This window comes from Bacillus rossius, chromosome 8 (genome assembly GCF_032445375.1).
Source record: "Bacillus rossius redtenbacheri isolate Brsri chromosome 8, Brsri_v3, whole genome shotgun sequence".
In the NCBI taxonomy this organism is placed as follows: Eukaryota; Metazoa; Arthropoda; class Insecta; order Phasmatodea; family Bacillidae; genus Bacillus; species Bacillus rossius.
Window position 1 is genome coordinate 65,794,217 of NC_086336.1, and position 144,179 is coordinate 65,938,395.

Sequence of the window (144,179 nt, forward strand, 5' to 3'; positions counted from 1 at the left end):
GGCGATTTTGTCATATTTAACATTATATTCTGACTTGTCCTAGTCCGTTTTTGTTTTCTTTTCTGGTGGTTTTGAAGCACCAGTAATGAATTTCCACATTGTGTAACGCAGTTAATTAAATACTTAAACAATTGCTGTGACAAGATAAACTGTAAAAGATTACTGTGTCCTCTGTAAACAAGTAATGTTTATTTTTTGATGCAACAGTTGACAGGCGAATTTTCAAGCAGTCGCAGTCACTGCGGCCACTGTCAGCTGTATCTGGAGTAGCCTACGCCGTGAAATGTTAACCACGCGAAAACGCTTTTCTGTTAACAAACTATGTTAAAGTAGAGCAAGGAATTAGTAAAGTCGCGATTTATAAAGACAATAAATTTAAAAAATTATATCTTGAAAGCATACAACGGTAAATTACGTAATTGTTGGCTGCACTGGAACGAAATTAATATTAAAACATGGCAACAAAAACAAACATCATCGGTGTGAGACGTTTAGCATCTCTAGCATACGAATACGACTATGTTAGTGAATCATGACGTGAACGTAAGATTTTAAGAATTATGATTCAGAAGATTTCAGCACGGTTTGTACATAACCTACTTTTTTTCCCCGCGGTAAACAATAGCCAGAGTTGTCCGTCACAAAAGAGCAGCCATTATTGTTTATTTATAGATATTGTCAAATACGTTTTATTTGCGGTCGCGGTCGCATAAATGTTATTAATCACCTCTGCTGCATTAGTGCATGCGAATAACCTCGGCGTCACAAGTTGCACCTGTCCACCGGACAGTTACCTTTTTTATTTTGCCTGCCCGGACGAGATTTTGCCTGTCCCGGGCAGGCGGACAGGCGCTAAAATCGAGCCCTGATCGTAACTCAAAAAATTGAGATTTGAGATATTTTTACCATAAGCAGGAAAATATCATTATCTAGGCACTGCAAGTCTATCGCAATATTATATTTACTTTTACGGGACTTATGGCAAATAATGTGGTGTTGCACTCTGGAAAACATATAAGAATATGTGCAAGACTATGGCATCTAAGTTGTGATAGTATTGCACTGATTTTTGAGTTACGATAGTCTTGTACTCAGGGTGCAATATGTTTATAAGATTCCCCATTATATTTATTTTCGTAACATAATTTGGTTTTATGGATTAATAGGACTGTTTGACAAGTTTCGGACAGAATTTTCAATTGGCATGATGTGATCGGCTGCTGCAGCGTTACAAAGTTCAAACAATTTCATTTTTTTAATGTGTTGAGAGCCAGGCACGTTGCATCAATGGGAATCGGAATGCTGCAGAGCTTCCCGGGTCCGTGTCTACGAGAGTGAGCGTCACCTGCGTCAGGTGAGTGTTTACTTCGCCCGAATTCCAGTTAAAAGTTAACTGAGGCACCTGCATCAGTGTGCAAGTGACCTACAGTTCTGTCACGGCAAGCAGATTGTGACCATTTGAGCAAAGATTTTGTCCTGTGCTGCGGAAAGACACGAGTTCTTCAACTGCAAAAAAAATCTAGTGACGCTGCTGCATCTTCGTGCCCTGATCACACGTGTACAGTGATTGAAAACTTGCATTCACTGTCACAAGAAAATTGATGCACGAATTTACATACTTAGGACCAAATTTTAAACCATTAAAACTGTAAATTGTGAGATATTAATAACGAGGTTATTTCTTATTCACGTTGTGAGCAAGAGAAATGGTGATTGTAGTTGGGGCGGGGGGGGGGGGGGGGGGGCGCACCTCGGGTCTTGTTGAGCAGCATGGTGGCCACCAGCAGCTGGAAGGGGTCGTGGTACAGCTCCTCCTGCACCAGGCCGAAGGGAGACCGCGGCGGCTGCCATCGGCCCCTCCCCGGGGCGCCGCCCCCCGCCCCCGCCCGCCTGAAGTACGGGCTCACGCACGGCCCGCCCTTCCTGCCTGCCCCGCGCCGCCTCCGAGGCGCTGCACACACTCACGCTTATCAGCAGTGCACACGAAAGGGGCGACTGAAATGCTGCCCCTTGGAAGGGCAGCCCATCAGGATTTTTCTGACAGTAGTGTTGTTGAAAGGTTGTCTGAATTGTTGCCCCTTGGATGGGCAGCCCTTCAGGATTTTTCTGACAGTGGTTGGTTTGTAAAGTGACCTGACCTAACCTTAACTAACCACTGTCAGAAAAATCCTGAAGGGCTGCCCATCCAAGGGGCAACAATTCAGACAACCTTTCAACAACACTACTGTCAGAAAAATCCCGATGGACTGCCCTTCCAAGGGGCAAGTTTTCAGGATTATTTAAACACTTAAAGAAACATGTTTTCAGAAATTGGATGGACTGCACTTCCAGTCCCTGTACAAACAAACCATTGCCAGAAAAATCCTAAACTATGGAATAAAACTTCAAATGAAAACTAATTCTATACTCGATTTTTACTACTAAAAAGTTGCAATATCAATAAATTCCATAAAAAGATATTCTGTTCACTACTTTATTAATCATAACACAAGACAGTAAAAAAAGTTACATTTTTCAAATCTAAATACGTAAACTTAAAGCTCAGTTTTAAATTTGATGCAAACTAGCTGTGCCCGGCCACGCACCGCTGTGGCTCAGTCTGGCTGCATGGGAGAGAAAGAAAAGAGAACACACAATTTTTTTTTTGTTTTTTGTTTGAAGTAGGTAACACATTTGTTTGAAGTATATGGGCATCTCTCTATACATGTATGTCCCTTATAAATCTCACTATATTTCTCTATGTATATATAAATTTATCTATATACCCCTCCATACCACTATCTTTCTATGTCTCTCTATGTATCTAGGTTTCTATCTATATCTCAATCTATTTCCCTATCTATATGTCAACCTATCTCCCTATCCATCTCTCTATGTCTATATCTTTATCTTTACAAAACAGAAGACTAAAACACAAACATTTATTTATATATATATTTTTACTTATTTTACTTGTCACAGATGTGACATAAGTATATAAAAACACGCGCTTATTTGACTGCAAACGTTGAATCAAAATTTCAAAGCAATCTGTGAAGAACTTTCAGAGATTTAAGATTTTGAACGAATAAACATCTACAACTTTATTTATATAACTATAATGCTACAGTGTCGCACTCAATGAAGAAGTAAACTCTCACGTGAAGGCAGACCGTCGTCTGTACACGTGGTCGCTGCGACGCTGGGAGAGGCGCTCCTGCGAGGCGGCCGGGCAGGGGCATCTTCAAGGTACCCACCGGCGGTGCAGGCACCTCCTGTCTGCACCTCCGCACCCCCCGCTGGTGGTCCTCCGCTCGGGGCCGTCACGAAGCCTGGTGGAGTCCCGGGAGACGGCGGTCCCGGGCCGTCCAGGCAAGCGACCGAGACGCGGCCTGGTCCCACAGCTGCAGGCTGAGGCGATGCTTCGAGGCCAGCTGGAAGGAACCGTGCCTTCTGCAGAGCCACAACACTGGGCCACAACTCGCGACTATGAGTACTGGCAAGGCGTTCGTACACTCGTAACACGTGAATGTTGCAAGCGACATTAGTGACCGCGGACTGCCACCAATCACTAGAATAAGTGCACAAATTAAATGTTTACTTTAAAAACACAGTTACAGGTCTTTAAACATACTTGTCATTCGGTGAAGGAAACACTTAAAATAGAAAGAATTTAATTATGTATGCAGGACTGCCTATTTAATTGTTTAAGTAACCACTAGCAATACAGTTTCATGCATGTCTACAGTGCAATTTTTGTTCATTTATCATTTACATGAGTTTTATTTTCTCTCAAACTAAATTTCACGCATACTTAGGAGAATACAAACAACACACACTTGCAGAATACGTGATAGAGAACGTGGCAGTACTAACCACACAGAGACCTCTTGCTCGGCGTGAGAGACCCCAGATCCTCGGCCCTCGGCCACGCGACGCCGTGGTCGGTGAGGAACCTGGTCAGCGCCCGCACGGAGCGTATCTTCTGGCAGCGAGGCGGCGGGCTGGAACCACAACTGAGCTGTCGGCCGCCCGAGCCAGGCTCTCGGCACACTGTTCCTGGCGGGGATGCACTACTTACAACTCATTTATTACCAACATAAATACACAAGTCGTTTCTTGTTTAAATTAACATTTGCTCTCCTGAATTGCTGCCAACCTAGCTTCATAACTGCCGGGCATGCAGCTGTCTCCCCGCAGCGACGGTCACAGATCTCAACCCTGCTCCAGGTGACACGACACGAGCACTACACAAACCAGGGCTGGCAGATGCTGCTGGCGACGCCCGTCTAGCCACCACACCAGCTCACGACCACTTGCACGGCTACTCTGCCTCCCGCCAGCTCTGACTTAACTGTAGCAACCAGGGTTTCCATACAGTCTCCACAGACGGCTTTCTGGTGGCCTATACTTTATTTAACAGCACTCATTCTAAGTAAAAGCAATGTAGTAGTACTTTAATGATCTTGATTTCAAATGAAACTTTTCTTAAACGTAATTCACGTTATGCTGTTTCATGTACCTAACCAAGGACTTTTGATTAGATTTATAAAAAGAATAACAAATTTCAAAATAGTCTTCCCCATTGACTATAAGTAAATCACTACACATAATCGCTAAATTAGGGGATAAAATCAAAGTACCTGCACAAAATATTTATTTAAGCTGTATTCCAATTCACCCGGTTAAAGCCCTCGCGTGGATTTATCTTTGAAAACTGCACTGCATCTGTAATGTACCCTTCTAGCCCAGGGCATGAGAGATACAGCCTGACCATTACCTAGATCGGAGTGAACGAACAAGGGTGGTCCAATTCACGAAACACGGGCTTCTTGAGCTGAAGAGTAAGTGGACAAGGGTGCATTGCAAACAAACCAAAACACAGCTTTAGCATCTTCTTACAATTTAAAATAAATATTTTCATTTATTAACCTAATCAAGTAGGTACACTTACGTGGTTATTAAAATATCAAATTTATCCGATGACTTTCGTCTGATAAATTCTATTTTCCACCCTCGTATTTTCCACTGAGGCGGGGTGCTATCTACTCTCCGATGTATGTGTGAACTGTCAGGCTCCATCCGTATCATAAACGATACTCATAAATTAAAAAATATTTAGTAAGACTACAAGCCACACTAACAAAACTTAAAATACTATAAACTGGTGTGAACTGATAGCGATATTTAAAATACTTAAAGGCGTATTACTCAAATCCACTTAGTCTCTTAAAGCTGTTACAACAACAAAACAACACATCTTCGTTCATAAGCCTAAAAATGTATGTTATGTTTTCGTTTTCCGCGGGAACATACATCGGCCCAAAGATGTTTTGCTCCCTAGAAGTTAGGAGCATAATAAGTTAACTCTATGGATCACATCAACCTACTACGATCATATTCTCGAAGGCCACCCAGATAGAATAAATTAATTAACGCTCATTAGAAAGAAGAAAACGAATTTCGAATATTCAAATGTCAGTAAATTTCAATTTCGGGTAAAATTTTATTTGAATGAAAAATCGGTTTTGCAATATATAATATTATTCTATAACTGATGTGATATTAATGAAACTAACTTGCATTTGTAGCCCGGCCATGGAACGCCTGCGTGCAGAGACACAGCGGCATCTTTCACACCGCGAGTGGCAAATCACACGTAAGGGGTTTTTCCGGAGTCAACGAATAGGGACTAGAGATTCTTAAGTACTTAAATAAATACATGTTTGACAAGGTACTGCCATAGACAGTATACAAAGCCTGGGCCCCACTATTGTCGATCGCTGTAGGGTAAAACCCTGTGATAACGAGACTGGCGGTATAGAAAAGGGAGGTTAGGACTGGCAGGCCTCCTAGTGCTATGTTTTAAAGATATTTATTTGTCTTTTAGATTATGAGTTGCAAGACAAAATGCGTTATAAATTCGAATGTGTTTTATTTGCCTTTTTATAGCAATCGAGATACAAACTGGCAGCAACGAGCAACTCATATTTAAATAAGAATTAGTGTTGATGTTACTTCCATCAGAATAAATTTTGTAGCGCTACCTAGGTAATTACAAACAACTATTCTTTAAAAGCCTATGTATTATATCTCAAATAATCACAGATATAAGAACTAATCAGATAGAGTTCATGGCTGCGAATGTGTAACCAAACGAACTTGACGTGGAATGTACCAATATGGCGGCCGTATTTACATTCTGCCGAGCCACGCCCACATTTGAAAACAAAAACATTGCATTGGTGCAACATGTTTTGATACGCAACATGGTTTTGAATTAATTGGAGTTCTTATTAGTGATGGGCAGAACGGTTCTTTTGACCGAATCGGTTCTTTTGGATCAGTTCCGTGAAATGATTCGTTCATCTCGGTCAATTCGTTCTTTTCTGTGTATGGGATCTGGCTCTTTTATCAGGTGTCGTAACTCGTTAATCCTTTAGAGTATTGGGTATACGTGTTTTTGTATTTGAACATTGCTTTGTGTAGCCAGTGAATCACAGTTGCGTATATGAAACAAGATTATTTATATTTTATTACTTTTTAAGTTACAAATATTAATATATAGGCTATTTACACTCTAGTGACAGTAAAGTGTTTACATGTAGACCAACACATTTAGAGAAAAAAAGACAAAAATTTAATACTAATACTGCGATTTAGTATGAAGAGACAGGGCCGGAACTAAGGGGAGGCATGGGGGGCATGTGCCCCGGGCGGCAAATATCAGGGGGTGGCAAAATATGAAAAGTGGTTCACTAAAACAAAATGAAACTAGTCATTAAAAAAGTTTTGAAAGTGTACATATCACAACCAATAAGTTAGCCAAGAAATTAAGAAATTATATTTAACTTGATTATGCATAATTTGTAAATATATTCGTACTTCAAATGCGTTACTTCACTCTAAGAAACAAGTATTACCATAATTCGTGGTCTGGAGTGAGTAAAACCACTGCGATGAGAGCTGGTATCTCAAGGACCCGTTGCGCGGGTGATCACTTGGCTGAGCAAGATGTAGCCCTTTCTCTGATAAATACCCTCATTTTACCAGCCCCTACTCAGTCGCTACTGTGTTTTCGTACCATGTGCGTCTCTGCCTGAGGACGGGAGCAGATAGCAGTTCCCGAAACGTCGCTTGTTTCTGTTTTGGAAAAACTATTGTGTTTGTTTCGTCTTTTCGTTTTGTCGTGTTTTTGTCTCGTTTCAACCATTGTGCTGAATTTTTTTTTGGGTTCAATATTTTTGTGTCATCATAATTTGTGGGTTTTTTTTCGTTCTCTTAGTACATTTTTCTTTGTTTGTTGACCATATTCCTGTTACGGAATATTTTGTGGTGTTTATATCCTGTTGACAACAGCAATTTTTTGCTTAATTTGTGCTTTTTGTCTTTTGGTTATTTTTACTTATTTATTTATTTTATTTTTTAGTTTTCTTCTACAGAAAAAGTGCTTAGCAATGGCGTATGTCAAAAAAACTTACATCAAGTAATGTTGGAAGTCATTGACAGATTAATTATGGAACTGAGTAACAGGTTTAAGGCTTTGGAGAACATTAACAAAAAGTTTGGATTTTTATGTGGTGTTCAAATTCATAAAATGGAAGTAGAATATTTAAATTCAAAGCAGCAGAATAAGGAAACACCGTGCCGATCTTAACAAAGAAGAATTCGTATTTGAAATTGAAAGTTTTAAGCACCATGCATTAACAGTAGACTATGAATTAAAAGATGCTACAGCATCAACAATGTTGAGCCTTCACTACAAAAATAAACTGGAGGAGGCACATTCTAACATTACTACTGCTCTGAGAATGTTTCTCACCCTTCCAGATACAATTGCGTCAGGTGAAAGAAGTTTTAGTAAACTTAAACTTATTAAGTAAAAGCTATTTGAGAAGCACGATGGACCAGCAGAGATTAACAAATCTAAGTATTATATCTATTGAACACAAACGAGCTGCGTTGATCAATTTTGATGATACTATTAACACATTTGCAGCTAATCATGCTCGAAAAATTAATTTTTGAATTGAATTTCTTTGTATGGTTATCAATAAAATATTATACTTAATTCATAATCACATGTATCTTATGTAATTTTAGTACTTAATATACTTATTGGTAAGACATTAATTTTCACTGTTGTGCAAACAATAAACAATAGTTTGATAACAGTCTATTTCATTATAATAAAAAATGTAATTGTATTAGTTTTCCAATTAGAGTACTTGATAAATAAAGGTTCTCAATTATGTATAAGTGAATGGTATCATTTCAACCACCGCTTCTAACGAAAAAGGGTATTTTATAATGTTGGTAAGGAGGGGGCGGCGGCAAATTAGGCTTTGCCCCCCCTAACGAATCTCCTAGTTCCGGCCCTGTGAAGAGAAACAAATGATGTACATTAATTAACCCAAAAATGGTAAGTGTGAACATTTGTAGTTACTTTCCCTGTTATTTTTAATTCATACGGTTTTTTTTTTTTTAGTTTTTTATTTCCAAATTTGTGTATGTGAATGTGAAAAAGCAAATTTAAACCACTACTTAACAGTTGACATTTTCAGGTATAGATACTTTTCATGTTACCCTATTTTATTTGATCAGTTATCGTTTGCTCTTGTGAACATGCGCACGCTGTGATTACTAATTCTTCAGACTCCTGACGTCATGAATCATTTCACGAACGAATCAGACCGGGCGCGTGGCCGGTTCTCTCATCTCGTTCTCTCCGCATTTTCGTTCTCCCGAATCTTTCAAGGTACCGGCTCTCAAAGAGCCGGTTCTTTACATCGCGAACGAATCGCAAGATTTCATTCTCTCAAAGATTCGTTCTTTTTGTACGAATCGTTCACGAACGACCCATCACTAGTTCTTATGCGAGTATATGAAGTAATATTCGATGAAAATGAAATCACACTTGAATATGATTTAAATATTCCTGTGGTTTATTTATATCATTTAAATGATGTGTGTTGCTCTTTGGAGCACAATGAGATGTGATAGTTCTCGCCTTTTTATAATACAATGTGTTCTTAAAATTGTGTTTGCCTCTGCTGTGTTTTGATGGTGCCTGCGAGAGTGAACAGTAAGTAGATCATGCTCAGTGTACCGTGCCTCGTTCGCCAATCAGGTTTGTGTGTTTGTCTTTATTTTTAATTTTTTATGTTAACGTCACAGTTTGTTCCCCCCTGCCCCCTCTGGGCTTTTCATTTTTAGTTATCATTTAATATTAAGCAAATGATTAACTGCCTGTTAAAGTCAGTGATGCACTGGTCGTTCAATCTGTTGGTATTCAGACGTGCGTCTGCTGTGTTATTACAAAAATTAGGTTCCAAATTCTTGAAAGGCAATGATTTAAACAAATTGGCATTTATAATTAACATCATTAAAAATAAACTGCATTAAAAAAAATTATAACAGTTTTTCAAGGAATATACATTTTATTTGTGTATATAATTGGAGAGTAATTATTAAGTCCCAACTAATACAGTAAAATTATTATAGGCTCTTTAAAAAAATTACTTGGAAGTAAAAAAAATTAATACATACATTCTAAGAATATATATTACAGTTGGAATATTTAAAACAGTACATTGACAATTTAACATACAAAACATAAAGAAGTCTTTCAATACAATACACTTCTTAAGAATATTTCCTTGTTAAGTCTAAATATTTTCTTATTCCTTGAGAAACTCCAAGAATAATTTTTTTTCTCTTTTAACAAACAAATTATGTTTGAGAACATTGATACAAAAATAAAGTTAAATTATTGTTTTACTTTCTGAAAAACATCCAACTGCAGTGTGGACAAGAAGTCTTGCAAGCTGGAACCAAACATCTCAACAGTTTCAAACACCGCAAAACATCAAAACCGGTCATCACAGGCGACTTTAGTTTGCTGTCGCTAATAAGTCACTTTGATGACATAGAGAAATTATTTTGTAGTTGCCACAATATATGAGCAGTAGGGTAACTACTGACTAAACTGTTATTTTCAGTGAGGAATCGCAAATGTAGTTTCAAGGTGAAGACATCAGCACGGAGCTTCCAGAGCCGGCGCGACACGTCAACAGCTCGCGAGACCTCTGGCCTGCACGGCACGTCGCGACACGACCCGGCTGGTCTGGGTCCTCACACACCGGCCAATGGGAGCCGTGCTTGCTCGCGGACCACTGGCTGCCAGCGAACACTCGAGCTACGCCACGTCGCAGTCGCTCACAGCCAGGAATACCTTTCAACCACGTCTCAATAGAATATTTATTTATCCTAAACATTTATTTTCTGATAGACATTTTGACGTGATAACGTCTCATAAATCGATAAACGCCGGCTGCACGCACGAAAAAGCATGACTCAATGTCACGTTCCGCCTGAGCCGAGCGTGCAAGAACCGGCCAACCGCCGTGCGAGAAAAAATATCAAACAGGTTAAGGCGGGTTTTTAAAAGCAGCAATTTAAAAATTTTTATTTATTTGTCCAATTTCCTCATTTCAAATTAACAATTTATTGACATTGATTTGATTTCAGTTTATTTCTATAACTTAATTGTTTGTGATTATATTTAAACAAATTATTAAAACTAAATTTGCAAAAACTGTAAATAATATTTGAAAATTAAAAAGTATGCAATTTTTCATCAATGTTTTCTTATTACGTTATCACGTTAAATTATCGTCTGTAAACAGACTTTACAAACAAACCCCTTTTTTTATCACCAGCCAAATGTATAAAAAAAGCTTTCATTTTTTCTCTTTAAGTTAAATATATGTTTGAAATTCTGAACATTTGGACCCTCCTATTGGGGCAAGTTTCTTAACAATGAGTATGTACAACTTATTAACTACTTGTTACTACTAATTTACCTTTACTTACTCTCATGCCTATTAATCATTTAGACTTGTCCATTAGCATTACACCTTTCACATAGTTGCTATGGTTCCACAGTGCATTCAATTCACAATGTAATAGTTTAATATCAGAATTTAAAAAAAAAAACCAAACATAAAAAAGTAAAAATGAATAAAAAATTTTAACTTAGCAAAAAAACTATACGAAATAGAAATTACAGTAAGTCCTCTATTTACGTCGTACCGATTTATGTCGTTTCGGATTAACGTCGCTAATGTTTGAGTACTCATGTTTCAATTTAAGTTGTCGCCGATTCACAATAACGTCGTTTACAATGACCGTAAATCTTTATTTTAACCAAAACACCGTATATAATTCGTTTATAATTCTTTGTTTCCTTCGGTAGTTAATTTATGCTATGTAGCGTAAGCTACACGATCACCGCCTTATCTTATCATACATCATGAGGGACGCTTCCTGCTCTCCGCTGCTCTCCGCGCGGTGATGCAATACTACCAGCCCGCCCGCTCGGCCACCCACGTATCTCGCACGTATCCCGCAACGACACAGCATTTTCTCCTACCCCTTCCGGCCGACCTTGGGCCGTGGCCGGCCGGTGGCATGAAATATGGCTCATTTTGCGTCGTTTCTATTTACGTCGCGGTTTTCAGGAACGTAACCCCGACGTAAACCGAGGACTTACTGTAGTTGTACAGACACTTCAAAAACAGAAAGCACTCCATCACACAGCGTAGCATCGGCTAGAGGGCTTTCTGACGACACTTCAAACAGTAATGTAACTAGAGTGGTGTTGTGATACTTCAGCCTTTCAGGTAAGTACGTACAGTAAATAGATGACAATAAAGAAACATTTGCCTGAGGCTGTTATCGCAAATACGAAAACCTGCAAACCTGACAGCTCAAATTGCCATATTAATATAAAAAATACACCAGCAATATCAAAAATATAGTTGCAAATATTTTTCACAGCAAAGAAACTCATTCGTGATTCCAAATACAATGTTACATTGGAAACACCAAAAACAGAACATCATTAGTAAATATTAAATAACACCAATACAGATGTAGTATTTACAAGTTCTAACAGAAATATTTATATTTATAATTCTTATTGAGAAGTATTTATTTATTCACTCAAATGAGAACCTTATCTTGGGAAGAGAGTTGTGGAATAAGAGTTAAAATGTTTGACCATAGCAATGCAAACACTAACAGTGCAGTAGGGAGCAATATTATATAAGTTAATAGTGATTGTTACTTACAACATCATAAAGAAGCACGTGAAGAAAAAGTGTTTTGTGGAGAAAGACATACGAAAATGACCCTTCATGACGACAGCAGCCAAGTCAATCTGAGGACTGGACTTGAACCAGCAACCCTCCCACCATGAAGTGACTCACGAGGCAATGCCTCAGTGATAATAATCAGCCTACAACTAGACTTCATGCAACTAGCATTCCCTAGTTTCAAAAAAAAATATATACATTTTTTTTTTCTGGTTTTAAAAACAAGTCAACATGAACTAGATAATAATTATCAAAAATAAAAAGGATACAGAAGAAAAAATATTTTAATTTTATTTATTCAGCTGTTATATTTTCTAAGCCATCAAAATTTAAATAATCAGGCTACCTGCAAACATCTTGATGTATAATAATAACCATCACTATGCAAGAATGTTAACGGATGTACAATGTTATATTACATATATGGGAACTTGTCATGATTCCATTTAGAACGTGAAAATATTTTCTGTGTCTGCCAATAGCAACATTGTTATAAAAAAAAGGTATTAATCTATTTACACTGCACTAAAATTATAAAAACATTAGGTAAGAAGTCTAATTTTAGGTATACATTTTCTACATGAAAAATGTAGAATCATATAAGAATAAAATAAGACAGTAAGACAAACATCGGGCGCTGGCCAGGTGCTCCCAATAGGGAGAGACAGTTGCTGACAGTGTTGCGCTGTTGCCAACCTCGAACCAATGGCCAGTCCTGATGCACAGGTAATTATTTAAACAGTTTTATACTTAAATGTACAGAGGGTGAAAGTCGAAAGTGAGCGTGTAAAACAAACACTGCAAGGAACAAGACTGAACACTTCCGAAACGATAGCGTACAGTGGGGAGGGCTTCACATCTCAACCGCTGTCAAGAGACTCAAAAGGTGGAACTCTTTTCAAAATATATTCTGTCTCCCATTCATCTTTAATCTCACAGTAAAATTAAAATACATAATTGGATGTCTAAAATAATTTATATACGTATAGAGAACTGCTGCTACTGTATGTTCAAAGTCTTTGGGCATTATCAACACTTCCATTTCAATTAATGTCTGAAGACAGCAGCAAAGTGGCGACCTGACAAGTCGTTCAGCCACGAACTTAACCGTGTGACAGCAGCAGGACTGAAGGTACACGACTCAAGGGTCACACCACCCACAAGCTGCTCTACAGCACAACAGCGACGTACGCGAACAAGGAAGCAACTTCTTTTGCACTTTATTTTACTAGTAAGTTAAAAATTTACAATTCCCAATCTTTCTCGTAAAGCTTGACTTATTTTCCTGGAAGCCTGAGAATGAACAAAGTATGAAAGGAAGTGCCGGCAGCAGAGGGCAGTGTCGGGCTCTCTGGAGCGACGCACGCTACTGCACGCCGTCCCCTTGCCGCGCCAGTCCCAGCAGGTCCCGGATGCGCTTCACGCACAGCATGGACCCGCCGTGCGCCTCCTTGCTGAACTGCGACCCACAACAACCCACCATCACTCTGCCGTCCCGACACTCCCCTCTCAACACTCCAACTTCGCAGGCTTTCGCGCCCATTGTCTGAAATAGCTCGGCTCCTGGGTCGTAGCCGTGTCCTAGGCGAATAATTCACCGACGCTTCGGTCGACACTGCAGTCGCCATCATCAGGTTAACTGCTCCCCTGATGATGGCGACTGCAATGTCGACCAAAACGTCGGTGAATTATTCGCCTAGGACGCGGCTACAACCCAGAAGCCGAGCTTCTACGTATACTTCTGTTTGAAGTCCTGGTTAGATACTTATTCTTCAGAAGACTCTTCACGTTAGTGTAATAACAACAGGCATCAACTGGAAGTGTTACAGAACCTTTGAATCCTAATTCTGGAAAGTCCAGTCAAATAAAGATCTAAATTGATTTTTTTTTCTTTTCCAATTCTAAAAATAATACATAAAGTCAAAAGGAGACTGCTAACTGAACAGACAATGTAAAGCATAGAACTGATATTAATTCATTTGGCACAAACAACTGAGTGTGCTGGGTTGTATGAAAATGCAGAAAGTTTAAAATAGAGAGTATTTATAAAAAAAAGGGGGGGGGGGGGGGGGGGTTTGTCTGTAAAGTCGGTTTACGGAGATAATTTTACATGATAACGTCATAAGAAAACATTGATGAAAAATTGCATACTTTTATAATTTTCAAATATTATTTACAGTTCTTGCAAAATTTAATTTAAATAATTATTTGTTTGAATATAATCACGAAAAATTAGCTTAACAAGCCCGCCTTAAACCTGTTTGATATTACAGAAGATTTTCTTGCACGGTGGTTGGCCGGTTCTTGCACACTCGTGCGTGCAGCCGGCGTTCATTATTTATTAAGACGTAATCACGTCAATAACTGTAATTTTTGGACTGATGATGCAAATCGGCGCGCGGACTCACCGCGGAGAAGTTGAGGAAGCCGTGCGGCAGGCCGTCCACCACGTCCAGGGAGACGCGGCAGCCCAGGCGGTCCAGCCTCCTGGCGAACATGACGCAGTCGTCCAGGCACGGGTCCAGCTGCAGCGACTGCACACCGACCCTCCCCTCAGCGCCCCCAGTTACTGCCCCGTGGCTCGGGGCCCGCTCACACACAAGCCCGGCCTCACGCACCTTGCCCGGTGCCTGGCTGGCAGCGCTCTACTCGGAGGCTGTGCAAGTGCCGTTACCTTCACGGTGTTTCAAACATTTCACTACGTACTTCTTAAACTACTACGTCAAAGCTTTTGTGCAAATACTCAACGTGTGCATTAAATATAAATACATAGCATGCAGAGCTAAAACATTATAAATTAGTTACAGCTCTTTTAAAATTCAAGAGACAGATATTGTTGAACACTTTCATAAAGTTTAATCTACAATACAGTAAAACTGTGTAAGATGAACAAAAAATATTCATACAGGTAAGTTTTTGCAGTGAAATAAAACTGAACCAGTAAATGATACGCCACAGAAGACAGTGTAATTAGAAATTTTTTTTATATTGATTATGCATTTTATTTTATCAAATACATAGCCTGAAGTAAATGTCGCAAATAATGGAAATGCAAATAATTTTATTTTAATCTCTAAGCAAAGCAGTAAAGTTTACTTCCCGAAATTAGTTTCAAAATCAATGCACTTATCACCGTGCTAGAACAGGCTGAACGGTGATGCCAGGTGACTAGTGACCGGTGAGGAGCGACTCACCAGGATGGACGTGGGCGGCAGCTGGCGCAGAACGTCGTCGCTGGCATAGTACGGGGACAAGTACGGGTCCTTGGGCACCTGGAACTGGAACTCCTCCGAGGGGCTGCGGTGGTGCAGGGCATCCAGCTGGGCCACGGGCGACCGGCTGCCGGCTCTGTCGCAAACACAGCCTCCTGCCGTCGCTATCGCCCTCCCAAACCTCTCAGCTCAGTAACCGGTGGAGCGACACTCACGTATGTTCCCTCGGCTGCCAGCACGCGGCGGGCTTCCTGCTGGACGCCAGGCCCAGCGTGTTGGCCACACTGCTGGTGAGGCTGGAGACGGCGAGGCCCAGGCGGGCGGACAGGCCGGGCTCGCAGGGCGCCTCGAACAACACCTGCTCGTCCCCGCCCGGCTCCGTCGTCAGCACGGGCACCTCGCGGCCCTGCGAGTCCGTGTCGCAGCGCAGCACGTAGCGGTCCAGCATGCCGTCCGCCTCGGGCCGCGCAGACGCGGGCTCCTCAGGGCTCTGGTCCGCCTCAGGCCGCGACCCCAGCGAGGCCAGGGACACCGTGGTGAGCGTGTCGGAGCCACCCCCCGACACGGCACTCTTGTGGGCCGCCAGCTCCAGCAGGTCGCTCTCCGACACCTCCTCGAAGGACTCCGTGTCGTCCTTGCCGCTCGCCGAGGAGCGGGGGGAGCCCGCGCCGTCCCCCGGGCAGGCGTACGCTGCGCCAACCACACCGTTCACCTCTCACCTCTCCCCTCGCCGTTGGTGCGCTTAAGATCTCTCAGAGTTACTCACTGGTTTAAAACAAATAATATTTACCTAAAAGATACACTGCTTATCATAAAACTTTAATCAAATAATGCGACATTATGAATATTTTGTTCATAACAATGCACATTTCTGCACTGCATCAAATACTGTAAAGTTTATTTTCATGGGACAAAATTGTTAATACTGCATTTACCCATAAATAATGTGACTGAATATAATGTGGTCCCAAACTTTTTGATTATGAGTTAATGGAATGGAAAGAGCAATTAAAGTACATAACACTTAAAAAAATTTTAAATTATTATTTTTCTTTATATTTATTAAACCTTTTTAAGTGCCACTTTCGTCAGTAGAGTGAAGCCGCAGTTAGAATAAAAATGGACAGTGCTCGTCTGGGAGGATGTCAGAGAGGGGAGAAGAGAAGTGCCACTCCACTTGCACCCTCAGCCGTCACGCCGGAGCATCTGTCACGGACCGACGTGGCTTACGCGAAGCAGAGCATGTGGCCAGTTTGCGATACTGACTCACTTCTAGCTAGAGTAGTGTTGGTAAACACGCACCCTTGAGGCAGCGCATCATGAAGCCGAAGGGCAGCAGGGGGTCCATGATGCACAGCAGGCGCGAGGGCGACGGCAGGAACGACACCAGCACCGGCACGTAGGCCAGGAACAGCCCGTCCGGCCGCCGCAGGCCCAGCTCCACGCACTTCATGGCCACGCCCAGGTTCAGGTTGGCCCCCGCCGAGTCCCCTGGAGCACCGCCCCCAAGCCTCGCACTACTCACTCCCTCAACCTTTACATGCTATCTGCAATCAACATGTCACTACAACCGATAAGTGAAACAAATACTGCAAAATACCTTAGTTGTGCCTGCTTATTTAAAAAGTACTTGCATTTCAGTCCAGTCTTACACAGTTACTATAAAAATTAATTAACATAACTAAATATTAATTTATGATTGCCTGCAATTTAAAACTTTTAGCACTACTTCTTTTACATTTAGCTTCTTTTACAACAGCCATTTTTAAATGTGAGTTGAATACACCACATTTCCGATTAAATTGTGCACTTAATTGATGTAAATAAGAATTTAAATTTAAGGGAAGACATTTTGCCATACAGATAATAGCAAGCAAGGCATGCCCGCGCCACTCACCGACCAGCACCACCTTCTCGGCGGTGGAGCCCAGCTGGTGGGCGTTGTGCAGCGCCCAGCAGTACACGTGGCAGGCAAGGGGAACTACGAGGGTAAAGGACAGTGGAAGCGCCACTCACCGACCAGCACCACCTTCTCGGCGGTGGAGCCCAGCAGGTGGGCGTTGTGCAGCGCCCAGCAGTACACGTGGCAGGCAAGGGGAACTACACCGAGGGTAAAGGACAGTGGGAGCGCCACTCACCGACCAGCACCACCTTCTCGGCGGTGGAGCCCAGCAGGTGGGCGTTGTGCAGCGCCCAGCAGTACACGTGGCAGGCAAGGGGAACTACACCGAGGGTAAAGGACAGTGGGAGCGCCACTCACCGACCAGCACCACCTTCTCGGCGGTGGAGCCCAGCAGGTGGGCGTTGTGCAGCGCCCAGCAGTACACGTGGCAGGCAAGGGGAACTACACCGAGGGTAAAGGACAGTGGAAGCGCCACTCACCGACCAGCACCACCTTCTCGGCGGTGGAGCCCAGCAGGTGGGCGTTGTGCAGCGCCCAGCAGTACACGTGGCAGGCAAGGGGAACTACACCGAGGGTAAAGGACAGTGGGAGCGCCACTCACCGACCAGCACCACCTTCTCGGCGGTGGAGCCCAGCAGGTGGGCGTTGTGCAGCGCCCAGCAGTACACGTGGCAGGCAAGGGGAACTACACCGAGGGTAAAGGACAGTGGGAGCGCCACTCACCGACCAGCACCACCTTCTCGGCGGTGGAGCCCAGCAGGTGGGCGTTGTGCAGCGCCCAGCAGTACACGTGGCAGGCAAGGGGAACTACACCGAGGGTAAAGGACAGTGGGAGCGCCACTCACCGACCAGCACCACCTTCTCGGCGGTGGAGCCCAGCAGGTGGGCGTTGTGCAGCGCCCAGCAGTACACGTGGCAGGCAAGGGGAACTACGAGGGTAAAGGACAGTGGAAGCGCCACTCACCGACCAGCACCACCTTCTCGGCGGTGGAGCCCAGCAGGTGGGCGTTGTGCAGCGCCCAGCAGTACACGTGGCAGGCAAGGGGAACTACACCGAGGGTAAAGGACAGTGGGAGCGCCACTCACCGACCAGCACCACCTTCTCGGCGGTGGAGCCCAGCAGGTGGGCGTTGTGCAGCGCCCAGCAGTACACGTGGCAGGCAAGGGGAACTACACCGAGGGTAAAGGACAGTGGGAGCGCCACTCACCGACCAGCACCACCTTCTCGGCGGTGGAGCCCAGCAGGTGGGCGTTGTGCAGCGCCCAGCAGTACGCGTACAGCACCTCCTGCAGGGCGCGCGGGAAGGGGGCGCGCGGGGCCAGGGAGTAGTCCACGGAGAGCACGGGCACGCCCAGCTGGCACGCCCACTCGCGCAGGTACATCTCGTGGGAGTGCGAGCTCTGGGACACGAAGCCCCCGCCGTGGCAGTGTATCACGAGCGCGGACGAGGGCGGGAGGACCGGCTGTCCGCGGGCGTCTCTCCCTTCCCCCATCTCCTGGGACACGCATCCGTCGCTCAGTCACGATGTTACCTCCGTCCTGACTGCTCTTGTACATGTACAACTGACCACTCCCATATGAATAAACAAGATTTGTAATTCACATTTGACAAGTCAACTATCTGTTGAACAGATTATACTGTTAAAATGTGCTGGAAACGATTAGATGGTGAAATTCATTAAAACCGCAAAGCATTTCCATACACTATTTATCATCGAAATTCAAGTTAATACATTACTTAGCATTGAAATGGAGCTAAAAGTTTAAAATTTATCCCCTATTTTACTGAAATTAAACCAAATTACTTAAACATAGCATTTTATTATTGTAAATGTAATTAATTTATCACAAATTTTGTACCAAAATGTATTACGTAAACTGATAGGAAAAAATAAATTTTCTGTCGTTAGCTTCTTTTAGTAATAAAATGTTTTTACATTAATGACATTGGCAAATTTTTCAATCAAACAAAATTTTCCAATTTATTTCAATTTTCATTTAGTTTTTTTGTCTTATGCTTATTAATTATACAAATTAATTTATTGAAAAAAGAACAATGAGACTGTTTTGGTGAAATAAGTGCTAAGAAATATTGTAGTTCCATATTTTTTGAATAACACACCATCTTTATGAATAAAGACTACATACAAATAAAGACAATAACACCAAAACCTCATGTTTGACATGATTGACCTAAAAATAAACCATAAATTCTTGTGTCTATGCACAGTATGTGTGATATCTCCAAACCCCAGACGGACTGGAAGGAAGGGGGCAGGCACTCACCATGCCCTCGCGCCGCGCGGCAGACAGCAGGCGCGCCTGCACGGGCGCCGTGCCGATGTGGGCGTCGGGGATGGGCACGGCGACCCGTGAACCGTCTGGCCGGGCGTGCTCCAGCGGCTCCGGCGGGATCGAGATCACCTTGTTGACAGCCACCGCGGGGCACACCATCCCGGGCACTCGCCCCAGCAGCTCTGCAACACGGCGCACATTGATATATACAGTTAGGTAACCATTCCATACATCTCAGTCTTTTACTTTCATTTATTTCGTTACGTTCCTCTTTGAATGTGTCTTGCTGTGAGATTTTTTTCTTTGGACATACGCCATTGATGGTTACACTGTATGTGATAATAAATGTTTTGAGTGTCTAACCAACATGGCACAGACCATGGACCAAAAAATGGCTTCACATTTTTACCATGTAATAATGCTGACATCATATATTATTATTATTATTAACAACGTGGTATAATTATATATAACATATCAACAATAAAAATTAGGTCAGTTTTGTTCTTTGTTTTATGGAAAAATCATATCTCTATAGTTAATCAAGATGAACGCATACATTGACCTCCACAGGGGCGAGATGTAGACATATTTACACTGAGCAGTCAGGAAGTAATCATAACAAAATAACTAAACAATAAACCTTTTTCAGAATTAGTACCCAGAATGAACTTTGTGTAACAACTTTTATAAATGCAAATTCAAGTAAGTAAACTTCGGCTCCAAAAATATTTCTAGCTACAATCCTAAATACTATTCACTAAAATTCATGTTATGTTTGACAGAGTAAATTACAATAAAAGCTGAACAATACTACAATTATGCATATAAGTGTTAATCAACTGTAATGCTCTCTGCACCTACAAAAATTTTAAATCTACATAAAATTTTATCCCAATCCTAACAAACATAGAACTGGGCACTCACTTATCACAGCATGTTGGATAGTGTAACAGGAACGGGCTTACCCGCAGCAGCACGGCGGGAGGACATACGCACCCATCTCGGAGAGCAGCCAGAAGGACTTGCAGAAGTCCACGGTGGCGTACTGCGAGATGTTGACCAGCCGCCGTGCCCTCAGCTCCGGGTCCAGCAGGTACCTGCCCCCTGCACACACACACTGTCCTTGTGAGATGTGCGAGGCCATGTACTCGCATGTACAAAATATAAGAGATAAAACTAATCAAGAGAGAATAACAGTTCCTTCAAAACTTGCATCAGGTGACAGGCAGGATGAACGTTTACCATCCTGATATGCGGTCATTTCTTCAAGACGGTCAGGATTTGATATTTGGAAGAGTCATTCTCGGAACAAGGTGGGTGGGTTTTACCGGGGCAGTGCCTGCAGATGTCGTGAGACCCCTCACGGGACACGCCTACCCTCGTACCTCAAAGCACGCGCAACTCCCATCCTACCTTGCTTTATGGTAGCCTGCCAAGTCAGAGAAGGTATGATAAAGACTTACGAGTAAATGTTTTTTTCGCTGGTTGGTTGCTCTTGAATCGCATGGCCAATACTCTCTGAATAAATCACTGATTTTTCGTCACACCACTGTGGCCACCCCATAAATCAGTGATCTCAACAGTTGTGCCAATCTCACTGGAAGTTTTCATTAAACTTTCAAGACTTTTGTGATACTGCCGGTATATAACAAATCAAAATACAACTTAAGACTTTCAGTTTTAGTTTATCAATGTTGCTTTCAGGCAAATCAAACTACATATAATTTGTGTGAGTCCAATACATGGTACAAACAGTAAATGTTGAAAACTTTGTGGATGGACAGGGACTGAAACTAGAACATTTTGGTAGTTATAATGTTGTGCCCATGTTTTAAAAAAACAAAATAAGTCTAGATGGACATATGGTGGTCGAGGCTTGAGGGTCACACTGACGAGGTCGCCAGAGACGGCAACACGACCCCAGCAGCCGCCGGCGACCAGCACGAGGCTGGCCACATCGGGGTCCCGACCCGGGTCCAGTGTTCCGCGGCAGGCCGCTCACCTGTGACCAGGGTGGCGGTGGCCTGGGAGAGCAGGCCCGGCCTGCTGTAGTACAGCTCGCTGAACGACGCCATCATGATGGAGATGGTCTTCAGTATCTTCTGCATGCTCTCGCAGTACTGTGGACAGCGAGCCCCACGGTCAGGTCACACACAGCTTGGTTCCCCCTCCACGATCACACGCCTCTGGTTCTCGTGGTCTGCGACACAACCGTCGAGCCTGGGGCTCCTCACGGCAGCTGTATTATAGCTGTCCGAGGTGTTCCGAAAATAAAAAATTTATGAAAAAAAAAACTTACTGGCTCTTTACCTTTAATTTTTAAGTCCAACCTTGGCAATAAATACATAGGTAATTTTTTCCAAAAGCCTACAATATGGACTGCAGTATGAACGCATTCTTATTAGAACACTGAATGTTTATCATGATGAGGTGGGAAAGAAGCGAGCACCTGGAAGCCGAGGCAGCGGCCGTAGAAGCAGTACATGTTGATGGCCTCGGTGTGCCTGAGCAGCTCCTCGGCCGTGTGGTTCTCCGCCTCGGGGCTGAACAGCTCCCCGGGCCGGCCCCAGGACAGCATGGTCTGCAGCAGCTGCAGGCAGGAGCCCAGCGACGCCAGCAGGTGTCCGCAGGCCTCCACCTCCCTGCGGCAGCGAGCCCCGTCTCTCCGTCTCGGCTGTCACACGTCCCTAACTTGACAGCCTGACGCTCCCTTTTCAACATCAGTACACTGTGTAGGGCCGGCATGTGGGATATTATCGAATTTTCATTGTTTTAATGAAACTGTTACAATAGTTTCTTAATGGCAGAAAACAACTGTTAACTAATACTAAGTTGGCAGAAAGCATGTAGCCGGCTGTCCCCGGGATCTCTGCCCCTGACTGGGTTTCATGTAAGAAACAAGTCAAGCGATGAGTGGGTGACTCTCTAGCAGTTTGGAATCCTACAAAAAATGACACACACAGTATGACTTTTAAGACTGTTTCTAAATGTTAAATATTGTATGGTTTAAAAAAAATTATTTATATTTTTATAACATTTTTATTATCAAACAAAAATCATTTATTGATTAGGCTACACATTTAAGGACAAATTAGTTTTATCTTTTCAGTATATGATTTCTTTAATATTTCACATTCATTTAACATCAATAAACTACTTCAGGTTCAGGTAGGGTATGTGTTTTTTGATAAAAGTTTTGATTCGCGTAGCCAAGTCTATCCGTTGATCCTAATAGCACTATCCTGAATACATTGATACTGTGGTGAATGATACTTGCTGTTTTAATTTAGTACATTGAATGATCCTGAATAAAACAAAACTTGTGATGTGAGAATGAATTATGAAAAAAATTGAAAATGAATTTTTTTCACTTCCTAAAATTGTTTGTATTGTATTATTTTTGTTATGTCCAGGATCTTTTGACGCATTAATTTGAAACAGCAAGGATAATGTACCACAGGATCAATCCTACAGGAGCATGCCATCAGGATCAAGGAATAAACTTGGATACATAGGCTAATATGGAACAATTATAATTTTTTTTAATTTTTCTCTTGTTCTTTGGTGTTTGACTTCTGCTCGGTAACATTCTCATGTCGTGGCTTTTCCGTAATAAAATAATAAAAATCTGAAAATACTTTTTTGGACACGAAAGGCATTCTGATATTAACCCTGAAAACAACATTTATAAATTCCAACTCGTTTCTGAGAAATTACAGTTTATAGGTCATATTTGATAGCATATGCAGTGAAGCGGCCGTTGACATGTTGTGCTTATTGTTGTTCGATCCTGTGGTTTTCCATTCATAAGAACATGTATGTTTTGCATTTGGATGTTGTTCCGAAATGGAACGTAAATAATAGTATAAAAAAAAACTTTAAACCTTGTGCATCGGAACACAAGTGTACACTCTTGCCAGCCTGGAGGCGTGACCTGGCGTGCAGAGAGGTGCGTGGCGCGCAGAGTGCGTCCGGCCGGGGACTCACTTGGCGTAGTGGCTCTTGCGGAACAGGAAGGAGTCCCTGCCGTCGCAGATCTGGCGGCACAGCTTCACGCCGTGCACCACGCACATGTCCACCACGGAGTTGAAGCTGCGGTAGCCGTTGCCGGGGGTGCTGGAGTTGAAGTCGAAGGAGGGCGCGACCCTCCGGAGCCGGTGCACCAGGGGCGCCACCAGCCCCACGTGGTCCCCCACGGCCAGGAAGCCGGCGTGCAGGCGCTGCCCGCCCTCGCTGTCGTCGCGCCGGAAGAACTCGGCGTTGTTCAGGCACAGCTCCTTCAGCAGCTGGTACATCGCGAAGGCCGGAGACGCGAGCTCGAAGGGCGCGCTCAAGTCGTCGGCCGCAGACATCCCGAACTTATCCTCGACAACCACTCAAGACATTACACTTCTCCAAACTGAAGTTATAACACGTTACACCAAGGTCATGGCGGACAAATTTTTGACATAAACATGTGTTAACACTTTTCAAACGTCATGCGTTTCTCGAACTAAAGCCCCGTGATTATCCAAGCGACCACAGAAATGTATACGTAACATTCTTCATCCAATAACAAACATAATTTAATAAGTTACTTCCGAACAGGTTTTAATGTTATGTAAATTTCGTTAATCGCCTCTTAGCAAGTCCCAACATAAAAAAAACCTTTCAAGTGACAGGTCAATGTAAACAAATAAACATTTGACTGAAAACATGCTTAAAAACAGCTGACAAACTGGGAAGGGAAATTTTCAACATCATTTCAATTTTTAAACTTTTTTGATAGCAATAATTTTAGTATAATCTTAAGTAAAGTATAAACAATTTTCAACCATTTCATAGAAAGAAAACGTTCAGTATTTGTTTCAAACATATTTTTTGTATTAACACGTTGGTAATGAACAATTCTGCACCCACGTGTTCGTGAGGCCTGCTCTTCTGAACTTTCAGATAGTTTTTTTTTTTTTTAATTGTTTGTATGGTTAACGGCTTGCGCCCACAACCAGAACTAAATCATTCCAATTTTTATAATATCTTAGCAATCAAATCTCTTACTGTTAATTAACACCCATGCCTTACCCGGGACTCGAACCCAGAATCCCTCGCATGGTAAGCCGGTGTGCATCCGACTACGCTACGGAGGTCGGCCAGATAGAAATGAACAAAATTAAATCAAATATTGTAATTAGACATTATAGGAAAGACGTAAACAAAACTGGAGACACATTATGCAGCACATTCTAGCGGCAGGGCCTAATCCTACGCCATTAGCGCACATGTGATAAAGGAGTTTTAGCGAATATACGATTTATCCCATTTTTCTGCAGTTGTATTAATTATTATGGGTGAAAAAGGTCCTGCACTGTTTGGTTGCAACAATTGCGATGTTGCTAACTGCTCGAAGTCTTTTTTTGAAGTTAAAATTCCTTAGGAGCACTGGTGCCGAACTCGTCTGCATGTTGCGAATTTAACAAATATAATCGTTTATATGAACACATGGGAACATATTTAACTTATTTGTGTGCTAAAATAAATCTCTGTGATAGCAAAAAAGTTCTGCAATACATTTTATACACTTTTATATAATGGATGGGTTAAGCTGTCAGATCTATCTATATGACCGTTGTTTAGATATTCTAACATCGATGTATCGTACTTGTAAGTTTAATCGATTTTATTGTTGTTAGTTTTCCGCACTATTGTTTTGTTTGTGAATTTAGAGTTTAATACCCGGTTTAGTGGTTTAGTTGTTATTTTCTTACTGTAACATATCTGTAGGAGCTATTTACAATGAATTTGTCAGTATTTAGTTCGGCTGTGGTTTGCCGTTGCTTCTCAACTTCTTTAGCTCGCCATGGGAAAAGAAACTTCAGGAAGTTCCCTCTTTTTAACAAGCGAGGAACAAGATTGTTTAAACAGCGTCAAGCAGCGAATCCAGATCCAGACATGACTATCTACAGTATGAAATATTTTTTTATATTACATTCTCTCGCTCAATGTTATATTTGTCCTCGCCTCCCTAACCTCCAACATCGACCAATTCAACTGCTTCCATTCTCTCCCCACACTCATTACAATGGCACGGAAACAGAGACGCATCCCCCGGAATATTTCACTGTCGCGTCTGCTGCTTCCACATTGCACGGAAATGACATTTGCAACCATTGAGATTGCATGTCAAGGTTACGAAATATTAATTTAACTTAAAAAGAAAAATGCTTCGAGATCATAGAACGAGCATGCAGTACATATATTATATAAATAAACCACAAAGTAATAGTAGAAAAGATATGTGTGAAACAATTTTTAATGTAGCTAGGTATTTAGAACTTAAACATGGCTGACACCACAGCCAAGTACTCGGCTTCTGTTAGTCTCACGGAGCAACGTAAATGGAATAGCTCAGCCTTGCCGAGCTAATCTGTACGGGTCCGTCTCCATCTGCGTACTGTTGTATAAACAGAACGCTTGAAAACGGAGACGGATCTCACAAAACATAGTTAAAAAATACACTTAAGTTTTTAATAATTACATTTATATTTAAGTGAGTTTCTGGAAGCCCAGAACCATTGTGGACGGCGTTTTCACCCTGTTCTAGAGTACGGGCTGAGGGACATTGGGTACATGTCGCGGGGGAGGCACGTGACCGTCCCGGAGATGGTCCCGGAGCTCGTGGTCCCGGACCTCACTGACTTCCAGGTGGGTCGTCGCGTCTACGGCGACACGCTACGGCTCCGTAGCTCTCGGGGTGTAGAGCTGCATGCAAACTACGCTCACATTCCGTGTTAACATGTCACGTCAGGTCCCGGCAGCATTCACATTGTTCTGGTGTTTCCTTGTGTCGTCAAACATGTGTGTGTACTTTGCAGGGTGCAGCCTTTTGTGAAATAGTTGAAATGGCTGAAAGTGTTGTACCTACTTCTAGAAGAACTAGAGGAAGGATGTCTTGCAGCAGTGGTAAGTGCAGTGGCGTAGCGTGCCATCTCGGCGCCTGGGGCGGGAGACCCATTTTGCCGCCCCCATTCTATAGGTGCTTAGTTAAAATTAAATTTCACATGCAATGAGGTACCTTTTATTGAAGTTAAAATAGGATGAGCGGTTTTACAAGCGGATTCTACGGGCCTTATGAGCAGCGAAGTCAGAAATAACTTTGTCAAAATCAATATTAGCAGCCAATTCTTGTTCAATCGACAATATAGCCAAGTTTGATAGTCTAGCGGAGCTCATAGTAGATCTGAGGTAATTTTTTATTAGCTTCAACTTCGAAAAACTTCTCTCACAACTTGCAACACTAATCGCCAAAGTCAAATATATACGAATCAAGATGACTATATTTGGAACCGAAATTCCGAGATTCAGTTTTTGAATGAACTGGAGGAGCTCCAGTGCTCCTTTACCACTTATATCTTCCTCTGATTCAGAACAGGCAACAACAAAAAACTGCTGAAGACGCTTCCACTCCATCTGAAACTCGTCCTTGTCCATGTCTTCTAATACATGGGAAAGATCACACTCGAACTTGCTGTCCAAAAGTTTCGCTGGCATCAAAAATCCGAACTTGTCCGATATTTCTTGAATTTGCTGGAATCGAGTCGTCATTTCTTGAATGATCTTGTCGAATGATGCGATAATCTCTCGACGGATTTCCTGTTCGTGAGACAAAGCTGTATCTTCAGAAGATTCATCGCCATGCATGCGTTTTTTCCTGCAAATTCTTCTCGTTTTGAGTTCGATTCCGAGTTTTTCTCAGAGAGTCTTAGCAAAGTCAATTGTTTCTTGCACGAAACGGTCTCTACTTTCCACTAAGAGGGTTTTCAAAGCGCAGAGTTATAAAGAGCTCTGTCAGTGATTTCGCAGTTTTTCTTTTAAATAAATATTAAAAAACAGTTGGTGCGCAAAATTTTAGATAAAAATGGAACATTATAGTGTGTCTGACACATTTAGGCCTAATGAATGAATCATAGATCAGATCTCAACCCGCTTCACCGGCGACCCGCCCCCGCGGGCTGCCGCCCGGGGCGGGCCGCCCCCTCCGCCCCACCCGCGCTACGCCACTGGGTAAGTGTCATGTCAGCTCTTCATGCTGAAACAGAGTGAGTACGTCATACCTGCCTTTCCTGATTGCTTCCCAAACTTCGCCCCTCGCCGTTCCACTAGTTCAGTCACTTGTTTCGCCATTGCCAGTTGCGTCTGATGCACAACACATCTGACGGAAGTATAGAAGTCCAGAACTTCGCCTGATGCGTGTAATGACGTGTTATGATGCGCTCGGAATCAGATAACTCAATGACACTTGTTAACACTGCAAGGCAGAACAATGTGAGCACTTCTATATATAAGTATTGATGTATTTATCCTGTAACACATGTAAACAAAACATCAGCGTAGTTTGTGTGCAGTTTAAGGGTGTTCCAGCAGGAGCTGTCTGGGTCGCTAGCAGTGGGCATCGCTTCAGAAGAATACACTGTTCCAAAACTGCTCAGATGTTCCCGCGTCACTTCTTTTCACAAGTAGCCTATTTTCTGTTCAATTGCCGAACACCCAAGGTCAACGAAAGTCAGGAATTTCACTTGAAAATAGTATTTGGAATGAAAATACAGTCCCTAAATAATTTTTTTGTGTAAAATAAAATATATTTGTTAAAAAAAAATTGCGAAAACTGAGAATCAAGTTGTATGTTTATTAATTTTTTTTTACAGTTGTGTATCATTACCAGAATTAATTAGGAGCTCAGTATATAAACCATTCTCTCTACAACTGCTTGTGATACGTTACTGTCTTTTTAATTATCTGAACACTTTTTGTGACTCTGGTTTCTTATTTTATATTTATTATTACACTTGCTGTTCTGTTAAAGCTTGAATAAGTCAGAAATTTTAACTGATTTTGGTCATGAATACATGAAAAAAATCAGAAATTTATTTGTCTAACCCTGATGATTTTCTTTAAATAGTAATTGTTTGAAGGGGTGTCTTTACAGTAATTTTTCAGTGCAAAATGCAGCTGGCCTGCAACTTTGTTACAACCCGCGTGCTTGTCTGCTCCAGCTGAAGCCGTACGTGTCGTACCGCGCCCCAGACGTGGTGCAGTCTGCCTTCACGGCCGGCGACTTGTTCGGTGCGGTGTACGGCGCGAAGGTGGCGGCGGACTTCAAGCAGGGGAAGCTGGACGAGGGGGGCCGCCCGCTGGAGCCGTCGCCCGAGGAGTCGCTCACGCCCGACCAGGCGCTCCTCCGCGCCCGCCAGACCGGAGCCGACCTGTTCACGGAGGACTTCCCGGGCAGGGATGCGACGGGGCGACGCCAGGCGTGACGTCGTCTACAGCTAGTTCGGTTTGTTCTTGCGTGTCTCATCAGAACAAAGTATTTGACTTTGTAAGTTTATGGTGAATAAAACCAAAGTTTAAGAAGCCATCTGCAGTTCTTGTTATTTTTCATCCTACTAGGTTGTGACTTTCACACAAGGACACTTCTCTGCCTAGTGGTCCGTCAGGCGGAAGCAGGCTGCAAGCTGTGACAACTTTGTACCAGAAAATACATGAGTTCAGTTAGCACGGTGATACTTGAGCTGTCCCGCAGAGCTACCAGCATAGAGGTCTCCGTTCATAAACCTAATAACAAAATTAAACATTCAACATCCTTGAAATTGTATTTAATTTTCAGCTACATTTTCATACTTGCCAACTTCTACAATTTACCCGTAAAGTAAACGGAAAATCGTGTTATTGTACGGCCGTATCTGTTATTTTACTGGACGGATGTTGTTTATGCCTTTGATTTTCCACTTCAGCACGACCATTTCAAAACTCCTGGGCCCCGTTAAATCACATGGGTTTTACTCAGAGTAACATCACCAAACAGTGCGTGGAGTCTCTTCAAAATTTCACTTGATTTCACATCGTCGTTAGTGAGAAAACGATTAATAACGCATTGCGCAACTGACACTGGTACTTTCTGTTCACTCATAGTCATAGCGACACTAGTGACGGATGTGAGTGTGAGGGCAAGAGCTTGCCTGTCCCCCCTCTGTTCTCCCGCCTCCGTCACTACTTGAGTTGAGTGAACCAAATTATGGTTTATATTTGAATGACCCTCATATTTTACGGTCATAGAGTATTTTACATAACACTAACCTAACATAACCAACATTTCATTTTAGTTATGGTAACCTAACCTAGTGTAACCTACCCTTTCGGATCAAAATAAAGAACTTTTATTTATTACACTGACCGAACCTAACAACCTTTTACTTCGGTAAACTTCAAAACGGTTCAGGTTATAGTCGAGGCTTTCATCCCTGAGAACTATAGGCTATCCTCTTTATGGACTGGGAAACATCAAAAAAATTTATTTTCCTTTCGAAGGTGGTTTGTTTGCACTATCACCATAGTTACTCAACTTACAGGACCATTCAGAATTCAGTAACTTCGAAATTGATTGGATTTTGTTTGTATGTAAAAACTGTAAATATTTAAATCGTGGGTTGAAAACTAATTTTATAAATGTGTATCTTAAAGGATTGCTAAGTGGTTTGAACACATTGTCACAATATATTTTAAAAAACCTTTAAATGATACTGTGAATATAGTACTACGGGCAATTTCAACTTCAAAATTTAAGGAGTTGAAATGTTAACATGTTTAAATTTATCAGAGGAAAAAATCTAATTATGAACTTGTTAACAAGGAAATGTGGTGGCATGGTATTTTCCTAAAAAAATTCCAGAAGAGCATAAGTAATTTAAAATTCATGTGAGTGAAAAGTATATAACAGTAAATTAGTTTTGACGCTAGACTTAAGGACCAAATGAAGGTGATGTATTAAATGGAATACAGTAGAACCCTGTTATAATGTTCCTGCATATAATGTTTTCCTGCTTATAATGTCATATTTTTAAAGTCCCAATATTTCCCCCATAAGGACAATGTATTTATTTCCTGCATATAACGTTCATAAATAGTGTAATTTCCTGCTTATAATGTTTGCTTTCTAACATTCAATAAATGGGGAAAAAATGTTTTAAAACCAAATTATTCCAACACTTACGATAAAAAGTTTACTTTATGTATGTTTATATTTACAATCACTGCCATACAATACATGAAGTTTGTTAAAATACAATTTTATGCAATATACTGAAGGTACACAATGTTCATAGTTACGTGTCATTGGCACCCTTAGTCAACTCTTCTCTTCCTTGCCATTCCAGTGGGTATTCAGATGCATGTACATAGTCGTACAATATTTAAGTTGGCAACCATTGAGCGAGGGCATAACTAAAAGTGTTTTCTATTGCTTACAAATAATTCTTTTTTCATTCATACGTAGGAATCCCAAAATTAAACATTTTCAGGTGGCGAAGGAGTAGACGTTCTCACTCTTAATGTTGTCATCATGAATCGTGAGACAATTTTACAAAACTTGTGGCAGTGTATCTGTAAAGACAAACTAAATTTAACCAGGGAACAAGACGAAGTTGAAAAATTGTTGGCTTGTTTCAGAAAATTCATGTATCAAGTATACTATCTTTGGTTTTAACATTAAAGTTGTTTACATAGCTTGGTGAGTCCATTGGTACAAAGCTCGAACATTGTTAAGTGCTAAATTGAGATTTCCTGCTTATAAGGTTTTGTTTCTTGTGCTCCCTTGAAAAACATTATAACAGGGTTCTACTGTATTGTTATAAGCGTGAATGTATTCAACCTGGTACTATAGAAGCATAAATATTGTAAGCGGAAAATTAATTTAATTTTAAAGGCACCATGTCACCTATATTAAGATTAGTTTACAAGATGAAAGCAACTTACGTTGATTCTACATAAAAAAAAATACTTGAAGATGTTCTGCAGATGAACCAAAATATTTTTAATAATTTAATAAAGGCATTGACTGCAGATCAGTTTAACCACAAGCTTTTTTTTCTGCTGCAGAAGCCCCAATTATTTTGCAATATGTAGCTAAGCAAATTTTAATATATGAATGAAAATAAAAATAAGTTTATACATTTTTCAAACTGACCTTGCATCCTACCATTTGGAAGTGTCTGTGGAACATATTAAGGAAAGGAATGATAATGCTTTTTATGTCAGTCTCTAAGCTTTATTTCCTACTTTTAAATTACAGTCAGGTATTTCTTTGTTTATTTGATTTGACACATCCATATGTACACGATGAAACAAACCAAGAAATACGCTCGGTTTAACAAAACTGTGGCCCGGTCGCTCCTCCGGCCCGCAGAGGAGTTGACACGTGCTCGTACAAATGAAATCAAAGCTTATTTGTTACCCTTTAGTCAACACCTCGGAAACATCAAGCGAGCACTGGGACATCACATCTACACTCGTGATCAACACCTCGCATCGAGCGTTTGGTCAAACTGGAAAGAAAAACACACTTCAAAACACGTTGTTTACAAAAGTGCCGTAAATTATTGCTAAACCACTGTTGACTAGCTTACAACAGTAAAAAACACACATCCTTGGATCCTTTGCAAAAAACGCACAGGCATTATTGTACATTACACATCAACACTAGACATCACTATCATTTCACGGCTACTGTTCACCTCCACACTTAGTAAATAACAAATAGTTACAAGAAGTCTGTGTTTTACAAATAGTCACACAGAGGCATCGGCTGCCAGTTTGAGTCACGACGTGGGTCCGTGGCGAGACGCGGCGCACGCTCCGTGTCTGTCTGTGCCACAGCGACACGCTTCCCTCACGCTGGCAGCGACAAGTACACAGCAGTCTTACAACTCAGTCGCTAGATATTCGTTCCGGAAGAGGATTATTGTGCTGTCCTAAGAAGAAAATACATCATAAAAATTGTTCAGAGAGTTACTTCTCGAGCTTAAATATGGAGGCTCATTAATGGGAATCTCAAAAAATTGAAGACTTATGATAGTAAATACTAAATAGCTACCTATCTCTTCCCAGTCCCTTCCTTCTGTATCCCGTTCTCCCCTTCTCCATTCTACTGTATCCCGTTCTCCCCTTCTCCTTTCTACTGTACTCTCTTATCTCCCCTCTTCGTCCCACTCGTCCACCCCTCTTCTTCCCGTCTGTGCCACCCCTCCCCCCCTGCGGAGCCCACCCGTGTCAGCGCTCGCTCGTAGCGGCATGCCCCGTCCCTCGTGGAGCAGGCGAGTCTCATCTCCCAACCGTGCCTTGAGGCCTGATTTGTCGCCATTTGAACTTGTATAGTAGTTCCCACTAATAATTGCACCAGTAAAAAATATGTGTAACTTTTGTTTTACAGTTGTTGCCTTGCAGGTTGCACGAAGAACTTGCGGAGCCACCGAGTACGTCCGTAAACCTGACTTGCATGGAGCTCCGCGCTTCGCTCAGCCAGCAGCTGTGGGGCCTGACTAGTGCCCGTCCCACGAGTGACGACCAGACAAGCACCCGAGTGCCATCGCAGCGACGTCCGCTGCACCCCGCGAGGCTGCAGGTTGCAGTGTATGCAGCATGCGCTTGGGAAATAATGCGAAAGTGAAGGAAGTAAGATAGCACAATAGTACCTAGGTGTGAAGCCAGTATGCAACTCGGGAAAACATTGGCCAGAATGGCTGAGTGGTTTGTATGTGCCTCACGTGGTTGGTTGAGTGGAATAGTTGAAATCAGCGGATTGCTTCAGAACATTGTCCGCACGACACGCACACGAAACATGTCCTCCGCAAGTTCTCCGCAGAGCTCTACAGTACTTCTGACACAAGAGCTGAAACTAGAGACTTGCACACTTATTTCAGTGCAGTACGCCTGTATGTTTTATCTTTTACTGTCTAAGGTAAAACATTCAATTCTTTAGAAACAGACTGACTTGAAAAACAAAATATATTATTATATATTAGCGTTTATGTTTGAATTACATTTTTCTTGGACCAACTGCCTTAACATTTTTTTTTCTTTTCATGAATTTTGAAGATTAAGTATTGGGTGTAAAAAAACCTCTCACAAATATTAAATGTTACTTGTTAGTTAAACAGATGCTGAACTTATTTTGTATAATTTCAGTAATATTTTTTTATCAACCTTTCATGATAGGTACTTTGTAATTCTATGTTTAAGGCAAGTTTACCTATAATGCATTCAGGCAATTATACATATAATGCATTCCTTACTAAAAAAAAATCATTGTGAAATTTTTGTAGTGTTGACAACATAATTTATTTTAAAAAAAAATTCTTAGACGTGTTTTAATGAATAATAACCAAATGAAGACTAATGTTTCCACTTGGGAAAGAGGGTAGCTGCCCCCACCCCTCTTCTCCCTGTTGTGTGTGACGGGGAAGACATAGCTCTTGTTTCGTGTCGTGGAAGTGCACTGTACTGGCTTCCACGCCATGAGTTCAGGCTCTTACAGGTGTCAGCACTGTGCCTTATTGGACTGATTTCACACTTGATGTCAGAGTACCATCAGTTCTCACTAGTTCTAAGTACACGCCGGACTGCCTGACATTGGAACTGTAGCATTGTGCTTTCTCTGGAGCAAGTCAAACACAATTACAGTGCACGGAACAACCAGTAGAGCCAACTTAAACAGGCTGACAGGGCAGAGATCAGTGCTGACAACATGCTGGCTGCCCGAGGTAGCTGTCTCCGTGGCCTCAAAGAGAACAATTTTTTTTTTTTAAAGACAGTAATTGACAAATTGGGAAAATGTAAGAACACTTGCATGGGGATTATTCATGCCCTGTATTTCAAAACATTTAGAAACCAAAGTTATTAGGCACCAATAAATTGTTAAATTCAAATACAGTAAATCATTGTCCAATTTGAACTACTGTATTCCAAATCGTAGATGCTTTGAAAAATTTTGCTGGTCCCTCGTAAATTTCCTAATAAATCAGTATAAAAAGAGGATCATTCAAAATTATCTGGTGAGAGTTCAAAGCAAATGAGATTAATGCCCTTTCAAATTCCGTCCTTGGTTTCAGGTACTTTATGGCTGCTGAAATTCAAGTATGGCAGCATGAAGTACTGTGTCCCACTTGCTCTAAGCTGTCAGCTCACACAGTCTCAACTTGTTTGAGTTATCAGCCTTGTAATTTTTTTTTTTAATGTGAAATCAAAAATATATTAGGGCCATTGTTTAGTAAATTAGTAACCTGAAGGTAAGTTAGAAGGTTATACCTGTGGTGTTAGACCTCGCCTAGTAAACCATGCTACAGCAAAGTGCAACACAGATGTTTTTTTTGCATGGACTGTAAATCTCACCGTAACAACAATGTGCGAAAGCGAGAAACAAGTGTTCACTACTTGGTGAGCGGGACGATGGAGTCGACTGCACGGCTAGCGGCGGCCGCGCCGGGGTGCCGCGGGGGGCGGACAGTGCTTCGTTGTGGCGGGCGAGGGGGCGGGGCGGAGACCTCACGTGGACTCCATCTGCTCCGTCAGCTCCAGGATGGGGCTCTCGCTCACGGGCTGCATGGGCGACGACAGCGGCTGCCACGGCAGGTAGGGTCCCGGCACGCCCAGCTGCGCACACCCACACACATCCTCGCCATCCGTGCCGTGCCTCCGTGCCGCACGCTTGCGGCTGCTTACTGGGAGGGCCACATCAGGTGTGTTTGCAGCTAAGCAGTCGCCCTCACGGGCCCGCCTACCTGGACGTATGGTGCGCAGAGCTTCAGGGAAAACTACTCGAGATACCCGAGCAGTGTCTGTTCAAGAAAAGCAATAGAGAATACGCTGAGGGTGGATGAGTAGTTCTGTTTCCAAATGTGTTGTACAACTGTTATTTTAGGAGAGTACCTGAAAATGGCTAAAGAGCGTGTTTTCAGAATAATTTTTTTGGCATGAAACAGCCGTTACAGATTCTTGAAAGCAATTGAGGGACTTGCTTATGTATATTTTTATCTTCCATTCCCGTCCATACAATGTTATTCACCGCTCCAGTACCTAAGGGTGCGGTAATACGGAACACAGGTGAACGGGTTTAAGTAAACACGTTTACAAATGCGAAAGTGAACGGTCACACAGCAGTTGGTGTGAAGTGTGTTCAGCTCCAGAACTGATCGTCTACTGCCATCGTATTTGTTTGAGCAAGTGCACCTCTGTTAAAGAATTACCGTCAGGATCAATTTCAAAACAATAAAATATTTACCTGTTCCATCTTTCTTTTTTTTGTTGCAGTCAGTAACATATTACACGAACACGTGCCAGGAACATTCTCCATCTTGTGTTTTCACACATAGGACTGTTTATACCCTCAGCACTCAACAGCCAATCAGAGGCTTGTGTAGAAGAGATGTCATTCTGAATTATTTGCCAACCTGTGCAGGTTGAATTAGAAATGGCCTCGAATGAACCATGTTCAGACTGTGTGTTCACCTGAAGCAGTTCAGAGCCCAGTGTGACCGCACCCTTAGTTACCTGATGCACTCCTCCAGGTCTGCTCGCCAGTAGCCCAGAGGCGACACCGCGCTGGAAGCACATCAAGCGTACACCCCTCACTGGGCGGGCCGCCTGGACAGGCAGCGAGAGTTGCTTAATGAACTGACTTGTGTAAGTGGACCACACACTGATGCACCTCTACCGCAGCGGTCCGCATGCACCAACGCTGCGCCGGGGAAACAGGGAGGGGCACACAGGGACGGGTGGCACACTACCGTTTGGAAAATGCAGCGAAAACTAAAAGCCATGCTCTTGTAACACTCATGGAAGCTGTCATACAATAAGTGAAAGTGCTGCTCTGTAATCACAAAATAAAACTCTTTATAATCCAGTGTTTTAAAAACTATATAAAAAAAAGGATTTTAAACAGTTGAAATTTTTATTTATGATTATCTTAAAATGGTGTCATATTGGAAATGTAGAGAGAAAATTATTTTTAACAGTCTAATCAACTTCCCCAGCTGGATAAAAAATGTACACCTAGTGTTTGTGTATGTTCAGCAGGTTTCCAATGGTGTCCATGTCTGGCGAGTGATAATGACACGTCTGTTGCCAGTGACCACCGCTCCGAGGCAACGTGCGCTCACTGTGTCCCGTGGTCGTCTCGCAGAAGTCGCAGTTCCTCATCCTGCACGGAGCCGACACACTTGCACCCAGCAAGCTGTCTCGCAATCACATGGCTCGTTCAGGCTTTGCTATTTGCTTTACTTGCGTTTCTTCTGTCAACTGCTTTTATTGTCAAATTATGTTTCTTTTATTTATGAAACAAGTTATAAATAACACATTAATATCCATGTATGATAAATAAATATTGTTACAATTTTAAATTGTGTATTGCCAGTTTATTTGTTATTATTTCAAATCCAAGCAAGTCGTTTAAAAAATAATAATATTTCCACCGCTTGTCTTGAAATAGAATGGAAACATGTTTTAAGTGGCGACAATCCTCTCCAATATGCCCAGGCAAGTGAGTGGTCACGTGTGCAGAGTGTCGGTTACACTCGCTGCGAACTGACCGCACGGCCAATCAGCAATCAGGGTCGGCATTGAACCAAGGACACCTGCTTCGTCACACAAGCATGATGCCACGTTGATCACAGCCAATGAGGACTTAAAAAAAAAAAATCTTTGTCTTGCAAGTACATCTGAAAAGGGGTTTAGAAAAATCAGATAAAAAGGTTAGCTTAACGTGGTAGTGCAAACTTCAGTGTATCTGCATCACAGAGATTAGCTCTTTTTCTTCTTAAAGTTTGAAGGGTGTGGTACTCACGGCTGCATTACCTAAACGACAGGAACACCTTGCTTCACACACGTCGCTTTCAAATGAAGTAGAGAACTGTAAGAGTCAAATGATTGAGTACATAGAACAATAATCTAGTACAGCCGAGTTGTGTAAGATAAATTATAATAGTAAATGTCTGAAAAAAAAAAGAAACTTATAAAACTAAAAAAAAAGCTACTGAATCAAAAAAAGTCTGGTTTTCCACGCAGGACTGAAGCACCTGCGACAATAACTGGGCACTTGCTGAAATGTCGAACCTGACTGCCGCTCTCCTATTTTATCGTTATTTATTATTGTTATTTTAACACTCCCCACATTTGACTGTGTTGCGGTCTTTTAGTGGTGTTTTTGTTTTCCTTGACCAAGCACTTGCACTTGTTTTAGCGGTACCTTATTTCACACATTTCTAGAGGACTTCTGTCTTGCAATTTTCTTTGTTTTGTTTTACTATTTTCGTTCTTCCCAGTTTGTAGTCTACCTAGACAGCCTTATAGAGCTACAAACATTAGTGACTGAATATCTTAGTGACTGAACCTACTATAGTATTATATAGTTTGTGAATATTTTAAGTGTAAAAAATTTCCTCATATTTGTGTACATTCTGCAATATACATCTTCAAATCCAAACCACTGCTTGGCTGCATATACCAATTTGTTGTTAATTTATGATCAGACTATAACTTCTTGTAAAACAAATCTCTTTAACATACAAGTCAGACTTGCAGGTAACTATCAGGAATGAATAGTAGAAAGGCTGCATTATTACAATAGTAGCATGGTCTAAGAGTATAAGAGATGTGATAGTCGCAACCTCCGACCTGCTTCTTGCAAGCATTGCAGAGCAACGCTGTAAAGGGTCCGATTTTTATTTCCTGCCACTCAAGTTTTCATTAATAAAATGTATACTTTTTAACTTCTCAACTTATCAGGCTTAAAAGCCAGCCATTGAGATGTTCTTAATACTACTATGTAGTTTGCATCCCAGGAGTTGATTTATTAAGCTTTCAGTCTTAACAGTTATGTTTCATAGAACACAGTATGTAATGAACAATGATATTTAACAAGGTGGCTTGCTCGTCAGAAATTATTTTTTAAAGTACGGTATCTGTACTTAATTCTAGAAAATGTGTGATATTACATGTGTGGTGATAAACAAAGGAAATGGATTGTGTAAGAAAACATAAGAGAAATAAATATAAATCACAAAATAACTTTCAAATTGTAAATATATTTTATAAATTATGTACATGAAATAAATAATAAACACAAAAACTATATTTACAAAAATAATATTCTATGTAAAACAACAAAAAGAACACAAACAAACAACTACTTAAATACAAGGCGAGTACTGACAAGAATATTTTTAACAGTCACATTTTGTTCAAACTCGTGGTAAATAATAAGCGTCTACATTTCAAACGAGGGAAACTGAAAGGTACTTAGTTCTACTGTGTGACACCAAAGGCAGATGGCAGCGATAGGGACGCCTTGCATCAGAAAGACGACAGATAAGGCGTTAGTGTGGGAGGGCAAGGGCAAGGGCAGGGACGTCGGAACAGATGCAAGAGTGACCTCACTTTGGATTAAGAAGGATGAAAGGAGGGAGCAGGAAATGAATATCAATTCAGGCTCTCCTCCACTTGACGCGGGGCGGACCGGGAGGGCACGCGCATGCAGTCACTCGTGCGCTACCTGGCTCCAGGCGAGCTGCCCCACCGGCGCCGTGGCGTACACGGGCTGCTGCCAGGCCGCGCCCCCCGCCAGCAGCCCCTCGCACAGGCCGCCGGCGACCCGGGGCCCCCAGGAGGCAGAGGCCCCCGCCTCGCTGATCTGGCACGCGGCCGCCAGCGAGCCCGGCAGGGAGCGCCACTGCTCCGCCTCGTCCTCCGGCCCGCGCCCGTTGCTGCTGTCCTCGGCGATGGTCGGGAAGGCCAAGGGGTCGGCCTCGGGGTGCGGCAGCGGCGGCAGGATCTGGGTCTGCTGGGCCAGCTTGTAGGACGCCTGCCGCAGCATCTGGCGGCGGCTGAGCGCCAGCCCCGCCGCGCCCTCCACGCTCAGGCTGGGCTGCTGGAAGGCGCCCTGCTTCTGCAGGATCTGCCTCTTCTGCTGCAGCAGGCGGTGCTGCATGAGCTGCTGCTGCAGGGGCTCGCCGCCCAGGCCCTGGTACTGCGAGTGCTGCAGCTGGCGCTGCACCGCCTCCTCCTGGGGTGCGCAGCTCTGGTAGCGGCTGCGCAGCGCGCGGTGCTCGCGCTGCACCAGGTGCAGCTCCATCACGCCCTTGATCTTGCCCGTCTCGTGCAGGCGCTGGCTGTTGAAGGCCACCACGCCCGCGCGGTCCGCCGCCAGCACCCCCTGCTGCGCCACCAGGCCGTCGGAGGCGCGCCGGCCCTCGCGGAAGTCGACCGGCGAGCGCGTGGCGTGGCGGCCCGGGTGCGCGGGCGGGGCGTGGCGCCGCAGGGGCCGGCCCGGGCTGGGGCCCGCCCCCTCGGGCGCCGGCGCCTCGCAGGGACACGAGCAGGACGGCAGGCTGGCCGCCAGGTCCGCCTCCAGCTGGTACTCCAGGCTGCCCTCGAAGGCCGACAGGTTGCTGTCCGTGCTCAGGTGCTGGCTCAGGCTCTTGTGCGTCGCGCCGCCCACGCCGCTGGACGAGGAGGAGCTGGCGTAGGACGCGAGGCGCGGGTGGGGCATCACGGCGGGCCGCGCGCTCACCGGCGAGTCGTCGGCGTCCGTGTCCACGCCCTCGTCCGTGGAGCTGGAGTACTGCGCGCCGAGCGCGGGCGCGTGGCGCGGCAGCGGGTAGCGGCAGCAGTAGTCGGGGCCCGGCGGCGCGGGGAACAGGTCCGCGAAGGGCGGGGCGGGGGCGGGCAGGCGGGGGTCGCCGCTGGCCCGCCGCGCCGGGTCGCCCGCCCCCGGGGGCGGCGCCATGCCCAGCTTGCGCATGGCCTGCTCGGCGATGGTGCTGGGCCGCCGCCGCTGCACCGAGTCCAGCGAGTGCTTGCCCACCGCGCCGCCGTCCTGGGACAGCGAGAAGCTGGTGCGGTGCTGCCTCAGGCGTTCCAGCAGCAGGTAGTAGATGGCGGCGTGGTGGTCGTAGCTGCCGCTCTTCAGCGACTGCAACACGCGTGCCTCTGTGACGAGCACTGCCTCTGGTCACAGCGCGGGTGCTCGCAGGGGTAGCAGGCATACCTCGCGCGTCTTGGCTGCGTCGATGCCCAGGGACTGCATGAGGCGCAGGATCTGCTCGTTGGGCTCGGCCCTGGCGCCTCCCAGCTGCTCCCCGGTGCTGGGCAGCAGGCGGGGAGCCTCCGCCACCATCCAGCGGTGCCTCTTGATGCAGTCCACGGAGTAGCGCTTGGCCGGGTCCAGCACCAGCATCTTCCTGATCAGGCTCTCGCAGTCTGCAACACACCCAAGCCCCCTTTCCCTCATTCCCTCCGTGTATTCTTATATTATAATAAACATTCAGCATTTTGATTGATTTTCATTATTAATTACGATTTATCACGATTATTTTACTTAATTTATAAAAAAATATATATATTATACATGTGTTTATATTTCTATAGAATACTGTAATTTTTTTTTTTTGTTTGATTGAATCCATACTTTACCAACCATGTTTATAATATCACTCCAGTCCTTTTATTATTTGCATGAATATTAATCGTTAAGTTTTTCACTGAGCCACCCATATTTTTAATTTCTGGAAGTGTTTTTTTATATCTAAACAATTTTAATTTAGTAATCTAATAAATAATATGTTTGATTATAAACATAAAAATGTGTGGTTGAGTTCGTGATGGTGATGCAGAGTGGCCGCCAGTTGTGGCTGTCCCGCGCCCTGTCCCCTGGTTGCCCCCTGGAGCAGCCTCCTCGCCGCCTGTGCTCGGCCTTGCGGTGTCAGATCATCCCAGCTACTCCCCAGGAGCATGCTAGCAGGCGGTCTGTCTGGGCTCATGCTTTATTACCCTGGCGACCTCTGGCTTTCCAAGTTTAAATACGAACATAATATGAAATAATTAGTTTTCGTTGAAAAAGGGGGGGGGGGAGGGCTACACACTGAGATCTGTGCATTAGTTACAGACTCGGCCGACCTCCGTAGCGTAGTCGGATGCACACCGGCTTACGGTGCGAGGGGTCCTGGGTTCGAGTCCCGGGTAAGGCATGGGTGTTAATTTACGTACAGAGAATTGATTTCTGACGGTATGATATGGTTTCTAATAAGGACAAATTACCCTCTGGCTGTTGGTGCAAAACTGTAGGCCACCCTTATAAAAAAAAAAGTTACAGGCTCTAACAACAAACACAAGCTTGGGAATACATGAATTATATGTAACCGCTGGAAACATTCACTGGTTCATCAACCTCTAAGTAATACTGTAGTGTAATGTTGCATGGTCGCCACTGGCTGCTCGCCTGTGTGACGTCAGAGCTGGTGGCGCGCAGTCACACACTAATACACACTAATGCACACTAATGCACACTAATGCACACTAATGCACTTCGCTTGCCGTCACACAGTCCCATCACTCACCAGTTCAAGGGTAGAGCGTGAGCGTGTTTTAGATTTCCGCCTGACACGTCATTTAATTGCAAAATTTCAGCGTCTCTAAATAAATTTCTTGAAAAGGAAAAAAAAATTCTGAAACTATAGCAAAAAAAATATGTGAAAATGCCGAAGTACAGTTAAAGGTCTTTAATCCGTCATTATATGGCTCGGCGCGTTCTATAATCCGGCACAAACGGGTGGATTCCATTTATTGTCCTCGGCGCGGCAAGGCGAGGCGAGCCGGCGGTTTCAGGTCGCTAAGGTTTCATAGTGTGAAACTTGAGCTGTGACTGTAACATTACGGGAAGCCTTCTTTTCACAGACGAGAGATCCAAAACCCTAAGTTCCCCGAAGTTCATGCTTTTTTTCCGTATCTTTAATGTAGCTATCCTAACCAAATCTGCCGTCCACAATGTTTTAAAGTATTTATAATGTAGCTAACCTAACCTAATTGACCATTAGTATCCTTTTACCAAAACCGCCATATTTATTTACAATGAACAAAAAAAACCGAAGATGCACGATCGGGCGTTTGGCTCTCTCGTCTGTGAAAAGAAGGTTTCCCTAACATTACATGGCAGAGAAATGAAGATAAAGGTGTAATACAAGTCCCTTAAGAGGCCGTGTCACAAATTTGCGCTCCTATCTATATCAATGTTATTTTAAAAGGCAGTTTTTCTCAAAGTCTATAAGAGGTAGGGGCCGGAAATTTTGCCTACTGAAAGTATACAATACATTTAACATAACCGCTTTTTTCAAATTTATTTATCATATCATATATTATTTCTGTGATGAAAATAATATTATCAATATTTTGATTTGTCCAGATACATTGAAATTTTGCTTATATTTATAATTATTTAGCAAAAACTGAAAACGCCATTGAAATGTATTGCATATTACCTTCCGATCAGTGTCTTCATGATCATGATGGGTTTATAAACCTGGGTGTAATCAAGTCTTTAACTATTACATGACAACATTTATACTTAATAATTTGGAGATATGCCTTTTCTATCCTCAGCCCCTGAGCTTTTACTATCTGGTCTGGCGACCGACCTGACACTCTTCAACCACCCCAGGGGTCTCCGATTACACATCTTATCAAAAAAAAAAAAGATGTTCGTTCATTTGTTTTTGTGTTCGAGCGAAGGTTTACTTCTCCATTAGTGCCACAGAATTCACACATTTATGCCAAGGGAATATTCCGCTGATGTGAGGCCATACGAATGTATTATTCGCGACCATACAACTTTTTTGTTTGTCATCGGGAAAATGATGCCGCAGTTTGATTTTTTGTGGTGATATAAAATAAATTTTCTTGGAATGTTCATTTTAAATTGAGCATTTTTAAATGTCAGCGTAGAATATGCTTATCTGCCCATTTTGTTTCTTTCCATAATAATGAGTAAAGTTAACATTGTCATAGACATTTTATTATATTCGTTTGCCGTCCAAGTACAAATGTCACACTATATCGCACGTAATTATATTTTTTTACTAATTTGTTAGTTGTCATTTTATTTAAGTTATAAATAACATTAATAAAAATTATTACTTAATAGTCCAGAATAGAGATTGAGTTATTATTCATTTAATAGGGGTTTAAAATATGGTACTACATACATATTTATATTATCTTGTTGTCTTCTTTGTAACTTTACTGGAAGAATGGCATTTGGTATGTATGTTAACTCACAATGAAAATACTTCAGAAGTACTCAATTAACAGTGAACAACCTAGGGCCTATACTAATTTCATTATGTTCATGAAATATAATTGATATTACTAATAATGAACTGTATGTGTTTTGCGTAGAGATATCGTACGAACTGTATGTGGTACAGACCAACATTAGCCAAGACTCTGTAAATAAGTAATTTCAGTTAATGTGTAGAGAATATTAAAAGTTAGAAATAATGATATATATAAAACAATGCAGAGTTATCAGCATAAAAATAGAAGTTGTTTTTACGTAGCGCCTACTGGAATGTATATTTTGTGTTGAATTATGTGGTATGATTAGTATTCTCTTATTGTAAGTGTGTTTTGTTAAAATCTTATAAAACATCACTTACTGTTGAAGGATTTTCATTTTTTTTGTGATGATCTTACTTAAACAAGTTTTAATTATATTACACATGTATATTTTAAAAGCATTTTAATGTATACTTATAGAATTGTAATAGGCTTTATACGGACTCTCACGATGCATGTGAGCATCTAAATTAATAGAGACCGGAAAAATTCGCGGATTCATTCGGCGATAGGCTAGAAGTCAAATACATATACCTTTTAGATGATTTTGCTATTGGCTTACTGTTCATCTGGACGAATCTCAACCAATTATAAAACACCAACCAAAGAAGGATCGAATCACAGACAAACAAGCTGAGACGACTAACAAGTCAGCAGCAAATGAACTGCCGTTATTTGCCCGAGTGTACAGGGGAATGTGCAGTCTATCCTGAAGGCCGTCGAAACCGCGAATTTTTCCGGTCCCTAATCTACATCAATATTATGGCCGTTTCACAAGATCAAATATTTATTGAATTCAATCTGTTGCATTCATTGTACATGATTTTCGATATGTACATTGAATTCAATACAAATTGAAGATGTTACTCAACTAAGCTTATTCTTATTAACTTATAAGTATTTTGTTTGTTCAGTACATAAAAGTAAAAGATTCGTTATTATTTAAATAATGAGCATCTTTAAGCAATAACGTTTTCAAAATATTTACATGAACATAATGGAATATATATTTTAAATACTTTATATCTACGATCACATCAACGGCAGTATTATGTAATGAATGAGGTAATGAAATATCTTGAAAGGATATTTTCTTCTCTGTAAAGTAAATTTGTAATGCAGCCCTCTTAATGTTAGTCTTGTGAGTTATTTCGTCTTCTAATATGCTACAGCAATGTATAAAATTAAGTTTTGTTAGTGTTTTAGTCTTGTGTAATGTTAAAGTGTAATGTGATAAATTCAATAATTTTTTTGTAAGTTCGTATTCATAAAGGTAGGCTACATATCGTATTAAGATAAATAGTATAATATTTGTAAATTTAAATTCTTTGAAACAACGTCGATAAGAGGTTCACCTACCTCTGTTAAACTGTATGATGGTGCATTGTAAAAAATTAGGTAGTCTGACTTAAGTGAGATTGTATTTAGATTGTGTGTGATGCATATGCAATATCTAAGCATATGCATTTATGTTATTATCCTTTTAAAACGTTACATGATGAATTTCGTATACTTTTTAATGTCAACTAACATTATTTATCACGGACTATTACATCCAGATAAAGAATAATTACCACATGTTTGAAGATTAATTGTATTCCGATACGTTTAAAGTATTAAAATTTTTAGATTCGACTCATACCATAGTTGTATAAGTGAGGTTTCTTGATTCTGAATCCCTGCATCCGCAATTTCCTAGTGAGCCGCCGCGCCGGTCAGATTGTCATCCTCTCAGATTGTCGAGGAACCAGATACATTTTTCGTCGAGTAAACTCGAGCTGTCAACCTTCCCACTAATCCTGTGATAAGGGTATAGTAGCTTTATCACGCGCTGCGGCTACAGTTCCTTCGGTTGAAAAAGCCACTAAATCTCACTGTTAAAAGAGAGAACTTCTAGAGCAGAATATTGGAAATAAACATTTACTGACACGGCCTCTTAAGTACTTTCAAGAATCTGTACTGGTTGAATTACGCCTAAAAATTACTCTGAAAACATGCGTTTTAGCCATTTTAACTCTTCTAAAAATAGAGTTTAAAAAACTTAATCCGAAATCAAAAGTACCTTTCGGCCCTCAGCGAACTCGTAAATGTTTTTTTTGTAAGCAGACCCCACTCGGATGTGTTGAGTAGTTATCAAATCGCGTTGTTTTCCCTGGAGCTCTGTGTGCCCGGGTAGGGGTGTGAGTGTGTGTCGCTGAGCTGGCTGCTGCCTCTAGCGCAAGGCTTGACCGGCAGCAGGAAGGAAGTATAACCGGAGCTGCACGAGTGGACCTGCGACTATCGTGTTCGAGGCCGGGACAGCGAGGCGCGTGGGAGCGGGTCGCCGTCAGCTTCTCACGGGTCCCGCCAGGGGCTGGCGGCCATCTTGCACAACACCTCGCATCTCGCATTTCCTCTCTGTTGCAGCACGGTATTTCCAGCACGGTCATGTGCAAGAAGACAAATATAAATCATCCATTCTCGAATATGATTAAAAATGCATATTCCAATTTTTAGTATTATTTGAATCCTCAAAAAATATCTCGCAGTTTTTATTGCAAAATATATCATCTCGAAAAAAAAAGTACGCCTACATATCTTCTAAATGTGTCTGATTCGTGTAATATCATCAAATATAAGCTCACGTTAAAATTAAATTGTATTGTATGTAGTTGGCTGGTTTTAGTTGTGTTGACCAAGTTTTCTGATTGGTCACTAGTTTGCACAGTCGGCAGGGTGGGAGGGAGGTTCCCACCCGAGATGACGGCGAACTCGCTCACTCGCTGCAGTCCCGACCAGCGAGCGTGGTATGGGGCGAGTGTGGCATGGGGCGAGCGTGTTACCACAGACAGTCAACAGCCCACGGAGGAGCATGAGGCCGGGTGGTGAAGCCACCAAGTGAGGGCACCGAAAATAATCAAACTTTGTCCGCCGTATTCAGGGAAAGTCCGGTCGTTGCTTGTCCGTTTTAGCCAGCTCGTGCTCCATCTAGACTCTTCCGAGCTGTTGGAATAAGACAACATGAAGACGGCACGAGGCGGTCTGGACGAGGCTTGACGTGAGATGTCCTGGCCGCGGGTTGCGCTGCTGGTCCCGGGGGACACTGGTCGCCTTGTTCTGAGCGGGACTACCGGTGCACTTGTCATGCGTGCTCTGGCCAACAACCAGTAGAAGGTACACTACAGGCAGACTGTGCTTCGTGAATGTCTGCGTGCCGTCGGGAACCAAGCAGTGGACAGGACGGGTGTTGGTGACTCGAGGCCGCACTGACCCGAGCTCATGAAGTAGGGGATGCGGAAGCGGCCCGACAGCACCCGGTCCCGCAGCGACTGCAGCGTGGAGCCGTCGAAGGGCAGCGCGCCGCACACCAGCACGTACAGCACCACGCCCAGGCTCTGCGGCAGCACCAGCACGCACACCATCAGCCCTGTGCACCACCTGGGGGCTCGACCCACTCAGGAGCCTGGTGCGGCAGGGAGGGGCACGGAACACCCTTCAGCGGGCCGCTCATGATTCTTCGAAACTTGTCTGAGGACCCTTCAGCGCTTTTTTTTTTTCCAAAGACTCAAATAATTAAACATGAAGCACAACGGAAGTATATAAATGTGTTGTTTACTGCGCCTCAGTCGGAGTGACGTCCGCCATCTTATGAAATTTGGGCGCCGCAGTGATAAATGATTGCTGCACTCTAGCGGGTAAAAAAAAAATAAACATATATGACGGCACCATCCTCTAACGGACGAACACAATATGGGGGACGTGGCGTCATACTATATGGCGAGATACACACACATCACACACACAGGGGCGCAACAACAGTGGGGCAAGGGTATTTTGCCCCCCCCCCCCCTTCTGAAACCTTGAAGTGGGGGCAAACGGGGGCAAAGAAAGTGCTGTGTAATCAATATTTATATAATAAAACTGCTTAAATAGCACCATTTTCCACCTTAAAATACAAATTTTCCCGGGGGAGGGCACTTCAATAGGGGGGGATCGATGATTCTTTATAAAAAGGTATATTACCCCCCCTTTGGAAATTTAGTTGTTGCGCCCCTGCACACACACACACACACACCTTGGCTTTAGTGGTTAGAGGTCAGTCTGGCGTGGCTTCCGTGGAGAAAGGACCCGTCACTTTTTTTTTTATTTTTGCCCTCACCGGGTTCGAACCGAGGACACCATATAAAAATTCGTCCTAATGACATCAGATGATAATAACGAGTTTTAAAGATGGTGGCCGTAACGAAAAATGTGACGGTCACATAACAATTCAAAATGGCGGCCATCGCATCCTAATTGTCAAGGTCTTGCATGACCTCAGCGGCTTGTAGATGCGGACTTAACGCCGCTTTGCGAACTTTTCATGTCACTGACAGTTTTGAGGACTGAAAACGGGAAAAATTTTCCCTCGAAAAACGGGAATATGGACATTTTTATTTTTCCCGTTGTTTTGAGATTTTTTTTTTGCGGAATGTTTTTTTTTCCAAAAATCTGCGAATTTCGGCGAATTTTTGGTAAACTGTTAAGTCATTTTTGAATGATTTACGGCAATTTTATAAGGGACAAGGTCATGCATGTCGTCACAATCCAAGATGGCGGACCTCTCCCCGACTCCAGGCGCACAACTCGTTAAAGAAGAATGAGCTGTTTTGCCGGATCCTTGACCGGGGGAACAGCACCCGGGACGAGGTCACACAAGCTGGCGCCAGACAGAGCAGTCGGAGCGGCACGCACCCACACGTCGATCTCGGGGCCGGTGTACTTCTTGCCCTCGAAGACCTCGGGCGCGGCGTAGGGCGGCGACCCGCACCACGTGGCCAGCTGCTCGCCGGGCGTGTAGTAGTTGCTGAAGCCGAAGTCCGCGATCTTGATGTTCATGTTGGCGTCCAGCAGCAGGTTCTCGGCCTGCGACAGCACACCGGCACACCACCCAGTCGGGCCACTTGGACACCCTCCACACGCCCCCGCACTGCTAGCGATCACACCGAACTAACCAGCCGAGGACACACCTGAAACAAACTAGCAGTTCTTCGTAATTTCAAACAACAAGCTGCATCTTCGTCGAAACCCAGGGCCGCAACTATGATGGGGGGGGGGGGCAAGCAGGGCATATACGCCCCGGGCGCAAAGCTGTGGGGGGGCGCCGAAATCGCTTGCATTGTAATTCCTTCCTACTACAACTGGTAACTGGTAAAAAATTTTTTTTTAAATTGCATGCCAGCAATGTCTAATCTCATTTACAATATAACGTCTCAACATAGCACCATTTTTCCGTGGGAGGGACCCCGGAACCCCCCGCTTTATTGGTGTGGTATGTGCAAAAAAAGGAGGGGGGGGGGGGGGGGGCGCATGAATCCATTCATGCCCTGGGTGCCAGAGAATCTAGTTGCGGTCCTGTAGAAACCACGCAGTATTTCGACTTCCGCGTTGTAAGTATCGTTCTTAACGAATTTGAACACACATGACAGAAAAAGAAAAGGGTGTTCTCACTATAGACTCAAAAAACCAGGTTTTTTTTTACTGTTTTGTTGATATACCAAGAATATTCTTTCGTATTCGTGTCCGAAGTGAGTTAACTCAGTGTCAGTAAATTCGCGAAGATAGCCGGAAATGTACGAATATCCCTGGATGATTTGTAACCAGCGTTCTTCGTGAACCGGAGGTGAACATTGTTGACAGTGGCCTGGTGCTAGGCCGGGCGGCGGCCATCTTGGCTTCCTTGTGTTGGGGGGGGGGGGGGGGGTCGACCCGGGGCTTCGCAGTCCCCACCCGGTCAACTCGTCACACTATTCCTCCTTACGATATTGTAAACTAACTAAATACCCTTTTAACGTGGTTCAATATTTTTTACACAAAAATAAATTTCTTTTATTCAAATTGGTTAACCCGTGTGTCCAATGCCTAGTCTCAAAGTAAATACCTGCAAACTAACATTTGAGAAACTTGCCTATTACTCGTAGTGACATGTCAATTTACAAAAAATTGTTTATAATGGCGCATGCATAAATCTTTACGCTAGCTACCTATGTGTATGTGTGTGTGTGTAAGTAGCTTGAATATACCAAGCCTGGTTTAACTGGAAAACTGATTCATAAGACGTATTACGCCAGACATTTTGATGAATAATTCAAAACCTAAATTACTGCAAACTTTAAAAGTAGAAATTAAGTGGTCTACAACATCGATACTACTAAAATAAGTGTAGACGAAACCTACAACATTGCCTGTGACAAGTGCAGGAAGGGATGTGTCGACCAATGGTGTGAGTGTTTAGCGTGGTCCTCGCATTCTGCCGCATCCGGGTACACACGACCACATGACTGCTCTCTCGGCAAACACAAACACGACCATAAACCTGCGAGATAACACCGCGGGAAACATTTACCTTCACGGTGTCTCTGAGATGTTCCACTGCTCACCTCTGGAGTGTGTCTGAGATGTTCCACTGCTTACCTTCACAGTGTAGAAGACTGTGGAGTCTATCCTGGAGGTCACTGATATGGTGTCTATCTACAACACAGCAGCTTTATCATCGGCCCGTTCAAGAGCGTGTGAGCAGTAGTTGGGGAAGAAAAGTCACAGGCATGTGGGCAGTGTGTTGGCAGCAATGCGGCGGAACACTGCTCGCCAATCAGCGCCCGGGAACAGGTCCCCACCACAGCGCGGGGTATCCAACCAGAAGCAAGGTGTACCCGCCTCGCTGTTTTGCTCCTGTGAAGTTGGTAGGGACCGGGGAAAATGTGCGGTTTCATTGGTTCCAGATGACTGGATGTTCGCTGAAGCATCTGTGTGGTCCAAACTGCGAGATCTGAGACGTCGATGGGGCAAGAGTGTTTGTTGTAGATTTAAAACATTTTAATTTTGTTTCTATTTCTAAGTGATTTTTGACCGTGTGTGTCCAAGTTAAGACTCGGTGTCACGCACAATGTTGATTTTTTTTTTGCGTCATCACTTTTATTCAAAGGCTCGTCCTAAAAATTTTAACTCCACACCTCTCTTGTATTTGTTGTTCTACTTTCAATATTTCCAACACACGTGATGGTAAATTACAAAGGCGTGCGCGCCTTTTTTCAACCCACGATGGTATAACAAGTGAGTACATGTTGAAAATATCTGCAATGGAGGGATCTAGTTCAAAAATTTGTAGAAACAGCCCTTAAACAAAAGTAATGTCGATAGGTCGATACGGCGTGTGGGATCGACAGGAGCAGGGCTCGACGTGGGCTGATGGAAGGTGAAGGGCGCGCTCACCCCTGACATTTGGACGGCGGTGACGTCATCCCGCCTACGTGTCTGCACGGGGGGGGGGGGCAGCCACCCTCCCCCCTCAGGCGTCGCGCGTCTCGCTGGAGACAAGACCTTACCGGCCGCCCCCAAAAGACCAGACCTGACCAAACCAATGCGGACTAAAAGTCCAAGTGCCGCACCCCTTGCATAGTAGAACTTCTACCATGCCCCACTCTTCTTCCAGGACCATCCTTCTATTCCTGTAATCCACCTGCTTGTAATAATGCATGACCTTTGCATCCCGCATGTATGTGCCCAGGGTTTTCCCTCTGTCTATGGAGGTTTTACCTGGGCCCAACTTATCTAGTTTTAGTCTAGAATTAAGAGTGAGGGGAGTTAGTCATGGCGAAAACGTCTGCCATGGCTGGCCAATCCCCTCCTAGCACATGATGCACGTGACCTTCTCTGCATGGTTAAAAACCCGGCATGTTTAGAGCGTATAGGGCTTGCCCTGAGACGCAGTTAGAGTCTTCCCTACCTAGACCCCTCCCTTACACACATAGTTTTAACTTAGGTTAGGGAAAAAAACGCTAAGACTCCGCCCTTCTTTTAACAACTGCTCGGCGGTCACGGCCACAGCACTGTCCCGTGTCGCGTGGTTGGCTGGGCAGCGCGCCAATCACAGCCGTCCGGCGCGGAGGCACACGTGTCCGACAGGGTGTCCGCAGCGCTTTTATCAGTTTATTAGTGGTCTAGTACATTCACGCTCAGATATAGTACTTTTCTCTTTAAAATAATAATACTACTGTAACTCCTATATGTTCTATTATTAAGCGTAATTATTTGTTAAAAAAACTATGAAATTTATGTGTATGTGTGGTGTGATATTTAAGTTCAAGCATTGCAATGCCATAATAACTTCCTAAATTGTTAAAACCATAAAAAAATTATAATTTAGTACTTTTTTTTTCCTTTCAAATCTAGTACTTTTTTCTCGCCTAAGTTGGTACGAAATATTTGTTTCCTTGTGTACACCCTGCCGCCAGTCACGGGTGCGCCTGCTGCCGCTAGCGAGCGAGGGAGCACAGGGTCGCCAGGTCTCGTGGGACTGGTTGAGACCTGCTCCAGTCACGGGCGGAGCCGTCAGCGACGTGAACAACAAGAGAGAGACAGCCGGCGACTGCTCCGGGCTACTGAGGCCAGCAGAGACCTGTGTCTGATTTCATATACTGTACTTTCAAATACTTTTATATATATATATATTTCTTGTGTGCGTGTGTATGTCACTGAACTCCTCCTAGACGGCTGGACCGATTTTGATGAAATTTTGTGTGTGAGTTCACGGGGATTCGAGGATGGTTTAGATTCACAATTGGATATTTTATCTCGATTCTGAGTTAAGAAAAAACTGAAAAAACATTCTTTAAAAGCAAAAAAAAACTAAGCATTGTTGATAATTAGCCTCCATGGCAACGGGCTTTTGCATTGTTGTTGCCTTCTGCGTAACCATGAGAAAGGTTTTTGGTAACGGCAGTGGCGTGTCCAAGAGGAGGGGTATGTATAATGAGAAGATACAAAATGTCCAGCGTAGAAATACTTACCGCCATATCCATATCTCACAAAAAGTACATTTGGGCAGGACAATGTCTGTCGGGTCCGCTAGAAAGATATATATAGAAAGATATGTAGAAAGATATATAGTGAGATTGAGATATAAATAGAAAGATAGACAGAGATATAGAGAATTAGAAAGATAAACAGAGATGCTTAGTATACGTTTAAAAAATTAAAAAATTGATTGAGGCATTGCAACGCATGCCGGGCATTATCTAGTACTTTTATAAAAGTTGACACACTCCCGCACTGCACTGCGGCCACTCACCTTGAGGTCGCGGTGCACCACGCGCCGGTTGTGGCAGTACTCCACGGCGGACAGGATCTGCCAGAACTTGCGGCGCGCCGCCCCCTCGGACATGCGGCCGTAGCGCGCGATGTAGTCTGCAACACGCCCCTCGCGGTGAGCGGGTGTCGCCCCCCCGCCTACCGGCCTCGGCCGAACAACCACCGAACATCGCCGTCTTTGAATACGTGACAGAGCTCATCTTCAATAGGTAGTAGTGTCTATGACCTGCACGCTGGTACCAGTTTATTCACTCGTTAGGTGTCTGGGCGACGAGCTATAATTCAGCGCTTTTTAGCCGAGGACTTCTTATCTAGGGTGTCAACAAATTCCTGGAGGAATGGATTCCAGTAATTTTGCAAATCTTTTTAATGACATTTTCTTACAATTTTTTATATCACACGTATTGTCTTATTTTACATGTAATGACCAAAATAATTATTCTATTCGCAGGAACGTGCCTTTTTTTTTCAATTTTGGAAACCTGGAAATGTTTTCAGAGATAGTTTCCACATGATTTAAACTGGCAGTACCCAGCTAGCCATACTTAACTCGCAGTCAATGAAATGAAAAGTGGTTTGAAAACACAGAATACAAGTGACTTCCAGCAGGTTACTGTTTATCCAGGGACTCACACGTCTACCCCACAGACAGCGGCGAGCAGTGTGGGCCGCGCGCCACGTGTTGCCTACCGCAGGCGCACGCCGCATCCCGCCCGGCCGCCGCGTCGCGCGTGTGGCCTGCCTCGCAGGCGCCCCTGGCGCCAGGCCTGCCCGGGCTGCGTAGACTCGCACGACTTACTAAATGTTATTTTTAAATATGTTCCGACGCACAAATTACCAGCCAAACTTACGGGCCTGTCTATAACGGAGTATTTGCGGAAAGCTGCAATAGCTAAATTCGCAAAGTTTATTTGTTAACTTGCCTGGATTCACTTATTTTGTTGGGTTTTTAAAACCTTTCAAATACATCCACCATTTTTTTTTTTCCGTTCCGAATCCGATACTAAAGGCTTATTGTATACGTGTATGTCGTTACTGGCGGCAACATCCACGCTGGAAGACCAGAGGTGTTTGGGAGGGAACGGTCGTGCCACTGGGTGCTTGCGGGGTCCCTCGGAGACCTGTCAGGGTGGCCGGACAGACACCCCAACTCTACCAATCACTGGAGACCGGGAAAATTCGCGGGTTCATTGACCTCTAGGATAGACTCTAATATCCTCTGCACACTCGGGCAAATGCCAACTGTTCATTGGCTGCTGACTTGTGAGTCGTCTCGACTGGGTGGCCTGTGATTCGACACTTCTATGAGTGAGGGTCTCTAATTGGCCTTCAGTCCTCCAGATTAACAGTGAACCAATGGCAGAAGCAGAACTTAGGTAAAATTATTTTAATTTTAGAATTATTAATTAAATGAATCCGCGAATTTTCCAGGTCTCTACCAATCACAAGTGTTTCATTATATTGATATTTCCATTGAGGAATACTTGGCGATCACCTCGCTTCGCGCTGTATCTGAGTACCGGGATGGACTACGTGTGAGCGGGCCCACACACGTCCCTGCACCCAGCTGGCTCGACAGCCGCGCGTGCTGGCTGCAGGTGTCTGTCTCGCGGCTCGTCGCGCAGGCTACAGGTGGAACAGTAACGGAAAAAAAAGCGTACCCGTATGTATTCGTTACTATAACAATTAGTGCTCGTTACTATCGTATCGTTACGTTACCCGTTACTTCTGATACGATACCTCATTACCATAACATGCTATGTTATGTTACAGCAACGAATCGAGTCGTATTGCGTACGCGTACAGTATTACGTCGCGGCGACTCAACATTCGTAATTTGTAGAAAACATACTTATACATTACATGCCAAACTGCGTAAAGTTCATTTTTTCACTTTTTCGTATTTTGAACCAGACTTGTGTTTAAGTCGTTCCAAATTTAATTTGATTTAATAGGTAAAGTACCTTTAATGAACAGTAAAAAACTTGGACGACGAATTGCCACATTATACTTTACTTAATAAACAAACATCGTTCTTTGTAACGTACGTTTTTAAATTCACCGAATAAGCGCGCGCATGCGTAAAACATACGATCAGCAAACGTTTCAATACACGCATCAACGGTACTTTCGTGAACTGAAACAGTGTAGGTACCCACACTGCGAAAAAAATGCGAGTAACGAAATGCATTCGTGTGCAACGTTTCGTTATTCGGTACTAGATGGCGCACCCGTTACTCAGTACCGAATACATGCGGTTTGCTACAGCTCTGCACACTTCAAATACTATCTATGCTAACTTTCCTAAATCCATATTGGTAGGGGCACGCATATTTTGCGAAAAGATTCCGAGACCAGCTGAAAGTTAAAACACTGTAGCATCGTCTGTGTTTCGTGATTGGGTGAGTTTCTTCCAGGTGCATGCCGATTGTTGCAACACCAATCACAGTAATTCAGTGCGGAAGCAAACGCGTCCTGAGTGGCTCGGTCGAACAAGGCAACGACTTCTCTCGCAGACGGCCGCCAATCACAAGGAAGAAGCCGCTGGTGCCCTTATACCTTGTTGCAGTCTAATAGGCGCTCAGTTTTATTCGCGAAAAATTCCTGCCCCTACATTTTAGCAGTATTATTACATATGTGGTCATTCTGAAAGAAACAAAAAAATAAAAGGAATTCAAGGCTAAACAAGCAATTATTATTTTACAGGAGTAACTATCTGTAGCAGTCGGCCACTGCTAATATCAAAGCCCTCCATTAACCAGTGAGCTGTGCTTGGGTGTGTCTTCCGGCTCCACGTTCACCTGACGGTGCAACCCACTCGCACCTTCATTTAGAAGGGTTTTCCGTCAAACTAAAATGTCATAAGAGTTGAAATAATCATATTAAGAAGATAATGTTTCAGTTTGTTCACAATATATTTATAATTTAGCTCTTGAATATGAATGTATAGGGGCATGCACATTACGCGAAAAGATTCTAAGAGTAGCTGAAAGTTAAAACACTGTAGCATCGTCTGTGTTTTGTGATTGGGTGAGCTTCTTTCAGGTGCGTGTTCAGTGCTACAACTTCAATCACAATAATTCAGAGTGGAAGCGAACGCGTCCTGAGTGGCCCGGTAAAACAAGGCAACGACTTCTCTCGCAGACGGCCGCCAATCACAAGGAAGAAACCGCTGCAGCGGGTATACCTTGTTGCAGTCTAATAGGCGTTATGATTTTTTTCGCGAAATATGCCTACCCCTATGAATGACATTCTAATGTCGGCACAGAGAATCGTCAGGCGCGGAGGGTTGCCAACCTGACAGCTTCATTCATGAACAAGTAACGCACCGCAGACTGCAAACAGCGCTGTGTCTTATCGCAGCGAAACAATGCGCGGCTGACTACTTCACTTGTAAACACAAACAAGCTTAACTACTTAGGCTTTCATTGCTGGATGAAATGACTTTGTTACGTAATGAATCTATTGTAGTCTGTTACAGGTGGGTTTATGGAAACGTGTGTTTTCTGCGTCAAAGTTTCGAGAGAGAGAGAGAGAGAGAGAGAGAGAGAGAGAGAGAGAGAGAGAGAGTGTGTGTGTGTGTGTGTGTTAAGACACTGCAGCATCGTCCGTGTTTCGTGAGGGACTGAGTTCTCCCAAGCACAACTCTGCGTGGAAGAAAACTAGTCCTGAGTGGCCCAAACAAACAAGTCAGTGGCTTCTCCTGCAGACGGCAGCCAATCACAAGGCAGAATCCGCTGACGTGTGGCGTGGGCATACCTTTTTGCAGTCTAATCAGCGGTCCTGTTTTTTTTTTACCGAAAAATAAAACCTGCCCATATGGATTACCTGATTTGAGGGAAATAACGAGAAGCTAAGATGACTATACAATACAGTACATACATGTTCATAAGAACATTATTTTTAGACCAACCCTCCATTTGAATAAGAAATATTAGTGCAAGTAACGCTGGGTTTTTAATATGTCAGTTGTTATCGGCTTTTGCCTCGGATAAAAAAAAATTTAAACATGTTTTTAATTTTTGTCCCTTATGTCCCAGAAGGTATGCTGTCTCTGAGGCGCGTGAAGCTATGTCATGTCCTGCGGACGGACCCGCCCTCGCCGCGGTATGCCACAAGAGACGTGCTCAGGCCTCCGCTCCGAGAACTGGCCGGCCATTGGCTGCCGGCTCGGCAACCGCGGCTTGTTTGCTTTTATAAGCATATTTACAGTAAAAGCTCGCCTGCACGGATATCAAAACATTGCGCCTACAGTTTTGAATAAGAAAGTTAGTTATTAGTAGGCTACTATATATATATATAACAAAAACCGGTTATGTCCAGCCTAATTTTTAAAAACTACAAGAAATATAAATGTCCAAATAAACTAAGAAAATCAATAAAAAAACATCTTCTAGCAATAATTAGAGAGCGGACAAATCGCGGATTCATTTCACGTTGGGATAGAATTCAAATACACACACACACATATATATATATATATGAAGTATGGTTCTGGGCCAATGAGACGTGTCTGCGGTGAGCAGCCAATGGGCAGGGGATGTTTGCCCGAGCTGTAAGTAGGTAGCGCTACGACTGCGCAGTAGTGTAGCGGCCAACGACGCACTCACCGAATATCTCTCCCTGGCTCGCGTACTCCGACACTATGTAGATCATGTTCTTGGTCTCCATCACCTGTAACAAGACGCGCGGTCAGACACGGCTGGTGACAATACAGAAAATGCAAGGGAGGTATTCGGGTTATAATTTCTGAAATAACCCTTAAATAACTGTGATTATAAAATAAAATAAAACAAATCAAGCTGGAGCCCGAGATCAAACTTTAAAAAAGGGGGCGGGGATGAAGCCATATTAGTTTCACTGTGTTCATACCATAGCAATTTTTTTATCATTATTATTACAGTTGAATCATATCCAAAAAATAATAATATTAAGTACCAATGACTAAACAGTAGCAACGAGTCACTATTTACGTCTGAAATTCAGTTAAATTATAAACTATGCTTTAACGAAGTCAAGTAAAAAAATTAACTCTATAAAATTGCTATGGACTAAATATGTAAAGAAATCGGGACGGCGTCTTTAGATCTCTCTTTATAACTCCGCAGACTCGGCTCAACTGATCCGTGCATTAAGGCTGCGTCATTCAAGTAGTGCCGGTAGTAGCCACTTCCCAACTGTCACTTGCAAAGCAGCGCATGGTGATTGTCAGTTCACTAGCACTGTCGGTAGACGGTGCTGCTTTGGGAGGTGTCTGCTCTGAGACTAGTCCATGACACAGGCCCTTGAGAGTTCTGGTTGTTCCTGCTTGTCATACAGAGCGTGTCTGGAGAACCACAGGCATCTGACTACACGTTGAGAGAGAGTGAGAGGGTTGTGCTCTCAGCACAGAGAGAACTGCCCCTGACAGAGTCACTAGCAATCAGCTGCACTAGCTGACCTGGCCACTTGCTCAGGTTCAGTAAGTGACATTTAAAATACTGTAGATCTGTGCAAACGTTCGCTTAGGTTGCTTATGTACGTTTCATATTTTAGTAACCATAAACCATAACCATAAAAACATAACTGTAAATATGGACGAGATAAATTAAAAAAAAAATTTAACTGATATTTTGGCTATAATGTTTTTTTTTTTTTCATTTTGATTCTTTAAAATATTTTCCCGTAAATCCTATTAATACTATTAAATTTTTGACGTGATATCGTCTTATAAATTAATGAACGCCGGCTGCACGCACGAAAAATTGTCACGTTCCACCTGAGCCGAGTGTGCAAGAATCGGCCAACCACCCTGCGAGAAAATCTTGTATAATATCACAAACCGGTTAAGGCGGGCTTATTAACTAATTGTTCGTGATTATATTTAAAATTTGCAAAAACTGTAAATAATATTTGAAAATTAAAAAGTATGCAATTTTTTATTAATGTTTTCTTGTGAAGTTATCACTTAAAATTATCGTCCGTAAACCGACTTTACAAAAACACCCCCCCCCCCCTTTTTTTTTTGGAAAATGGTGTTCTCTCTTTATCTCTGCCGATATACTAATTACATCATACCGACAAGCCTCTAATGCACACCAACACGACACTACAGGTACATCACGACAGTTAACCGATCTAGCTGGTGGGGAGCTTCTCTCCCCCGCCGAATTAGGTACACGTAACTCTTCTATAGCATTACACAACCTACCAGCGCACACACAGGCCCGCGTTGCCAAACCTATCCCACAAGCGATTCTACACCAGTGCGGGGTGCACCTGAACCACGTGGCCTCGCCCACGCTCACTGCCCCGGATGGCGGTGTGGTGAACGGGCGGCCGGTATACCTACTCGCGCGCCGAGCAAGTGTCCAGTACCTTCGAATATATATACTGTATGGAACTCGCCAGCCCAGGTTAACATTTCTAACACGGTTTTGAGGTAGTTGGTTAGTTCACCGTCCGCAATCGCCACCATCTCTAGGGCATCGACTCGTGGTGGTCCCTAGCGGACAAGTGTCGAACTCTTCAAACACCCCTTCCCTTTCCCGCTGAACGACCTTGAGCTGCAGTGAATGATAGGTGGGGGGGTGCGGGGGAATGACAGCGGGCGACAGTGCTGCGCTCTAACGTGTAAATAACAACTAAGACGATACAGGGCGTTACGGCAGCGCACTGCAGCGGTGAAGTTCCCAAGCTGCTCATCATACGCTCTTGAAAAACGTAGAGTAAATCCTATCCACTCGCGACTTCTACACAGTATATATATTCAAAGCCAGTGCTGGGATGGAGCCAGTGTCGGGGGAGAGGAGGGGGCTCACCTGGTACAGCTTGATGATGTGCGGGTGGTCGAGCTGCTTCATGATGTCCACCTCGCGGTGCACCTTCTGCAGGTTCGCGGCGTCCAGCTGCGACTTGTCGATGATCTTGATGGCCACCTGCGACACACCAGCCGCGTCAGTCCCCGGCGCACCAGCCCCGTCAGACCCCGGCGCTGCGCCGCCGACCCACCAGCCGCGTCAGTCCCCGGCGCACCAGCCGCGTCAGTCCCACCAGTCGCACCTCCCACACCTCCCACACCTCCCACACCTCCCACACTTCCAAAACTTCCGCACACACATCGAACAAATATGGTGCATGCAGCGGCGTAGCAAGCGGGTGGCCAGGGATGGCCCCCACAGCATGGTAGGGGGGGGGGACACTGCCTAGACGGTTTCACGGTTACTGAACCCTCCACCCTCTCTTTTAATCCAAGAGCGGGCGCCATTGTCAAGTTAGGCCCAGGGGCACCAGTCACCTTAGCCACGCCACTGGGTACATGTATTCAGCATGAACCTTATTGCTAGGGAAATGCGAGAGGTAACGGGACGCCGAGGTGACAGTGGGGGGGGGTGGGAGGGGCAGGAGACCTGGCTGTACGCCTCGCCTCGCAGCATCTCGCGAGCCCCCACTGGCCGCGGGTGTCACACTGACCACTGTCCTGTGGAGGAACCGCTGGGGCCATCCAGGGGCACCGAGGCCGGGGGAAAACAGTTTCGTCATTCCTCCCTCTTTACTCTTCAATGTAGCTGCAACTGTTCAAACCCGCTCCAGAGCCGATCAACAAGCACGACGTCGCGAAGTGCTGACGGCTGACGGTCACACCGAGCACACAGCCAGAGCAAGAGGGCAGCACCAGGTCAGTGGAGCGGGCGAGGCAGGACCTGGGCCACGTGGTTCGGGGACCACCTCGCCGCGGTGAGGGGCAGAGACCGTAGCCAATACAGTGTCTCGCTCTGAGACTGCAGTACAGACTATACTGTGTCTCGCTCTGAGACTGCAGTACAGACTATACTGTGTCTCGCTCTGAGACTGCACTACAGACTACACAGTGTGTCGCTCTGAGACTGCAGTACAGACTATACTGTGACTCGCTCTGAGACAGCAGTATTATGACGATAGCATGAAAACAATAATAGAACCTGAACGACATGGCAGAATTCTATGGGATTTGTTTTATTCGCTAGATATTTTCATTACAGACAGCTGGATGTACAAAAATAGTCAATACAGTGTATAGTTTTTAAAAAATATTGCAAACTGTGTATAATAATATAAGGGCTTGAAACAAAAAAAAAAAAGAAAACTTTTTACAGTGAAATTATTAAATACACAAAAGAAAACCTCTGTTAAAACTACTATTAGAACGACAAAAATATATTACAAATTTAAGCTATCTTTAAATTAATAAAACCTGCTATTATGGAACTGTCAAAGACAATCATTGACATATATTGACATACTTTTTGTTCTAATACTTGGTTGTTATAGAGGTTTTTTTTTGTGATTATAATAATTTTACTTTTTTTGTTTCTAGCAATTATTTTATGATAAACCGTTTACAATATTTTTAAAATTGTATACTGTATTGACTATTTCTGTACTTTCGGGTCTCAGTAATGAGAAATATATAGCCGACACAACAAACCTCGTGGAATTCTGCCAAGTCGTTCAGATTCTACTAGTGTTTGTGTGTTGTCATCATTCATGCTCGAAGCGACATTCCCTGTCCTGTATAATTGCTGTGATGAAACCGTTCACGAACAGAGAGGAACAGTTGTGCTGCGCACGCGCGCCGCAGTTAAGGACGGCTTCCACTCGGGCCGGCTGCGGCGCGGCAGCCAGGAGCGCTGGCGTCGCCGAGAGCGGGGAGGGGAGGGGGCCTGCCCTCCCTCCACTGCCTCCCCTCCCCGCCCGGGCGCCTGGGACACGCAGCGTGACGCGAGCGGCGAGCCGCGGGAGGGGCGGCTGTGGAGGGAGGAGTGGGGGGCCTGCCCTCCCTCCACTGCCTCCCCTCCCCGCCCGGGCGCCTGGGACACGCAGCGTGACGCGAGCGGCGAGCCGCGGGAGGGGCGGCTGTGGAGGGAGGAGTGGGGGGCCTGCCCTCCCTCCACTGCCTCCCCTCCCCGCCCGGGCGCCTGGGACACGCAGCGTGACGCGAGCGGCGAGCCGCGGGAGGGGCGGCTGTGGAGGGAGGAGTGGGGGGCCTGCCCTCCCCTCCCCGCCCGGGACACGCAGTCTCTTTGAAAATAAGAATAAGAATTATGACAGAATAACGCCCTGGAAACCTGTATAAGCAAGCTAAAAGGATATGAATTATTATATAATATAAACTGTATTATATTATATAATATATATATATGTGTGTTAAAAATATAATCATGTGTGCAATAAATATAAATAAACTACTCTTGCAAACCTTATAAAAAGGATTATATCCAGAGTAGTCTTTAAGTAAACATACATAATCTATAATATGATTATTTTCTATAAAGCTACAAGATAATCAGTCTGACGTGGGCGTCGAGGCAGGACAAGGGAGGGGGGGGGGGGGGTCACACTGCCTGCGCGCTCGTCACGACAGACACATCTCCACCTGCGATACCCTCGCCTCAACACTGCAACAATGCTTCACCGGCCGAGAGATGTACTCTTGTAATTCATAGTTCAAATATTATACAGTATGCGATGAATATTTTAACCTCTATTTCATTCCATTTTGAGAGTGACCATAATGTAATTAATTGATAGTTAAAATACTATGTTTTTTTTTTGTAAATCCGTTTATATGTGATTTCCGCTTTAACGAGAAAAAAAATCTTCAATATCAAACGATAAAAAAAATGGTTATGGTCCGGAAACGGCTGAAACCAAGATGGAGTGTTGGGTTCCTGGCTCGCCCTGTGACTACTCGACTAAGAGAACTGCCGTGGCGGCAGTAGCTGATGATTGGAGACCAGGCAGCCGGAACGCGCCCTACCTCTGTAGGCTGTGTTCCGTCTTGCCTGGCTGCAGCTCTCGACGTTCCCGTGCAACCACAACAATTCAGAAAACATAGCCTTCCTTCGAATATGGGCATTTCGTTGTCCCACCGACGAATCTAGTGTACATTTCACAGGAATTTACATTAATTTCCATACTGGCTAACTAGCGTAATAAATTATGTGATTTAGAATACGCTAGTGTGAAAAATCTTTAGTGATCAGGCTTTAAAACAAAAATGAAGTATCAACTATTAAATTAAAATATAATATTTTGTTTTTAGGCTGGGATTTCAATTTTGACGTTTAATAACGCAATGCGTTAATAATTCCTCTATGTGAAATACATTAGCAGTATTTAAAATAATTAATAACGAATTGAAAACAAAAAATATAAAAATTTTCTTAAGTTTTAAAAGTTTGAAGAATTCCTTTCTACAACATGTAATTTATGCATTTTTTTTAAAATACGTTCTGTGGTAGATAGTCCATTATCTATTTCTAGTTTTGATTTTACCATATTATGTACTACTTTGACACTAAAATGAAAGATGTGTTACAATTTTTTTTTTAATATTTTGGCATGATAGGTCGTAAAATTGTAGGGTACTAGATAGCTTACTTCTAAATGATCCAATTTAAAAAAGAAAAGATACTAAGGAATAATAGTACTATTGAATAAAAATTAAAACCCGATATGTAATAAATAATTCCATACAGAATACTTGGCAAGTAAAGCCACCCTCTAGCATCTCGCTGTTTCCGCCTTCAGCGCGCATGTAGCAGTGTTCCAGCTGCCACGGGCCAGGTCTAAACATCACAGAACACATTCCCGTGGGTTCACAGTGAACCTAGTGAACCAATTTCCATTAGTTTAAGGCTGTTCAACGATTGGCAATTAAATTATTGCAAAATTACTTGGCTACATGTTAAACTTTAAACACATACTTTCACGTAGCTTCAAAATAGCGTAATAGCACCTCAAACCATTACAACTCCCTAAACGATTCCGACTATACGCAATTTACCTCACAATTAGAAACCGAAAGACGTACTTCCCATTGGGAACAATTGAACACGCCTGTAATTGCAGAGGTTTTTTCCGTAGGGAAAGAAATCGAGGTTAGATGTATTCCAAAAAATACTAGAACTTGATAAAAAATTCCGTGAATTCGTTTGGACGAAAAGCAGTTAGTTACGTTCAGCGAGCCAGACCACTAGCGGAAGGAATAGAGCGCGACCATGCCAATGCTAGAAGGGCATGTCACGGGGCCCGACCACGTGTCAGACCGCGCGAGGGGAGGGGAGGGAGGGGCAGTGACGCCAGCGACGCAGGGACGCCGCGCGTAGGCGTAGGTTCGGCCGTGGGCGCCGCGCCGCCAGGGATCGATGATCAGGGACTCCGCCCCCCCGGTCCCCCGGGCAGCCCCAGGAAGCGACACGGGAGCCAACTTCACGCGCCAGGCACCTGCTACCACTCTGCCGAGTGCTTCCCTCGACCACCCGGCCCAGATCTGCCAGTTGCTGCAGACTACACTCGTCACACTTCCATGTCGTGGCTACATCCAGGCATGCATACATGCTTGTTATGGACAAGGCCACGAGAGGCAGTTATTTGAGTCAAAACCAACCTCTGGGATCAAGTAATGGAGAACCAACCAAGAGTTATTTATAAATAAATTAATGAATGGCATGCCATCACAAATGGATGGTACTATGAATGTACTGCAGATGGAAATGTCAGGTGGGGAGATGGGGGGGGGGGGGGGGGGCAAGGTCGCGGGGAAGAGAGGTCCTCAGTACGGCGCAGCATCTGGCTGGACCACGCGCGTGCGGGCAGCAAACAGCGTCTCTTGGCAAGCTGCGCCACTGCTGCTCGGGCAACAAGGCCGTGAAAACAAACAACCATTCCACACCTCGCTCCACGGCTCGTGCCACCTCCCCTGCGACCCGCCTACAGCTCGTCCGAGTCAGCTTGACCTCGCTCCACGGCTCGTGCCACCTCCCCTGCGCCCCGCCTACAGCTCGTCCGAGTCAGCTTGACCTGGCTCCACGGCTCGTGCCACCTCCCCTGCGACCCGCCTACAGCTCGTCCGAGTCAGCTTGACCTGGCTCCACGGCTCGTGCCACCTCCCCTGCGACCCGCCTACAGCTCGTGCGAGTCAGCTTGACCTCGCTCCACGGCTCGTGCCACCTCCCCTGCGACCCGCCTACAGCTCGTCCGAGTCAGCTTGACCTCGCTCCACGGCTCGTGCCACCTCCCCTGCGACCCGCCTACAGCTCGTCCGAGTCAGCTTGACCTCGCTCCACGGCTCGTGCCACCTCCCCTGCGACCCGCCTACAGCTCGTCCGAGTCAGCTTGACCTGGCTCCACGGCTCGTGCCACCTCCCCTGCGCCCCGCCTACAGCTCGTGCGAGTCAGCTTGACCTGGCTCCACGGCTCGTGCCACCTCCCCTGCGACCCGCCTACAGCTCGTCCGAGTCAGCTTGACCTCGCTCCACGGCTCGTGCCACCTCCCCTGCGACCCGCCTACAGCTCGTCCGAGTCAGCTTGACCTGGCTCCACGGCTCGTGCCACCTCCCCTGCGACCCGCCTACAGCTCGTGCGAGTCAGCTTGACCTCGCTCCACGGCTCGTGCCACCTCCCCTGCGACCCGCCTACAGCTCGTGCGAGTCAGCTTGACCTCGCTCCACGGCTCGTGCCACCTCCCCTGCGACCCGCCTACAGCTCGTGCGAGTCAGCTTGACCTCGCTCCACGGCTCGTGCCACCTCCCCTGCGACCCGCCTACAGCTCGTCCGAGTCAGCTTGACCTGGCTCCACGGCTCGTGCCACCTCCCCTGCGACCCGCCTACAGCTCGTCCGAGTCAGCTTGACCTCGCTCCACGGCTCGTGCCACCTCCCCTGCGACCCGCCTACAGCTCGTCCGAGTCAGCTTGACCTGGCTCCACGGCTCGTGCCACCTCCCCTGCGACCCGCCTACAGCTCGTCCGAGTCAGCTTGACCTCGCTCCACGGCTCGTGCCACCTCCCCTGCGACCCGCCTACAGCTCGTCCGAGTCAACTTGACCTCGCTCCACGGCTCGTGCCACCTCCCCTGCGACCCGCCTACAGCTCGTGCGAGTCAGCTTGACCTCGCTCCACGGCTCGTGCCACCTCCCCTGCGACCCGCCTACAGCTCGTCCGAGTCAGCTTGACCTCGCTCCACGGCTCGTGCCACCTCCCCTGCGACCCGCCTACAGCTCGTCCGAGTCAGCTTGACCTGGCTCCACGGCTCGTGCCACCTCCCCTGCGACCCGCCTACAGCTCGTCCGAGTCAGCTTGACCTCGCTCCACGGCTCGTGCCACCTCCCCTGCGACCCGCCTACAGCTCGTCCGAGTCAGCTTGACCTGGCTCCACAGCTCGTGCCACCTCCCCTGCGACCCGCCTACAGCTCGTGCGAGTCAGCTTGACCTCGCTCCACGGCTCGTGCCACCTCCCCTGCGACCCGCCTACAGCTCGTCCGAGTCAGCTTGACCTCGCTCCACGGCTCGTGCCACCTCCCCTGCGACCCGCCTACAGCTCGTCCGAGTCAGCTTGACCTCGCTCCACGGCTCGTGCCACCTCCCCTGCGACCCGCCTACAGCTCGTCCGAGTCAGCTTGACCTCGCTCCACGGCTCGTGCCACCTCCCCTGCGACCCGCCTACAGCTCGTCCGAGTCAGCTTGACCTCGCTCCACGGCTCGTGCCACCTCCCCTGCGACCCGCCTACAGCTCGTCCTAGTCAGCTTGACCTCGCTCCACGGCTCGTGCCACCTCCCCTGCGCCCCGCCTACAGCTCGTGCGAGTCAGCTTGACCTCGCTCCACGGCTCGTGCCACCTCCCCTGCGACCCGCCTACAGCTCGTCCGAGTCAGCTTGACCTCGCTCCACGGCTCGTGCCACCTCCCCTGCGACCCGCCTACAGCTCGTCCGAGTCAGCTTGACCTGGCTCCACGGCTCGTGCCACCTCCCCTGCGACCCGCCTACAGCTCGTCCGAGTCAGCTTGACCTCGCTCCACGGCTCGTGCCACCTCCCCTGCGACCCGCCTACAGCTCGTCCGAGTCAGCTTGACCTGGCTCCACGGCTCGTGCCACCTCCCCTGCGACCCGCCTACAGCTCGTCCGAGTCAGCTTGACCTCGCTCCACGGCTCGTGCCACCTCCCCTGCGACCCGCCTACAGCTCGTCCGAGTCAGCTTGACCTGGCTCCACGGCTCGTGCCACCTCCCCTGCGACCCGCCTACAGCTCGTCCGAGTCAGCTTGACCTGGCTCCACGGCTCGTGCCACCTCCCCTGCGACCCGCCTACAGCTCGTCCGAGTCAGCTTGACCTCGCTCCACGGCTCGTGCCACCTCCCCTGCGACCCGCCTACAGCTCGTCCGAGTCAGCTTGACCTGGCTCCACGGCTCGTGCCACCTCCCCTGCGACCCGCCTACAGCTCGTCCGAGTCAGCTTGACCTGGCTCCACGGCTCGTGCCACCTCCCCTGCGACCCGCCTACAGCTCGTCCGAGTCAGCTTGACCTGGCTCCACGGCTCGTGCCACCTCCCCTGCGACCCGCCTACAGCTCGTCCGAGTCAGCTTGACCTCGCTCCACGGCTCGTGCCACCTCCCCTGCGACCCGCCTACAGCTCGTCCGAGTCAGCTTGACCTCGCTCCACGGCTCGTGCCACCTCCCCTGCGACCCGCCTACAGCTCGTCCGAGTCAGCTTGACCTCGCTCCACGGCTCGTGCCACCTCCCCTGCGACCCGCCTACAGCTCGTCCGAGTCAGCTTGACCTGGCTCCACGGCTCGTGCCACCTCCCCTGCGACCCGCCTACAGCTCGTCCGAGTCAGCTTGACCTCGCTCCACGGCTCGTGCCACCTCCCCTGCGACCCGCCTACAGCTCGTGCGAGTCAGCTTGACCTCGCTCCACGGCTTATTTCATGTCCTCGAGACACTCCCACAGCTCCTCTTATCAAGTGTGTAAATGCATAAAAGTATGACAATAACTCCACTAAAATTTATTCAAAAATATTTCATATATTTTTCTCACCTAATGTCAACCTTTGTAGCAGACATTTAACATTAATTCTTTAGATCTTTTACATCCCAAATTTATAAGCTTTAATTGCTTGTTTCAACTGAAACTACTTGTCGAAACGGCGTACCTAAGAAATCTTAAAATATATTTAACCAACAAGGAGTATATCCTTAAAATTATGTACATGTGCGTCGCTAAATAATTTTTACACGTTGCTGTAGACTAATAGGGAGAGAATATACGTACAATCCGGTGCACATAACAAGAATTGCCGATGTATACATACAGTCAGTGACAAGTTCAGGCCATATCCCTGAATCATGCATACACACCTGCTAAGTCTATTATAGCACTGCAACAGATTTTTATCTCTGTAGCAATACACATACTACGATAATCATTTTTAGTTACTTTTTGCCCAAACATTACTTTAAAGAGCAATCAGTTATTTAGTTGGAATAAACAATCACTGTAAAAATAGATATAATAAGATAAATTTTGTTACGTAAGTTCTTATAGGTGTACGGATTTTTTTTAATCATGCAAAAAAAATGCTGCCTTACATCAAAAAGAAGAAGAGACTCAATTGTATTATTGGCAATTCTTCGTTATTTTTTCCTACGGAACAAATTATGTTGACCTGTGAGAAAACCAATGCAGCCACTGTCTCGCCTTAAGTCTGTCTCACTTGGTACATCTTAGCAACTGTCACCACCAATGTCACCCTGAGTCAAACAACCAAACACAAGAAGCCAATGATACAAACAATCATTATATTACGAATTGGGCTCTGCCCCTATAACATCTTTCAACTGAATTGTTTAAACTACTTAGTTCTCTAGATGCAGTAAAAGCCCATTAATTGTTAACAGTTTGGAGCCAAAGAGATTTTTTTTTTAATTTTATTTCTGGCGTGAGTTGTACAGGATTTTAATGTCTTTAGCTTGAGTACTTTATTTTCTCAGAGTTTCCTTATTCAGAGTCCAATTGGGACTAATGACGAAAGAAGCACAGCTTTATAAATGTCACCAGGTTATAAATTAATCCACGAATTGTCGAGATTCTGATAAGAAACTACAACGTAGATATAGCATGTTTTAATCTCCTGCCTTATTATTTCCATGAGAATTTTTCGAAAAACCAGTTACTTTTCAAGTAGTAGCTGTTATTTGTTTATTTTTTTACGCAAAACATATTAAGTGGCTTAAAACGGGTTTACTGTGGCATGTTTATGGATTTGCATTTTGGAAAGAAAAAAAAAGTTGAAAAGTAAAGTGACTTCCAAAATGATTAACGAGCTTCGATAAGTAGAATAAAGATGTCATGCCAATGCTATGGAAACACATATTCCGTACTTTTTTATATTTATGTTTATTAAAGATTGTTCAAAATTTTTCTGTTAGTAAAATTACAAGTAGTATACTGCCAATTTTTCAAATACGTATTATTGATACTTAGTAATGATTTTTGGTATATCTTTACGGCATTAGGTTGTCTTTGGGTTTAATCGAAATTATTTGCGTAGGGTTAGACTCGTGTATAGCCACAACCCAGTGTTTTTACGACTCCTGCAGTCAAGTCGGTTATATTGAGTTGCTCTAGGACAGAAACACACCTCGCATTCAAACCAGTCAATACTAAAATGGCTTATAAGACAGCCTAACGCTCGGGTGGTCGCTCGACTCGTTAGGGGCGTAAATAATTCCACCCTGGAAGACCCTGGGCTAGGAGCAAACAAGCAGTAGTTTGATCGAAGCATGGGAAACACAGTCCTGAGAACACGTGATTGTTGCAGCAGCCAATCAACGAACAGAAGTAACCAGAGAGTTTAGCGCCTACTCAGCAGTGAAGGCACACCCAGTGCGGAAGAGACACGATGTTCAAACCGTAACGGTCCTTGCATGCGAAGCGAAGGCAGGGGAAAAAGAAAACCCACGAGAAACTCATTGGATCAGGGTTACTCGCCTTACAGCAAAAAGCGATCCGATTTCGACCCCGCCATGGTGAAGACAATACTCTCCAAAATTGGGAACCTTGAAATTTTCTCGGGGCCCAACTGATGCAGTCTATTGCCTTCGTTTCTACCCATCATCCATCGCTAATGGTCTTAGTGTCTCTCATCCATTCCACAACCACATATGATGAGATCCAAACGGAACCGCATTAGGGCGTGGCAGCAACAACTGATTCAACTGAGAGGTGAATCCAGATGTAAATTATCCGATGAGAATGAAGCCTGTCTGTGCAGCAGTTCGAGAAGAACATATTCGGCAATCCGCGGGCACGACAGCCTAGACTGCCTAGACTGCCTAGACTGCCTAGACTGCCAGGACTGCCAAGACAGCCTCTGCTTGTTTCTGCTGGAAGAGCTGCGCCCAGGTGAAGTCGAGCAGAGTCGAGCAATGAGCAACAGGCGTGCTCTGTCGAAGAGGCGCCTGCTCATTCTGCCCTTCCTTACAGACAAAACTATTCCACGCGATAATTCAACGAATTGCTTAACTTCAAACATATGATAATTAGATATGGTGACCCTGAACGAAATAATTTTTCTTTTGTGCCAAACACAGTCAGAAATCCGCTGTAACTTACGTTTACTCTTGTGATCATGTGAAATATTTTATAAATATATGATTATGATTAAATTATGGACATAGCATTTCAATGCGAGCAGGTATAAAATGCCGGCAGCGGTGGTACTCGAGTCAGCGCCTTCAACCACTCGGCCACGCGGCCTGGAAGGTAGCGGGTGTCGACTGCAGCACTGCAGCTGCTCTCAGCCGCCCCCGAGCGCGCAGACTCCTGCTGCAGGGGGCGGCCCGGAGTCCGGCAGACCCGGGAGCCGATGGCAGCCCACGAAGACGACTCCGGCGTCTCGCGACCAGGAGAGCGGGCGAGGGGGGCGGGGAGGGGCCACGCCGGGAATAACCCGCCGACTGCCGCCGGGGGGCAACTCCAGTGTAGTCGCGGGGGGGAAAATACGTGCGCCGCGGGTTATTCCCGGACATCCTGCGAGGTGTTGGGGCAGGTGCTGCCCGGGAGTGCGCGGGGGCGGGGGTTCCTGCGGGGACCTGCGGCGGCCCTGGGCACAACTTATCTAGTTTTAGTCTAGAATTAAGAGTGAGGGGAGTTAGTCATGGCGAAAACGTCTGCCATGGCTGGCCAATCCCCTCCTAGCACATGATGCACGTGACCTTCTCTGCATGGTTAAAAACCCGGCATGTTTAGAGCGTATAGGGCTTGCCCTGAGACGCAGTTAGAGTCTTCCCTACCTAGACCCCTCCCTTACACACATAGTTTTAACTTAGGTTAGGGAAAAAAAAACGTGCCGGGCCGGCTGGGTGAGCTGAGGGCGGCTCGGTCATGTTCGCCAGCACACCGACTCGCCGCTATGTCCCCTGGTGTTCATTAACAGAATATTACAGAAGCCGCGCCTCAACAAGTTTCACTTCGAAAACGACTTCGAGCAGCTAGCAACATCGTAATTGTTGAGTAAAACATTGCACAAACTTTTCTGGCCATAATAAATAATTACTAGGGACAGGAAAAATTCGCGGGTTCAATGACCTGTAGGATGAACTCCATTGTTATACGTACTCTCGGTCAAATGTCACCCACCCATTGGCTGCTGTCTTGTGAGACGTCTCAACGTAGCAGCCTGTGATTCGATAAATCGTTGGTCGGGTGTTTCTCATTGGCCCAGAGTCATCCAGGTGAGTTGTGAGCCAATAGCAGAGGCAGTACTGAGGTGTAACTATTTGTATTTTAGCCTATCGCGAAATGAATTCGCGAATTTTTCCGGTCTATAATAATTACAACAGCATACTACTGGGAAAAAAAGTACATTAATTACCAAAATTCCCTTGTCACGCATGCGCTAGCGCCCTGGTATCAGGCGCTGCCGCTAGAATGCGCTACACAACGTGTCTCCAGTTTTTTTTCGACGGCTGTTCCAATTTGTCCTGCGACAATTTTGGCGCCAATAATATTCGACTATATCCACAGGACACAGGGGAAGGTCCACTGAAGGAACCAAGCCAGCACTGCCTGGCGTGAGTCCAGGGAACCACAGGAAAGCAGAGGAAACGAAACACAGATGGCCGGACCGGAACAGAGAGCCCAGGTACTCCGGAGTGCGGGTGCAGTGTGTTACCACAGCGCCGCCATGTCGGTGGCTTATTGATAGAGATAGTTAGGGGCACGCAATTTCGCGAAAAGATTTCCAGACTAGCTGAGAGTTAAAACACTGTAGCATCGTCTGTGTTCCGTGATTGGTTGCGTTTCTTTCAAGCAGTTGGTTTCTTACAGGTGGTACTCCAATCACAGCCATCCAGTGCGGAAGCAATTGCGTCCTGAATGGTCAGGTGGAAGAATGCAACTGTGTCTCTTGCATACGACCACCAATCACAACACACCGCTGGCCTGGGCATAACTTATTGCAGTTTAATATGCTAGCAGATTTTTTTCGCGAAAAATACTTCGCCCTAGAGATATGATATTGCTCAATCGAATGCCATTTTGACTGCTTTATAAGTAGGGAACGAAACAATTTGGCAGTTTAATTGACCTCTAGGATAAGCTCCACAGTCCTCTACGTACTGGAGCAAATACCCCCTTCTCATTGGCTGCTGACTTGCGAGAGTCTCAACTGGGTTGTCCGTGATTGGACACTTCTCTGGCCTAGGGACTCTCATTGGCCCAGAGTCTTACAGATAAACCGTGAGCCAATGGCTTGAAGCATCGCAAAATCATGAGTAGAGACCGGAAAAATTCGCGGGTTCATTGACCTTCAGGATAGACTCCAATATTCTCTGCACACTCGGGCAAATGCCAACTGTTCATTGGCTGCTGACTTGTGAGTCGTCTCGACTGGGTGGCCTGTGATTCGACACTTCTATGAGTGAGGGTCTCTAATTGGCCCTCAGTCCTCCAGATTAACAGTGAACCAATGGCAGAAGCAGCACTTAGGTAAAATTATTTGAATTTTAGCATAACACGAAATAAATCCGCGAATTTTTCAGGTCTCTAATCATGAGTAATTGAATTGTAGGCTATCGCGAAAGGAATAGAAGCCGTATTTTCTTTCCTTTTTTCCATATAGGGCCTAGAGCATAGATAAGTGAGTCTAGCCTGGAGTTTAATGAATCCGCTAAATAATCGTGGCTTATCGTACTTCCAATTAGATCTTTGCCTATAGATGGCGAATTACAGCGAAAGTATTTTGACTGCGCCAGTCTAGCTCAGTGTTTACCTACTCGACAACGGACACGTTCATTCACTCCTGATATAAGTGATAAGGGTCGGTAAATGATGAGATTAGTGTAAGCTATCTGTACTCTGTACTTCCACCTGCTACTCACACAACTGGGTCATAGTCGCTCAGAGCCTCAAGGCCACAGAGACAGGTAGGGACATGAAAAATTCGCGTATTCTACGACATCCAGGATAGACTCCACGATCCTGTGCACACTCGGGCAGACGTCGCCTGTTCATTGGCCGCTGACTTGTGAGGCGTCTCAATTGGGAGGCTCGTGATTCGTCACTTCTTCGGTTGAGGGTTTCTCATTGGCCCAGAGTCACCCAGACGAACTGTGAGCCAATAGCAAAAGCAGCTTAAAAGGTATACGTGTATGAATTTCAGACTATCGCGAAATGAATCCGCGAATCATTTTCCGGTCTCTAGGGACAGGACGTTGACTTGCTGCTTCTGCTGTTGGTGCACAGTTGCGGAGGAGCCCTCGACCAATCAGGTGTCTCGTGCGAGCAGCCAATCAAGTGCCGACTCTGCCCTGAGGACGGACTAAGCTCCCTCGCCTGGGGAAAGTCGTTCAGCAGAGGAGAAGCAATAATGCGCAACTCCGCACACATGGCGCCTAGAGCGCCAACGCAGTTGTCGACCAACGCAAGCACAACAGTGACTATATACTGGTTTACGTTGCCTTTAAGAGGGGACAGCAGGGAGACGGGGAGACAGGGTAGACAGGGAGACAGGAAGACAGGGACAGCAGGGAGACAGTGAGACGGGGACAGCAGGGAGACAGTGAGACGGGGAGATAGAGAGACAGAGAGACAGGAAGACAGGGTATACAGTGAGACAGTGAGACGGGGAGACGGGGAGACAGAGCACAGTGTCGGTGCAGCCCGCACGGGAGCAGGCCGAGGAGTGGCGACCAGGGCTGGACGAGGCTGACGGGGATGAGAGGAGGGGAGCAGATAAGCGGCGTGCGTCAGGCCGCGGCGTGACGCACGAGGCAGACTCTCCGCGCGGCCGCTTTTAGCCCGCGGCAGCACCTGTGCCGTTACTGCCCTCTCTTACCCGCCGCGACCCGTCTCCCGAGCACCGTGTCGTATACTGTGCTGCTTTCTTCAGGCGTCTTATGAAGGGGAAAAACAGGATACATTAAATAAAAATTACATGTGCTTTTAAATATTAAACTTTAGTGATTTATATTGCATTATGGTTCATATCATTATAAATATTTATATATTGTGTGTATTAGTGACATAAATTGTGTTTATAAATTCTCTTCCAATTATATTTATATAAGTGAGGTTCTGTTCCCGTATGTATAATTTATTTTCAATATTAATTAAAATTTATAAATATTATATTAAAAAATAAATACTTAATTTATACACATTTTTATATTAATATAGAATTCTGAGTTTTTTATTTTTCTTAATTTGAATGATTTTATACTTAACCGAACGTAGTTTTGATACTCCTCCAGTCACTTTATTATTTTATTTCTTTTAATTATTCGCACGCAAAATTAAAGTTAGTTTTTTTTCCCACCACGCCAAGTAAGTGTACCTTCTAACGCGCGCGCACACACGTGCTCTCCAGGGCCGCTGAGAGAATTTGTGGGCCCCTGGGCAGCTGGGGTAGTAGGCCCCCTTCCTTTTTTTTTCATACCACTACTACGTAGGCCTATACCATAAATATATATGGTATCGTAAAATTGCATCCTTCATTTGAACATACATAACGATTTCCTAGTTACGCAAAAAAAAGAGAGCATTTGCATGTTTTATCTCAGTGCACTTTTACATTGTTAATCCCATCAAAATACAAATAATAATTAATTTTGATGTATATATTGCTAAAAAAAAAAACAAAAAAATCTTATATGGTAATCAGAAATTGCATTATTATATGAGTGTTCAAAATACATAAGTATAATAAATTATTCTGAATGTAAATATTATTAAAATAATGTAAAGTAATAATCAATTTTATTACTTTGAAAACATCAAACACACTGAATCACATTGATTACATTGAAAAATTTGTAATACATATTAATTATTTATAACGTTCCAGGGACGTTGGAACGTTTTCATTAGTTGGGGGGGGGGGGGGGCGAACAGAGGTATCACACTTACCTCAGTCATAGAGTGGGTGGTCGGGGGGCCCTCCCCCGGAAAAATTTGGAATTTTAGATGCAAAATTGTGCTATTTAATGAGTTTCCGAACCAAAATATTAAATATACCATTCCAAGAATTTGATGACGTAGTATGTATTAAATACCACTCTAACAGTAGATGTAGTACAATTTAAATAAAATACCATATAGGAATTTGCAATCATTTTACAGTATATTGACAATCATAAATTTGATTTTCTAATCAATGTGATCACCAATGCAACGTTTGTAACTACAGGTTGAGAAAAATACTACTACGACGAAACATTTATTCTGGGAAAAGGAGGGGGGCGAAATGCTACTCTCGCCCCCCCCCCCCCATGCATAACAGCACGGGGGCGACTCGCCCCTGCTGCCCCCCCTGTTCCGACGTCCCTGTAACGATCCCATTTCTGCTACTACTAAAGTATTTTGGTGTGAACTGAATGTTACAAGTACCTAATGCTCGGTTAGGTTATTGGTTAATCACTGTAGTTTTAGGAACACACAAAACAATTATATATATATATATATATATATATATATATATATATATATATATAGTACAAGATGTTTTAATAGCAGGGGGAAAATGTTTTTCCAGCCATTTATTATCCACTTCCCAGCCGGGCGCCCGGGCCCCTAAGGCTACCGGGCCCCTGGGCATTTGCCCCTTTTGCCCCCCCCCCCCCCCTCTCGGCGGCCCTGGTGCTCTCCACGTGGTCAGCAAGGCTGCAAGTGAACAGAAGGAGGGGGGGGGGACAGACCGCTCCGCACTTGCTACAAGTGCCTCGTGGTTCTCTCTGGAGCCGCCACTTCCTGCTCAGTCGCGTGTTTTCACTAACGTTGTAAGGGCATGAAGAGTTCTACACGCAGCACAGTGAGTGCTATAAGTAGAGACCTGAAAAATTCGCGGGTTCATTACGTGCTATGCTAAAATTCTAATAATTATCCCTAAGTGCTGCTTCTGCTATTGGTTCACTGTTAATCTGGAGGACTGAGGGCCAATTAGAGACCCTCACTCATAGAAGTGTCGAATCACAGGCCACCCAGTCGAGACGACTCACAAGTCAGCAGCCAATGAACAGGTGGCATTTGCCCGAGTGTGCAGAGGATATTGGAGTCTATCCTGAAGGTCATTGAACCCGCGAATTGTTCCGGTCTCTAGCTATAAGGTATTGTAATATTCCACACAGAGCGATAGGCTGACCGCTGCAAGTCCCACAGACGCTCTTATCAACGAGAAGAGCGCCTGGCGCGTAGAGGCCATGAGGCGTGCGCTGCGCCAGCTAGTGTCGCCCTTAGCGCCATACCGGGATATATCGTTCAGTCTGTTTACCTTAGTTTAGAATAGCCGAGGCTATGGTGGCTTCTGCAAAACACGCAAAAAAATACATTTCCTAATTCAATAATTTTTTTTATAAAAAATAGTTTAAACATGTAGGTTCCTCTGCACATTTAAGCCAATTATGAAGAAATGGCAAAACTTTTCAACACATCGATGTAGCGGTCCTCCGATACATTCGCTAGAATTAATTCGATATCGATACCGATAAAATAACGGCCTGAAAATATCGATATTTACGATATATCGGTCTATTATAATATACACACTTTTCCCCATGCTCGACTCATTACCAAATGATCAGGCTATGTGTGTATGATATACCTGACCTCAACCAGACACACGACCACTGCCCTTGTCCTGCATTGCCACGCTTCAACTCACCAGCCTATGAGACTCCAACATTACCCCTTTATGTGTTCTTTCCGAAGCCTTCGGTCTACCATTGAATAACTTTTTATGCCAAATATATTTACATATTTTAATTTTTAAAAAATGTTACCTTGAAAAATACTATTTTAGTCAATCCATACTATCGGAATAAAATATCGATATCAAACAATATCGTCACTAAAATATCGATATATTTAACCCGAAATACCGATATTACCTGTATATCGATATATCGTTGCCATCCCTACATTTAACTGTTGTCAACGTGTAGACGTTCAACATGAAGCCACTTTTCACTAAATAAAAAAAAATTGTATGTTGCATCCATCCACCAATTAGGAATACAGCAGTCAGCCACCCATAAAAATTTTAAGATCGATCTCTGCTGAGCACCATGCGCATTTATTTGAGGCAATTCGAGTTTTTTTTTTTCCCCTTCCACTGAGAGTCGATCCAGCCATATCATGAGCAGCATGTCTGCACAGTCGCTTCACGGACTCTCACGAGGTAGGCACATGCTTCCTCCTGGACTCCCGACTGCCAGGTCTGTGTTCTTGCTGTCGACTTGTCAGATCATTTTCAAAAAAAATTGGTTGTCTGTAAAGTCGGTTTACGGACCATAGTTTAACGTGACAACGTCATAACAAAACATTGATGAAATTATTGCATACTTTAATGAATAAAATTTCATTTTTATTTTAATAATAAAAGAATAAATACTTGAAATTATACTAGTAATCAGATTCTTAAAATGCAATCATAATTAACCTTTATTGCCGAAATTGTTGTTGTAATAAGCAATGAAAACCACATTAACTTTTCACTTCACTTTATAAACAGTCGAGTGGAAGAGAGATAGATGCGGCGCAAGCGTACAATGAGCATAACGGGACACAGCGTAACGGAACAATGTGCGTAACGGGACACTTTCGTGCGTGCAGCCGGCGTTCATCGATTTATCAGACGTTGTCACGTCAAGAAGTGACTAAGCTCATCACATGCAAACTTGAAGGTAACGACGATCCTCGGGCAGTTTGTAGCCAGACACGTCTCCGCTCGGTCAGTTGGTCGGAGGTCACGTGACGCACAGCGGCGGGTGTCCCGGTGACGTCACGCGCGGCCCGACCGTGGCGTCAGGAACCAGGTGTGCTCGTGAACAGTGCGCCGGGACTCCGAGGCGCTGCGTGTACCCGCGCTGTGACGTCACGCGCGGCCCGACCGTGGCGTCAGGAACCAGGTGTGCTCGTGAACAGTGCGCCGGGACTCCGAGGCGCTGCGTGTACCCGCGCTGTGACGTCACGCGCGGCCCGACCGTGGCGTCAGGAACCAGGTGTGCTCGTGAACAGTGCGCCGGGACTCCGAGGCGCTGCGTGTACCCGCGCTGTGACGTCACGCGCGGCCCGACCGTGGCGTCAGGAACCAGGTGTGCTCGTGAACAGTGCGCCGGGACTCCGAGGCGCTGCGTGTACCCGCGCTGTGACGTCACGCGCGGCCCGACCGTGGCGTCAGGAACCAGGTGTGCTCGTGAACAGTTGCGACTCCGTGTACCCGCGCTGTGACGTCACCGGAGCGCCGGGCGGAGGCAGGGGTGTCCACTGCCTGGACCTGTCCTGTATCTCGCTCATCGTGGGTAGCCTACTTTTAGGGACCGGGTTCAATGACCTGTAGGATGAACTCCATAGTTCTACGTACACTCGGTCAAATGCCACCCACTCATTGGCTGCTGTCTTGTGAGACGTTCCAGCGAAGCAGCCTGTGATCCAATAAACCTTTGGTTGGGCGTTTCTCATTGGTCCAGAGTCATCCAGGTGAGTTGTGAGCCAATAGCAGAGGCAGCACTAAGGTATAACGATTTGTATTTTAGCCTATCGCGAAATTAATTCGCGAATTTTTCCTGCCTCTACCTATTTTATTACATGTCAGTTCGGTTCTTGAAACTACACTTCTTTAGGCGCGTTGTGGAACAATTACGAGAGCGAATTTTTGTGATGCGCGCGCACCATGCAACGAAATTTTCACAGGAAGATGGCGGACCTACGAGTATGAAAATAAACCCATTTCATAAAAATTAGGAGACATGTCAAACGTATTGGTATGCCAAATGAAACTTTATGAGCGTGAAACTACCCTGGACTATATATGGCTAAATAAAATAATCATAGTAAAGAGTAATTTCAAGATTTAAAAACTGGGGGCACTGGTTTTATAATAACTATAATAAATAATTTCCTTGAAGGCATCTTAGCGCAGTTATTATAGTGCGCGACTATTCGGCTAAAAGAAAGGTCTCAAAACTCAGCTGTGGAATGTTTTTTTTTTTTTTTTTTTTTTTTACTTTTCAAAATTACAAATTACTTGATTATACAAATTGTTCTGTAAGCAAATATATATGTGTGTGTATATGTTTATATATAAAACCATTTTAATTGTTTATCTTATTACTGTAATATCATTAAATAAATAGCCCAGTTCATTGGATTATTTTATACTACGTAGACATTAATCCTCTATTTTTTACTTCAAAGTAATATTAAATCAATTACGTTTAATAGGAAATTAATTTCCACGAATTCACATCGATAATACAAAATAAAAGTTTTTAACACCGCTACTTAATAATTTATAGTCATTTAACGTGTGCGGAAACTATATAATATTAACGTTTTAATGAATTTTGACAATGTGGGCAGTTTTTTAATACAATCCTATGTCAAAAATCATGGCCAAGCCGGTGTTTAGTATTTTTTCAAGTCTTTTTCATTGCTTTGGAGACGTTTCTTTATAGTTTAACCTTTCGCTCTGCAAATAGTATGATTCGATAGTCGACGTAGCTGCTCCGGTAGCGAATCCTAGCGGCGGGAGTGGAACTTCGTGTTAATTCGCTTTTGGAAATTTAGTGAATTATATTGAAAAGTGGTCCATATAATAAAAAAAACCTTTATTTATTCTAAATATGATGAAAAAAAAATTATAAATTTTATTAAGTTTATTGTCAAGTGTATTTATATACGTGAAGTTAAGATCACAAATTCATTAATTATTTTAATTATAAATTATTTCATTATTATTTATAAATAATTAATTTTAAAAATTCAAATAAATATTTAACATATTTATTTTAAAACAATTATCTCGATTTATTTACTAAAATTAAATAATTAATTTTAAAAAAATTATATTAATATTGAACACTGAGTAATTATTTACTTAATTTTTGCAACAGCAAATTTCAAAATAATTGAGAACCAGAAAAAAATATATATATAAACTCCAAGGCTTATACACAAGAATGCACGTGTCTAGTGTGATGCAGGGAGGGACGCGGGGCCGGTGAGCAGGTGAACTCCAGGACTGCTCTGCGCGGTCCCAGGGGCAGGTCCCAGGGGCAGGTCCCAGCGGCAGGTCCCAGGGGCAGGTCCCAGGGGCAGGTCCCAGGGGCAGGTCCCAGGGGCAGGTCCCAGGGGCAGGTCCCAGGGGCAGGTCCCAGGGACAGGTCCCAGGGGCAGGTCCCAGGGGCAGGTCCCAGCGGCAGGTCCCAGGGGCAGGTCCCAGGGGCAGGTGCCAGGGGCAGGTCCCAGGGGCAGGTCCCAGGGGCAGGTCCCAGGGGCAGGTCCCAGGGGCAGGTCCCAGGGGCAGGTCCCAGGGGCAGGTCCCAGGGGCAGGTCCCAGGGGCAGGTCCCAGGGGCAGGTCCCAGGGGCAGGTCCCAGGGGCAGGTCCCAGGGGCAGGTCCCAGGGGCAGGTCCCAGGGGCAGGTCCCAGGGGCAGGTCCCAGGGGCAGGTGCCAGGGGCAGGTCCCAGGGGCAGGTCTGGGGCAGGTCCCAGGGGCAGGTCCCAGGGGCAGGTCCCAGGGGCAGGTCCCAGGGGCAGGTCCCAGGGGCAGGTGCCAGGGGCAGGTCCCAGGGGCAGGTCTGGGGCAGGTCCCAGGGGCAGGTCCCAGGGGCAGGTCCCAGGGGCAGGTCCCAGGGGCAGGTGCCAGGGGCAGGTCCCAGGGGCAGGTGCCAGGGGCAGGTGCCAGGGGCAGGTCCCAGGGGCAGGTCTGGGGCAGGTCCCAGGGGCAGGTCCCAGGGGCAGGTCCCAGGGGCAGGTCCCAGGGGCAGGTGCCAGGGGCAGGTCCCAGGGGCAGGTCCCAGGGGCAGGTCCCAGGGGCAGGTCCCAGGGGCAGGTCCCAGGGGCAGGTCTGGGGCAGGTCCCAGGGGCAGGTCCCAGGGGCAGGTGCCAGGGGCAGGTGCCAGGGGCAGGTGCCAGGGGCAGGTCCGAGGGGCAGGTCCCAGGGGCAGGTCCCAGGGGCAGGTCCCAGGGGCAGGTCCCAGGGGCAGGTCCCAGGGGCAGGTGCCAGGGGCAGGTCCCAGGGGCAGGTCCCAGGGGCAGGTCCCAGGGGCAGGTCCCAGGGGCAGGTCCCAGGGGCAGGTCCCAGGGGCAGGTCCCAGGGGCAGGTCCCAGCGGCAGGTCCCAGGGGCAGGTCCCAGGGGCAGGTCCCAGGGGCAGGTCCCAGGGGCAGGTCCCAGGGGCAGGTCTGGGGCAGGTCCCAGGGGCAGGTCCCAGGGGCAGGTGCCAAGGGCAGGTGCCAGGGGCAGGTGCCAGGGGCAGGTCCCAGGGGCAGGTCCCAGGGGCAGGTCCCAGGGGCAGGTCTGGGGCAGGTCCCAGGGGCAGGTCCCAGGGGCAGGTGCCAGGGGCAGGTGCCAGGGGCAGGTCCCAGGGGCAGGTCCCAGGGGCAGGTCCCAGGGGCAGGTCCCAGGGGCAGGTCCCAGGGGCAGGTGCCAGGGGCAGGTCCCAGGGGCAGGTCCCAGGGGCAGGTCCCAGGGGCAGGTGCCAGGGGCAGGTCCCAGGGGCAGGTCCCAGGGGCAGGTCCCAGGGGCAGGTGCCAGGGGCAGGTCCCAGGGGCAGGTCCCAGGGGCAGGTCCCAGGGGCAGGTGCCAGGGGCAGGTCCCAGGGGCAGGTCCCAGGGGCAGGTCCCAGGGGCAGGTCCCAGGGGCAGGTCCCAGGGGCAGGTCCCAGCGGCAGGTCCCAGGGGCAGGTGCCAAGGGCAGGTGCCAGGGGCAGGTGCCAGGGGCAGGTCCCAGGGGCAGGTCCCAGGGGCAGGTGCCAGGGGCAGGTGCCAGGGGCAGGTGCCAGGGGCAGGTCCCAGGGGCAGGTCCCAGGGGCAGGTCCCAGGGGCAGGTCCCAGGGGCAGGTGCCAGGGGCAGGTCCCAGGGGCAGGTGCCAGGGGCAGGTGCCAGGGGCAGGTGCCAGGGGCAGGTGCCAGGGGCAGGTCCCAGGGGCAGGTCCCAGGGGCAGGTGCCAGGGGCAGGTGCCAGGGGCAGGTGCCAGGGGCAGGTGCCAGGGGCAGGTCCCAGGGGCAGGTCCCAGGGGCAGGTGCCAGGGGCAGGTCCCAGGGGCAGGAGCCAGGGGCAGGTGCCAGGGGCAGGTCCCAGGGGCAGGTCCCAGGGGCAGGTGCCAGGGGCAGGTCCCAGGGGCAGGTCCCAGAGGCAGGTCCCAGGGGCAGGTCCCAGGGCAGGTGCCAGGGGCAATGCCAGGGGCAGGTGCCAGGGGCAGGTCCCAGGGGCAGGTCCCAGGGGCAGGTCCCAGGGGCAGGTGCCAGGGGCAGGTCCCAGGGGCAGGTGCCAGGGGCAGGTCCCAGGGGCAGGTCCCAGGGGCAGGTCCCAGGGGCAGGTGCCAGGGGCAGGTGCCAGGGGCAGGTGCCAGGGGCAGGTCCCAGGGGCAGGTCCCAGGGGCAGGTCCCAGGGGCAGGTGCCAGGGGCAGGTCCCAGGGGCAGGTCCCAGGGGCAGGTGCCAGGGGCAGGTCCCAGGGGCAGGTCCCAGGGGCAGGTCCCAGGGGCAGGTCCCAGGGGCAGGTCCCAGGGACAGGTCCCAGGGGCAGGTCCCAGGGGCAGGTCCCAGGGGCAGGTCCCAGGGGCAGGTCCCAGGGGCAGGTCCCAGGGGCAGGTCCCAGGGGCCGGTCCCAGGGGCAGGTCCCAGGGGCAGGTCCCAGGGGCAGGTCCCAGGGGCAGGTCCCAGGGGCAGGTGCCAGGGGCAGGTGCCAGGGGCAGGTGCCAGGGGCAGGTGCCAGGGGCAGGTGCCAGGGGCAGGTCCCAGGGGCAGGTCCCAGGGGCAGGTCCCAGGGGCAGGTCCCAGGGGCAGGTGCCAGGGGCAGGTGCCAGGGGCAGGTGCCAGGGGCAGGTCCCAGGGGCAGGTCCCAGGGGCAGGTCCCAGGGGCAGGTCCCAGGGGCAGGTCCCAGGGGCCGGTCCCAGGGGCAGGTCCCAGGGGCAGGTCCCAGGGGCAGGTCCCAGGGGCAGGTGCCAGGGGCAGGTGCCAGGGGCAGGTGCCAGGGGCAGGTGCCAGGGGCAGGTCCCAGGGGCAGGTCCCAGGGGCAGGTCCCAGGGGCAGGTCCCAGGGGCAGGTCCCAGGGGCAGGTGCCAGGGGCAGGTGCCAGGGGCAGGTGCCAGGGGCAGGTCCCAGGGGCAGGTCCCAGGGGCAGGTCCCAGGGGCAGGTCCCAGGGGCAGGTGCCAGGGGCAGGTGCCAGGGGCAGGTCCCAGGGGCAGGTCCCAGGGGCAGGTCCCAGGGGCAGGTGCCAGGGGCAGGTGCCAGGGGCAGGTGCCAGGGGCAGGTGCCAGGGGCAGGTGCCAGGGGCAGGTGCCAGGGGCAGGTGCCAGGGGCAGGTGCCAGGGGCAGGTCCCAGGGGCAGGTCCCAGGGGCAGGTGCCAGGGGCAGGTGCCAGGGGCAGGTGCCAGGGGCAGGTGCCAGGGGCAGGTCCCAGGGGCAGGTCCCAGGGGCAGGTGCCAGGGGCAGGTGCCAGGGGCAGGTGCCAGGGGCAGGTCCCAGGGGCAGGTGCCAGGGGCAGGTGCCAGGGGCAGGTGCCAGGGGCAGGTGCCAGGGGCAGGTGCCAGGGGCAGGTGCCAGGGGCAGGTGCCAGGGGCAGGTGCCAGGGGCAGGTGCCAGGGGCAGGTGCCAGGGGCAGGTGCCAGGGGCAGGTGCCAGGGGCAGGTGCCAGGGGCAGGTCCCAGGGGCAGGTGCCAGGGGCAGGTGCCAGGGGCAGGTGCCAGGGGCAGGTGCCAGGGGCAGGTGCCAGGGGCAGGTGCCAGGGGCAGGTGCCAGGGGCAGGTGCCAGGGGCAGGTCCCAGGGGCAGGTCCCAGGGGCAGGTCCCAGGGGCAGGTGCCAGGGGCAGGTCCCAGGGGCAGGTGCCAGGGGCAGGTGCCAGGGGCAGGTCCCAGGGGCAGGTCCCAGGGGCAGGTCCCAGGGGCAGGTCCCAGGGGCAGGTGCCAGGGGCAGGTCCCAGGGGCAGGTCCCAGGGGCAGGTCCCAGGGGCAGGTCCCAGGGGCAGGTCCCAGGGGCAGGTCCCAGGGGCAGGTCCCAGGGGCAGGTGCCAGGGGCAGGTCCCAGGGGCAGGTGCCAGGGGCAGGTGCCAGGGGCAGGTCCCAGGGGCAGGTCCCAGGGGCAGGTCCCAGGGGCAGGTCCCAGGGGCAGGTGCCAGGGGCAGGTCCCAGGGGCAGGTCCCAGGGGCAGGTCCCAGGGGCAGGTCCCAGGGGCAGGTCCCAGGGGCAGGTCCCAGGGGCAGGTCCCAGGGGCAGGTGCCAGGGGCAGGTCCCAGGGTCGCCGAGCCGCCAGCCCGGCACGTGGCTGGGTGCACCGGAGACCCCAGCAGTGCCGCCCGCACCACGTGTCAGACAGGGGTCGTTACACCATGTCGCCGAAATAACAACTCAATGAAATTGTGTGTGTGTTTCTTAAATGTACCTTAACGCCGAAATACCACAATCAAAACTAACCTAACCTAACCTAGTCTAACCTAACATAACCTTTGAAGCAGTCCTGCAATAACATTTTTCGGCGTTATGGTGCGTCCCCGTCGAACAGAGGAGAATCTCACTGCTAAACATATACAAGAAATGGTACGCTGTTGGGTGACTATCGTTTGGGCTTGACGTCGTCTTCTTCGACTCGATTCACACGGAATTTGCGCAGTGAAGCATTTGAATCAAGGTCCTGTCTAGTCCACGATGCGCCAATCAGAGAGGGAAATGTTCACACAGGTTTTCAAAGGCCCCGCCTGCCTGGGAACACGTACGATGTGCAGAGCTTCACAAATATTTTCATGCTAATTCGAAACTTCTCAAGATACCATAATGAATTCCGTTTACGAAAAGCACTGAAGAATTCGCTGAGGGCGTTTAAATGTTTTTTTCTTCTCAATATTTAGTTTATTAACTGTATTTCTTGTGGCGCAAAAAAATTTAAAGCGAGTATTTTTAGAATAAATTTAAGTCATGAATCTCCTGGTAAAGATTATTGAAAGCATTTAAGGGCCTTGCATTACAACTTTATCTTCACGCAAATTTATCATCAGCACTCATATCTCGTAGTTTTCCTATGCACGACGAGAAGACTGCGCGCCACTCCACATAAGCCTTGGACTTAGAGGCGATACCGCGCTAGAAACACCAGCGAGAATCGACCTTATCATTCCGCCTCACTAGCACAGGTACACCCCTGACTAGGTGAGTTCCTTAAAGGGCGGCTTGGTGGAAGAAGTATACCTCTAAATGATTGTGTGTGTGTGTGTGTGTGTGTGTGTGTGTGTGTGTGTGTGTGTGTGTGCGCGCGCATGGTTACAGATTGTGACCTACAGCAGGAATATTAAACTGTTTGTACTTCTTCACCACAATTGACTCATACTTAGAGACCTGCAAAATCGCGGTTTCGATGGCCTTCAGGATAGACTGCACATGCCCCTGTACACTCGGGCAAATAACGCAAGTTCATTGGCTGCCGACTTGTAAGTCGTCTCAGCTGGTTTGTCTGTGATTCGATCCTTCTTTGGTTGAGGGTTTATAACTGGTTGAGATTCGTCCAGATGAACGGTAAGTCAATAGCAAAATTATCTAAGAGGTATATGTGTTTGAATTCTAGCCTATAACCGAATGAATCCGCGAAAATGCAGGTCTCTTCTCATACCTGCCGCTTTCTTCCTCGCTGACTCTGATCGGCGAGAGAAGCCTGTGTGGCTCTCGGCTGGCCAATAAGAACGACGAAGCTGAGCTTCACTGCGAGGAGAAACCTGAGCCATTGATAGAGACCCGGAAAATTCGCGGATTCATTTCGTGTTATGCTAAAATTCAAATAATTATACCTTAGTGTTGCTTCTGTCATTGGTTCACTGTTAATCTGGAGGACTGAGGGCCAATTAGAGACCCTCACTCATAGAAGTGTCGAATCACAGGCCACCCAGTCGAGACGACTCACAAGTCAGCAGCCAATGAACAGTTGGCATTTGCCCGAGTGTGCAGAGGATATTGGAGTCTATCCTGAAGGTCATTGAACCCGCGAATTTTCCGGGTCTCTAGCCATTGAGAATCCCTCAAGAGGAAAACTGTCGCATGACTGGGTATCTCTCAGGTTGAGGTATCTCTGAAGCGCCATGAGCCAGGCCACGTGTAAAGGAACGTGAGTGCGAACTCGCAGTCTTGGGACTGGAAACTCCCGAGGGTTCAATGACCGCAACACTACAAAGAACTTCCACGTGGAGCCGCTCAAAAGATTTGCCGTTGTCGAGAATTCATTTAACAGCAACTTCAACTCTGAGCAAATGTTTTTTTTTTGTGACGTCTTCGATAGGCCCGCGGCTGTGAAGTCACGATCGTGCTAGCTTCTGGCGATTCTAACTCGTGCATTGTTACAAGTGGGAGATACACGTCCGGAAGGATAGCCCGATCAACGAAATACAGTTTTATCTACTAACTAAAAACTACAGTCTTTCTTGTATGACAGCAATCTAAACTTCAGTCCAGAAGTGGCTCTCTCCACTGCGTGTGTCTCACACGGGCTCAGGCTGATGAGTGGAGACTGTGCGGGATCGACCATATCTCCTTTGAATATATATACTGTATAGAAGTCGCCAGCCCAGGTTAACATTTCTAATACGGTTTTGATGTAGTTGGTTAATTCACCGCCGCAATCGCCACCATCTCTAGGGCATCGACTTGTGGTGGTCCCTAGCGGACAAGTGTCCAACTCTTCAAACACCCCTTCCCCCTCCCGTAGAACGACGTTGAGCTGCAGTGAATGATTGATGACGGGTGCGGGGTATGACAGCAGGCGACAGTGCTGCGCTCTAACGTGTAAATAACAACTAAGACGATACAGGGCGTTACGGCAGCGCCCTGCAGCGGTGAAGTTCCCAAGCTGCTCATCATACGCTTCTGAAAAACGTAGAGTAAATCCTATCCACTCGCGACTTCTATACAGTATATATATTCAAAGATATCTCTCTACTCATATTTCAACATGCAAGTACAATTCATTATTTTTTCCCCTATAGTTTTCAAACTTTAAAACAATTATTATTTATGTAAACAATTGTTTCTAATGTTTTTTTATTTTTTGAAGATTATCTTAGACGTCTCACCATAATGCGAAAATAATTGATACTGAAACTAACCAAATGTTTTAATATTTACAAAATATTTAATATTAAAAATTAATGGTTTTTATAATTAACATCGTTAATTTGAAAAAAAAAAGTATCTTGAAGATTAAATGTAGTATCCCAATGATTTTTATTTTTTGGTAGATAGATGCTGTCACGTGATCTGCACTGTTCACAAAATATTCATGAAATGACAACTTTAAGACCAGCAAACTAGGATGAAAACTTATTAATAGGTTTGTGGTCTGCATGTAACACAGGGACGGTCGCCACTCCCGCAGGCCGGCCGGTCTCGTCGCTAGCATCCTCGCAACAATATATACATTTATTTTTTTTTAGTTATGTGGTTTTAACTTGGGGCACGCACGTTTCACGAAATAAATCCGGACGCTCGTGCAACTGCAATGACCAATGAGGCATGCCCGCGCCAGCCTGTATCCTGGCCACCCAGGGAGCGTTGCTGTCCCAGACAGTTAGTTTGAGCCGTGCTTCGACAGGGGACACGAGAAGGACGGGCGATGGGGGACGCACCGCAACGCCGAACGTACAATAACGCCGAATGCCAAATTGACTACAACGCCGTCAGCTAGAAAACTGCTGTGTACCACAACGCCCAAATACATTCACGTCGAAAAAATTTCATTGCAGGACTGCCACAAAGGTTAGGTTAGGTAAGGTTAGGACACAAATTAATTCAGTTGTTTTTCATTTTGCTCCTGTGCTCCCCCCCTCCTTCCCCGCAGCAACATTTTTCGGCGTTACTGTATTTCGGCGTTGTGGTACACAGCAGTTTTCTAGCTGTCGGCGTTATTGTACGTTCGGCGTTGTGGCAACGACCCCGGGCGATGCTGCCGCGTCACGGGAGAGGGGAGAAGGAGCGGGGAGAAGGAGCGGGGAGCGGTGCCGCGGGCGGAAGACGGCGATTGTCCCGTGACGTCACCGCCCGGGTGCTGGGGGGGGGGGGAGGGGGGTCGTGATTGTCGGCTGATGTCCGTGATCACCGCGCCGCGCAGTCGTGCCAACCTGCAGGTCTGCCCGGAGACACCGCGTCCCTCCAGTGCTCTCAACACTCTCTACCGGTGGTTACACGCATTTAGCCTAATACACTCCTATAATAGTACAGTTTAACAATTAAATACGGAAACGGAACTACTCGTTCCACCTCAGCGAATTCATAATGCTTCTCGAAAACAAGCTTTACGTGTGATTTTTTTTTTTTTTTTTATTTCCGAAGCTCTGCACGCGTTATGTGCCCGGGTGGGCGGGTCCTAAGTGACTTAACTTTTGTTCCTGTAAACTAGTCTGAATGACAACGGCGGCTCCGGGAACACCTCTCAGGCAGGGCTCTCACACAGGAGGATGCATGACATTGCCCTTGGGGATATTCACACGATATATGCTCTCAAATACTGAAAGTTAGTATTTTCGTACAAATTTAGATTGAAAGAAGAGTTCAGCACATTAACGAAAGTATTTAAGTTAACATGAATATTCCGTACAAAGAAATAAGAAGTAATATTTGGGCTCGGAAGGGACTGTCGCCCCCTGCGCCCCTCCTCTGGAGCCGCGCTTGCTGAATGATCTACTGTTCCGTGGCAGGATCTGTCACGGGATATACGAGCGGCAGTGCGCACGTGGTCCCCGGACACCTCACCGCCCCGGGCTCCGCCCCACAGGCCCCCGGCCCCGACCTGGGCGCTGGCCGGCCGTCACGCAGTACTAGCTTTCATTCCGCATGCGAATCATTTATAGAAATTAAATTATAAAACAACTAGATTCATATCATAAATACGGTTGCTAACGCATGCATTCAATAAAATAAAAAAATGAAATAAATACTAAGTATTCAATATTAATACAAGCACGTGTATAAAATAAATCATTTAATTTTGTAAAATAAACGAGATAAATTTGAATTAATAATGAAAATCAATAAATATTCTGAATGTTTATTCCATATTTTTAATTTCAAATATTTGTTAAATAATAATGTAATAATTTAAAATGAAAAATAAATTATACACACGGGAACATAACCTCATTTATATACCTAAATAGTTTATAAACACAATTCCCATCACTAATATTATCAAGACATAATTGTTTTTAATGTTATGGACCAGTATTCAATATGATTTTAAAACACGTACATATGTTTTTTATTTGTATGTAGTATTTTTTTCCATACAGTCAATATTGTTGCATGTTGCGCGCGCATCTTACAGAAGTATAAGTTCAAAAAGTGTAAGAAAAGCTTGTCTGGAGGTGCTGACAGTGGCTGCCGGGGAGGGGGGAAGGCGGGGGGGGGGGGGGGCAGTCAAGGTCAGCGGCTACACTTCCAGGCCGCCAGGGTGCGCTCCACGCAGCGACTAACAACTACTGCTCCGGGAAGCCTTCAGTTCACAGACGAGAGAGCCACACCCGAAGTTCCCCCAAGTTCATGCTCGCTTTCCCCCGTTCTATCTCACTGTATAAACCGGTGTGGCATTAAATTTTGCTGTCGATTAGGATAGGTTAGCCACATTATAAATACTTTAAAACACTGTGGATGGTTGGTTATATTAGGTAGGTATAGCTACGTTAAAAATACTGTAAAATCATTTTATGGTTGCTTAGCAAATAACCTTTTTTAATATGTAGCTATCCAGGGCTAGGAAACCGTTTACATGATTTCACTATATCTTTAATGTAGCTATCCTAACCAAATCAACCGTCCACAGTGTTTTAAAGTATTTATAATGTAGCTAACCTAACCTAATTGACCATTAGTTATCATGAGCTACAATGAACAAAACAACCGAAGATGCACGATCGGCCGTTTGGCTCTCTCGTCTGTGAAAAGAAGGCTTCCCCACTGCTACAGCTCCCGCTCTTGCTTGTTGTCTGTGGAAATACAGTGTGCCAACTGTGCGGTGTTCATCGGCAACAACCTAACAACCTACAAGTCGCCAACTATTACAAACAACATTTTGGCTACCTTGATTTTTTTTTCACATGATAACCTCTCAAATCGATGAACGCCGGCTGCACGCACGAAAACATTGTCACGTTCCGCCCGTGCCGAGCGTGCAAGAACCGGCCAACCACCGTGCGAGAAAATCTTCTATAATATCAAACAGGTTAAGGCGGGCTTTTTAAACTAATTGTTCGTGATTATATTTAAACAAATTATTTAAATTATTTTTTTTTTCAAAAACTGTAAATAATATTTGAAAATTAAAAAGTATGCAAATTTTCATCAATATTTTCTTATGACGTTATCACGTACAATTATCGTCCGTAAACCGATTTTACAGACAAACACCCCCCCCCCCCCCTTTTTTTTTTTACGTTCGTAGCTGGGAACATTCACCAAAAACGTTTCACACTATCTATTTTCCAATACAGAGCAACCGAAACACTGTGTTAAAGTGCTTAATCTTCCGTTTCGAAACTTAAAAAAAACAGCATGTCCGCAAAGTACTACAAGTGTCGACAGTCGTAGTTCAGTTGCACACGAGCACACACATGCACACGGCAGCCATGCTTGTATCGCTGCTACCAACATAATTCTACATTGTCGAAAGTATAACTGTTTGCAATGCGCAACTCCGTTAATACACCATTCCATAAATATTATGAACTAATAATGATGTCTGTAAAATTACATTTTTTTTTTGTTTAAGTCATAATGTTGAATAAATGTCTATGTTTAATTTCCATTTAAACCTTATAGTTGCTGGAGGCATGTCACAAGCGCACAGTGGTCAGCCTGGGGCGCACTCTGCAAGGGGGGGGGGGGGGGCAGGCGTTGTCCCAGGGCCATCCACGTGGGCCATCCGGTATCTTCAACCGCACGTTTACCACGAGTAATACTATACCCTGCTTCACTATTAGCACAAGAAACCCATTCACAACGTGCGTGTGCGATACATTGCTTTTCTGGCGTGCGCATCCAAACCAATTGTAGTTCTTTTTGATTTTGTTTGAATCCCGTAACTAGAAAAAAAGGCATTTTACGTTATTATATATATATATATATATATATATATATATATATATATATATATATATATAGTGCAGTATACAAATTGTACTTAAAGCAAGAATGACATTTTTTCCGTGTCTAATTGCTGTAATAAATTTTGATAGCTCAGTGATTCAGTAATTTCGTACTAAGTAGCATTTATTTATTTTAAATAAAAATAAATAATACAGCACAATAACCTTATCAAAAACTAACTCTATAATTGAACACGCCTACATTTGTAAGTAAATAAGTTTCCATATATTATTCATGGATAACACAATTATTTATAGCAACTGCGCCCCTGAGAGCTGGGTTCAGAATGTACGAATGATGGCCATTGCTGTAATGTTAACATGTGTTTGTTCCTTTGTCCCCGTTAGTAAGATTTTTTTTTACAATTTCTCAATTTAGTATAATAACTCCGTCATTAATCAAAATTAAAAAAATTAAACTCGGTACCATTTTGAACTCGTAAAGTTCAATTCGCACAATTTCTGTGAATCATCGCGATGAAGTGACTAATTACATGTAATTTTATGTTTGTTATATCATTTGAAATACTGCATTAAATACTTATATCCTTTTTTTTACTTAATATTACTGCATTTTCAAAATAACCTAGCAGGAAAATTCAATTACACTAAGTCAAAAATTACACATTATATATATATTAAGACAACTTTGTTACATTTTTTTGCAAGTGAAGTATCCCAGATTACATAATTTTAGATTCCACCGCTGAAATGTTCTTGTCCTTTCATATTTTGTTAAATTACAGCAATGTGTTTATTTCTTCTCATATATTGCTTTAGTTGGCAACTCTGGTGGCTTCATTTTTTTTTTGTTGGTACATTATGCATCGCGTGTGTGAAGTAACTGAAATCATTTTTCTCTACTGACTTACAAACTGCCATGCCCACTACATGCCCTTGGGTAGCGACGGGAACAATTGGTGGGTTCGACGACCTTCAGGATAGACTACACTGTCCTCTGTTTACTCGGGCCAATAACACCAGTTCATTGGCTGCTGACTTGTGAGTCGTCCAACGGGTTTGCCTGTGATTCGACACTTCTTTCTCATTGGCCCAGCGTCGTCCAGGTGAACGGTGAGCCAATAGCAAAACAAGCTTAAAGGTTATGTACTGGAATTTCAGCCTATCGCGAAACGAAATCCGCGAATTTGTCTGGTCTCTTCCCATAGACATGACAAGAGACCCGGGAAATTCGCAGGGTTCAATGACCTCCAGGATAGACTTCACTATCCTCTGCACACTCGGGCAAATGCCAACTGTTCATTGGCTGCTGACTTGTGAGTCGTCTCGACTGGGTGGCCTGTGATTCGACACTTCTATGAGTGAGGGTCTCTAATTGGCCTTCAGTCCTCCAGATTAACAGTGAACCAATGTCAGAAGCAGCACTAAGGTATAATTATTTGAATTTTAGCATAACACGAAATGAACCCGCGAATTTTCCGGGTCTCTAGACATGACAGACGATAAGGCAGAAATTAAACATCGTGTAAGGCAGGCTTGATCACAACCTAAAGCGTATGCTGGTCGATATGTCACAAAATTTATTTAAATACAAATAATTTTTGTAACATATGTGAATTCTGTGAAATATAGTCGATAATTCCTTTCATTAGACTAATTTTATTTTGTGATAAATTTTTGTATAGGTGGTCTAACAAGGAAAAATTAATTTTTTTAAAAAAGAAATCTAATTAGTTTAAATTTCAAAATATTTTATTTCGTAAGGTTTTCTGTAAGGAACTTGCCTACGCTTATCTGAGGGCCTCTCATGCGCCGACAACAGGGTCTACTATGCAAGATAATACAATCGAGAGACATTTTAGGATCTATATTTATTTGCCTAGAGTATCGCAAAGGACTTACACGCCGAATGACAAATGAGATAAAATTGCATATCCCTAAATCCATCCTAGCACCAAAGGAAAAAGAAAAACATCCTGAATATAATCATCAGTTCATTACGTAAGAACTTGTTCCAAGCAGTTCTTTAAAGCACGTTTATAAAGCAGGCTCTGGAAAGCTGCCAAAACGTATCCCTGGATTCGATTACGTAAACTGATTTTCCCGCGACCAATATTTTTCCTCGCCGAGCGAAGTGGCTCAGCTTCGAAGCTTTGCCTCCGGCAGGTCCTGGGTTCGAGTCATGGTCTGGCGAGAAGTCCCGCAAACCCTGCGAGCAACAACTCAACTAGAAATTTTAATAATGTTCGCCGGATTTCAAGGCCGTTGTCTGAAGTGGCTTGGCTTCTGGGTTGTAGCCGCGTCCTCGGCGAATAATTCACCAACATTTCGGTCGACATTAAGTAGGTAGCTGCTCCCTGATGATGGCGACTGCAATGTCGAGCGAAACGTCGGTGAATTATTCGCCAAGGACACGGCTACAACCCAGAAGCCAAGCTACTTTAGAAATTTTAGTTTCTCTACTCACTGGTGCTCACTTGCACGTTGCCACGCAACTAGCTGTAAGTTGTAAAAAAAAAAACCTAAGTACTTATATGCGTCCCAAGATAACTGAAACCCCCTGCATGCATGTCCAGGTCTCTACAACCCGACAACGCAACTGACTGAACTGCATCCACTACCGCGGTGTTCCAGAAGCAGCGCGAGTGGCGGCGGTACTTGGACACGATTCTGAGAGCGCCAAGGGTGCATTTCCTCGCGCTGACCCACGTCACAGCGCGCCGAGTCACGTGGTGTTGGCCGACCACGAGCGTGCCACGCGCGGCCAATGCGCGGCCAATGCGCGGCCAATGCGCGGCCAATACGGCCGCCGTGCTGATAGAGCGGACAGCCGCATTTCGCGCGCTCAACTCCACCAGCCTCTACGGGGACGCACCACAACGCCGAAAAATTCATTGCAGGACTGCCATAAAGGTTAGGTTAGGTTAGGTTAGACTAGGTTAGGCTAGACTAGGCTAGGTTAAGTTAGGTTCTATTACGTTATGTTAGGTTAGGTTAGGTAAGGTTAGGTTTGATTGCGGTATTTCGGCGTTAAGGTACATTTAAGAAACACACAAATTCATTCAGTTGTTATTTCGGCGTTGTGGTACACAGCAGTTTTCTAGCTGTCGGCGTTGTGGTCAATTTTGACATTCGGCGTTATTGTATTTCTGCGTTGTGGTAACGACCCGCCTCTACTCGCCGCCCAGGTTCAGGATCTATATGACCGCAGCTACAAACATGATTTAATGTTCTTTGTTGAACATGAATAATATAACACAAACACATGGGCTAAAATACTGTAAAAGATGCAGTGATTATTCCCACTTAAAACGACCGAACGTTCCTTGTTTACACCCACACACACGAGTGTGTCTCCCCGTGCGAATAATTGCAGGGTGATTTTTTCTCTCTTTTATTATCACATCATGTTATAAGAAAGATATCAATCGGGAAATAGTTACGTATTGATTGTAATGGAATAATAAAAATCAGATAATTTATGTGGTACACAGTGGTGTTGGTAGAAGTGGGTGCTCACCTTTTATTGGTTGCACTTGGCTGTAAAAAAAAGTGATTTTATTGTTATATCTCCGGCTGCAAGCATCGTAGCGAGTTAAAATATATATAACAGTTTTAATTCTAATAAGAAGCTTCTAAACACAAACTGTTAGGACAAAATCACAAACAGTCAAATATTCAATAACAATATAGAAAATCAATAAAATGAATTATATAATAATAAACTATAAACGGTTTTAACGAGAAAAATCAATATAATTAACACAGAATTTATGTATATGGTTTAAATGCGTGTTTTTGCTTAAAAAAAAAAGAAGAAGAAGAAAAGAAGAAAGGCGAATAAATACATTTAATGTATTATTGTATTCATATATGAATAATATCTATATATACATATATATACACATATATGTCCCAGAACTTAACGTCAAGTTGAGAACTGTTTATAAGCCAATTAATTACAATTCTGAATCATACAACCAACATTGTATGTGTCGTTTCTATTTAGTTGTATGCATTTTTCTTCCTTTAAAAGTTTTAAAATCCGCACTCTGCACAAAATATACTGTAATTACAAATTTGTATTGCACATTTGTGAATAACCCTAAGTTGATAATTCAAAATAAAGTCAAACATGCTATGCCTACATTGAACCAGGGGGGGGGGGGGGGGGGGGGGGAATCTTTGCACCACTTATGCGACAAGATTTTTTAATCGGGTAACTGACTAATTATACTGTAACAAAATTAACTGTGCTAACTTGATAATATATTTGAAAATATTGCTGATTTTAGCAAATAACTTGCTAAGGTAGCATACGACATTTTTACTATAATAATAGTCAAAGTTTACTTGATAAAAACATTTTGCCGCATAAGTCGTACAAAGGATTTTTTTCTTCTTTCAAAATAGCATTTGTTTGAATATTATTTTCCATTGGTAGGCCTATCAGTAGTACAGTTATACATGATTATACATGACTGCATAACATTTTTTTTTACTAGCAGGATGGGTATTTTAAAACATTGGTTAAAAATGCCTGTAACTCAAAAACATAGGAAACTATTTTAATTTTGATTTTTATAATTCAAAATCTTAATTAATTGGCTTATCAACTGTTCTCGGCTCTACTTTTGAGTTCTATTACAATCTGTGTATATGATTTAAGCATACTGACACGAGCAAATTAATAACCAAAACATTGAGCAATTAATGCATTGTCAACAAAACTAACTTTTAGACTTAATCTTCAGTCTATTTAGATAAAAGCAATTTTCAAATAAAATCGATATTAAGTTAATTGCAATTAAAGTTTTTAATTCATTACTTTATAGTATTTGAATATTTTTAGTTCATACGTGTAACAGGTGTTTTTAGTAAACAAATTATAATACGCAAATGTGACGCATCTGATTGCTCATTGCACTTGACTGATACCAATCAGAATGTGGGTTGACATATTCACAAAGCCTGTGATTCGTCTGGAAAATTAAAGCTACGGTGTTTTGAGAAATATCATAGTATGAAATATTTTAGCGAAATCAACTGTCCTGCTAATCGATATATTACTAAAAAAATTCAACTGGAATTGAATGAAGTGAGCGTTCCTTCTATACAGACTCTCAAAAGAAGATTGAATCCACTTTGGAGGTTAAAACGAATTATTTTATTCATGTCAAACATGAAAATCATAGTTTAATACTGTTTTTATAAGGGATCTTGTGTGCCTTAAGTAAATTATCCAAGTCCAAGCAACTAAATCGTCGGGAATGTAATTAGTCGTTAATGTAATGAATTCAAATCAAAGGAAAATAAACAATAAAATAAATTAAAAATATACGTACAGTTAATGACTTGGACACCGTTTAAATTAAGTATAAATTAATTCTAAGTAGCTTGGCTATTTGGTTGTAGCCGCGTCCAAGGCGAAAATATCACCGACGTTGCGGTCGACATTGCAGTGGCCATCATCAGGGTAGTTACCCTGAACCCAGAAGCCGAGCTACTTTTGACAATGGCCGCGAAAGCCTGCGATCTTTGTTAATACCATTCGAAACTAAATGTAAACAAAACTTTAACCTTGCGTATTCTAGCATTATGCCATCCAATGAGAATGTGATTGAGAATGTGGTGGTGATTGTTGACCAGACGTGTGGGCGAGGCAGTGACATGCTCTGCGCGCGTCACTTGTGGACGCCGGTCTGGCGTCACGCGTGTTTATCAGCTCGCGTCACGCGCCGCTGGGGGGCTTACCTCCGTCTTGGTGATGCGGTGTCGCGCCAGCTTCACCACCGCGAAGTTGCCCTTGCCGATGGTCCTCTCGATGTCGTAGAAGCCCACTCTGATGGGTGCTTTCTGCCGGTCCGCCATCATTACCATCATACGTCGCGCACAACCGATGCAAAAATCTCTGCGATCTCGTCAGTCGTAACGAGACAAGTCATTTCGTTAAAAGCGGTCCGTCGTTATGGAGTCCAGATCCACACGGAAGCAACACGACGGCATTTCGCTGTGATTGCGGAAGGGAATCGAAGACAAAGGAAGCGGAGTTGATTCTCGGACAGGCTGTATTGATGAGAGCGAGGGAACAACACAGCCACGCTCCACTCAACACCGCAACGCACTCACAAGCACACACCCAACTGCCTCCCACCGGCCCGGCGCACATACAACCAGCTACCCGGGCAAGGACGATGTACTCCCCCCTCCGTGCTCGTCTGTCACGCCGAGCTTCGGCCGGCCACCGCGCGGCGCTAGCGGCGCCTCGAGCGACGGTGCTGCCTCCGACCGCGCGCGGCCGCCCGCGCAACCACCAGCACCGGCGGCCATCTTCTCTGACGCAAATACGATGACGTAAATGACACCGTCTCTGTCTAGTCGCCCCTTTCGCCTCGTATACCTCTCCCTAATGTATGGTGGGTGGGTGTATCCAGGATTTTTGTAGATCACGGGTTCGGGCTAAAACCGCCAACGGTCACGCCAAGTATAAAAAAAGAATTTTCGCAGTCGAGCTATGATATTAACATTTTTATTCTTCTTCGACGTACAATCCATACCGCACTACACTGATACCCATATCTACATGACAGGGCATGACTGTCAATACGATATGTAGGTACCGATAATAAACTACCTGATAAATATCATCAAAGTTCATCTATCCTAAAGGTCAATATTCTCCGATTGTGACGTGACGTCTCACTGGATCGTTATCGGCACAAAGTTGTCGGGCAAAAAAATCTGTTTACAAAGAAATAAATTTTTATTTTGCAAGGTGTTGTTAGGGCCATTTTTCGTAATTCAACTGTCTTCACGGGGGAAGAGCGTCTTGCGACTTCTCATGGATGCAACAGTGTCACTACTTCGTAATTAGCTTCTTTCGGAGTGTTTAAATATTAATAACCAAACTGTTTATAATTTTGAAAAAATGTATTGCTTTTTTTGTTTCATTTTTTAAACTTCGATACGGTGGGGGAGGGGCTGCCTCCTACCCCTCCCCCCTTCCCACAGGATATACCATGGCTTGGAGGAGTTGTTGATGCACAAATTTGGCTTTCACAACAATTTTGTGTACTAAACTATTCATGACTGTAAAGCAAAATTTGTTAAGGGGACGTCAATATTACGTCTTCAACAAATTAAGATCCCAATTTCACACTGCTGCGGAAGTTATAGCATTTTAATAAAGTTATTTCTCATCGTGCACCATTTGGCTGTAAACAAAATTATCCACAAATAAGCTGAATCATTGTGTGTTGAATACTGCGTTGTTCTAACATTATCTGTGGGTTCTCCCCCAAACTGTAACACAGTATGTACTGGCCATGCAAACACTCCGTGGCCAACCATTGTTGCGCTGAGCGCCTGCTGTACGGCAACACGCACAGCATGTGTGCTCGCATCTGTGCTGGCTCGCAGGCAATACTCGGCTATTTGCACCCGTCTTCGACAGTTGCTCGCGGTTTGTCAGTACAACCATTATCATAATCACCTATTGTGTGAACCAAACTATCATTCATGCGTTTATTCATGTACATTTCTCCAGAATACTTAACAGTTTGTAAAAAAAAATAGTTTTTTCCCTAAGACTAATCTAATTATGTGCTTTAGTGATATTGCTTGTAAAGTTTTATTCATAAACTATTTTTGAACTTACACTTCTTTAGGCGCGTTATGAAAAAAGAATTATAAAAGTGAATATGCACTATGCGCGCGCAGCATGCAACAAAATTTGACTAAATGAAAAAAGGCTACATACAAACAAAACTTGTATATGTGCTTTATAAATCATTTACTTTAGTGATTGATATTGATATACAGCCGGCAGTTTTCCCGCGGCGGAGTTTCCGGGGCGATAAAGCGGCGAAGTCCCTGGACGAAGGTTCCAGGGCGAAGAGTTCAGTTCCAGGCGATAGTGTCGCGGGCGCGGCGGAGTCCCGAGGGAAGTTGCGAGCGAGGAGTCGGGTGGGTCATCGGCGAAGGCAAGTGCGTCGGCGGCGGCGGAGTGCGGCGACGGAGTCCCGCGGCGGAGACCCACGAGGGGTGCTGCGGTGAGAGTTGCACCAGAGGTGCGGCCCAGCGAGGTGTGCGGAACGAGTGACTGGCGAAGCAACATTTATAAGTGCAATTGATAATTTTCCATTTTAGAATATTATTTGTAAGTTATATAAGTAGTGGCCATCAATAAAACTTTGTAGTGTAATAAAATCTTTAATTGGGCTATCCTTTACGAACCCTGCGATTCGTAACATTACTAACATTTATTTATTATAGGTATTGATAAAAGTATTGAGAGAACTTTGCAGAAGATGTAAATTTAAAAACCAATGTTGCAGTAGCTCGCAAAATCAGTGGGCGTATTCATGGTGACTGGGCTGTATGATCGAGGAGAAGAGATTCACTGAGCCGGCACTAGGAGCAGAAGTGGCGCACATCGCAGATAACGAACCAGCTATGTCAACAACTGCCTCGCTGCCTCTTCCAATCTCGTCTGCACGCGGATCTGATGCCACCTGGCGAGACGACCTTGAACCAGCACGTGCTGCTTGGATGTTTACTTGGTTGTGGCTGATAGACTACTTTTCTCTGAACCTGTTCTCACAAACAAAATTATCGACAGTGCTACGTACTACTTTGCACTCTTAGAACGAGAGTATGTTTTTTGTGGTACGAAAGAAACAAAAGAGATACATAATGTTGTTTTATATGTATGACTCTCACATTTCCAGCATAATGGTTACATCGAACTACAATTATAACGAGGTAAGGTATATTATAAATAAATGATTTTTTATATCTGTAATTTTATTAGATATTACTCCCTCCAAAAATTTACTACAAAGTTTTGATGTTTACGTTTATCAACGCCGTTCACGGTCACGATTTTGCAAGCTAAAGCGCCCCCCCCCCCCCACACACACACATACACTAAAAGGGGCCTCCTTGCCCCCCCCCCACCCCCCCCCCCTCCAGGGATTTAGGACCAGGCTGCAAGCTACTCTCAGTTCTGTTGAACAAACTTCGCGCGTTATTTATCCAGCTCTTTGCAATGTAATCAACAATCGTTTCAGCCTCTGGTGATGTTATCTTCATCGCTGTTGTAGTCCTTTTCACATACATCTGGGATGTCCCGCTAGGCGCTGTCTCGTGGCGAGGTGCCATCATGTCTCCAGGGCACACCCGTGTGCTGATGCACGACTATCCAAACCCCACAATTAAAAAAAAAAAAACTAATATTTTGAAAGTGTAAATATTACCGTGTGCCAAGGGCGCCCGTACCTATGGGCAGGGTGGGTCCGTGGCTCCCCCTAGCTTTCAGGCAAAAAAAATTAGGTCTTCTTGAGCATTTTGGGCAAATTTTGAGTCCTTTAAGGCCATTTTTGGCTTTTTTTTGTCATTTGTGATGGTTTTCCCCCCTGCCCCTACAAATTCTGACCCCCCCCCCCCTTACAAACATTCATATGGGCGTCCTTGCCGGGTGCATAGCTGCAAATGTAATCTGCGCATGTTGCACAACTTGTAAAACTAGAACTCAACAGGCAAACCCCTCCCCCCTCCTTCAAGAGCACCAGTTCGGTGAACCAGAGTTTCGGAGCGAATAGTAGTCTTGTAGGTCCCGACGCCGATACCTATTCCCATTGACACCTTCGTTCTTGTCCGAGCGCGCTTTATCTTGTGTTTTTCCCAAGCTCTCAAAGATCGGTACGAATCTACCTACACAGATTCATATATTCCATTCATATAGCAAGGAAGATAAAGAGTCGCAGCTCTTTGCTATACTAACGTTTTTATTTTATTTGGAAATCAGCGAGCTATGCGGTATTTATAAGCAGCCAAACAACCTAAGTGTAGTTAAATTTTCTAAATTAAAAGTTGACAACCAGGATTATTTTTTTTTTTGTCATTGCTGCGAATAATAACCACGCATGTTTAGGATTATCTATTTTACAATACGGAACAACAAAAAAAAACTATTGTAAAATGCTTTAACATTTGTTTCAAAACTTAAAAACTGCATAGCAGCAAAGTATGGCTGTTTAAAATAATAATTTCAGTTTCAACTGTAAACATTTAACACATGCTCATGGCAGCAATGCTTATTTCATTGCTACCAAGATAATTGAACACTCAAAAAAAAATTTCAAAGTATCATATTTTGCAATTATACTTTACATACCACTCCATTAACACACCATTGCATAAATTCTGAACTAAGAGAGTTTGTAAAATAAATATTTTATTTGATTAATTATTTTTTAGAAATTATTTTTTCTTTATAATAGAAACTTAAATTTTGATAGTGACATTTCACAACCGCACAGATTTGTTAGTGCCCATATACCGCCTTTTCAGTTGCGGTTCTCTGATTCCACTGAGCACTTCTCTCGCACGGTGACTGTCACGCCAGGCTGCAGTGCCAGAGATAGTATTTATTATACTATATACTGAGGGAGTGTGCTAAATTTGCTGAAGGCTTCTTATGTAAATGATTTTAGACCAAGTGTTTTCGATTTAACTGATGTTGTGTACAAGTTGCTTTTCTTCGTTGTAATTGTTATGTTTGTTGAGCATCGAATATTGATGACCGAATATTTACAAATTCATGATAACGCAGTCTCAATTGCTGAAATTAAGTTTGACACATGAATTTAAGTATTTTTAAGGGAACATAAATATGACTAAAATAATTACGATTAGGCTCTGTCATCCAGACCAAAACTCCAGTTCTTTTATTGTTTTTTTTTTTAGGATAAGTTCATTTCTAGGAAATCACATCTCAGGCAGGAATTGCAATAGTCCGTCGCCTCCTTCCGAGTCACGTGGCCTGCAGCCAATCGGATGGCCCGAAAAATTCTATCCGCTGTCCGAAAACTTGACAAGCTCTAACTCTTTACGGACGGACGGATGGATTATATGTATGGTTTTCGCTGTGGCAGACAATTGTTACTGAAATTATACAGGCTTGTGGTGTTTGTATTGGGTCGTTCAGATGTTTTGCATAGTAACATTGCGGTTCTTAAAACTTTTGTCCAAACAATTCAATCACGACTCTGAATTTTTCCGGGGATACAATACGCACAAAGACACGACATAAGTAGTAAACAACCTCGAAATAAGACTCTGAGAGAGAAACACTGATTGTTGGCAGCACTTATTGAGAAAATAATCCGATGGCTGGATGAAGTCACGTTGTAAATCGCTCGGATAGCTTGACGGACTATAATTGTTATTCCGGCTTCATAATTCGAAGATTGTTGACATTGGAGATTGACGACGGGTCAGGAATTTTTGTGCTGAAACGTTTTATTGGTTAGGGATCGTCCATTAATCACGTGAGGCTCTAAAGGAGGAGGGGGGGGGGGGGGTGTCGGGAAAAATCACGAAATATCACAAAGGGGAGGGGGGTGTAGAGAGATATCACGTGTATTTATTTTTTCGCACGATTTCTACTAAACCGAAAAGCGACACGTGACGACTCGCCGTAGCCAGGCAACAATATCCCCGCCCGCCGCTACATGAACCACCCGGCTCGGCTTGCCAGTCGCCAGTAAGACTGTGATTTTGGCGCCGAATACATGCGTAAATCACATATAAGCCTTTCCTTTATTATTTTTATGCCAGTGAGAATAAACCTGCAACCTTAATGTGTGTCTGTACATTTGTATCACTGTGCTTAATTTTCCAAAATTAAATTAGATTATACCTATATTTACAGATAATATTCTTAAATTTTTAAAAAAAATATTTTGTACCAAAAAAATACACGTGATTTATTGGGTTGGAGGGGGGGGGGGGGGGGGTTAGTCTGAAACCTCTCCACAAATCACTAGGAGGGAGGGGGGTTAAAAATTTGCTAAATAAACATCACGTGATTAATGGACGACCCCTTAAAAGAAACCCTTCAATAAGGAAATTCCAAACGACTCAGGTTCACGCATGGCAGACGACCTTCCTCAAACAGTGGCGTCACGGGCTGTCCCTGCCAGAGCCCAGAGGTAAGCAGATTGCCTGGGCTCAGCCGCCGCTCACGTGACGCGCTGACGTCAGTCGAGCCGCGCGCGTCACCCGCCAGATTGCGGCTCGGCGCGTGACGTCACGCCCGCGCTACTACCCGGCCGAACACATCGACCCCTTCGGGCGAGACGCTCACACAGGCCGCCGTTAGCCGAGGCAAGCAAGGCGGACCGGCATTCCCGGTCTGCAACAGTGCGTCATTCAGGCGTGTTTGGTATTCCAACACGCCCGCACTTTCGTCACACATTTACACATGATGTGTCAGTGCCGGACCAGGAAGGAGAGAGAATATGGAAGATATAACCCCCCCCCCCCTTTTCTTTCTTTGAAATCACGACAAACTCTGCAAAATATCAGTGATGACAGTACGTTATTAAGGGTGATGCAAGGCGAGTTGTTATAACTGTGAGAAGCTGCATCACATACAGCTACTTCTGCAGGCCCGTATGTCAGTGTTTGGGTGACAACAGTAATGCAAGAATTTTTAAATACACGTGTTAAAATTTTAATTTTGTTTAACCCCGGGACTGGGGGGAGATCGCCACCTGGGCGTACACAGGTGGTAGGTTTTGATTAGGGGGTGGGGGGTGTTTGTGTTATATCCACACCTTGAAATCCTAAAATAGCTATCATTCACGTCAACAAAAGGGAAGAATTTGAAAGCAAACAGCGGGAAAGACGTTCTATCCCCCCCCCCCCCACAAATGTATTCAGCGAATGTTCTTGATCGCTAACCTTTACAATAACCTCCATAGCTAAATATAACGGCAGATAAAACGTGACTTTTAAAAGAACCGCCATAAATGTGTTAAATTAGCCTAAGGGGATATTACTTTTAAAAATTTCTGACTCATTTAACTGACACGTATTCCATACCAACCACCCTAAACCCTCCAGTCATTACCTCCCCCCTCCACCCCCCTGCACCCTAATATCATACGCAGTTTCGAAACTGAGCCCGCCTCTGTGATGTGCTTTTCAAGGAACATCAATTTTTAAAGTAATATTTAGGGTCATTGACAGGCGTGACGTCAGCTTTCGGCTGCTCGCGCGTACGTGCGGACGGAAGTTCCTTTGAGCGGAACAACAGAAGTTATTCCAAATACATTCTTTGGGGCGGAAATTTCTAAAAGATGGCGGACCAGCGTAATGTTTTGGACCTCCAAGCAATATGGCGCAACAATTAGCTGCATCCTGACCCATGTCATTCAGACAGCGCCTGCGACTGGCGTTGCAGATGCCCCAGTCCCTCCCTCTTTCCCTTGGTCAGCCTCCGGGGCTTCTGACGTCACGAGGTGACTACGTCATGTATTATGGATAGAGACCGGAAAAATTAGCGGATTCATTTCGCGTTATGCTAGAATCCAAACAACTGTACCTTCATGTTGCTTCTGTGATTGGCTTACAGTTTGTCTGAAGGACTTTGAGCCAATGGAAAACTTTCAACCAAAAAAAGTATCGTATCGCAAGCGTCCCAGTTGACAGTCACGAGTCGATAGCCAATGAGCAGGTGGCATTTGCCTGAGTGTGTAGAGGGTTGTGGCGTCTATCCTAGAGGTCACTGAGAGAGCGAATTTTTCCTGTCTCTAATCATGGATGTTAGACGATTGGTAGGGGCAGGCATTTTTCGCGAAAAGATCTGCACACCTATTAGAATGCAACAAGGTATACCCGCACCAGCGGTTTCTTCCTTGTGATTGGCGTCCGTCTGCGAGAGAAGTCGTTGCCTTATTTGGCCGAGCCATTCAAGACGCGTTTGCTTCCGCACTGAATTACTGTGATTGGTGTTGTTACAATCGACACGTACCTGGAAGAAACTCATCCAATCACGAAACACAGACGATGCTACAGTGTTTTAACTTTCAGCTGGTCTCAAAATCTTTTCGCGAAATCTGCATGGCCCTAACGATTGGGCTGCCTAGATAACTACTGTAGCCACAATCGAGGTAGTGTTTTCATCCTTCAGGGTTGTGGAGGGGAGTGGGGCAGGGGGTCGAGGAAGTGGTGGCCAATCAGGCAGGAAGCTTACAATACACGAGTATTGGGAAACAATTTGTATGAATTTACTTAACTATATTAAACTATTTTTTTTTTCATCCCTTACAACCTTGATTAAAAAAATAGGTTGTCTGTAAAGTCGGTTTACAGACGATAGTTTAACGTGACGTCATAACAAAACATTGATGAAATGATTGCATATTTTTATGAATAAAATTGAATCCTTTTTATTGAATTATCACTATTTTGTATGGATACAAAGGAGTTAAATGAAATCCACAATTTAATTGATAAATTTATTTTTATTTGCACTCATTAATTCAAATATGTATATTACTAGATTATTTTAACTATAACTTTTATACATGTTTGCTATTTAACTTCTTCCAATCTGTGTTATTCTGTTAAGGATATGACGATGATAGTAAAAGTAGGAAACGAATGGGAGTGTTTCAAGTTTAATGTGCCTTGAAAAAGTCAAATCGATGGTTGTTCCAATCGAATGGAAGAGAGATAGATGCGGCACAAGCGTACAATGAGCGTAACGGGACACAACGTAACAGGACACTTTTTTGTGCGTGCAGCTGGTGTTCATCGATTTATTATATGTTGCCACGTCAAAAATTATTGTGGTTGGGCCAAAGGTACTTAAATTAACAGTAGTGAGACGGTTAGGGTACAAATTTAGTTTCCTAGACAAGTGCACGCAGTAGTTAATGTGGGCAAAAAAAAATGGCCACACAGGTATAAATTTTACAATGCCAAACTAAGTTTGAGTAGTCAAATGATTAACCAGTGAAGTTTAACAGCCAAATAAGTAAATGATAACAATAAAGGATGTTTATAGAGTAACTATGTGAACAAGAAGGCAGACGAGGAACAAGAAGATACGGCGCGACAACCCTCGTCGTCGTCTCTGGTCGAGGATGTCGCTGGCTTCGACTACGAGTCTGTTGCCGACGCACGTCGCACCCGGCAGCTGCTCCTGGGTCCAGTAAACCCTTCATTACGTTACATCACGTCTCTCGCCGCAAGTCATTGGACTGGTGGCATTATGTACAGCCGAACTAACACATGCTACTGCGAGTTGTAAGAAACAGCTTAGATGGTTAAAGAAAATTAAATATAGTTACTCATATAACAAATCACTAAAAATAATAAATTAATGAAGCTATCAATGTCTTGCCTCTATTATAAATATATATATATATTTTCATTTCCAAACATAAGGTCCTGAAAATGTAAGTTTTCCTGGATGAATCATAATTAGAGTACCGGAAATTTTGCGGATTCCTCTGGCCTCAGGATAGAATTCAAAGTTATAGGTGTGCTCAACCCATGTTTACTTTCCCATTGGTTGATTTCTTAGCGAGAACATTTTTATCCTTGTTATTTGGCACTACCTGATTCGCTTACTTCTCTCCGCTGTACATCAATGGATTACGGTCGTAAAGGGGCGTGTCCAGATAACTGCGGTCCAATCATGAACACAGTGTGACAGTGTGGAGGTTTGCATTCTAGCTTGCGACTAAATGAATGCGCGAAAATTCCGTGGCTGTAATCATAATTCATTTTTTTTTTTTTTTTTAACTTTTCCTCCTAGGGTAACATTACTACAGTGCTGTTCTGCATACAGATCTGTGCTAATACTAATACATGGGTTAGCAGTCTCTTAGCACTGAAAACTGCAAGGCTCAACAAATATATAATGCTGTGATAAATATCATAATTCATGTAGTTTTTCCACCGTGGTATTTTTGGTGAATGTGTGTTTATCAGTTTCACTATCCCTGCAGGTGGGAGAAGAAACTGAATTACTCATAGTTTTGTTAATATTTTAAAGTATTTTAAAAAGCATTATGGCTTCAAACTGGTGCTATAAACAACATGAGTGCATTAGATGTATAGTGTCCACACAGCATGATTTAACTGAATGTTTTTCTTTCTGGGACATCTCAAAGTGTACACGTTGGGACAATCTTTTGAAAGCACACTCAAGTTACATATGACAAGGTCAACAAAGAATGTGACATAATACTGACCCATTGAATCAGATATTATTTATTTATATTTAATACAGATACATACATACTTCAGTGATGGCTCTTGAGAATGTTCAGGACACAGCTGTTCTGGATAAGAAAGTTATTTTGGCGGATTATCCAACGTTTATATGGTTTCAACGGAAATACCAATTTAAAAAAAGCACTAAGATAATGTGCATGCCATACATACATAAGCCCAGTAACAATTTTAATATGACACTGTTGAAATACATATTTTCTATAATCATTTAGTGGTTTCATACTAAAACATTTGACAATTATTTAGTGAATCTGTATTTCTTTCATAGAGTAATTTTTCCTAATAAATCAGTAATTAAGGGCACATAAACTTCTAATTGCCAATGTAAGTATAAACACAAAGTTGTACTAAAGTTGTACTTAACACATGGAAGGCACAAAGTCCATTTTACGTAGCCTGTTGCAATAAAATTGGTGATGTTACCTATTACAATAAAGCTGAAGAATATTTTATGGCGATAAAAATTTGTTTCAATAGACAGAGGTCTTACGAATAAAATCACCTGCTGGTTTAAAAAAAAAATTCTTTTTAGTTCATCTTAGGTTACCTTTCTTTTTAACTTTTGTTTTCGCAAAACTAAAACACACATGAATTTTCATTGCTTTTCTTATAATGAGATATTGTGGGTAATTTGGTAAATTTATAAAAAGGTTTTAACCAAAATATGTTTTTCCTGTATCGGTTCAGAAACTGTGAATCAACAACAGCTGTATCGGCATATCTGCAAAATGTTGTTAATCGTTACAGATCCAGTTACCAATGCCGTTTGTTTGAATACATATAGCAGAAGTTTTTGTGCGCCGCAAATATACTTTTCTACTGTCTGAAGCCAGGAACATTTTCCGGAACAAATTTCCAGCGTGATCTGCTGAATAACCGGTGAAATAGCATTCCACTTGAATCACACCTGTGGTACTGGTATGGCTCGTCAAAAAGAAACCGTTTTTTTTTTTTTTTTTCCTTTCCTTGGCAGATTTCACATTACCAACGTGTTTCAAACACTTCAAGTGATCAGAAACATCATTTTTACTACCATGAGAAACATTTAAACCATAACGGCACACGCTGCAACACGCATAGTTAGAGCCTTTTTTACTCCGATACACGGAAACAGTTCCAATTTTGCAGATCTAAACACATGCCTATACTGTTTTTTAGTGTTCGTTAAATATTATGACAGCACAAGCAAGCTCACTGAATACTAACTACCTCCATATAAAAGCATTAAACTTCCAAAGAAGTACAGAAAAATACAACCTCACAACACGAGCCATTTCCGCCACAGAGCAAGATGTCAGATGATTAAGTTAACCTTTAGGTTATTAAACGGGAAAAAAAAAATAGGAGGGGGGGGGGGGGGGGGGGGGGGGGAAAGAACCATACTGTTGGTTAGCTCAACTTAGTTCACGTAACAAAATACAAGATGTGCTACCATATTGTAACAGAAACTGAACGCAAATGATAAAAACATTTCCACTGCAGAGAAAAAAAGGCTGAAAAGCGTTAAGATATTCGGAATTTCCGTACAACTGTAATGTAGGTTATTTTCCGTGCAAATCACGGGAAAACCATAAAAGTTGGCAGGTGTGCATACTGAACCACTTTTAAACCCCAAAATGCTTGCCAATTTATTTTTGTTTTTTAAATGAATATATTTTAGACCAATTTATAACAAATTATTTTATCGCAGAAACGCAGCATATTAATGTTACAGTATTCTGGTGGTGTTAAGTATTACAAAACAGGATTTATGAAAATAAAAAAAACACCAAAATTTCTTTAAAACTGAAATTGGACTGAAAAAAAAAAGGTTACATTCTGACTGAAAAGAACATATTAGAGCATTTTTACCATGAAACATACTAATAATACACAGGAATAAAAATAAACTTACTAAAAATTTTCAAAATTATATTTTAAAAATAGTGAAAAATGTCAGTCGTACACATAACCACTAGTACATAGTTTGCTAGTCTACAAAGTGTTATGCGATTGCTCATTTCAACAGCACAATTAATTTTTTTTTTTTAGTTTATTAGCCACGCATCAAACACAACTGCCTCCTACAAATATGTACAGAACGGCGATCGCCGACGACGGACGACGACAAGGCTACTTGTAGAACTCATGCTCCGACTCGTTCTTCTTGATGTTGTTCTTGTAGCCCTTCTCGAAGTCCTTGCCCAGCACGATGTAGCGGTTCTCGCGCACCGCGTGCATGCCGGCCTGCGACACCACACACTCCCTGCACGTGCTGCACGCTACTACTCACTACCACCACTGCACCGTGCATCCACTTGTTTATTGATTGTTCCTTATCAATACAAACAGTTGCACCTAACGGGACTCATTTGCAAAAATATTAACATGTAAAATATGGTAACATGAATGTAGCTAAGAAGATTTAGTGAAAAATTTGGAATTTTTTTTTTTTCTGCAGCACAATACAGCAGAACCCTGTTATGATGTTTTCCTGCTTATGTCATATTTTTTCAACTCCCAAAATTTCCCCCATATGAACAATTGTAATTTATTTCCTGTTTATAACGTTTCATTAATGGTGCATTTCCCGAATGCCAGCAGCATCTCTGGTAAGGAAGACCAGAAGCTTTCAGGACTAGTTAACCTTGCGCCCACTCGGATGCGCTAGTGGCAGATCATGAGAGACACACGCCTAGTAAACAAGAGAATCTGGAATTATAACAACAGAAATATTAAGTTTATGCTTTATAAATTATTATTAGAACTAGTGAATATATCTTCTACATTAATAACATTATTATTTTTTATTAGCTCAGAAATGATTGTAGCACCTACTTAGGAATGCTATGTATGCCCAAGCCATATAATATCAACAATGAGGTGGTGTGTGAATGTTTTAAATTTAATTGTACGGTGTTTAGTCCCAAAATGTTTTTCAATATTTATTTGAATGTACTTGAAATGTATGTAGACACGCGGAGCGAAGGAACGGCGCGGTACCTCCTGGCAGATGGCGTTGATGTCGGCGCCCGAGATGCGGTCGGGCCGCGCCACGTAGTCCTCCAGGTCCACCTCCTCGCTCAGGTTCATCCTGGAGGTGATGGTGGAGAAGATGAGCCTCTTCTGGCGCCGGTCCGGCAGCGGGAACTCTATCTTGCGGTCCAGCCGGCCGGGCCGCAGCAGCGCCGGGTCCAGCGTGTCCGCCCGGTTGGTCGCCATGATCACCTGCGCCAGTCACCGCCCCGCTCACACCACACCCAGGACACTCACCGCCACCATTTCATAACACAACAACTACATCATTAACCATTCAGCCAGTACAAGAATTATTATTTTTTTATTTGTTTCCCAATGAACTGAGCAACATTTTCTTTACCAGTGCCTTTTCAAAAAGGTTACCATGCATTAGTTAATGAGCTATGAAGTCTGTCTGACTTAATTCTTTTGGAATTTTCTTAACTGACCGTTGTTATTCATCGTTACTAAAAACACGCAGCAGCGTCGTAACATTATTTAGCTCTGCACGATCACCCTGGCCAGATGGTCGATGCATGCTACACACTGCAGGGGACGGAGACGCGCACCTTGACGTTGGTGGTCTGGTCGAAGCCGTCCATCTGGTTGAGCAGCTCTAGCAGAATGCGCTGCACCTCGCGGTCTGCCCCCGTCTGCGCGTCGAAGCGCTTCGTGGCGATGGCGTCGATCTCGTCTATGAAGATGATGGCGGGGGAGTTCTCCTTGGCGAGCCGGAACACGTCGCGCACCATGCGCGGGCCCTCGCCCAGGTACTTCTGCACGAACTCCGACCCCACCACGCGGATGAACGCCGCTGGGAACACATCAGGGTCGCCACTATTGTCTACATCATTTCCCAGAGCTTCTACCGTTTCCCCTAAGTGTAGAGTGTGAATTTATGTGATCTGAGTGTGATACATTTCTAATATTTGTAGTCAGAACTGAATGTTCGTACTATTATTCATGTAATCAAAATTAATTGCAACAAATATAAATACAAACAGGTACCTGTGAAATTGCACGATCATACTGTTTCAACATGCAAATTTACATTTAAAACTCATCAAATGGACGACGAGCGGGGCCGGGCGTACCGGTGGTGTGGTGGGCGACCGCCTTGGCCAGCATGGTCTTGCCGCAGCCCGGCGGCCCGTACATGAGCACGCCGCGGGGCGGGTCGATGCCTATCTGCTTGTACAGCTCGAAGTGCGTGAGCGGCAGCTCCACCGCCTCCCTGATCTCCTGCTTCTGCATGTCCATGCCCCCGATGTCCGAGTACATCACGTCGGGCTTCTCGTCTGCAACACACAGCCACCGCAGGGGCGAAACTTACACAGACCCACGCTGCAACATCTGAGAGAAAACAAGGTCTGTACCGGCACTAACGGGATGTGTTCGAGTTAGTGAGGCGGCCTTCTGGTGCCGCCTCAAAGCGCCGGGCTCTGGACCGGCTTTGCACGACACGTCACCACGGACATGATTATAGCGTTGTTACCACTCACCACCTCCGGCTAGCTCAAAACTAGGTGATGAGTGAACATACAGGATGGCAGCAGGTCACAAAGTAATTCGTACGCAATATTCGATGTATTACTTGTTTTTTTCAATACATGTAACAAATCACAATATATTCAGCACAACAGAACACAAAAAATAATTTAATTGCCCCGGTCGTGGAAATAACGAAGGAGAATTACGTCAGCATGCCTTCCCACACAAAGAAGCCAGCAAAAAAAAAAAAAAAAAAAAACTAGAAAAAAAAACTTATGAATTAAAAAAAAATAAAAACAATAAATTCGGTGAATTTCGTTCACAATAACTTCTAAAAGGAAAAAAAAATTTACATCTAACCTGAAATATGACAAAAAATTTATAACAAATTATTATTACTGGATTGCATGGGGAAGGCTGTAATCTGGGTTGTTGCAGCGTGAATTGCGATAAAACTGAAATAGCACCGAAACGCATATCAAAACACCGGATGATACCGAAATGCAAGTCGTGTTAACGACCGGGAGACGGAGAGGGACGGAGAGGGACGGAGGGGCATGGAGGGGCACGGAGAGGGACGGAGGGCCACGGAGGGGCACGGACCGGCCTGCAGCATGGAGATGGAGGAGTCGGCCTCGGGCGGCAGCACGTCCACCAGCGCGTTGCTGTGCTTGTGCAGCGCCACGCTCGCCGACGCCTTCAGCAGCTCGCGGTCCAGCGTCGACAGGATGCGCACGTAGTAGTTGGAGCCTGCAACACCCCACACACAACGCTGTCCTCTCCTTCCCGGCACAACACTACTTTTATACCTTCCAAGAGAGAAAAGACAGCAGTTTCCTCAGTAAAAACAAGCACGCACTTTGCAACAGTTTTGTCAAGAATTAAATGTTACAGTAGAAAGAGTGGGAAATCTCATGCAAAAAAAACATTTTTGGGCACAGTTGGGTCACAAAAACCTGTCGAGATAGCAACATGACAACTGTTTGCGGTGCCAGTTCAGTCATTCACAACGATGAGAGAGAGAGTGAGTGAGTGAGTGAGTGAGTGTGAGAGAGTGAGTGAGAGGGAGGGAGCATATAAACATCCACTCACGCACGTTCGCGCACCCCCTTCCCTTTTTACCCCTCTCCGACTGGTTTATTATTAGAATCCCCCCTCTTGCTGAGCGCCAGCACGGCGGCACATGGCCACATCACTTGCCGTGCCCCGACAGGCTGAAGACTCAGCGCAACAACGCAGTTCATGAACTTTACACGCTCTGCTGAGATATTTTAACTAAACAATTCATACTTACTAGAGACATATTTACTAAAGACCAACGCACACTAGTTATTTATGAACACAATCAACCACAATAATGCAATATGAATTTTTTTTACCCAAAATAAAAAAATTGCACATGGGTCGCAGAACTTGTTTTTACACAAAAAAATTGGCATAAGATGTGTGACCCATACGAGGGTAAATACGTTCCTGCTCTCAGACTTTATTAACAATATATACAATTTTGTTTAAAGCTTTGTGTTTAGGAAAAGCAAATTCAAAAACAAAATAAGAGGTAAAACATGCACTTTTCACAGTATTATAAATCTTATGTACTTCAGTATTCTTGGAACACCTAAACAATAAACTAATCACCCACATTTGTTTGAAGACAACAATTATCAGAAAATTCTGAGAAAATAAAATTCATTTCGAAACTAAATCAAGAAATTTTCCATCTGTAATTGTTGTGTATGTTGTGGATGCTCTCAAGTGTAAATGAACGAGTGTCCCTGGCTGGGGCTGAGCGGACCACCTGTGGTGCTGCCCACGATGCCAGTGTTCTGGTCCACGGCCTCCAGGAACTGGCCGATGACCAGCGGCACGCTCTGGATGCGCTTCACCTCCTCCTGGGCGTGCAGGTACTCCTTCTTGAGGTTGCGCTGCTCGTCCTTGATGTACTCTTCCTGCACGGCCAGGAACTCCAGCTGCCGCTGCAGCTTCTGCGACACGCACGGCCCGGCAAACTGCCCTTCTTTCAGGGTCGCTAGGCAACACAGCCTCCACCCTACAGTTACCACTTGACCCACTACCCATGTGGTCATAGCTCATGCTACGAATTAATTTATATGTTTTTTTTTTGTTTTTGCCTTTAAATACGACATATGAAACCTATCAATGTTTACAGGGTTTTATTTATTCATAATCCAAATGTTTGAGAAAAGACGCTTTATTAAAATTTAACATTCATTTGAAAGCGTAGTACAAAATAATGTGTAACTGTAACCTATTTTATATAATGCAACGACGTTTAACAGGAAGATTATAAAAATTGTCAGGAAGTCATAAAAGTAGTTACAATTTTTTTTGGGTGATTCTGAAGTAAAGCCACTTTTCCCTAAATACTGATGAAAAAAATAATAAATTATTTTGTCACTTTCTCACATGTTTTCCAATCTTTATCTATGAGAATGTTTGGGTACATTAAAAAGGCAGTAGTCTATATCCCAATACCATAACAATATTGATGATACCACCATGGTGGCACTGACATCATTACCACACATTCTTACGGTTAAGTGCAGGAATATGGGGGTTCTGGGCGGGGAACATTCACATGCTCGTTTTTCACAAACCACGTTTCTCTATGAAACTAACTTTAGGGTATCATATTTTATGCTACAGCCCTACCTAATCTAGTGTAGGACATAATACCGAAGTAATATATATTCCGTACACTAATTTACTTTTCTCAACAAAAATATCTTTTACAAACCAAGCATGTGAATCTTCCCCATCCAAAACACCCACTCACGCGCTTGTGCCGTAAGAATGTTACGAAAGTAGTTACTTCAGCACAGCCATGTTGAAGACTTCATCAATATCCCTACAACATCGCGATGATCCTGACCAAACAAAGACTCAACCAGCACAATACATACAAATGTCAGTTCTTGTGAAAAATTTTCTTTTGTATTCAACAACAATCATAATTAATTTTATATCAAAAGTAGTTTTGTGTGCACAATCTTATGATATACTTAATTAAAACAGCAAGGATCATGTACCACAGAATCAATATATATAGGATCATGGGCTAAACTTGGTTTTAAGTGCTACAGAACAGTAACCATTTAAAAAAAGCTAACCTAACCAATTATTCTCATGATATAACAAAATTTAAAAACATACAACCCAACTTAACCAATCAGTAAAATGGTAAACTACAGGTAAACAACTTAAAGTATCACAACAGCATCTTAAAAAAAGTATGTAAACCATTTCAGGAAGTTAAAAAATGCTTTTGGGAATTATAAATTTTTTTCTTCAAAAGGGTTGCTTTCCTTCAGAACAATATTTATTTTCTTTTTTTCAGATGCGCCCCTCCCATAGATAATTACCCATGATTGCTGCATTACTTCAACGCAGTCTCCACAAGGTAACCCCTAAACCACATTGCACTAATAACTGTTTTCTAAATATTTAAAAGCATGTGCCCTGGCATATGATATTCTAGGTGAATTCCCAAAGTTGTTAACAAATACCTTATACTTGGTGTACAAGTCTTCGGTGTCCGTGTCTTCCACTCCAGATACGAGAGGTGCAGGCAATGTAGCTTTCGCATCGAGGCTGCTATCCTCCTACATAAAAGAATTGTATGAGAAACATAATACATCAATAAGCAAACAAAATATTTAAAATTAAAACAATATACTTTTTCAGGTAGAATAATTCCAATCTCTTCCATTTTTTAACCCAAATTTGCGATGTCACTATTTATTAACAACAACAATGACGGGACTTTTCCAAAGATATGCGATAATGATAATATTAACAACCCAGACAGTAAAACTTTGAAGGCGCTAACAAATATACAACTAAATATTTGTAGCCCAAATTAAAATATGAGTTGTAAGTAAATTAGATTATGGTGTACAAACGGCAATCAATAATTTAAAATGATAATTCACATTGACCGATAAACGAGTAATTTGTGGAATGCACTTCTAAATAGGAGGAGTAGAGAATGAACACCTAGCTGGATAGATTTTCTACACTATATTGTCAGTTGACCAAATGTAGGAGAGTGGGATCAAGGTTATTGTTCACTGGCCATCATTATGGACAGAGTTCCCAAGAGATATGGTGGTTCCTATGTAAATGTTGTTCACTATTAGAAAGTTGGATAGAACTATACAAAACTCACAAGCAGAGTGAAACAGCAGGGAGGGGTACGCTTACAGTAAATGCAATTCTAAAGAACAAAGTTGTGTATGAAGTTTATTTCGGGTCTTGATGTTGGGGCACTCAAACAATAAATAAGGGGTTAGAGTGGCAGGAATGTATGGAGGGCAGGAAGAAGGTAAATTTGCTACAGGAGCATTACATCTGAGTTTGAAAGTTAATAGGTATGTAAGTAGCGGAAACTAGCAAACATGGTAGAACAGAGAAGTTTAGAGATAAGAGGAAGAGGTTCGAACTGCGGTCAGGAGTGTGAAGGGGAGGAAGGCACCTAGGCTGGGCTGGATAGGGAACAGTCACCTTAAGTTTGGGGGTGAGGAGGTGTGTAGATACTGACATCGTACCGACCATGGCCGTTAAGCCCGTGCTCCGCACCGCCAGTACCGTATCCCGTTTTCGGAGCGCGCCCCTTTGCCCAGCCGGAATGAGTCAGGCGAGCGTCTCGGGCGTGACCCCAATAGACATAATGAAATTTAAAGGTACGGAACCCCGGAGGCTCGAACCCATAATTCAATTAAGGGAAAAGCCATTAGTACGAAATTACTAATTACCCGACATGTAATAAGTGTGTCGTAGCCACTCCGGGCGAGTACACCACGCACGGAGCAGACAACAAACCTCATTAACAGTCACCGTGGCCACTGGCCTTAATTAAAATGCCCGTGACTATGATTAAGTCAGAATAGGAGAAATCCCTCTAAAACAATTCGCAGTGGGACAATATGTTAGTAAATTTACAGTCGCCAACTTGATGTCACAATTTAAATAATTAAATACATTAAAACCATTTTTAAGCCTTAAGCACCCAATTACCAGGTGCTACATTGAAATTGGGCACCTGGAACATGTTTTAACTGGTAATAGAGTAAATTCAATTAATATAAGTTTTTTGACGCCGACTCACAAAGAAGAGAAAGTTTCTCTTCCTTGCGAGGCGGACATGTTCGGCAGTCTCTAACCACACCGCGCCGGGAACAGACGTGTGTCCGTGGGCAGCATTCAAGTTTCTTTCATTGATTAATTTTATTCTGTACTAAATCTTTAAATTTAAAACATTTTATTAATTCATCGCTGCCCATGTCGACTTGGCGCTTATTTTGCGGAACCGGGCCTATCCCGACTGTCTTCATCGTGATACCGCGCTGTGTATCGTATCACTCACGTAAGTGTTTCGCCGAACTTAGGAGCCCGCTCATCGAGCCCCCCTCCCCTCCCCCGCAACCGTTAACTTTCGGCGCTGGCCGTCTCCAGCGAGCATCGACCCACGCCCCGCGAGACTGCCACGGTAACCATTAGTGTCGCGTAGTGTTATGTTTTTTTTTTGTGCTAATTGTGTAATGGCTAGACATCGCCAAGTGTTGGTGAGAGTGTTTTCTAGCGGGACTAAATTAAAGGTAATTCTCACCAACTCGTGTACACTAATTTTCCGTAGTCTCCCGTCCTTCACGCGGCCGAGCAGCCTTCACAGTCAAGGTAGAACCATTCAGGTTACATTCAAGCCGTGTACCTGGCGGGGCACGCGGGGGTAGAGTACCCACGACCCAACACCAACGGCCTAGCAGCCCGCTAGCCTGGCGCCCCTCCGGACAACAAGAGCATCGCGACGCCCGTAGCGCCTGTCAGGTACCCCCGGACCTTTCACAGAGGTCGGGTGACGGCAATACTTAATGGTGATGTTCAAACAATCTCTTGAGGAGGGGAAGTTACAAAATGAATGGAAAGAAGTGGTAGTGGTACAAATTTGCAAGAGAGGTAGGGATAAGACTAACAATGTTAACTACAGACCAGTCAGCCTGATGTTTTGATAGGGAAAGTAATGGAGAGGCTAGTGAGCAGTTATGCAGTGGGAGTAAAGAATGACCTAGGTTGGGTGGACGATAGACAGTATGGATTCGGGAGAAGGTTCTTGTGTGAAACACAGATTGCAGGGTTCCCGAAGGATCTGGTGGAAGTGGTGGACGGGGTAAGTAGATGGATTCAATTTTCATAGACTTTTAAAAGGCATACGATAGAGTACCTCAGGTTAGGCTAATTGAGAAGGTAGAGATTTTGGTGGAGGATGAGAGGGTGGATAGTTGGGTGGGAGACTTCCTGAGGAATAGAAGGCATATGGTTAGGGTGGGTGTGGAAATGTCTGAAGAGGGGGAGGAGTTCCTCAAGGGAGTGGTATGTTGGGGGCCCTGTTGTTCATAGAAATGATGAAAGGGGGAAGGGGTTCATCTGCAAAGTGACCTGAGCAGACTGTAACAATGGATGGAGCACAATGGGATGTCACTGAATTTTGAAAAGACGAAGGTGGTTAGGTTCACGAGAAAGAGGAAAGTAACGAGGGAAGTGTTGACGTGGAAGGGGCAGGAGATAAAGGTGGCCGAAATGTATAAGTACCTGTTGGTGACCTTACAAAATAACCTGGGATGGGCAAAACAGATTCAATGGGTGTTGATTAAAGGTAGGATGGTGATGGAGCTGCTTGGCAGGACCCTACAGAAGGAAGGCAGGAGGGTAAGAGAGAAGGCATATCCCACATTGGTCAGGCCAGTGATGGCCTACTCAGGGACGGCGCGTCCATATAGGCGAACCAGGCAACCGCCTAGGGCGCCAAGTAGCTGGGGGCGGAGCAGCACAACACATAATAGCTGATATAATATTGACGCCGTCCCCGTTGCCTGATCTAAATTTTACGTGAATTTAAACTGTTTGACTAATTTTGGGTCTCAAGGGCAGGGTTCCTGGCCTCGTGGCTGCAGGCAGGGACGCGTCGACAAAGGACTCCCCGGGCTGTTATGGCCTCCCAGGACGCCTTATTAATGAAACACACACGTACTTTTAGCTGTTTTATTCCGTCGCACAATCTACACGTCACACGCTCACGTAACTGGCCGCTTCATCGTCGACCTAAGCTCCGCGCACGATGAACCTGTTCTGGCTTATGCGAAAGTACGTGGACGCAACGTGAAGTGCGTGGGCGATAGGTCCCGCAAAATTACTTAAGATAACACATTACACTATAATCACTGTGGATAGTTCCGCACAGGTGGATAAATAACGGCGGCTACTCCGCGTGGTGGCGAGGGCCACGTTACGCTGGGTGCGGGCACGGTGGAATCTTGCAGGATATCACACGCGTGGCCGTGGCATGTCCCAGTTAATGACTCGTCTGAAAGTTTGGTATCGCGTTTGGCGCAGTGCCACCCTGCGTGGGCGAAGAACTATGTCCCGGTGTGGGACTTTACAGCGTGAGGCGCAGGTGCCACGATGGGCCACCTAGTTAATTACGTATTATATTAAAAGTCCGCAGTTGGACTGCACATATTATTAATGGACCGCGCGGGGTCGCGAACGGTCGATTCGGGCCGACCGGGGAGCTGAATTAAAATGATATGGCTATAATTACCTATTGTAGTTACTGGATGTTGGCGCGAAAGTTGAGAGCTCCCCGTGCGTGAGCTGCCGGCCCGGGCGAGTGCTGGATGGCGACTGACTAACCTCCCTGGCCGCCCGGGCCAGGGAGGGGGGAAATTCCGCGGGAAAACTGCGGAGCGCGGGAAGATGACTTCGGCCAGTTTTGTGAATGATAACCCTTTATAACATGATCATTAAATTAACATTAATTATTACTGAATTTAGACTTGTTAGTTTTTGCTTGTCTTATCAAATGCATGAATAAATAATACCCTTGCGCAGTGCCACACCCGGCCTAGCGCTTTGCACACATAGGAGGCCGTGACTGACGTCACGCCGTTCGAGGAACTGCACTATGTTGCGCGCACGGGCGCGTTCGGGGCGCGGCACAGATCAGGTGTTGAGGACACATGCCGGCCTGTGCTCTCAGAGGGAGCACTGACGGCGGCGTCAATATGTTTAACGATTATTGAAACTAGATGAAAATGGATTTTTGTAACAGTTTGGAATGGTTATATTGATATAAGTAATTATTTAAAGTCCACGGTGACCTGTTTATGATTTGTAATAAGTAAAAAAGTAAAAAAAAAAAAACACAAGCCTGCTTACATTTGATTGTTGACAAAATCTTATGCTTACATAATGTATTTTGAGGCAAGGAAATTTTTTTTGTGGTGTCCACCAGGTTGTGATTTGGGGGGGGGGGGGGAGGGAGGAATTAAGGTTTTTCGCCTAGGGCGCCAATGGTTTTTCGCCTAGGGCGCCAATTTACCTTGCACCGGCCCTGGGCCTACTTAATGACTGAGATAAGGGAGCTGGAGAATGTGCAGCGTAGAGCAGCGATATGGGTGATGGGTATGTGGAAGAGTAAGGAAGGGCAAGAGTAGGAAATGCATAGTCCGAATGAGATGATTTAGCATAGTGCAGTACTTCGAACAGCCACCACAATCGATCGATCACCTACTGCCCTAGTGATGGCCGATATGAAAGTTTTATGTACTTTACTTATATTGCTGTTAATGAAAATCTCATCGGATAAGTCAGTTAATGATACTCAACACTAATGTCTCTTTAATTGACGTCGTCCGACCGACGACCATCCCTAAGCCCGACCTGCAACCGCCAGTATACTCTCCCGCTAACGGAACGCACCCCTGGCCGTGGCCCACCCGAGTCGAGCAAGCCACCGAGCCGAACGGCCAAACCAGACATTATTATTATAAAGCACACTAAATCCGAGTGGACTAGAGACGAACCACACCCATTCCCCCTCAAACAATTAATTACGAATTTTGCGACCTTAAAGTCTCTTCCAGACGCAGTCATTTAGTTTTTAACGTAATGAGGTCAAGCTTGGCGCGGCAGGGGCCGACGCGCCACCGGACGCCATGCCAGTTCCGCAGTTCTACTCGACTCACGGACCGGGACGGACCTACGTCCCACGGAGAGACCACAACCATTGTCTTCATCGCAAATAACGTCCGGTAAATATAGTCATTTAGCATAAACCAAACCTTTTTCTATTCACCTCTCCGTGCGTGCCCGGTCCGTTTTTTACGGTTCAGGACCTAATCCGACCGCGTAAACGTAAAGACGCCTCGCACCACACCTGGTGCGCAGGGTCGTTCTTCAGCATACGGCACGGGCCGTCTCCCGCAAACCACAGAACTTTCTTAAGGCCACGCGCCTTCGCGCGGACCACAAACCCGCAAGGGAAACTTCGCCAAGTTTAGTGGCGGTGCGTGTACCACCCAGTGGGCACGGCACCCGCGTAGAAACAATCGCTTACGGGACTGGCCGACTCCAGTCACCCACAAACTCTGTGTGCGACGTCATTTGTGCGCGCCTAATATTCATTAAGGGTACTTTGTTAACGTAATTTTGCGCCACGTCATTTGTGCGCGCCTAATCTTCATTAAGTGTACTTTGTCAACGTAACTTTGCGCCACGTCATCTGTGCGCGCCTAATTTTCATTAAGTGTACTTTGTTAACGTAACTTTGCACCACATCATCTGTGCGCGCTTAATTTTCATTAAGTGTACTTTGTTAACGTAACTTTGCGCCACGTCATTTGTGCGCGCCTAATTTTCATTAAGTGTACTTTGTTAACGTAACTTTGCGCCACGTCATTTGTGCGCGCCTAATTTTCATTAAGTGTACTTTGTTAATGTAACTTTGCGCCACGTCATCTGTGCGCGCCTCTCTTGCATCAAGTGTACTTGGCCTGCATACTGTTACCCGAGAAACCAGTGCCACGAAACATTGAACATATACCGGCCTGCACCCCGCAACGGACAAGAAGCCCTCAGGGGCATGTCTGTGCTCAGTAATTGTATGGTGTGACGTCAATCCCTTGAATAAAGGCACGTCGCTACTACGGCAATCCCACGCATTCTTCTTTAACGTAAATTCCCAAGCAATACCGCCGACGGTTCTAGCGGACCACGCTGGGGCAACGAACCACGAACCCCCATTGGTTAGACACCGAGCTAGCCTGGCGCCCTCCCGGAACATAAAACGTTAACCAGACCAGCCACCCCGCTAGAATTCGCGCCCGGACTCGAACACGAGACCGCGGCTGACGGCATAATATATCCTGCTAAACCTTAAAATCACTATGTAACTTTTTTTTTTGCAGTATTATAGCAAATTAGATATTAAAACCTTAACTATTATAGGCTATATGTATTATGGAATATAATATTAGATATTTACTTAGCCTGTAAGTTTTTTTTTCACACAGTCAAGTTTATTTTATTGCTGTACTCTATTTCACTGTCGTGCAACTTCCGCAAGGCTTACTACCCTCCAAGTGACGTCAGACACATTCAGCCAATGAATACGCAGTGAGCGGAAATGGCTTACCTTAAAATTTTAATTACTTTGATTTAGACATGTAACTACATTTCGAACTAGGTTGGTTATAGTCTTTGGATAGTAGTGTGTCTGTTATTATTAGGAATGTGTACACTTTCTTATTACTTGCCGTTCGAAAATATAATTTTTTTTAATTTGTAATGCAAGGGTAAGTGTAGTGAATATTATTTATAAGTTATTTATACTGGTTGATTCCGTGTTTGTATTTGTTTAAATTTTTTAATATATACTAATAATCCTGAGATTTAAAATGGTTCTAAAAAAAGGGTGTTATAAATTTCAGCATGTTTTTACGAGAAACCAATTTCACCAAAATAATATTTTTTTTCCACATCCTGTCATATTTTTGAATGATTCTCTAAGAGGTCGTTGTGGCACCTGAACCCTGAACTGATTTTCCATTTTTTGTTACTATTTTAACGTGAGATTAGGTTATGTTATGTTTGTGTTGTACATGACAGATATGTCATGTAATATTGTTAGGTGTTTCTTTCAAAATTAGTTTGGAAATTTTCTAGGTTAAATACAATAAAATATGCTGTAAATTCTTTTAAGCAGTTGGTTAGGAATAACCAATTTTAAATATGGCTAGTGTACCTTAACCAATCATTCACACGGGCCAGCTAGCCAAGCCAACCAAAAGAGATGAAGCCACTGTTTGGTTACAGCTTAAACCAATCACAGAAGAACATGTACGATTGGTCAAAGTACTGAGCTAACCAGAGGGAAAGGAGAGAGTGTTTGGCCACAGCTGCAACCAATCAGGAAACACTCGTCTCAGGAGAAAGATTTTTTTAAAGGCTAAACTACGCGAAGACTCATTAAAAGACTATCACCCTGTTGGTGGTGGCTGCAATGTAGATGTAAACTGTGAACTCTTCGCTTTTTATTTGGCTAAAACCCACAGCCAAAATACCTCAACATTAATTCAATTATGTCACTTAGTTTCAATAAGCCCAATTAGTCTTTTAACATTTACTCATGATTGTTTTTCAAAAATTTAGTTTCTTCAGAAAATTACATAGGTAATGGGTATCATAAAGGATACAACAAAAATATAGTAATTATGAAATTGTATAGTAAACCGGAATCCAAAATGTGCAATTTATATATATAGACACACACACACACATATTTTACTAATTTTTTTCATCACAAACTTTTATTTCAGCATTTATATTTAATTAATGTTAAATCATTTTATTGCTGTAAAATCACTGACAATGTAAAGGTTGAAGTATAAGTTTACTTGATGATTAAAAAAAAAAAAATGTTAAATTTGAAAGAATACTGGAATGGTTGCAATTATATTTTCTAATTCAATACCAACTTTAGTATTCGTAGAAATCACGGTATACTAAAATTCCCATACAACATTTGAATACATTGTGATACACATTTTGTAATATCCGCAATGTTCTTATATTATGTTTAGTATAATATCACGCGTAATCTTTATTTCACCTTTCTGGCTTTGTAATATGTTTGTGTGTGTGCATATTATTTTCACAAATATTTATATTGAATGCATGATCTGTTAAATACTCTGTAGAATATTTTAACAAAATGTGACACTGTTTAGACACCAGGTCTAACGTCCCACAACGTCACCTTGCTGTCCATGAACAACACTGGTTGCTATAGCACACGACTAGCATTAGTCCCTCTGTGAGCCTGCCCTCCCACAGGGACAGGATCCGGCGCTACGAGCAGTCGGTGCTGCGCAAGGCGGCCGCGCTCTCCGGCCTGGTGACGGGGGTGACCATCGGGCCGGGCTGCGACAGGGGCGCGGGAGGGGAGGAGCCCCCTGGGGAGGAGCCCCCCTGCCCGGGCAGCGGAGGGGCGTGGCCCAGGACGCCTGGCCCCAGCCTGAGGGGCGGCGGCGACACGGGCCCGCAGTACGCCAACATGTGCGTGCAGAAGCTGCTGTCCGACATAGAGCTGGAGCGCCAGAGGCACGTGCAGGTGAGGGGGCACTTGGGGCAGTTACTACCTGCTCCGCTCTCTTCCACGGCCGGGTATTGTTTATGAAGCTTAATTAAATACTTTCATTTAGTTTTATTCTAAACAGTATTCAGGGTTGGGAATTTTTTTTTTATATGACTGGGACCTAACCACAAAAAGGGTATTTTCCCGCAGGGGGAGGATTTTACATAGAATTGGTGTTTCCAACAGAAAGGGGGTTTATAGTACAGTCTGGGATTTCCCACAGAATAGGAATTGCATTTTAAATATAGAATTTTTTTTGTTTACATTGACTAAATTAATTAATCAATTAATTAAATTTTAACGGAATATTTAGCTGGATGTAATTTACAACCAATTCAGATAATTTAAATTATAAGATGATGAATAGTATATAATTTTTTGTTCCTGTAAATCACGAAGAAACATTGATGAACATTGAAATAATTATTTAAGTGTAGTTATAGTGTTTAATTTTTAGTTGGCATTGAAGCATTTATTATTTTCTAATTAAATATTTAAATAAATTGTTCGTTTGATTTTCAAAATTTAATTATGATTATATAAAAAAACATTTTTTAATGCCTACAGATGTCTAAACAAATTTTTTCCCAGGGCCTTTCATGCATTCATAGTTTTCAGTTATTCAAAGTTCTTCGAACTGCTGAATTACGTAAGGCTGTTGCGGGAAATCAGAAAGACTTTTAAAGCGCTAAAGTTCATTTTTGGAACAAAAGGAAACCATTTGGATATTTTTTTTAATTTTTTGCCTGTGATTTAGTAATAAAGTCTGGTTTTTGCAAATGCAGGATTTAAGGAGTTCTACAGAAGTAATACGGGGTGTATGTTTGGAAATAAAAATGGCCTTGCATTCATTATTGTAAAGAAAAAAAGCTAGCATAATGAGTACATTTAAGATGTAGGTAACATAACTGCAGAATTTAATTTTTGAGCTTGGAAGAAATAGTATTTCAAAACCTACAGAAACAGAGTTTTTTTTTATTGAAGTAAAGGGGTGTGGGATAAAATCCAGGAGGAATAGCTACAGCAAAAATAAGCAGAGTAACTGAAAAAAAAAAAAAAAAACAGGAATTAAATTTGGCAGTAAAAAAAATTGGTTGTCTGTAAAGTCGGTTTACGGATGATAGTTAAACGTGACAATGTCCTAACAAAACATTGATGAAATGATTGCATACTTTTATGAATAAAATTGAATCATTTTTATTTTGATAATAAAATAATAAATACTTGAAATTATACTAGTAATCAGATTTTTAAAATGCAAGAATAATTAACTTTAAATGCCGAAATTGTTGTTGTAATAAGCAATGAAAACCACATTAACTTTTCACTTCACTTTATAAGCAGTCGACGGAACAGTTCACGTGTAGACGACTTGCAATTAATTTTAAAAAACTGGCGTTTGGCTTTATAGTTTAAATATAATTATGAACAAGTTTTCATATAAATAAACTGTAATCAAATATCTATCAATTATATGAATCATCATAATTTTTTAGTCAGTTGTAACATACATAACCTATTATTACTGCACTCGCAGACAGCGTAACGGGGCAGAGCGTAACGGAACAATGAGCGTAACGGGACACTTTTTCGTGCGTGCAGCTGGCGTTCATCGATTTATTAGACATTGTCACGTCAAAAAATGTTTTTCCTGTTTGGAAAACTCTTGTCAAAAGTTATGAATATAAGTGTTGTGTTTCAGTAAGTGTGCAGTCTGTACTGTAGGTACTTGACGTTGAGAGGAAGTGTTGGTTGAAGAGAAGTGCGTTGCGGAGGCAGACGTGGATGTGCGGCAGGCGCTGGCGAAGCGGCGGGCGCGGCGGGCGCTGGAGCTGGAGCGCGGCCAGCGGGAGTTCCTGGAGCTGCAGCTGGAGGTGCGGCGGGGGAAGGGGGAGGCTCGCAGGCGCGAGGAGCAGCGCGCCATGCTGCGCCAGGCGGAGCAGGAGGAGGTTCAGACCCGCGAGTCCCAGGCGCGTCTCCGCGAGCAGCACCAGCAGGTACCCCTCCCGCCGACACCTGTGAAGGATCTCTGATTCAGCCTGACATTTGAGCATTATTGGGATATGTATTAAAAAATACAGTATGACTGTGTGTTGCATTTAAAAACTGGTGTAATGAGGGTGGCCAACATGTGCCACAGTAGGTGGAGCTTGTCTCGTGCTGCTTGCAGAGGATCAACGAGCGCAACCAGAAGATACGCGAGGCAGAGGACAAGGAGCACCAGAGGCTCCTGGACAAGAAGCTGCGACTGGACGAGCTGCACCAGCAACAGTGTCGCTACCGCGCCGTGTACCAGCAGATCCTCGAGGTCGCCAAGTGAGTGTCTCTCCCCTTTCCAGGCCTGGCGAGTCGCTTCTCCCCTTTCCAGGCCTGGTGAGTCACTTCTCCCCTTTCCAGGCCTGGTGAGTCGCTACTCCCCTTTCCAGGCCTGGTGAGTCGCTTCTCCCCTTTCCAGGCCTGGCGAGTCACTTCTCCCCTTTCCAGGTCCGGTGAGTCGCTACTCCCCTTTCCAGGCCTGGTGAGTCGCTTCTCCCCTTTCCAGGCCTGGCGAGTCGCTTTTCCCTTTCCAGGCCTGGTGAGTCGCTTTTCCCTTTCCAGGCCTGGCGAGTCGCTTCTCCCCTTTCCAGGCCTGGTGAGTCGCTTTTCCCTTTCCAGGCCTGGTGAGTCGCTTCTCCCCTTTCCAGGCCTGGTGAGTCGCTTTTCCCTTTCCAGGCCTGGCGAGTCGCTTCTCCCCTTTCCAGGCCTGGCGAGTCGCTTTTCCCTTTCCCGGCCTGGCGAGTCGCTTCTCCCCTTTCCAGGCCTGGTGAGTCGCTACTCCCCTTTCCAGGCCTGGCGAGTCGCTTCTCCCCTTTCCAGGTCGGGTGAGTCACTACTCCCCTTTCCAGGCCTGGCGAGTCGCTTCTCCCCTTTCCAGGCCTGGTGAGTCGCTTCTCCCCTTTCCAGGCCTGGCGAGTCGCTTTTCCCTTTCCAGGCCTGGCGAGTCGCTACTCCCCTTTCCAGGCCTGGTGAGTCGCTACTCCCCTTTCCAGGCCTGGTGAGTCGCTTCTCCCCTTTCCAGGCCTGGTGAGTCGCTACTCCCCTTTCCAGGCCTGGTGAGTCGCTACTCCCCTTTCCAGGCCTGGTGAGTCACTTCTCCCCTTTCCAGGCCTGGTGAGTCGCTTCTCCCCTTTCCAGGCCTGGCGAGTCGCTTCTCCCCTTTCCAGGCCTGGCGAGTCGCTTCTCCCCTTTCCAGGCCTGGTGAGTCGCTACTCCCCTTTCCAGGCCTGGCGAGTCGCTTCTCCCCTTTCCAGGTCGGGTGAGTCGCTACTCCCCTTTCCAGGCCTGGCGAGTCGCTTCTCCCCTTTCCAGGCCTGGCGAGTCGCTTTTCCCTTTCCCGGCCTGGCGAGTCGCTTCTCCCCTTTCCAGGCCTGGTGAGTCGCTACTCCCCTTTCCAGGCCTGGCGAGTCGCTTCTCCCCTTTCCAGGTCGGGTCAGTCGCTACTCCCCTTTCCAGGCCTGGCGAGTCGCTTCTCCCCTTTCCAGGCCTGGTGAGTCGCTTCTCCCCTTTCCAGGCCTGGCGAGTCGCTTTTCCCTTTCCAGGCCTGGCGAGTCGCTACTCCCCTTTCCAGGCCTGGTGAGTCGCTACTCCCCTTTCCAGGCCTGGTGAGTCGCTTCTCCCCTTTCCAGGCCTGGTGAGTCGCTTCTCCCCTTTCCAGGCCTGGCGAGTTGCTTCTCCCCTTTCCAGGTCCGGTGAGTCGCTACTCCCCTTTCCAGGCCTGGCGAGTCGCTTCTCCCCTTTCCAGGCCTGGTGAGTCGCTACTCCCCTTTCCAGGCCTGGTGAGTCGCTTCTCCCCTTTCCAGGCCTGGTGAGTTCTTTAGTCCCTCTCTAGGCCAAGTAATTTGCTGTATCCCCTCACCAGGCTATTGAGTTGCTCTTCACTCCTAGCCGAGTGAGTTGCTAGCTCAGAACTGTTTCAGGATTCTGCTCATAGTTTCACTATTTACTTACCTGACATTTACTTTACATTTTTTTTTGTCTTGAATTATTTTTGTTCAATTTTTTATTTCAAGTTTTGTTTCACGTCAAGAGGCGGGGACATCGCAGGTGAGTGGGGGAAGGGACCACCTCTTGAATGTAGCAAGGAACCACCTCATCATTGGCTCGCAGTAGTTCCCAGAAGCCATGGAAGGTTGAATTGGAAATTGTTATTAGTTTTGTTGTCTTATGCACATATATATTAAATATAATCTTGGTATTGACAGTCTGTAGTTGATGGCACAGCCCGGCTGGTGGCTGTCCGTGCGTGAGGACTGTGTTGTGACCGCTGGGTGCAGGAGGTGCCGAGACAAGCCCGCGCTCTCCGGCAAGCTGGCGGGACACACCGGCCAACTGCGCAGCCTCAACGAGGCCATGGACCACCTGGTGCGGCACTGCCAGGTACCGTCTCCCTTGCCACCCGCGTGTCACTTGCGCTCAGAGTTCCTGCCGCCAGACCGCATCGAGGCACTACCGGCAGTATCAGTGCACATAGTTTGTATTGTTGTTCATTTCAGTGAAGTATTTTTTTGTAGCTTGTTAATTTTAATTTTTCATTTATTTTTTTTGTATTCATGTTATAACTATATTGACGTTTGATAAGCTAACATGTCTGTATTCCTGACCTTGTTACTGCTGGCCCCTTTACATTCTCTCCCTGTCTCTTTCCCGTGCCGCCTCCTCGTGGGAGTGATCCGTAACCTGGCGTAGCAGTGGTTATGTGACTTCTTACCCCACCAGCACTGTCCATGTGCAAATTTCAATCATCGTAACCAACTCAGATGAACTTCAAATGAAACAATTTTCCGTTTTGTCAGCTTGGTTTTTTTTCCTTCTAGTTTCCGAGGCTGTTACAACTGGGGACTAATGGCAGTGTCAGTAACACGTTTCAATAGACCTTACCTCACAGCACTTTGTAAATGAAAAACTTCAAATAGTAATTGCTTATAAAAACCCTGTTAATGCAGGGTATATTCATAGTCCCTATTAATTACTTACAAAATATAGTTTTTGTGTAATATACCAATATACGTAATGACATTTTCTTGTGAGGGAAACAATGTACATAATGAAGAATAATGAACACAATCATTACAGAATGATGGAAGGAACCAATGTAACCTGTGATGCTCCTTCTTTCAGGAGGCATAAATGACTTTTAAATTACTTTCTGGATCTGTTATTCGAATACATGATTTCAGTAGAATTACTAGTTTTCCAACAAATGCAGAACATTTTTGAGACACTAATCTTTATTCGCTCAGCTCCTAAATGCCGCAATCCATTGTCCGTTGTCTGTTTTTTCTACCTGGAACTAAGAGCTATCTTCGCGTATACCGATCGTACAGAAGCCACGCGGCCGACCTGAGGCATCAGACCAGCGCTCCACTTCGCTTGCACAACAACAAACACACGTGTGCTAAGATTGATCTGTTGGTAGAATTGAAGCAGATGTTAGAATAGATGCATAGTTTGAAATAAATATTGATTTTAAGAGAGTAGTTTTTGTAACTGATTGAGTGATTGGTTGTGAGGTTAGTTTTGATGTGTGATGATGCTTGAAGTGTAACGTGTGAACGCTCGGTGGTTGTGCACAGGTCTCGGAGGTGACTGAGGCAGACGTGAGCGCCGGTTGTGAGCTCGTCCGCCAGATATCGACCATCCAGCAGTTCATCCAGGGAATAGCAGGTGAGTCGCTTGTCACAAGCCGTGCTCCAGTGTTTCACTTCATCATTATAATGATATTCCAACACCTACAAATATTCCTAACACAGTAGTTGCAAATAGCAATTAATTAACTGTTTGCATTTTGTGGTCTCATATCAAAAGTTACAATAGTGAATATGGTAGAACCTCGCTACTACGAGACCTGACATGTTAGATGATTCTTTCATAACTACACTCGTAATAGTTGAATAATGATTTAAAAGAAGTGCCTAATGTATAAATTTTACGTATCTTGTAAACAGTGGATTCTACAGAAAAAATGCATGGAACAAAATTTTTTGCAAATTTATAATCAGAGGTTTGTAGTAAATATTTAGTATCTCTAAACATTTAAAAATAAAATTAATTCTGGTTCGTTACTGTTAATAAATGCCGGCCATTATGGGGGAGAATATAAAGTTCCCAAATTTTAAAGTGTATATTCATGCCAAATGATTAGTGAATTCTGGAACTTCTGTGTCAGCAACAAGCAAACGACAGATTGTAAAACCAGCCTCTATGACCTGAAAACTCCAACAGGTAGTCAATTTTAAAATATACCTTACAAAATTTTTTAAAATTTATTTTAATTAACATTTAGTTGAAAAAAAATAACATGCATTGTTCTTGATATAGGCCTAGCTACAGATAAACAAAATGCACCCAAAATGTGATCTAACTTATTGTGTTCATGTTATTCTTCTTAGTTGACCCATATTTAATTAATATCTTAGGTGTTTATTACAATACAGTGTTTCTTGTTTTCTACTGAAATACATTTCACAATCAATAGTTATATTTCTGTATTTTCTGTAATCCTTTTTTTTTAAAGAACACAAATGCTCATCAGTTGTTTTTTCCACCAGAGCAGCTAATTAGCGCTTGTTTCAAATACCAAGGTACGGTGTATTAATCTCATGAAAGCTGTATCGACGTTCATTAACCCAGCAACATCGATGCTCCAGTGGGCCGTGGTTCAGAGCGAGCTGAATGTATACCTTGTACCATATGTTAGCTGTATGGCTTATAATAAATTTTGACTTCTGCAATTTTTTTTATAAATAAAATTTTATTCATGAATTTAGAATGTGCTTTTGCATCAAATTTTAACGTACTATAGTGAAACTTATTTTTTCACACTTGACAGGAATCCAAGAAAATTTGAAGCAAAATACAGTGAAATGAAACCGTAATATAATGGTGTAAATGCACGACAATTAAAAACACCTGGCAGTGCTTTTTCCTTAAACCAGTAAAATTTAAGTTTAATAATATGTTTATACACGTAAAACTAGAGTATGTTTAATCATTATCAAAAGTTATTTGTTATCACTAAATCTTTGTAGCTTCACGGGTGTTATTGTTTTTTTTCATTAACTTAAACTGGCCGTTCCAGAAAGTAACTGTAATCTTGCAGTTCTTTACCAAATAACCTAAGGAATGTATTAATTTTAGATTTCATTCAGTTTATATGTTTTAAAAATTAAAACCAATAAATATTTTTCTTTTTTTAATCATAGTTAAATTTACTTGTTATGTTAACTTTGTGTGATGCTGCGCACCACATGACTGCGACCCTGAGCGCCGCCGGGGAAGGAAGTGTCGCTGTTGCCTCAGAGGGAAACGTGTGTGTGACGCAGACGAGATAAACGCGAAGGAGGAGGCAGCGGACGTGCAGAAGGAGGAGGAGGCGAGCAGGAGGAAGCAAGAGGCGGACAGGAAGAAGGACCAGGCGGAGCAGGAGAAGCGCTCCAAGGCCGCGGAGAGCAGCCAGCGAGAGGCGGCCAGCAGCTACGACTGTGAGTGACTGCCTGCCCGGTCAGGGCCGACGGGAACCCGTCTGTTTGGACAGCAGGTCACATAATAAAATAACTGACTCTCCGAACCTGAGCGTAGGAGATCCACAGTAGTTCATGTGGAGTCCCACAAATCCCGACTACGTGGGGACGATTCTGGTTCGAAACGCCAATTTTCAGGTTAGCCAATTATTGCCGCAATGCATCAGCGTGTAGTAAATACATCTTTATAACCCTTTAGTTATCTATCACGTAACACAGTCTACAACATTTTTAAATGCGCAATATCACTAGACACGTTGATGATTGGGTCAAGATTTCAAAAATATTTTTTAAATACAAAAAATTAAATTTTTGTGATATTTATTTGTATCCAAAACTCATTTGGATTAGCATAGTTGGGATTAGTGGGACTCCAACTTAATGAGTTCAGTGGAACCTCATTAATAAAAACTCTGTTAATTCAAAACTTATTTACACAAATTGTTTTTGCTGTCCCTTGAAATTATATAGGAGTTATATTGCTAAGTAATTTATTTAATACAAAAGTATGGTTATTATGTAAAACAAATTTGTTTTTGTTCCAAGGGTGAACAGTCACATGCAGTAAAGGATGGTTTATACAAACATCCGAGCAAGGAACAATGGGAATTTTAAACTAAAATAATACTGTTGCCATTGCTTTGGTTAATTGTAGGCTGGGGATATATTTTGTAATAGTTTGGTTATTACAAACCTTGTTATTGCAAAGTGACAAAATTATGGTCCCTTCAGGTTTTTAATATTGAGGTTGGACTGTATGTTGTTTATATTTGTAGCTCTTACTTCTCCTGCTAGTACCTAATACTTTGTACTTATAGCTGGCACTTACCCTCTGGTTGATTCCATATTAATTGTATGCTACAGGCGGAGTTCGCACAACTATGAAGTGCTTATCTCTCTTTCTTTTCTGTAATCAAGCTACAATTCAGTTGTTAGATTGAGCAGGAGAACAATTTTTATATTTGTTGAAATTTTTCGAATTCAGTTTTTTTTGCACCATAACACAAACTTAAGCTGTGTTCCAGTTGCTGTGATTTGGTAGTTTTCAGTTCAAAACCGTTCTTTATACACTTGTTTCTCACTCACAACACTGTGATGTTAATATCAATCATAAAAAAAATTATTTAAGGTGTTGTTACATTCCAGACTTCTCCAGCTAGCTACGATCTGAATTGCACATACATAAACACTTGAAGAAATTGTGATTAAATGTTGAAATGTTATTTAATTTCCAAAAAAATGTTATGATCAATGATTGATTGATTACTAATAAAGTCTCTAGGTTAACTGTTGCTGTTTGTTACTGCTTTTTATTATCCTTCATGAAAAATTCACTTGTCAGAATTGCCACCATCTTTCAACCACGAAAACAGGTACATAAAAAAAACTAGAAAACAATCAATAATACTTCTCAAAAGAATAGACAGCTGAGATTTAATGAATGGACGAACCTTACAAAGCACCATCCCAGATTATAAAAAAAAATAATAATGCCTTAATAAAGTCATTTAAAATTGTGAATGGCAGGATCAAGTGATCTTAGTTTTTTGCATGTGCAAATGTACTAAACAAAGCCGAAAGTATGGCATCGTTGCTACGCATGACTCGAAACCCACATGCGTGTGACATCAACACACTTCAACTCACTTGACCCACTTGCAGTTCATCTTCCATGATGTTTCCTCTTAACGGCTGTGGAAACAACATTTTTTTGCATTTTCCAAGTTTCTCTAAGTGAAAGAGAGGAACGATATTCAGAACCACCAATTGTTCCAGTGATCGCCTGCCATGTGGTTGGTGTCGGCACTAGGGCGCCTGTGCTCAGCCGTGCGAGTCACTGTCCGCAGCTGTGCTGTTGAAGTCCGTGGCGCCGGAGGACTGGCAGCGGTACCGGGACCTGAGCCAGCTGCTGGACCAACTGCACGGCTCCTACGCCGATCTGCTCCGAGACCCGTCCCTCAAGGAGTTCCGGTTCGAGTGCCAGGCAAGTCCGCGCCGCCCCGTTTGCTCGTTTCCTTCACGTACACTCTTAGTTCTCTTCAGAGCATAAATACAGTAGAACCCTGAGTTTACATTACCACTTTTTACTTTTTTCCGTTATTTGCACCATTTTATTTTGGTCCTTTTTTTTAACCTAATTTATTGTAGTGCAATAAATTCACAGTTGATTATAACCCTTTTACAATCTGCTGTTCGCAATTTACACTGTTTGTATGCTATACGTATATAAATATGTTATTTCCATGTGTGTCACGTACATCTTGTGAAGATACACTGGAATTTAGATTCCACCAACACCTGATTTAATGAAGCAGCAAATTTATGAATACATTTTCAGAAACCGTTGAAAAATTAAGAAATTTTAACATGAAAATATAAATAATATCTAAATTGAAATAATCACAATGAAAGCATATAAAAATGTTATTTTTAACCCACAGCATATATTATGTCTTGGCTTTAAAACTCTCAGTTACATTCCTATATGAAGGAAAAAAAAAAATAAACGGACATTCCTTTTAAAAATGTTGCGGTGATAGCTTCTGCGACATAGTGAGAGCACGGGAGGATCATCCAGCCAGGCTGGCGTGCATCCGGGCGGTCGCTGTGTACATCCAGGTCGGCCTGGTCCATGCAAGTGGCTCCACGGCCGGCCAGTGCTGTGGCCTGTTCAGACTGCCGGACCGCAGGTGGCCCGGAGAGCGCCCCCAGGACGCGGGCGGCCGTGTTGCAGAGGGCGGTGAACGTGCCTCTGAACTCCATCTCGGACGTGAGCGCCAGCCACCTGCAGGACAAGTTCCAGAAGCTGTCGAGCCTGCTGTCGGGCCGGCCGGTGCAGCTCGCGGGCTCCGTGCTGCACCCGGGGCGCCACCCCCAGGGCGTGGCCTACTGCCAGGGCGTGATGATCGAGAAGCTGGTGGTGAGTGGCCAGTTACAAAATACACACCATTAAATATGGACATTTTTTAAGTTTGTTCGTGAGTAAAACCGGTCTAGTAAACCCAGTATTTTTTTTAAATAATACACATGTACTTTTCAAAATTAAAAGCAATTCTTTAATTTCTGGTGTGGAATACAAAGAAGATAGTGTCTGTAAAGATGATGATTCTGCATGCCTCAAAGTGAACTATGAAACAGCCGAGAGCTGTAGCGGTGGGCACGACGCGGACTCGTCGGTACCGAGAGCAGGCAGGCACTACGCACTACCTGCAGTTGGCCCCCGCAGGCAGGGTGACCGCGGGCCGCGGCGGAGCGCTGACGGCGACTGTGTCGGCAGCAACTGGGCGAGATGACGGCGAAGCAGCCCAAGACGGTGTTCCCGCTGGCGGCCATCGTGGTGGCGCTGTGGGCGGACTTCCCGGAGTTCGGGCGGCTGCTGCTGGCCCAGATGTACCGCAAGTGCCCCTACCTGGTGCCCATGTTCCCGCTCCAGCTGGAGAGCGAGTCTGACCGGGACTACTACAAGTGAGCGGGACGTTTTCTTACTGTTCGCAAACCTGAATATTCTGCCACAAACGTATTACAGTATTACAAAACAATTTATTTCAATTTTTACTAGGGCTGTTCTGATACCAGATACTGGTATCGGATACGGGCCCGATGCCAATGTACCGTACAGGTATCGCAGCTATCAGAAGAAAAAAATTAGTTCACTTTTTTTATTTTAGTTTTATTATTTGCTATGTGTATTTTTTATAGTTGTAAGTATTTTTATCTTTATTTTATTACTTTGACTACATTTTTAAAGGAAATTCTTAAAAATTATCATCACTGTCACTAACTTTGACTAAATATAACTGAAGATGTTTACTTAATAAATAAATGATGCATAATTTTCAATAAACTTGCTTTGAATTTAGATATAAAAAAATGACTCAAACATTAAAATAAAACAGATATAGGTGGTGGTTCGGGGTATCAGAAAAGGAGATATCCGAACGGCTCTAATCAACAGTAGAAACGAAGCTGTGCGGTGTGGCTGTGGCAGGAAGCTGGGCTACAACTACTCGGACGGCGGGGAGGTGGAGTCCCAGGAGAACTTCCTGAAGCGCATGTCGGGGATCACCAGGCTGTACGCGGCGGTGGTGGCGACTCCGGTGCGCCGGCGGCAGGGCAAGCCGCACCCTCACGGCCTGCGCGAGGGCTGGCGCTGGCTGGCGGCGCTCCTCAACCTGGGTGCGTGCCCCTCTGCCCCTCGGTGCTCGCTCGATACCCCCTCCTGTCCCTGTCGCTGATGAACACAAACAACTCTTATTTCCCATAAAGCCATAATATAACAGAAAAAAATAGTATCTGTTGGAAATGACATAGTTGTAATCGCGAATGGCTTCCATTCGGTTTGACACGCTTCTCACAATAACTCTGAAATCAGGTGGTTAACAGTAGCCTTAAAAATGTTGTGCACACTGGCTGTATTCTCACACGGGCAAGGGACTCGAACTTTACATGTCATATTTGCGCTGAACTTGAAACATCATCCTCGTTACATGCTACCGCAATTCTAAAAAGGGAATACTAGACATTTTTTATAAAACAAAAATTAATATATAATTGAGAAAAATGAAAGAGTTCAGTCTCTATTTGAAATGCTACTAGATGAGACGTATTTTCAAAATAGGCTATGTAAGTCATCACAATTACTGACTTCTAACGATAAGATTATTTAAAATGTGTCCACTGGTAAAAATATAACTACAAACAACACAATTCACGCATTACTAAAGTTACCCAGTGAAGAAAACTATACATTAAACAATGTCTCAATCGGTAAAGTTTGCAGAAATGTGCACCGCTGAATACTGCTGTTGTGACTGTTGTTTCTTACTCGTCGCACAGTCTGGAGTAGCCGTAGCTCCGGGACGTCGTACTGACCCGTACTCCCTCCTCCATTGCCTTGACTCGGTGCTTGTCTGTGGAATGCGGCAGCGGTAGCTTGTGCGACTTAAGTGGGGGTGCACGAAACTCAACCGGCTGGGCTGGTGGCAGCGGCGGCATGACGTCTTGCAGTACCCCCCTCTCCAACATACCCTCCCCTCGAACAACCTCCTGCGAGAGACTGTCAGCATGCCCCTCCCCTCCCGGAGGCGACGAAAGCCGAACTCCACAAACTGTTGTTTAGACAATTTTCGGTAAAATGAATATTGTTAAGGCCCACGCAACAGCCATTTATTGTTAATAAATATTGTATATTGTATAAGTTGTCACGGCTTAAACGTTAAATTTAAAAAAAAAAAAACCTGGACCAGTCGTAAAAACATTTATTTTACCGCAAATGAACTACGTATACTTATTTTCCCTGTGCAGTCTAACATTTCCAACACGTGACTCATTGCAGCTGCAACCGTGTGCGACGTGAGACAAGAAAGAAAAGAAAAATTTAGTAGGGACTTCCTCCCCGTACGGCTGATCACCGGAAATGCGGAAATCCATAGATATTCCTTGCATCGCCTGGTAAGGTACGTGGCCAAAAAATGGTATAATTGACTCTGCTTTTAGCCACGGAGTGTAGTTATTCAAGTAAGCTGTGAACAGCGCTGAAGAGGCTCGTTTCTAAAAAGTTCACGGCATCGAACACTTGGGTAGCTGCTCGCTGACGGTGGCGACTGCAGTGTCGACCGACCCAGGATCCCGGCTGCTCGAGGCAAGGCCGTGGAAGCCTGCCCAGGTGTGTGAATGGCTGTGTGCAGCGTGTGGTCGCCGGCAGCTGAGGGCTTGTTGCAGACCCGCGCCCGGACATCAGCGCGACGGTGCTGTACGAGCTGCTGGAGGTGGCGGGCGGCGCCTTGCACGCCGCCTACGGCCGGCAGTTCTCCAAGCTCCTGCACTTGGTGTGCGACCTGCACCTGCGCAAGATCCAGGAGGTAGCCCGCACCGCCCGTTCCTTCTTATCAGCTCTGTTTGACAGCAGTGTTTCACAACACTTATTTCACCAAAACAGTGTTGTTTTCACTGATATGTGATGCACTTTTACAATATAATAATTGTTAATAAGCATGTCTACGACAGAATTAGTACTCAGAACAATGAAAATAAATTGGCTCGTATTTGATTGTTTGAAAAAATGTACCAATTTTGCTAGATAAAACAAATTAATTATGTATTATATTATACTATACGTTCTGGTTCAAAATTCATGCTGAGTGAAATACATTCGTCAAATTTAATTTATTAAAAAAAATTATGCTGTTGTTGATTCAGGTGAAGTTTCTGATTAATAATGCTGATTACTTTATGATTTTGTAACTTTTTGGTGCATTGTGGTGTATTGACAGGTTTTGCAGGGTTATATCAGATTTTATTGCAGTTCACAATAATCCTGTCCCTGAGTTGGAGGTTTCTGTTAACAGAAGTATTGCTTGATTTATTCTTACAAGTTCACACTTTGTAACTATGTAGTAATATTCTTTCCAGAAAGCTTAGCAAAGAATTTTTATTTACCTATGGCTATTACCCTATTAGCAACTTGGCCCTAGTTTGTTATGTACATGAACGCGACAGCAAATCGGTCTAACTGCAGTGGGTGCCACGTAATCGTGACATTATTAATTTATTTTTGTTCCGTTAATCAACACCGTTTGAACTGATCACATTCAGATATTTTTTTTGGTCAGATTGTGACGTTTGTTGGACGCTATGTGCAATCAGAGACATTGTCAAACAATAATGCATATTGCAACTTGTTTTAGGTATCTTTGTACTGTATGCATTTTTCCTTGATTCTCTTCCCAGTAAAACTTAACTGGCGTTCACTAAGGTGGCAGTACTGCTATCCCGACCGTGTCAGGTTGTGTGTGATGCCCGCGGGAGCAGGTGGCACGGTGGCACGGCTGAGCGGTTGGCGCGCCTGTTTGCAGATATCGCCCGCGTCGTGCAGTGGGCCGCGCGTGCGTCTCGAGACGTTCCTGCAGAACGTCGTCTCGCAGAAACGGATCCCGCCGCCCGCCGGCATGCTGCCACCCAACTTCTGGTGACCGTCGCCAAGCGTCGTCATCCGACGTTCGTTCGTGTCGTCTTGTGTATCGCCCTTGATTTTTTTTATAAATAAAATTTCATCTCTACAGTGTTTAGTGAAACAATATATTAATTTCAAAACCTGAACGCAGAACATTTGAAGTCCTAACGAAAAACCGTTAACATGAGATTATTTTGGGTACCTAATACTGTAGGATATTGCATAACATTTTTCAAGCGGGCAAAAGAGGGAAAAAAAACAAAAAAAAAACAGGAAAATGTTATAAGTTAAAAAAACCAGTTTAGCATTTGTCACTGAGGTGAAATGTAAGCTTCTAGGTATTTGACAGTGTTTTTAAAGTCCTTAAGGGATTAATATTGCTCACTCATTTCCAAAATGTTCATTGTTCTTGTGATTCAATAAAATGCTGTGGGTGATTATACTCAACCAAAGGAATTAATTGATTATTTTCTGTAGTGTTGCATGCACAGTGATTGGCCGTACTCTGACGGCTGTCTACCTTTCCAACCACTCTTTGTCAACTCCCAACATACATATGTCTAATTTAGTAATTTTATTTATTTTTTAATTCTAAATAAACAATTTTTTGGATTTTTTTGTGTGGTAATAAACTTACGCTATAGTTATAACATTATTGTATATTATTTAATATTTGTTGATTATTTGATAGCCATGCAGTATGATGTCCACCTAACCCACACAGTGAAGGTTTGAGAGGACGAACGTGCCCCCCACTCGCGGGGGAACAGATGAGCCCCCACGGGCGGTCGTGGGTGGTCCAGAGGCAGCTTCATGTCCCGCGCTCGGAGACGGAGCATTGCTACTACATACTGGCTTGTCAACATTATTAAATTCTTATATTGTTCAGGATTGATAGTTGTAATACGTTTAAATAATTACGGTTTGTCTATTTATTTAAGACCATACAATACATAGTCTTCCTTGACAGGATTATTACAGTCCTATACACACATTCTGAAAGAAAAAAAATATTATTTCTCAGGAGAAACTATTTTTAGCAGTCAGAAAGTCCTTTGTGTGCTACAATCACACAAAACCAATATTGGTTAAACTACATAAAAAAAAAAATGATGGCTATCTTTCCTTTACAAGGAAATATCAATCACTTAATTTTGATTATATTTTAGAAAATTCTGTAATCACGAAATGTTCAACAATTAAGGATGTTGGTGTTATTCTAGATTCTAAATTATTTTTCCATAATGATGTAAACTATTTATACATGTCTTCCCGCAAAACCCTTGTTATGATCAAATTTATATCTTTTTTTGCTACCAATTCAGAGTCAATTCTCTCCCTGTATTTTACCTTAATAAGGTCCAAATTAGAAAATTAGAATATTGTTCAGTAATCTGGAATGACATCAAGTCAGCCGATGCAAATAAACTAGAAAGTATACAAACAAAACTAATTAATTTAATAAACTTAAAAAAACCTTCCTTCACCTGCATTAACTCCTCTTGGTGCACGTAGAGTATATTTAGATTCTCTGTTCGTTGAAAACTGTTAACGCTAAAATTAACTGTACTTATCTCCTGGAAACCACTGGGTTAAAAATACAACAATTTAATTCTCGTTTATACCAAACATATTGTACTCTACATAACTTTAATGACATCATATACAGATTAATTAGGAATCACAATAATGATAAATTTTTAAGTTTAGATAATTGATTATTATTGTGATCCTCTAGTCACGTGTTATATTTTGTATTATCCATTTTTCTGTATATTTTGTGTATAGTAAATGTATTCACTGAGGTTATATAATTACATATGTAATTAATATTTCGCTAAGTAATGTCATGTTATCTTGTCATTTAGGTATTTCTTTTTTCTGTTTTCATGTTTTGTGAATATCCTGTGCTGTCTCTATTTAATGTGATAGTGTTTTTTACTTGTTTTGTGTCATGCCCACCTCTAGGCTCAAAACTGTCGGTGGACATGTAACAAATTTAAATAAATAAAAATAAACAGTTAAAAAAAAAAACAAAGTTTTTTTTTCTTTTCAGTATGTTTTCTTTAAAGTAAGATGATGCATGATGCTCTTAATGAAATACAACAAAAAAAATAATTTCCAACATTATAATCCCAAATTTTCCTTTATTATATAACTTTTATGCATTTTGATAATATTTCTATCCATTTTAAAGTTACGTATGTCTAAAATGTTTGCACTCTGGCATATAGGTATCTGGCAACAGTGCACATTGACACAAGGACTGTGCTAGTGACTGGTGGTGCACACTGCAATCTTAGATTGAAACATGCTATAGTTATGGAAATTGTGTTCCTTCTTTGAGGGAAATAAATCTCCATGGGTGTTTCTGGAATCTTGCTCTTCAATCGGGGGTTGAAACACACGCACACACACTTAAATATTTGCTAATCAGTAAATTAATCTACAGTAAAATGCAATATTTAAATTGCTGTTACATGCATGACACATTAATTTTGAAACTTGTGTCAGTTGCTTATTTCACGCACGTGAAAAAAAAAAGTGACATGGTGAGCCCTAATTGGTCGCGACCAAGTCTGTCCCAGCATGCACCTGCAGAGCGGGCGGGAGTTACCTGCCAGCTAAATAATGTTGGAGTGTGATCTCAGAAAAAAAGAATACACTAGGAAGAAATAACATTATTTATTTACACGAGAAAATTGGATTCGAACAGGTTTCTCAAACAAAATACAACTGTCACAGATCACTAGGAGAAAAAAAAAAAGCAAAGCAAAGAACATAACATAACATCTGAATGGAAGGACCAGGAAAATTTTTTGACAATGGAGAAACACCTCAAAAAATAAATCTTGTGATGAATATTGAGACTGATGTACGTATGACAAAAATTTTTTATAAATGTCTCACTACAGCACTTTGTATGTACAAATACATCTCCTCATTGAAGCAACACACTTAGCAGTATTGCCACTACAGGCTGACAGTAATAAAACAATTTTGTTGGTCTTAAGAGACAATGTCATACTTTATAATACTTTATATTCATTTATTCATACATCTTTGTGCAAATTCTGTCAAAATTTACTTTTTAAAAGTAAAGGCAACAACAAATTTACAATTATAAATAAGTTTAGTAATTTACTAATTTTGTATGCAAAACTATGTAGGAAAAAATCTGGAGAAAACACCAGTTGGAAAAGGGCATCAGAAGGCTGAGGCAGTGGCACACAGCCGACAATCCAAGAGAGACCTCCAGGGCATCTGCCCCACAATGACGGGAGGTCTCGAGAAGTGAAAGTGAAGGTGACGCACTCTTCAGTTGGATTTTATAAAGGTTTCGTTGAAATTAAATGGAAGACAGACAATGCTACAAGAGACTTCTCCCCGCCAACACCTGCCACAAGCTACTTCTGTACGTGTTGACGTCTTGGAAGTGTTCATTGACAGAGCACTCGACACAGTTGACGTTCATGCGACTGCCCGCGAGAAGTGATAGACGGACTAGTTCTTCGCTTCCAGCAACTACAACGTGGAGCTTGTTTAAATGTTAATAGGGATCAAAGTGAAACACAAGAGCTAGAAAAGTATCCAAAAATTTTAAGAAATTGTAAATCTGAGCACACAGAGCTTGTTTTTATTTAAGATTCTGAATTTTTGTTTTGCAACTCTGTATTATAATAATAATAATAATAATAATAATAATAATAATAATAATAATAATAATAATAGTTCTGTTTTCAGCTAAGTGGCAGAATATTTTCTAACAGACGAAAACGAATGTGTGTGATGTGCTGATTTTTAAGTATACATAACAGCTTTTAATAGCTTCACACGTGTGCTGCGTACACACTAACTGAGGTCGTGCAATGCTACTTCAAGGACAGACTGCAAACATGTAAAGGAATACTGCCATCCTCGTCAACATTGAAACTGACTGTAACGATATGCACTTGACAACTAAGACTTCTTCAGTAGTGTCTCGAGGTTGAAGAAACTATGCATCCACTATTACAATTTTAAATATGTGCCCACCTCACGGCAGGCCTTCGGTGCCAGAAGTCACGAACATAAGCCCCTCTGACAAGTGTCGCTCACAACGCACGCACGCTGGCACTTGCAGCGCTACTCTCTTGGTTACGTGCTGACGTGCTGTGCTACTTCATCACGCTAAGCATCACATCAGCTTGTGTTTTAGAACTAGTCCGTGCTGGGACGTGACGTGCCGTGCCGTGCCGTGCCGTGGCAGAAACCTCGACAGTCACAACTGCTGGTCCACGCCGTGCAAACAACACGTCCTGAAGGCGTCTCAGTTGGAGGTTGAAACACACACATCCCTCGCTGTGGTTGGTTGTTGGTCGAGCGTAGCCTTCCAACGCAGTGATCATCAACAGATTAGTTTTGAGCAAAACAGTACCATCAGTTGTTTTTTTTTTGTAGGAAGCAACATACTTCTCATATACATGTTTTAAATTTATAACAGAAAATTTCTTCAGCTTTCAAGTATTGTTGAGTTATTGAAAAAAAAAATTTAAGTTAGCTTTAACAATTTGTCTGGGCTCAATCAACATAGTGGACTGTATAATTAATAATAAACACAAACTTCTACTGTCGCGCACGGCCGACCTACCGAAGCGAAAACAAACGAGAACGAACTGGTCACAAGATGGCGTGGGAGCAGCAGCGTCACGATTCCAACGCTGCGGGCAGGAAATTCAAATTCAACATTTACACCCGGCCTGAACACTATTAAAATGTCATAATATGAAATATTTATTGAATCTCAATCCAATAAAATGGTTCACTTTACGTTGGAAAGAAATACATAAATAAAATCTAAATCTTACACAAATGCTAGTCCCCAACTACAATTAAAAAATAGTACTAATTAAATAATTCAGAACCAGGATTTCATTTTTTTTCTTTTTTTTGAGGAGTCACTAAATGCATAGGTATTTGTAATTTCCCCAGTGAATTCTTACAAAACTAGCTCAAATTTATTTACTACTTTAAATTGACTGTATCTGCCGAACTCTACGAACACAAGACCACACACACTGCACCACCCTGCAATGCCTGAAACGACCCTCCTGACAGTAAGGGGGTGGCAGTTACTCTGAAGCTCCTAGTCAAAGAAGGCCTTGACCAGATTCGGAGGATTTCGCGTCCACAGATCATATATCATGACGGTAGTTTGAAAATGGCCAGGAATAAAGCAGACTAAGGCCTGACAACCGTTGCTACATGAATTATTCACTTTGACACACAGCTATTTCACGCACATGTATCACTCTTCTATCTGCTCATTGTTAGCACTTAGGTCTTTCTCATTACATAGGTATGAAATACGTAGTTTTATATTTAAATATAATTTCTGACACAAGTTGTTTAAAAATGTTTTTACTTACAAAACACTTCTTACAGTTCCACAGTGGCAAGTTGAGAAACACCTGAGCGGTGCGGAGTATTTACAATGACACAGGTTATGGCCGATCAAGTTGTCGACGAAAGAACACACACAGAGACATCGCCACTATTGTGTTCTCCTGGTGACAACAATTTAATTTACTACTGTAGCAATTTATATGCCAT

General features: G+C 44.3%; 7 protein-coding genes and 1 long non-coding RNA gene across 14 annotated transcripts in view; 3 read left to right on the forward strand and 5 right to left on the reverse strand.

Annotated features, from left to right (window-relative positions):
• LOC134535117 (methyl-CpG-binding domain protein 4-like) overlaps window positions 1-5,302 on the reverse strand; it is a 10,291-nt gene extending 4,989 nt beyond the window's left edge. For 4 of the 5 annotated variants that reach the window (XM_063374052.1, XM_063374054.1, XM_063374056.1 and 1 more), the window contains exons 1-4: window positions 4,934-5,302; window positions 3,856-3,983; window positions 3,141-3,413; window positions 1,751-1,951 (exon numbers count right to left, since the gene is read on the reverse strand). In XM_063374052.1, the coding sequence (XP_063230122.1) occupies window positions 1,751-1,951; window positions 3,141-3,413; window positions 3,856-3,983; window positions 4,934-5,070 (739 nt within the window). In that variant the 5' untranslated portion in view covers window positions 5,071-5,302. The remainder of the gene's footprint in view (window positions 1-1,750; window positions 1,952-3,140; window positions 3,414-3,855; window positions 3,984-4,933) is intronic. The other variant, XM_063374053.1, reaches the window with a different exon arrangement.
• Window positions 5,303-8,132: 2,830 nt separating this feature from the next.
• Window positions 8,133-24,298, reverse strand: LOC134535120 (hormone-sensitive lipase). 2 transcript variants are annotated; one of them, XM_063374061.1, is made up of 11 exons: window positions 23,539-24,298; window positions 22,001-22,193; window positions 21,554-21,671; window positions 20,548-20,655; window positions 19,540-19,730; window positions 18,461-18,746; window positions 16,652-16,840; window positions 15,565-16,039; window positions 15,332-15,485; window positions 14,546-14,671; window positions 8,133-13,596 (listed from the first exon to the last, which is right to left on the reverse strand). In XM_063374061.1, the coding sequence occupies exons 1-11, from the start codon at window positions 23,901-23,903 to the stop codon at window positions 13,504-13,506; spliced, it is 2,298 nt and encodes a 765-aa protein (XP_063230131.1). In that variant the 5' UTR covers window positions 23,904-24,298; the 3' UTR covers window positions 8,133-13,503. The 2 variants fall into 2 exon arrangements, with proteins under 2 accessions (XP_063230131.1, XP_063230130.1); XM_063374060.1 differs by having other exon boundaries at window positions 18,461-18,749.
• Window positions 24,299-25,182: 884 nt separating this feature from the next.
• On the forward strand, window positions 25,183-28,945 carry LOC134535121 (large ribosomal subunit protein mL41). Its single transcript, XM_063374062.1, has 3 exons — window positions 25,183-25,492; window positions 26,132-26,232; window positions 28,581-28,945. The coding sequence occupies exons 1-3, from the start codon at window positions 25,324-25,326 to the stop codon at window positions 28,842-28,844; spliced, it is 534 nt and encodes a 177-aa protein (XP_063230132.1). The 5' UTR covers window positions 25,183-25,323; the 3' UTR covers window positions 28,845-28,945.
• A 2,669-nt stretch (window positions 28,946-31,614) lies between these two features.
• LOC134535122 (uncharacterized) lies at window positions 31,615-36,755 on the forward strand. Of its 2 annotated transcripts, none has more exons than XR_010075580.1 (2): window positions 31,615-36,039; window positions 36,430-36,755. It is a non-coding gene; the product is annotated as an uncharacterized LOC134535122 (long non-coding RNA). The 2 variants fall into 2 exon arrangements; XR_010075579.1 differs by having other exon boundaries at window positions 36,485-36,755.
• A 1,663-nt stretch (window positions 36,756-38,418) lies between these two features.
• On the reverse strand, window positions 38,419-97,204 carry LOC134535124 (serine/threonine-protein kinase SIK2-like). Its single transcript, XM_063374063.1, has 8 exons — window positions 96,752-97,204; window positions 59,430-59,546; window positions 57,240-57,303; window positions 52,610-52,725; window positions 48,235-48,405; window positions 46,772-46,895; window positions 40,400-40,611; window positions 38,419-40,324 (listed from the first exon to the last, which is right to left on the reverse strand). Exons 1-8 carry the CDS (start codon window positions 96,878-96,880, stop codon window positions 38,891-38,893), a joined length of 2,367 nt encoding a protein of 788 aa, XP_063230133.1. The 5' UTR covers window positions 96,881-97,204; the 3' UTR covers window positions 38,419-38,890.
• A 9,851-nt stretch (window positions 97,205-107,055) lies between these two features.
• Window positions 107,056-115,413, reverse strand: LOC134535125 (26S proteasome regulatory subunit 6B). The gene is made up of 8 exons (XM_063374064.1): window positions 115,281-115,413; window positions 115,111-115,206; window positions 113,382-113,568; window positions 112,187-112,333; window positions 111,187-111,390; window positions 110,662-110,906; window positions 110,078-110,302; window positions 107,056-109,321 (listed from the first exon to the last, which is right to left on the reverse strand). The coding sequence occupies exons 1-8, from the start codon at window positions 115,311-115,313 to the stop codon at window positions 109,208-109,210; spliced, it is 1,251 nt and encodes a 416-aa protein (XP_063230134.1). The 5' UTR covers window positions 115,314-115,413; the 3' UTR covers window positions 107,056-109,207.
• A 6,668-nt stretch (window positions 115,414-122,081) lies between these two features.
• Window positions 122,082-138,698, forward strand: LOC134535126 (mRNA export factor GLE1). Its single transcript, XM_063374065.1, has 13 exons — window positions 122,082-122,235; window positions 123,776-124,052; window positions 125,873-126,073; window positions 126,247-126,392; window positions 128,390-128,492; window positions 129,689-129,779; window positions 131,438-131,596; window positions 133,483-133,619; window positions 134,370-134,555; window positions 134,913-135,100; window positions 135,624-135,811; window positions 137,357-137,496; window positions 138,490-138,698. Exons 1-13 carry the CDS (start codon window positions 122,228-122,230, stop codon window positions 138,604-138,606), a joined length of 1,941 nt encoding a protein of 646 aa, XP_063230135.1. The 5' UTR covers window positions 122,082-122,227; the 3' UTR covers window positions 138,607-138,698.
• Window positions 138,699-143,971: 5,273 nt separating this feature from the next.
• Window positions 143,972-144,179, reverse strand: part of LOC134535128 (probable N-acetyltransferase san) — a 3,865-nt gene continuing 3,657 nt past the window's right edge. The window contains exon 4 of the mRNA XM_063374066.1: window positions 143,972-144,179. This exon is cut by the window's right edge and continues 647 nt beyond it. The gene's annotated coding sequence lies outside the window, so the exon portion shown is untranslated.

Coding starts and splice junctions, on each gene's coding strand:
- LOC134535120 (XM_063374060.1), bottom strand. CDS start 23,903: ATGTCTGCGGCCGACGACTTGAGCGCGCCCTTCGAGCTCGCGTCTCCG. Junction 22,194..23,538: donor CGCAAGAGCCACTACGCCAA/GTGAGTCCCCGG, acceptor TCGCTGCCGCAG/GGAGGTGGAGGCCTGCGGAC. Junction 19,731..20,547: donor CTGGCTGCTCTCCGAGATGG/GTGCGTATGTCC, acceptor GCCGTGTTGCAG/AGCTGCTGGGGCGAGTGCCC.
- LOC134535121 (XM_063374062.1), top strand. CDS start 25,324: ATGAATTTGTCAGTATTTAGTTCGGCTGTGGTTTGCCGTTGCTTCTCA. Junction 25,493..26,131: donor TCCAGACATGACTATCTACA/GTATGAAATATT, acceptor ACCCTGTTCTAG/AGTACGGGCTGAGGGACATT. Junction 26,233..28,580: donor CGGACCTCACTGACTTCCAG/GTGGGTCGTCGC, acceptor TGTCTGCTCCAG/CTGAAGCCGTACGTGTCGTA.
- LOC134535124 (XM_063374063.1), bottom strand. CDS start 96,880: ATGATGGTAATGATGGCGGACCGGCAGAAAGCACCCATCAGAGTGGGC. Junction 48,406..52,609: donor TGGTGCACCGCGACCTCAAG/GTGAGTGGCCGC, acceptor GTGCTGTCGCAG/GCCGAGAACCTGCTGCTGGA. Junction 40,325..40,399: donor ACGCAGCCAAGACGCGCGAG/GTATGCCTGCTA, acceptor CGCGTGTTGCAG/TCGCTGAAGAGCGGCAGCTA.
- LOC134535125 (XM_063374064.1), bottom strand. CDS start 115,313: ATGGAAGAGATTGGAATTATTCTACCTGAAAAA. Junction 113,569..115,110: donor ACTTGTACACCAAGTATAAG/GTATTTGTTAAC, acceptor TGCGTGTCGCAG/AAGCTGCAGCGGCAGCTGGA. Junction 112,334..113,381: donor CATCGTGGGCAGCACCACAG/GTGGTCCGCTCA, acceptor GGGGTGTTGCAG/GCTCCAACTACTACGTGCGC.
- LOC134535126 (XM_063374065.1), top strand. Junction 124,053..125,872: donor AGCGCCAGAGGCACGTGCAG/GTGAGGGGGCAC, acceptor GATGTGCGGCAG/GCGCTGGCGAAGCGGCGGGC. Junction 137,497..138,489: donor ACCTGCGCAAGATCCAGGAG/GTAGCCCGCACC, acceptor GCCTGTTTGCAG/ATATCGCCCGCGTCGTGCAG.